General features: G+C 54.6%; 1 protein-coding gene across 3 annotated transcripts; it reads right to left on the minus strand.

Annotated features, from left to right (window-relative positions):
* Positions 1-71,310: 71,310 nt before the first annotated feature.
* LRFN5 (leucine rich repeat and fibronectin type III domain containing 5) lies at positions 71,311-118,832 on the minus strand. Of its 3 annotated transcripts, XM_077180909.1 has the most exons (4): positions 118,341-118,829; positions 81,448-82,855; positions 79,806-80,509; positions 71,311-71,710 (listed from the first exon to the last, which is right to left on the minus strand). In XM_077180909.1, the coding sequence occupies exons 2-4, from the start codon at positions 82,833-82,835 to the stop codon at positions 71,601-71,603; spliced, it is 2,202 nt and encodes a 733-aa protein (XP_077037024.1). In that variant the 5' UTR covers positions 82,836-82,855; positions 118,341-118,829; the 3' UTR covers positions 71,311-71,600. The 3 variants fall into 3 exon arrangements, with proteins under 3 accessions (XP_077037024.1, XP_077037021.1, XP_077037022.1); XM_077180906.1 differs by lacking the exon at positions 71,311-71,710 and having other exon boundaries at positions 79,006-80,509; positions 118,341-118,832; XM_077180907.1 differs by lacking the exons at positions 71,311-71,710; positions 118,341-118,829 and adding an exon at positions 117,983-118,198 and having other exon boundaries at positions 79,006-80,509.
* Positions 118,833-128,927: the final 10,095 nt, after the last annotated feature.

The following is a 128,927-nucleotide window of genomic DNA, read 5'->3' on the forward strand; positions in this document are numbered from 1 at the left end:
GAATCCCCCCAGCTGCCACGGGGAGGGACAAACAGAGCAAATAACGCTTTTAAAACAATGGATTAAACAAACAGAGCAATTAACCCTATTTTAACAATGGATTAAACAAACAGAGCAATTAACCCTTTTTAACAGCGATTAAACAAACAGAGCAATTAACCCTTTTTAACAATGGATTACACAAACAGAGCAATTAACCCTTTTTAACAGCAATTAACTAAACAGAGCAATTAACCATTTTTAACAATGGATTAAACAAACAGAGCAATTAACCCTATTTTAACAGCAGATTAAACAAACAGAGCAATTAACCCTTTTTAACAATGGATTACACAAACAGAGCAATTAACCCTTTTTAACAGCAATTAACTAAACAGAGCAATTAACCCTTTTTAACAATGGATTAAACAAACAGAGCAATTAACCCTTTTTAATAGCGGATTGACTCCCAGCACGGTGTCAGCGCCGATTTAACAGGAGCAATGACAAAGCCCAGAACTATCACACAATAATGCTAAAACGCACAAGAGAGAAGGTGACCAATTCAGAGATTCCAAAAGAACTCAGCACTAATAATTACAAAATTTATTCCTTCCACTAAAAATAAATACACTGCTGGAACATTTACTACAATGAACAACAGATGAAATTATTGTTCTATCTAATTAACCCTCAAGAAGGGTTTCTGAGGTTGTGATGGCATTTATTGAATTATCTCTGAGCTTCTTATGCAAATAAGAGGCAGACTGCATGCCTAATACTGAGCTGTGTGTGCACCCAGCAGTCCCAAGAGTCTCAGGAGGAGAGAAAAGGGCTCAGGAGCCTCCCTGAGACCCTGGAAGGTCCCTGTGCCTCTGGGGAGGTCCCTGAGGCCTGGGAAGGTCCCTATGCCTCTGGGGAGGCAGCTGCCACCATTCCCTTCTGCACCGTCACCACCAGTGCAGGGCACCCCTCTGTCAGAGGATAGAAGTGTTCTAGGGTCAAAGCTTTCAGAAATGGTGCATTTCTGAGTTCCCAGCTGTCTTGGTTTGGAAAGCCAGGAGTCTGCCAAGGAAGGCAGGAGCCTCCTCTGAAATGGAGAATGTGAACCCCCCCCCCACCCCTCCCAATTGCCATAAATTTGAAATTAAGGGGCTCTCAGGCAACAAAAATATGGAAGCAGGAAATAACACCTTTTATTAGGGAAGAAAATCAAAGGATGAAATGAACAATGCAGTGAACCAAACCAACAGTGCCAGAGTCAGAGCCCAGCCTGACACCCTGTGGGTCAGGGTGCTGGCAGCAGCCCCATTGGAATTGTGGCTCAGCCCTCCTGCAGTGCCAGGGGTGGCTCTGCTGGAGCAGGGATCCTGGAGAAGGGTGGAGTCTTCCTCTGCAGATCCAGGGCAAGGAGAGGCAGCTGCTGCTCCTCTGGGCAATCCAGTGCAGAAGCCGTGCTGGTGTTCCAGAATCTCCAGATTATATCCAGGTAGGAATGCTTGGCTCCTCCCTCTGGGCTCCCATCTCCCAATGGGATGCTGTAGTTCTTATCAGCCATGCAGGGACATTCCATGGCTGTTATCAGCAGGTGTCCCCTCCCCAGGGAGGAGTGGGTGTGGTCACTCAGAGAGAGAGATAAGGCAAACTGCCCACTTGACAAAGGCAATCTGCCCTACAGATGGTGATTGAAAACAACTTGCATTGCAATCTGGGACACCAGCCAAGCCTTTGTCCTGTTTGAGCAAACACCTCAGGGACAGGGCTCAGATCCAACAGAGCAAACTCAGGGATTCCTCCCCCAAGCTGTGCCCAGGTGGGTGAGAAACCCCTGCACCACCCCTGGCAGGAGCCAGAGACCCCAAGAACTGGCCTGGGGGGTTCTCTGGCAGCACTGGCTACACTGTGAGTTCTCAGGGCAGCCACAGGTGAGAGTTTGGAGAACAGCTGTTAGATATAAGGCATTTAGGAGATGATTTTGCATGTTTTATTTTATGCAAGTTAACGAGAGTGACAGCATTTGCTGTGTGTAACAGAGGTTGATGCAATGTGTGCATTGGCACAGGCTGGCACTGAATTGCAATTGTGCATTGGCAGAGGCTGGCACTGAATTGCAATTGTGCATTGGCACAGGCTGGCACTGAATTGCAGCGTGTGCATTGGCAGAGGCTGGCACTGAATTGCAGTGTGTGCATTGGCACAGGCTGGCACAGAATTGCAATGAGTGCACTGGCACAGGCTGGCACTGAATTGCAGTGTGTGCACTGGCACAGGCTGGCACAGAATTGCAGTGTGTGCACTGGCACAGGCTGGCACAGAATTGCAGCGTGTGCATTGGCAGAGGCTGGCACTGAATTGCAGCGTGTGCATTGGCACAGGCTGGCACTGAATTGCAGTGTGTGCACTGGCACAGGCTGGCACTGAATTGCAGTGTGTGCACTGGCACAGGCTGGCACTGAATTGCAGCGTGTGCATTGGCACAGGCTGGCACTGAATTGCAGTGTGTGCACTGGCACAGGCTGGCACTGAATTGCAGTGTGTGCATGGGCACAGGCTGGCACTGAATTGCAGTGTGTGCACTGGCACAGGCTGGCACTGAATTGCAATGTGTGCATTGGCAGAGGCTGGCACTGAATTGCAATTGTGCATTGGCAAAGGCTGGCACAGAATTGCAATGAGTGCCTTGGCACAGGCTGGCACAGAATTGCAGTGTGTGCATTGGCACAGGCTGGCACTGAATTGCAATTGTGCATTGGCACAGGCTGGCACTCAATGGCCTTTAAGGTCCTTTCCAAGGCAAACCAGTCTGTGCTATTAAAGTGTTCCTGCAAGCAGGACAGGACTGTGCCTCCTGCTAATAAAATACCCTGTTAACACAGAGCACAGCGACCCGTTCTCTCTGCCTGACCAAGTGAAATCCAGCAAACAGGAAAGTCTGGGCAGAGGACGTTCCCACTGTAACCATAGCAGTAAATTATCCCACCTGAGTTAGCATTTTGGATCGTAAATCTCTTTCTCTTTGAGCATTGGAAACATGAAAACAAATCATCTATTCAAAAAATTAGATATATTACATTAGCAGAGTGTAATTGCATCACACATTACAATCTACAAAGCTCTCTGACTGTAATCTGCAAATTAATGACAGTTAAACATTTCAAGCTCAAATCTTTGCGAGCATCTTCAATTCCCCAGCTGCTGGGGGGATATCGTTGAGAAGGATCTCGTACTAAATTATGTATTCAGAGCATGAAGATGCACTGAAAGAGACAGAAATGTCCCCAGAAGGCACTTCTAGAAAGGAGTCATAAATTTAGATAGGAATCAAGAAAGCCTGTTTGAGCTGTAAATCGCAATTGTTTTCTAAACAAAAGTATTTTCATATAAATATCAAAGTTTTTTATTTCCATGGCACAAGTGAAGGATTTTCTGAGATAAGCACCAAGTGAGTAACCCAGGGACAGTCAATACCCAAAGCAGATTTTACAGATATAGATGGAGCATTGATGGATCAACACTTGATAGCACCCAACTCCAAAAAACACTGGGAACTGCTCCAACACTTAATAGTACCCAACTCCAAAAAACACTGGGAACTGCTCTATCTGATAATACAAAGCCAGCTAAAGAGGGAACAGAGACCCCGGGGCTGTCCTGACCCTGGGCTAGAGCAGGGAGCTGGAGCTGGAGCAGCTCTGCAGGAGCAGCGCCTGGGAGGGCTCTGGGAGGCTGCAGGAGCCCCAGGGAGAGCCTCTGTGAGCAGCAGAGCTGGCAGGGCTTGGACAGAGCAGGTTCTGACCCAAACCTGCCAGCAGGGCTCACACAGGGCTGGGCAGAGCAGGTTCTGACCCAAACCTGCCCACAGCACTCACACAGGGCTGGGCAGAGCAGGTTCTGACCCAAACCTGCCCACAGCACTCACACAGGGCTGGACAGAGCAGGTTCTGACCCAAACCTGCCCACAGCACTCACACAGGGCTGGGCAGAGCAGGTTCTGACCCAAACCTGCCAGCAGGGCTCACACAGAGCAGGTTCTGACCCAAACCTGCCCACAGCACTCATACAGGGCTGGGCAGAGCAGGTTCTGACCCAAACCTGCCCACAGCACTCATACAGGGCTGGGCAGAGCAGGTTCTGACCCAAACCAGCCAACAGCTCTCACACAGTATCTGAACAGCCCTGGCAGAGCAGGTTCTGACCCAGCACCCCCCAGCTGCCCCTGGAAGAGCCCAGAGGTCCCTGCTGGGATGGGCAGCACAGAACCAGCATGGGGGGACAGAGGGGCAGGAGGGCACTCCTGGGGTCCCCAGCCCACTGTCCCCCTGAGAGCAGGACCAATACCAAAGCCACTTCCAGTGGCCACAGCTCCAGCACTTCCAGCTTTCCCTTTGGCTAGACAAAGGAAGAAAACTCTGATTTTCCACAGGCAGCTTTCATTGCTGCTTGGAAGATTTTTATTTTTTTTTAATTGCACAGGATGATTTCCTAAACTCCCCTCCTGAGATGGTTATCTGAGCATTTCTGCAGCTCCCTGCCTGCAGCACTGACGCTGCCCTGGTTGGAAACTGAGATGGCAATGGCTGAGCCACGCAGGGATGATGGCCAAGAGTGCAGGGAGCGAGTCCTGACCCAGCTCCCTCACACTCCTCTTCCCACTCACTGGTGCCATTGTGGGTGTTTGTTATCCCCCAGTCCTGTTTGTTAACCTCCAGTCCTGCCTGTGATCCCCCAATCCTGTGTGTGACCCCCCCAGTCCTGCCTGTGACCCCCAGTCCTGCCTGTGACCCCCAGTCCTGCCTGTCTGTGACCCACAGGAGGGTGGGAGCTCACAGGGGGAGCAGCACACACACACACACACACACACACACACACACACACACACACACACAGAGAGACAGACACACAGAGACACAGAGACAGACAGACACACAGAGACACAGCCACATAGACACACTCACACACTCACACACACACACACACACTCACAGACACACACTCACACCCCTTAAATCCAAACTGGCATTCTGAACCCCCCCATGGAACCCAGGAGATCCCTCTGGCTGCCCTGGACCCCTGCCAGGGGGCTCAGAGACCCTGGCACAGAGCCCAGGATGCCCCTGTGGTTTGGATTATGACCCCTGGAGCAAGTTACCAACCTTAGATGAAGATCTGCAGGCCATGACAGTTAAGTAGAACAATAGTGAAGTTATCACAAGGTGAAAAAATAGATTTTGGGGTTTTAGAATGGGGGTTCAGGGGGCAAGATGGAGGAATCTGGGTGTGTCCAGCCTTTCTCCTTCTTCTTCTTGGCCTCCATCTTCTGGGTGATGTTGGCACTTTTGGATTGGTTTAGAGTAGAAGCTCACTGTCTAACATGGGTGATAGGTGTTGGAAAATTATTGTAAACATTGTACACGTAGTTTTTAGTATAAAAAGATAACACAGCCCCAGGGGCAGGCAGAGTGCCTCTGTCTGTCCTGCTGAACAGACCTCAGCTGGACAGGAGAAAGAATTTTATAGATAAGGAACAATAAACAACCTTGAGACTGAAAACTGAAGAGCTCTGACTCCTTCTGTGACTGCTGGGCTGGGAACAGAGACTTTCTGACACATCTGGGGTCACTGTGAGCAGCAGAGATCCTGAGATCCCCCCTCCCTGCGCTCCTCACGCCCCTTTGTGCAGCTGGAACAGGAGCTGTGTGTCATGGACAGCAGCAAGAGCACTTTATTCCTACCAGGGTGCAGATAAGATCAAAAATGTTCACTCCTGGAGGAGAAAGAAAAGCTTTTGAAAGAGATAATGAGGCATTCATTTTTTTAATTTTATTTTACATATAATTATTTAACTGGGTGCATTTTTTTCAATCGCTTCACAATTTAAAACTTTCTGCAGAGTAATTATGCATAGCAAGGGTTGCACCTCTATCTATAAAAAACGTAGTCTGCAAGCAGCATCAAACAATATTTTCACAAAAATTCTATTATTGTTTGATATTTAGCGAAGTGTTTACCTTAAATCTAAATGAACTGTGCCCTTAAGCATATTTAAAATACCAAGTTTAAAATGTTAAATGCAGATGAGGCTCAGTAAGATTTGTTTTCTAATGTGTTTTCTAATGAGATTTCTGTGATTTTCATCTTTCTCTTTGTGAGGTTTTTCACAGAAACTTGATTTTCTTTAATTTTGCTATTGCAAGAGGAAGAAATATTTTTATGAGAGAGAAGTGCTGGATGTCTTCAGTGCCTCCAATGTTTCCCAGGAGCAGAGTGTGGGTGACAGCTGCTGGCAATGGCAGGGGTGGTGTGGGCAGGGTTGAATCACAAATTCAGAGAAATGTTTTGGTTGGAAAAGACCTTTTCAGGCCATCCCCCAGCACTGCCAGGGCCATCAGGAATCTGTGTCCCCAAGTGCCACTTGCACAGGGACCCAGCACTGCCCTGCAGCTGCGCCAGGGCTGACAGCTCTTCCACCAAGGAGATTTTCCCTGTGTCCAACCAAAACCTCCCGGTGCAGTCTGAGGCCATTACCTGTCACTGTCACATTTCCTGAAAATTCCCTTGGCCAGGATTTCTTCTCCTGGGAAGCTGAGAAGCCTCAGAGAAAAAGGAAAACAATAATTGTCTCATTTGCTTCTCCTGTGTTTTGCACCTTTGAACTGTGTTTGGAGATTGTTTATCCACCAGGTGATTGTTTCATTGGTTTCATGTGCATTGTTTGGACTCAATGACCAATCAGGGTCAGTCTGTGTTGGACTCTGGAGAGTCACAAGATTTTCATTATTATCTTTTAGCCTTCTGTCTGTATCCTTTCTCTATTCCTTAGTATAGCATTCTTTAATATAATATAGATCATAAAATAATAAATTAGCCTTCTAAGAACATGGAGTCAGATTCATTTTTCCTTCCAATGACAGGCACCCCAGAAAATACCACAGTTACCCCTTGAGCTGCTGCTTGTCCCTCCTGCCAAGGCTGAGAACCAAAACCAGACGAGCAAGGAGCTTCTTTGGAGAGTGCTGTGGTGTCAGAGGTGCTCCCCAGGGTCCCTCCTGTGCCCTGAGGGGCTGGGCCAGAGCAGGTGCAGGTCAGGAGGACAGGGTGACATTCTGCAGTGGATGGACTGAAATAGCTGGGAAATGTGAGGTTTCCAGCTCCACACCTCCCTGCCAGGGCCCTGAGCTGATGTTAAATGTGTGCTGGAGCCAGCTGCAGGCTTGGCAGGGAAGGGGCTGCCCCAAGCCTGGCACTGGGAGGTCACTGAAGTCATTCTCCTGGGGGCTGACCAGGATGAGCAGCTCTGATAGCTGACCAGGCTGACCAGGCTGACCAGGCTGACCAGCTCAGATAGCTGACCAGGCTGACCAGGCTGACCAGGCTGACCAGGCTGACCAGGCTGAGCAGCTCTGATAGCAGGTGTCCCTCCTGGGCCAGCACTCAGGGGCTGAGCTGGGCACATGGCACCAGTGCAGCACTGTCCCAGCCTGCCCAGGCTCTCCCAGCCCTCTCCTCCCTCCTCCTGCCCAGCTCTGCCCCCCCCCCTTCTCCTGCTGTGTCCTGTGGAGCTGCTCCAGCCCAGAAAACCCTCAGAGAGCTGCTCACTTCCTACTGTCCCTTTGTCCCACGGCTCAGCAGGAACACCAGGCCTGGAGCTGAGCCCATGGAATCACACTGGGAGTGACCATCCCTGCAGGCAGCTCCTGTCCTGCCCAGGACACAATGACCATCCCAGGTCCGTGTGTCCTGGACAGGTCCGTGTGTCCTGCCCAGGTCCGTGTGTCCTGCCCAGGTCAGTGTGTCCTGGACAGGTCAGTGTGTCCTTCCCAGGTCAGTGTGTCCTGCCTGGGTCAGTGTGTCCTACCCAGCACTCAGTGACCATCCCAGGTCAGTGTGTCCTGCCCAGCACACAGTGACCATCCCAGGTCAGTGTGTCCTGGACAGGTCAGTGTGTCCTGCCCGGGTCAGTGTGTCCTGCCCAGGTCAGTGTGTCCTGCCCAGCACACAGCGACTGTCCCAGGTCAGTGTGTCCTGCCCAGGTCAGTGTGTCCTGCCCAGCACACAGTGACCATCCCAGGTCCGTGTGTCCTGCACAGGTCAGTGTGTCCTTCCCAGGTCAGTGTGTCCTGCCTGGGTCAGTGTGTCCTACCCAGCACTCAGTGACCATCCCAGGTCAGTGTGTCCTGCCCAGCACACAGTGACCATCCCAGGTCAGTGTGTCCTGCCCAGCACACAGTGACCATCCCAGGTCCGTGTGTCCTGCCCAGGTCAGTGTGTCCTGCCCGGGTCAGTGTGTCCTGCCCAGGTCAGTGTGTCCTGCCCAGGTCAGTGTGTCCTGCCCGGGTCAGTGTGTCCTGCCCAGGTCCGTGTGTCCTGCCCAGGTCAGTGTGTCCTGCCAGCACACAGCCAGCTGCAGCTCCTCTCAGTGAGAAAATCCCCGCCGTGGCTTGGGAAGAGCAAAGCTCAGAGGAGGCTTGTGCTGGGTGTGCTCAACCACCACGGAGGGTTTCTTTCTGTTTCTTTCTGCAGAACCTTTTGCTCTCCCCTGACAGCCTGGAAACCTCTCCTGAGGAGCTCTGCTCTGGTTCCTTCAGTCACGCTTGGGGCATGGCTGAGAGCAAAAACAAACAAGTGAAAATTGCCACCTTTGGAGTTCCTGTGAAGTTCATTGAGAGTTCTGGCTTTGGCAGGGTGATGGTGCCACAATTCATTTAATCCATTTAGCCAGCTCAGTTATTAATTAATTGGTCTTGGTAAAGTCTAATGACAGGTTCATATTAACAGTAAAAGCACTCGATTCTCACAGTGGCATAAAATGAAAACATAAAGGAGAATCAGAAGAGACATTATCCATGGGAAATCAGACCTCCCAGCAGAAATGAGAGCAGAATCTGTGCAAACGCTCAGAGGAAGATGTGAGACAGTTAAATATTTAAACCACACAATATTCATTATAAAAGCAAGTTCAATGATATATTAAAAGTCACTGGACAGAACAGAAAACACATCCAGTGGCAGTGGGAAGGAGTTTCTGAGGAATTTGAGGCAGAATGTGGTTGCAGGAAAGCATCTCAGAGTGAATGCAGACGGATCTGTGCTGCTATTCCTCCTTGTCCTGCTTCCCCTGCCCTGCAGGCACAGCCCTGCCCTGCCTGGGGACCCTGCCCAGGGCCCAGGAGTGCAGGTGTGGGTGAGACCCCAGCATGACACAGCCCCCGCAGCTCTGGCAGCAAACACATCCCCAGAGCGTCCCTCTGGGAGATGGCAACAGCCTTTGGGTCACCAGGGGCTCCAAACTCAGCAGGTTCCATTCTCAAAAGAATGAAATTGTTGCCATGAAAAATAAAGGATGGGGGAGTGAACTGCATCAATGTAAAAACCAAAAATTCTGTCAAACGCCATACAAAGAGAAAGCTCCTTTCACTTGAGCTTTCAAATTGGAGTTTTTTGATGTCTCCTTCAAACCAAACCATCTGGCTTTTCCATAACATGTATTACCATGGGTAGTATTATTTTCAAGTTTAATGAGTTTAACTCCCTGAAACCTCCCTGCTCATTTTCCTGCTCAGCCCCTCGTGCTGGTTCTCAGCTCTGGAACAGGCTCCATCCAGCCAGGCACCAGCAGCTCCTCCAGCACCGTGGGCATGAGCAGTGAATACCCAGAGAGCAGCAGGGACAGCCGGGTCTGCAGGGTGGAATGAACAGGGCAGGAGACCTTTCTCCTTTTGAATGCCTTTATTAAAGGTGGGGAGAAACGACGAGTCCGCGCTCACACTGCTGCTGCTCCCAGGAATGGCACAGAGGAGGAGGAGGAGGAGGAGGAAGAGTGCAGCTGTGTCCACTGGTCTGCGGGTAGAGCTGGGGGTTCCGTCCTCACCTGGGGGTTCTGTCCTCACGAGAGCACCAGCAGATTCCCTGCTTTTTTGGTCAACATTCCAGGTCCTCTGTCTAGCTGACATCTTAGGTTAGGGTGAGGGGTAAGAAGGGTCTTAGCAGGTACCAGATTCTGTTCCTCATGTCTAGACATCACTTTGATCTGTCAAGTCCATGTTGGCTCATTGTTTTTAGGAGTTTTTGGCTAGGTTTGGTGAGGGGTTTCTTCATTTGCATGCCAGCCCCAATGTCATTTGCATGCCAGCCCCAATGTCATTTGCATGCCCACTCGATGTCCCCTCCCCTTCACTGTCCGGGTGCCATCCTCCAGGAAGCAGCAGGCAGGGTGCCACTGACAAAAAGGGCAATTCCCAACCATCAACAACAGGTAGTTAACGAAAAACTATTAATAACAGGTGATTACAACATGAAACTATCAACAACAAACAGTTAGAACTCCACCCTGGCAGCAACTGGCCCAACCTGTGAACTCTGCCACCTTTTAAAAAAATGGGCTACTTTTCTCCTCATAACAGTGTGGATCTCATCCCACAGGTGAGACCCTGAGGGTGCTGCCAGGCCAGGGACGAGCAGGAGACTCAAGGAGAGCTGCACAGGCTCCTCATGGAGAGCATCCCCATCCTCTGCTCCTGCACAAGGGGCTCCAGAACACACAGCAGCTGAGCCCAGGGAGGAGCAGGAGACCCAGGGAGAGCTGCAGCTGCTCCTGCTCCTCATGGAGAGCATCCCCATCCTCTGCTCCTGCACAAGGGGCTCCAGAACACACAGCAGCTGAGCCCACTGGGGTTTCTCCTCGCTCCCTGCCAGGATTTGCTCCCAGCAGTGGGGAGTGATTCCGTCAGGGTGCTGCCTGCCAAACAAAGCCCTTTGTGCCCCCAGAGAGGAGAAGGATCAAACCCTTCCTGAGCAGAGCTTTCAGCCTGGCCAAATGTGCAGCAGTTTGGTCTCCATGAGGCACGTTGGGGTTCTGTGTGGACTCTATATGGGAAAGTTGTTTGTGTACCTATGTATGCAGGTCCCTTATCTTTGTTCAATAATGATCACCACTGCCTTCCCCCTCTGTGTCAGGCACACCATCTCCCCCCTGGTGCTGGCTGGGCCCAGGCAATGCCCCCCTGCAGACCCAGTGTCCAGGTCACCCCTGTGGTGCTGTGGGTGCACTCAGGGGCAGGGAAATGGGGTGACAATGGTGTGTCCCCAGCAGGTGTGTCCCAGGGTCTGCCAGGACTCCAGAATGGGCTTTTCCTTTTAACTAAGAAAACCATTAAGGCTGTTTGCCTTGAGCTCTGGTTAATGGACTGCAGGGATTATTTATTTATTTTTAAATGAACACACTTTATTTCCCCAAAGTGCCGCTGTTGACTTTCTCTAAGTGCTGCCATCTGGCTCCCCTGACTCAAAGGGAGACAGAGGTAGTGTGGTAATAAATAAGAAACCAAACAAATAAACAAATAAAAAATCCCGGTTCCTTGCAATTGGAGCGTCACCCAAACACTTGTAGGGCTGTGTTAAATTCTATAATTGTCTTGCTGATGATTTTGAAAGGAGCAATGCTGTTGTGCTGACAGCCTGTAGCACTGATTGGAAATTACCACATCCATCTCCTCGACTCAGGGTCTCTCCCCTCCATTCTTTCTGCACTGCTGGAGACTCCCCTCTCCCTGGGAGTGCCATCACCAGCCCAGGAATGTTCATCCTGGCTTTTATTTCCCTTTGCAGAGCCTCAAGGCTCAGAACTGCAGCCTCACCTGGCTTTCCTTTGTCTTCCTGCCCCTGCCCCTTCCAAGAGAGCATTTCCCACCACAGGACCCCTCACCACAGGACCCCTCACCCTCCAGAACAAGGTGAGGCTGTTCCCAGGGGCAGCAGGAGATGCTCAGCAGCCTCAGCAGCTCCTGGCCCTTGGCAGAGCCCTGGGGAGCCCAGGGGACACTCAGGGCTGAGGATGGGTCTGTCCCCAGAGCCCAGGGTGGGGCTGTCCCCAGGGATGAGGATGGGGCTGTCCCCAGGGATGAGGATGGGTCTGCCCAGGATGTCCCCAGGCTGCCCCAAGGCCCAAGGTGGGTCTGTGCCCCCTGTTGAGGGTGGGTCTGTGCCCAGGCTGGCCCAGGGCCAGGTCCCCCCAGCCCACCTTTCCCACCCCCTCAGGCTCTCCCAGAGCACCATCCCAGCTGTGCCAGGGCAAGGCTCTGCTCTCCCCAGCTCAGCACAGAGGGCAGGGATGAGCCTGGTGGCTGGAGGGGCTGGAGATGGGTGCAGAGCACCTGCCCAACACAAACACACACAGTCACCTGTGCCAAGACTACACTGAGGAATTGCTTCACTTTAGAATGAAAGCTTCCATCCCAGGGCAGGAGTCAGAGGTCATGGAAAATGCAGGCTGAGGCAAGGATAATTGTTGTAAATTGCCAGGAAATGCACAGATCCTGGGGAAGGTGCAGCACAGGGAAGCTGGCAATCCATCACGCTCCTTCCAGCTGCAAAAGCTCTGCCCATTTTTACTGCCTGTGCCCTGACAGGTAATTTTGAGAGAGGTACCTGTGAAAGCAATTAGGAGCACCCGGGGCATGGGGACACAGCCAGGGACAGCAGTGCTGCTGACAGGCACTTTCTCTGGGAGCAGCCCCTGGGAACGGCCTCGGGCTCAAGGGCACAGGGACAAAAGCACCAGCATCCCCCTGTCTGGGAGCTGTGGGGGACAAAAACACCATGGTGTGCCTCTGGGAGCTGTGAGGGACAAAAACACCATGGCCTGCCTCTGGGAACTGAGGGGAGAAAAACACCATGGTGTGCCTCTGGGAGCTGTGAGGGACAAAAACACCATGGTGTGCCTCTGGGAACTGAGGGGAGAAAAACACCATGGTGTGCCTCTGGGAGCTGTGAGGGACAAAAACACCATGGTGTGCCTCTGGGAACTGAGGGGAGAAAAACACCATGGTCTGCCTCTGGGAGCTGAGGGACAAAAACACCATGGTGTGCCTCTGGGAGCTGAGGGACAAAAACACCATGATCTGCCTCTGGGAGCTGAGGGGAGAAAAACACCATGGTGTGCCTCTGGGAGCTGAGGGGACAAAAACACCATGGTGTGCCTCTGGGAGCTGAGGGGACAAGAGCACTGTGGTCTCCATGTCTGGAAGCTGAGGGGGACAACAGCTCCATAATCCCCCTCTCCAGGATTTGAGGGGGACAAAAGCACCATCATCTCCCTCTCCCAAAGCTGTGGGGGAGAAAAGCACCATGGTCCCTCTCTCTGGAAGCTGTGGGGGATAAAAGCACCATCATCTGCCTCTCTGGGAGCTGTGGGGTACAAAAGCACCATAATCCCCCTCTCTGGAAGCTGAGGGGACAAAAGCACCTTGGTGCCCATCTCTGGGAGCTGTGGAAGCTGATGCTCCATGCAGGGCTGGGGTGATGCACACACAGCCCAGGGCACAGCAGTGACAGAGCTGCTCCCAGCCTGGGCAGCTCCAAAGCCACAGGGGCTTCCAGCTCTGCTGCTCTGGGGCTGCAGCAAGGCTGCTGGCACACTGCCCTTGGTGCCAAGGGAACACTGCAGCTGCTGGAGCTGTGTTGGCACCTGCAGGCAGCCCTGGGCACAGGGACTAGCCCCAGCCAGGGCTGGGACGGGTGGCAGGGCAGCTGAGGGGTCTGTGTGTGCCCAAGGTGGCACCAAGGTGTCCCCACAGCTGCAGTGCCAGGGCTGGGACGGGTGGCAGGGGCAGCTGAGGGGTCTGTGTGTGCCCAAGGTGGCACCAAGGTGTCCCCACAGCCGCAGTGCCAGGCCTGGGACGGGTGGCAGGGGCAGCTGAGGGGTCTGTGTGTGCCTGGTGGCACCAAGGTGTCCCCACAGCCGCAGTGCCAGGGCTGGGACGGGTGGCAGGGCACCTGAGGGGTCTGTGTGTGCCTGGTGGCACCAAGGTGTCCCCACAGCCGCAGTGCCAGGCCTTTCCCTGCCGAGATGCAGCACAGCTGGCACTGCCCCTGTGCTGCTCTGTGTGTCCCACACTCCCTGCCAGCAGTGCCCTGCCCAGGGAGGTGGGTGCTGCTGCCAGCCCCTGCTCTGCTCCCCTGCCTTGTCCTCCCCAGCAGAGCCAGTGTTGATCAGCTCCAGAAATCCCCAATTGCAGAGGGGCTGGAGCGGGCTCCTGCCCTGCCCTGTGCAGCACCCCGCTCTCAGGGGTGTCAGCCTGAGCTGCTCTCTGCCCAAGGACATTTCCCATTTCCTTCTGCACACACCAAGCTCCCAGGGCCCCACACCCCCCAAAAGCCTTCCAAGTTAATTGGTTGCCCACTGAGAGGATTGGTGTCTTTAATCGGACACAAATCTTTCCCCAGGAAAAGCCATTTCCCGGTTGAGGACGTTTCACAACGAGACCTAAACAAGGAAATCACTTCATTGATGGTACAAGCTGCATATCCAGCAGGGAGTTGTGTCTCAGGAGATCCAGCAGTTCGTGTGTCAGAAGCAGTGCCCTAGCAGCCTGCTGTTGGCACAGAGGGGAGTGTGCCAGCCCTGCATGGCAGCACAGCCCGTGCCCAGCGCTCAGAGCTCAGCACAGCCCTGGGGGCTGCTGCTCCCATAAATCCAGCCCCTCCACTCTGCCACTGCAAATAAAATTATGGCAGCAAAGGTAAAATAAAAATTTCCCCATCACTTCACTTTCCTGTAGGGCAGGTAAGCAAAGCTTTACCGTTTGTCAGAAGCACCATAAAGTCCTCTTCAACCCACCCGGGAGTGCCACTTGCTAAATCATCAGCTGAGATTGCTCTGGAGCCTTCACTGCGCCACAGCACTCAGCTGCTGAGAGTCCTGTGGCCACAGCTCTGTGTTCAGGGGGCAGGGTCACCCACCCTGAGATTCCTGAGATTTACAGCCAGAGACAGGGGGCACACACAGCTCTGTGTTCAGGGGCCAGGATCACCCCATGGAGATTTACAGCTGGATACAGGGGGCACACACAGCTGTGCATTCAGGGGGCAGGATCACCCACCCTGAGATTCCTGAGATTTACACCCAGAGACAGGGGCACACACAGCTGTGTGTTCAGGGGCCAGGATCACCCCATGGAGATTTACTTCCAGAGACACAGGGCTGTGTGTTCAGGGGGCCAGGATCACCTGTTATGAGTAGAAAAGTTGTCCATTTTTTTAAAGGTCACAGAGTTCATAAGTTAAACCAATTGCTGCCAAGTTGGAGTTCCAACTATTTATTGTTAATCATTTCATGTTGTGATCCCCTGTTGTTAATAGTTTTCCTTTAATTACCTGTTGTTGATGGTTGGAAATCCCCTTGGTCACCCTGTATCCCCCTGCTGCTTCCTGGAGGGTGGCACCCACACTGTGAGGAGGAGGAGAGGACATCGGGGCTGGCAGGCAAATGAGGAAACCCTCACCAAATCTAGCAGGAAAAACCCTAAAACAAGGAGCCACCATGGAATTAAGAGATCTGAGTGATGTCTGGAGGTGAGGAACAGACTCCAGTGTGCACTGAGACCCTTTGTACCCCTCACCCTAACCTACAGGATGTCAGCTAGAAAGAGGACCTGGAATGTCAAACTGGAAACTGGGAATCTCCTGATGCTCTCGTGAGGATGGAGCCCCCGTTCTGCCCACAGACCAGTGGACACAGCTGCTCTCTTCCTCTTCCTCCTCCTCCTCTGTGCCATTCCTGGGAGCAGCGGCAGCGTGAGCGTGGCCCCGTCGGTTCTCCCCACCCGAGCTGATCGCCTTTGATAAAGGCATTAAAAAGGAGAAAGGTCTCCTGCCCTGTGCATTTCACCACCCACATGGAGATTGACAGCCAGAGACGGGGGCAGACGCTTCCATGTGCCCCTTGGGGTGTGAGTGCACGGCTTCTTCCTCCAGCCATTGCACAAACAGGGGCCAGAATCCTTCCTGTGCCCTGCTGGGATTGAAGGGGTGCCTGGGGAGCTCTGGCGTTTCCAGTGCCGTACCCTGGTGTTTCCTGTGGATGAGACGAAGCCCAGCACAGTGGGTTCAGCACTGCCTGCCCCAGCAGCCCCAGTCTGGGGTGCCCCTGCAAACCCTCGCCCCAGCTGCCCGAGCACTTTCCTGGAAGGAGATCCCAAGTGCTCCTGTGAGCACTCTCTGCTTCCCTCTTCTTTTCCTGCCGGTGGCTGTGAATGCCCCACAGCCGCTGCTTTTGCCCAGCTCCTTGGGGATGATGCCCCAGGCCCCAGCGGGCTCAGCCCCTGCATGCTCTGGCTCTGGGGACGAGGCAGGGCTGAGCTCACCCTCCCGGATCAGCTTTCCCTGCGTGTTCCTGCAGGACGGGTACGGTAAAATCAGGGGGACTCCCACCTCTGGGAGAAATGACACATCTGATTCCACGGATGCCATGTGCTTTTTGGTAACCGGGTGACAAAACCATTCTTTGTCCCTTCAAAAAAGAAAAAAGCCCAGAAGTTTCTCTCCTCAATTAGGTGAAAAAGACACTTCATAGGACCTTAAGGACTTCACCTCAAACCTCAGGATAGCTAATGGGACAAAAGCCAAAAAGTCCTGCCTGAACAATTTACTAAAAAAAAAAAAAAGAAAACAAAATAACTAATTGCTTTTGTAAAGTGTTTTACAAAGAGAAAAAACACCTTACACCTGGCTCGGGGGTTTTTTGGGGTTTTTTTTTGTTTGTTTGTTTGTTTGTTATTTTGCCTTTTATTAAACTTTTTTGGTTCTAACACTGCAACAGAAACCATTTTGTTAATTTTGTGCCTCTGAGGGTAACTGAGCTATCTTGGGTGTGTTATAGACCTCCAGCAGCTCCTATAACAATCGGAAGGCTAATTAATTACTTTATTATACTGTATTATTCTATACTAAATTACACTATAATACATTGAATCTGCACAAGCACTCAAGTGCACTCAGTTGAACCTTGTGACTGCTGACCTGTGACAGTCTGGACACACACCTGGCCCTGACAGGAACCAAAACCCCATCACTGTGGGTGAACAATGCCCACATTGCATTCTGCTGTGGCACAAACACAGCAGCAGAAAATGAGAGAAGAATTGTTTTTCCTTTCTCTGAGGCTCCTCGCTGCGATTCCCAGGAAATATCTCTGGGAAGTTGTGCCTGGCTTTTCTGTGTGGAGGGAAATGCAGCCACAGATGGGAGGATGAGGGGAGTAGAGCAGAGCATGTGGGCTGTGGGACACGATGGGATAATGGGATAATGGGATGGGATGGGATGGGATAATGGGATGGGATAATGGGATAATGGGATGGGATAATGGGGTGGGATGGGATGGGATGGGATGGGATGGGATGGGATGGGATGGGATGGGATGGGATGGGATGGGATGGGAGGAGGCTGGAGCTGAGCACAGAGCTGGCCACACAGCTGGGCACACAGCTGGGCACACAGCTGGGCACAGGGCTAAGGCAGGGCTGGGCACAGAGCTGAGGCAGGGCTGGGCACACAGCTGGGCACACAGCTGGGCACAGAGCTGGGCACAGAGCTGAGCCAGGGCTGGGCACACATCTGGGTACAGAGCTGGGCACAGAGCTGGGCACAGAGGTAAGGCAGGGCTGGGCACACAGCTGGGCACACAACTGGGCACAGGGCTAAGGCAGGGCTGGGCACACAGCTGGGCACAGGGCTGAGCCAGGGCTGCCTGACATGGAGCACATCCCTTGGCAGGCAGAGCAATGCTCTTGCCTCAGGTTGTCTCTTTAACCACTTTCAGCTCTCCATCTCCTCATGGTCCCAGGCAATATTTGGAGGCCATTCCAGCAAACCAAAGGGTGAAATCACCCTGCCCATCCTCCCTGCCCTTGGGTGTGCACAGACCAGAGCTGGCCAAGCTCCAGCTGCAGAGGTGCCGGTGCTGCTCACAGGAACCCATTTTCCACCATTTTCCACCCATTTCACCAAGCTCCAGCTGCAGAGGTGCCAGTGCTGCTCACAGGAGCCCCTTTTCCACCACTGTTGGTGAGGATCAGTGACCCCTCCACAGCTGTTCTGGAGGTTCCTGCACCCACCCCACGGTGCTGTGCACAAGGCACTGGGGCTCCTTCCTCTGCTCCATGAGCCAAGGGATCCCCTGGCCACAGCAAACTGTTGGACCAACATCAACCCTCCTTGGGCAGGGAAATAAAAATCTCGTCAGAATTCAGGCTTCCAGCACAAATTACAGCCATATTCTGACTTGCTGTACAGTGGCAGTGGCTTTTTGTCCTCACCTTTTATTGATTGTAGGGATTCATATTAAATGTAATAGTTGCAATAATTCACCAACAGCCTATTCATCTTGTATACAAAAATCTGCAAATAAAATGTAAACGTGCCATTTTGCTGTTATTATTTCCATGTGAAAGAATCTGTCATATTCTTTTCATAGATTACATAGATTATGCCACATTTTCTCTTCCTTTTAATAGCTGTGCCTGCCATAATCCATGCTGGATTGTTTGCTCACTTACACATTTTGCCATCACTTTTTAAATCAGTGTTTCTTAGAAATGCTTTTTCATGCTTTACAACCTCATCCAGGCAACCTTATCTTTAAACAAAGTGCAAGCCAGAGGTAAAACATACATGATCTTCACCTTTACAAGGAGATTAAGCCCTGTGGCTGTTTTTTAACCTTTGGTTTTACACTGTGCTCTTTTTCACCATGAGCACCTGCTCGAGCACTGCAGTAATGGGCCCATCTCTGGAGAGACAGGAGAAGGATTGCCCTGAGCTACACATGGCCTTGCAGCAGGAGATGAGATTTTAAACCCAAAGGACTGAAGGCATTTTTACTCCACATTACAGAGAGAGAGATCCAGAGCTCTGCCATGGCCTCTGACATTCAGAGATGTGCTGGGCACACGGCACAGTCACACACTGAAATGCACTTTATCAGCCAGCCTAGCGTTCTGTCAGCCCTCAGAGAGCCCCACTTAAATTGATTAAAAGCCTCTTGCCCATCAAAGCAAGAGGAGGAATAGGAGCAGGAGTCAGTGAGCAAAGAGCAATGTTGTCACAGCCATCTTTTATGGAAAATCCTTTCCTTGGGATTTTCCCTCCTGAGAAGCTGAGAGGCCTCAGGAACAAAATGTAACCAATGGTTATCTGCTGCTGTGGAATGCAACAGGTGCATCTGGGATTGGCCCATGTGGTTGTTTCTAATTAATGGCTAATCACAGCCCAGCTGGCTCAGACTCTCTGTCCGAGCCACAAGCCTTTGTTATCATTCTTCTTTCTTATTCTATTCTTAGCTGGCCTTCTGATGAAATCCTTTCTTCTATTCTTTTAGCATAGTTTTAATGTAATATATATCATAAATAATAAATCAGCCTCCTGAAACACAGAGTCAGATCCTCGTCTCTTCCCTCACCCTGGGACCCCTGTGAGCACGGTCACACAATGGGGCTCATTTCACACCAGTCCCTGGCTCTGCTGTCCCCACTGCACGAGCTCCACGAGGAGCTGCAGGGCCAGGCAGGAGCCAGGGCAGGGCTGGGGTGCTGGGGAGCAGGAGAGCTCATGGAGCTGGACAGATGGACACCTCCCCGAGCTGCCAGCACCCTGGGGATGCTCATGGCACCACCAGAGCCCCAGGACAGGGCTGGGAGGGAGCCCTGGGTGACCCAGCACAGGTAACCCAGGGGGGGACCCAGGAACCCCTGGGAGTGGCCCCAGTGGCCCTGCCACAGGACAGCACTGGCACAGGGAGGTGGCACAGGCTGGGCATGGTCCCTTGAGACCTCTCACACCTCCCTGGGGAAGCCCCCAGAGCCCAGGACAGGGCTCAGCCCTGCCTGTGAGGAATGCTCAACTCTTTATCCCTGCCTACCTGTTCGGTATGCATTTCAGATATTGTCCTAACAATTGTGCAAGCAAATTATAAATATAATGAACATTTCAGCAAAAAAATTAATAGAGGGAATACACTAATTTATTTTTAATTTGTCACTAAATCATATTACCCTGAACTGAATATGTCCAGAGGAAGCCTCAGTAAAAGCAAGAGTGCAGGGCTTTGACCCAGTGTTGACTCTAACTATTCCTCTGTTTTTACACTTTGTAGTAAATACAAACAGCCCACTAATGATTAATAAAATCACCTGCCATAGAGTAAGGTTTGGTTTTCAATATGAAGGTCTTAAATGTCAATTTATTCTCCTGTCTTCTGAGTACTTTTTCCACTGTTGAAACACAGAAGAAAAAGGCCCTTTAAACAGCAAATCATCATTCTTACCTCTGCAGCAAGGGGTGTGTGTACCTGGAGCAGTGAGGATTGCTTCATCCAGGTGGGAGGGCTCACCTGGGGCAGGACCCGGGGCAGGTGAGGCTGCTGCAGGCAGTGGGGACAGTGGCACTGAGCTCACAGCAGGCATTTCAGGGCTGGTGGAGGGGGGAGGCAGGGCCAGCCCAGGCAGGGCCCTGGAAATGGGCATGGGCTGAAAGGGGAACGGGGGAGACGGGAGATTGGGAATTGGGAATTCCTGGCTGGGCTGGAATTGCCAGAGCAGCTGGGGCTGCCCCTGGATCCCTGGCAGTGCCCAAGGCCAGGCTGGACATTGGGGCACCCTGGGACAGTGGGAGGTGCCCCTGCCATGGCAGGGGTGGAACAAGATGAGCTTTAAGGTTATTCCCAGCCCAAGCAGTCTGGGATTGTCTGGGCAGGGCCAGGGGAACAGGCAGGGGCACAGCAGGGCAGGGGCCACCAGCCAGGCAGGGGGGCACACCTGAGTAATAAATTACATTTGTGGGCAGTGTGAGGAAGAAGATGGCTAATAATTATAAATGGTATTAATAAATAGCATTTGTCAGCAGTGTGAGGAAGAAGATGGCTAATAATAATAAATTTTATTAATAAATTACATTTGTGAGCACTGTGAGGAAGAAGATGGCTAATAATAATAAATTTTATTAATAAATAGCATTTGTGAGCACTGTGAGGAAGAAGATGGCTGATTTGAGGAGAGTGAAGTGCTTCAGGGGGGTTCAGAGAAACAAATGCCTAATTCCTGCAACGGCACAGCTTTAATAGGATAATAATTAATTAATAGGCACTGTTACTGCTCCTTTGGATTTGCATGGCTCGGGGATGGCTGGTCAGTGGCTGCAGGCTCACAGGGCTCCTCAGACTGCTCTTGGGGGGGTGGAGAAGGGAGGAAGAGCTCCCCCTCTTCCTCGAAGGCAGCAGAAGGCTCCAGGGGCTGTGCAGGAGCTCTCGGTGCCGCTCAGCTCCATGCAATTAAAGCAGAAACTGGCACAGACCCCCCGGGCTTTCCCTGCACACCCTTCACTGCCTGTCCTGGCTGAACACTTGCCCTGCACACCTTCCACTGCCTCTCCTGGCTGAACACTTGTCCTGCACACCTTCCACTGCCTGTCCTGGCTGAACACATGCCCTGAACACCCTCCACTGCCTGTCCTGGCTGAACACATGCCCTGAACACCTTCCACTGCCTGTCCTGGCTGAACACTTGCCCTGCACACCTTCCACTGCCTCTCCTGGCTGAACACTTGTCCTGCACACCCTCCACTGCCTCTCCTGGCTGAACACTTGCCCTGCACACCCTCCACTGCCTGTCCTGGCTGAACACTTGCCCTGCACACCCTCCACTGCCTGTCCTGGCTGAACACTTGCCCTGCACACCTTCCACTGCCTCTCCTGGCTGAACGCTGCTTTCCTCCTGCTGGAGGGCACTGCTGCTCACAGGGACAGCCCAGTGAACTGAGCCCTTCGGGTCCCAGCTGGGAAGGAGCAGTGGAACCAACACCTGGGCAGGGGAGGGATGAGTGCTCAGGCTCTGGAACTGTGGGATTTCCCCTTCCCAGGAGCTTCTGCCTCATCCTGTCCTCCAGAGCAGGACAGAACTGACCTTTCCAAACCAAAATGGCCTGTCACAGCCAACTTTTATGGAAAATCCTTTCCTTAGGATTTTTCCTCCTGAGAAGCTGAGAGGCCTCAGGAACAAAATGTAACCAATGGTTATCTGCTGCTGTGGAATGCAACAGGTGCATCTGGGATTGGCCCATGTTGGATGTTTCTAATTAATGGCCAATCACAGCCCAGCTGGCTCGGACAGAGAGCCAAGCCACAAACCTTTCTTATCATTCCTTCCTATTCTATTCTTAGCCAGCCTTCTGATGAAATCCTTTCTTTTATCATTTTAGTATAGTTTTAATGTAATATATATCATAAAATAATAAATCAGCCTCCTTAAACATGGAGTCAGATCTTCATCTCTTCCCTCACCCTGGGAGCCCTGTGAACACCATCACAATGGCAATTGAGGTGTTTGTGCTCTTTGACCTTGGGAATGGTTCAGCACAAAGGCTGTTTACAGACACTTTTTTAATTTAAATCTCCTTTTAATAGGGTTTCTTGAACACGTGCTCAGGCGCTTCATTTGGGTTTCCCTTTCATCTTTTCTGCTCTTCACAATTTTCTCTAAATCCTCTGGGATTTAATTAGCAGCTGGGAAATTCCGGGAGCCTCCTGCCTCCCTGCAGCATGCAGCAGTGACCTGGTGCTGTGCAGCCCCCATCTCCCTTCTGAGTAACTCCTGAAGCTCTGCGGGGCACGCCAGGACTTCAGGTGAATATTTCAGCCTGATTTTCCCAAACTTGTCAGGCTCAGGTGGAAATCCTATCCACCAGAATCTGGCACCTACATCTGCTCAGTCAGATGGGCCTGTAGTGACAGATCTGGAGGCAATATTTACCTGTACAGATATAAACACTGAAATAAATACTGATTTTTACCTTTAGTTAAGAGTGCTTAGAGACATTGCTGTCAAAACATTTTATTTCTTGAAGATATTTTCTGCTAATTCTTAGCAAGATTCACGTAAAGGTAACACAACTGAAGTGGATTTGCTGTTTGGTAATTTGTAATTAAATCCTGAGCCTCCTCTGTTCCCTCAGTGGATTGCCAGGAGCGCGCCTTAGAGCATGACAGCATCTCAGGTGCGTGTCCAGGAGCAGAGCTGGATCCCTGAGCATGGCTGGGCTGCCCCCCTTCCCACAGCAACCTCTGAATCACCTGCACACCTGGGGCAACTGAGATGCTGCTCATGAGATGCACCCGAGGCTGCTGTGCCGAGCACAGCTGTGTGCAGCTGGCACCAGGGCTGGGGAGCACCAGCACAGCCCACAGCCACACTTGATTAGCCATGAGCACTGCAGCTGGAAAACACCTCCTCAGTCCCCCTGGAACAAGCCTAATTAGGTTCAGTTTTCTATTAGATCACAGAGATAGCTACCATGGAATTGGGAAAAGCAATTAACTCCTTCCCAGCTCAGATGTGTGCAGGGCCATGGACAAAGGAAGCATCAGACAAACGTCAGGGCTGTGCCTTAGGGGGTTGTCCTGGTTTGGAAAGCCAGGAGTCTGCCAAGGAAGGCAGGAGCCTCCCCTGAAATGGAGAATGTCAACCCTCCCCACCCCTCCCAATTGCTATAAATTTGAAATTAAGGGGCTCTCAGGCAAAAATATGGGACCAGGAATTAACAGTTCTTTAATAGGGAAGAAAATCAAAGGATGAAATGAACAATGCAGTGAACCAAACCAACAGTGCCAGAGTCAGAACCCAGCCTGACACCCTGTGGGTCAGGGTGCTGGCAGCAGCCCCATTGGAATTGTGGCTCAGCCCTCCTGCAGTGCCAGGGGTGGCTCTGCTGGAGCAGGGATCCTGGAGAAGGGTGGAGGCTTCCTCTGCAGATCCAGGGCAAGGAGAGGCAGCTGCTGCTCCTCTGGGCAATCCAGTGCAGAAGCCGTGCTGGTGTTCCAGAATCTCCAGATTCTATCCAGGTAGGAATGCTTGGCTCCTCCCCCTGGGCTCACATCTCCCAGTGGGATGCTGTAGTTCTTATCAGCCATGCAGGGACATTCCATGGCTGTTATCAGCAGGTGTCCCCTCCCAGGGAGGAGTGAATGTGGTCACTCAGAGAGAGAGATAAGGCAAACTGCCCACTTGACAAAGGTAATCTGCCCTACAGATGGTGATTGAACACATCTTGCATTGCAGCCTGGAACAGGGGTGAAGCAGCTCAGGTCAAACCCATCCGTGCCCAGCAGCACAAACCCAGCCTGTGCTGCCCAGACTGATTCTAAATATCTCATTGTCCCTCCCTTAAAGGTGGGGATCAGCCTTGCAAGGGCCCCTGGTGCTGCTCCAGTGTCAGGTGGTCTATCCCTGGGAAACTCATGTCAGATTTGGCAAAAATACAGTAGCATCTGCCCCAAAAATTATCACCAGGTTCTGCAATTGTTTTAGCTGGCATTTGTCTAAAACCAGGCAATACTGGATGTAGCATGGAAGAAGATGTAGAGATACACATGTGATAAAAGTTATAAATAATTTGTGCTAAAGGAAATTAAAACCACAGCATTTTGTGTACAAAGCCAGTGTCGGGCAGCAAGCAGTAATAGGTTAAGTGGTAAGGATGGTGATTCAAACACCAGGAGGACACTGTCTCCAGGGATGGATATTTCAAGGTATTTTTTGTCTGACAAGACCCCAGCAGAAGGCATTTGATAGGCATCATCAGAAGTTTATCCCAGGAAGCTTTCACCTGACAGGATTCCAGGAATTATCCACCGGTTCCGGGAAGCACAGCAGCAAGAAAGAAAAACTACAATAATGTGCTAAAATATGCTAAAGAAGGGCCCCTTCCAGAGCCCAAAGGACTGTGTAAAACATACCCCAGAAATGACATTTGGAGACCCACAGGGACTTTGGTGTGACAGAGGCCAAATCCTGAGTCTCTGCAACCCCAATCGCCTGTCTCAGAGTCGAAATTGCTTGTGGCTTTTTCCAAATTTATGCTTTGATAATTTAATAAATTTCTTTAATTATTAAATTGGAGTATTCATTTATAACACAAAAAAGGTAACATCAGAGGGTTCTGTCAGAGCTGGTCAGATCTCACTGTGTCTGGCTGGCACAGGTGGGAGGGAAGGAGCTGGATCAGCACTGCAGCCCTGAGCACAGAAATGGCCCAGACCATCACAGCCCTGTCAGCCCCACAGCAGGGCAGGGAACAGGCAGGAGCTGGGGAAGCCATCAGGAGACAGCTACGAGAGCAAGATACAGCCTGGGCTGCTTTGACAGAATAATTACCTTCTGCTTGGACAGGATTCCAATTTTAAGAGTCTCACAGGGCACTCAAGGGAGCTTCAGCAGTGCCCACCAGCTGGGCCAGCATCCCAGAGGGGTGTGGGAGCCTGGGGAAGCTCTGCAGGAGCAGAGCCATAAACCAGGGTCCAGGGCACATCCTGGAAGAGCTGCCTCTGGGACAGAGAAGGGAGATGGGACAGTCAGGGGATGCCTCCCAGGGAAGCCAAAATGGGGGAAAAGGGGAATTTTCATAGAAGCACAGAATGCCAGAGTGGTTTGGGTTGGAAGGGACCTTAAAGCTCATCTCCTTCCACCCCCTACCCTGGGCAGGGACCCCTTCCAGTGTCCCAGGTTTCTCCAAGCCCCGTCCAGGCTGGCCTGGGGCATTCCCAGGGCTGGGCAGGGCACAGCTGTGGGTGTGGGGGCCCGGGGCTGAGCCTGGCTGCTGCTGGAGCTGGGGCACTGCTGGCAAGGGCTGGACAGGCTCTGCTCCACAGGAGTCTCCAGGGATCTGAGACCAGAGACCTGACACGCTGATCATGGCCTGGGGCTTTGCAATCAGGCTCAGACTGATGCTGCTGGTTTTGCTGCTTTCTGCAGTTCTCTAACTCAGCCAGGAGTGCTGGAGGAGCTCCTGGGGCCTCTGCTGGGAGGAAAGAATCACCAGTCCCCTCTGGCTCTGCAATGTGTAAATCCCTTAATCTGTGCACGGAGCCCAGGCAGTGAATCTGGGCAGTTACAAGTCAAGCAGGAACCGAATTATTGTGCTTTAATTGAGAATGGGGAAAAGCATGGTTATTAGCAGAGTTAATCCTGACTTTGGGAAGGGCAATAGAGAGTGCCAAGATGAGACAACTGCTCTTCCCAAACCAGACCATTTGCAGGCACCTGCACCCAGGAGATGAGGGACACACCACACAGAGAACCACTGGCACCTTCCTGGACCACGTCCAGCTCCTGTCTGTGGGAAACAAGGAGGAGAGACCTGCGGATTAATTGTGTGAAAAATGCACATTATACGGCTCTACGCAGATATTTACCATATGTATTTTGATGTATTGATTAGTAGGGCTGTATTAACATTTTAATAATATGATAAATGTAGTCTTGTAGTTAAAAGGTAACTTTTGTAGTTAAAATAAGAACTATATTAGTGGGACTTTTTTAAGAAAGGAATGAGGCACTCGCACCAGATAGCAGCCCTGGGATACCTAAATCTTTCAGAGAAAAAGGATTTATTGCTCCATTATCAGAAGAAACGAACTCCTTCCTGCCTCGAAGGGGCTGTTAGGATTAAAAGGAAGAAGCTGGCACTGCCCAGACAGAATCCTGTGTTTGAATGGAATTTATGCATCATGGATGAGCTGTATGAATATGCAACAGGCTGTTGCTTTTAAGGGTTAATCCTCTGTTAATGTGGGGCCTTTTTTGGGGCTCGTGCTGCCCAGAAAAATGTACCCGGACATCCGTAACTCTTTGTTTTTATTGTCTCATATTGTCCTAATTCAATGTGTCCAAATTATTATTACTCTAATTGTATTACTATTTTTATAGCCATTTTATTACTATTAAAGTTTTAAAATTTTAAAAACAAGTGATTGGCGTTTTTCACAACTAGAATGGTTTCAGATGAAGCAAGGTGATCACACAGATGACAGAGGAAAGGGGGCAAAGGGAGCAGCACAGGCTGAGCAGCAGCTCACTGGGGCTGCTCATTGGGGCTGCTCACTGGGGCTGCTCACTCTGCCTGCTCCCAAAGGCTCCTGGGAGCACCTGTGTGCTGACAACAGCAGGAAAACTCCTGCCTGCCGTTGGTGGAGTCTCCAATAGCCCACTGTGCCTGGGCAGGTGGCTGGAGAGGGGCCAGGGACTGACTCATCCCTGCCTGGTGTGGGGGCACCACCAGAGCCATCCCCGAAGGCACACAGGGGCTCCTGAGCCTCAGTTCTAAGTGACAAGCCAAAAGCTGCTGCTTTGAAACAGAGCAGAGAGGAACAGGTAAGAAATGGGATTAGAGTTTCAAATGGTGTGAGTCTCTAGGAGAAAAGCACCTATGCTTTTAAATTATTATTGTTGTTGTTGTTGTTATTTAAACCCAACAATATGCTCTGTACTTCCACTGCCAGGGCACATGTGCTAACATCACAAGGGTTTCAGGCCCTTCCTGCCCACAAAGGGTTTGCCTGGACAAACTGATTGTACAGAGCCAGGAAGGATGCAGTGCAGCCCATGGACTGGTGATCCCAGCCTGGGAGGAGCCACCAGAGCTGACAGCCCAAGGAAATGCCCTTCAGCTCCCACACACAGCTGTATTTCCATAGCTGACTCCACCAGCAGCTGCAGAGCTCCTGGCTCTGCCCCTTCTCCTTTGTAGGGGCTGGCACCGAGTCAGCCAAGGCCACTGGGAGCCCAGCCCCACCCGAGGGTGCCCAATCCCTCTGCTCTGTGGGCAGCCAGGGGAGCATGGCACAGCCCTGGGCAGCCACAGCCCATCCCTGAGCCCATCCCTGAGTCCATCCCTGAGCCCTGGGGCTGCCCAGGGCAGGTGGATCCATCTGCTCCATGGGCAGCCAGGGGAGCATGGCACAGCCCATCCCTGAGCCCATCCCTGAGCCCTGGGGCTGCCCAGGGCAGGTGGATCCATCTGCTCCATGGGCAGCCAGGTCCCAGCAGTCTGAGATCATCCCTCTGGAAAAGCAGAGCCCCTTCCTTCCAGCAGAAGTACAGGGGCAGAAGTTGGGTGTGGAAGGTCTGCGGTGGTCTGGGAAGGGACGTTTTGGAAAGTGAGAATTCCTGGCTGCAGGAATTGTTTTCATGACATGTTTTTTTTTGTTCCATCCCCAAATAATGATTCCATGCTCCGGAGTTCCACAGGGCAGGGCCATGGTGAGGGTTCAGCCTGGCTCACAGCCTGGGTTTGGCCAGGAGTCTCCCAGCCAAGCCCTGCCCAGGGGATGCATCTTCCCAGGCTGCTGGGCAGGCTTTGTGCAGAGCACAGCTGAGAGCTCTGGGCTTGTTCTGCAGGAAGGGAAAGCCAATCCCTGCCCTTGGAGGAAAACAGGCAGTGCTGCACTTTGCCTCCCAGCAGAAACTCAGGGGAAATGTGAGTGCAGCAAGGGAAACCTCAAGAGCAGAAATCTCCTTTCCTTCCTTCCTCCCTCATCCCCACAGCAGGCAGTCTCCTCATCCTCACAGCGCTCCCTGGTGTGGGTGCAGGGTGCCAGGGCCCTCCATGGCACAGCTTTATGGTTTTCCACAGGACACTGATTTCCCAGTGTCCAGGCAATCCTGTGGAATTACAGTGAGAGGTCAGAGGTTTCCTGCTTGGATCTTTTCTTTACCTAATAGAAAACCCTTTCAGCAGGGAAGGAGCCGTCAGCCTGCTGTCCTGTGGCACAGGAGGAGGAACGCTGGGTTCTGCTCTGACCTCATTACCTGGAAGGGCTTTGTGCCAGTGCCACCCACACCAGGCTCTGGCAAGGAGCTCCTCAGGGAGCTGGGAGGCTCTGGGGCCAGGCTGTGCCCCCCTCCCTGCCCACTCCCTTCCCTCCCATTCCCAGGGCACGGTAAACCTCTCTGCAGAGCAGGATCTATTTCTGGTGTGCTAATCAAGACACCTGTTAATCACGCCTAAGTACCACAATTAAGATCTGACCTGATAAGCAGCAGGTATGGCAGGAGCCCAATTCTCAGGTTTGTTTATTTGGCTTGAGGTGTGGTTATCTGGTTCAGTTTTTGTTCATTTTCACAGAATCCCAGAACCACAGCACATGCTGAGGTGGGTGGGACCCACAAGGATCGTGCAGTCCACCCAAGGACAGTTTCTGTGTCACAGTCATCCCTGGGTGTCCCGGTGGAGCACAGCATCCCTGGCAGGACTGGGCAGCTCGCTGCTGCTGGCAGAAAGTTAATTAATCCTGTTTCACAGAGCTGGGCCACTGGAGCCTCAGCGAGGCGGCTGCAGGATTGCTAGAAGCAGAATTCCTTCTTATTACAGCCCTGGAGTAATGGAAATATAATTACCTCACTTCCAGCAAGGCTGGGTCCCCAGCACCTCCCTGGAAAGCTGTAACTCCACCTGTGCCCCCAGGAGCAGGGGCAGCCCTCAGACAGGCTCTGTGACCCTCTGTGGTGTGCTGCAGAGGGCTGGCAGGGCCTGCCTGTGACACAGGTGACACACAGGTGACAGCAGCCCTGCCAGCCTGCAGAGCTGGCACACACCTGGCAGGGCCTGCCTGTGACACAGGTGACACACAGGTGACAGCAGCCCTGCCAGCCTGCAGAGCTGGCACACACCTGGCAGGACCTGCCTGTGACACAGGTGACACACAGGTGACACACAGGTGACAGCAGCCCTGCCAGCCCTGCAGAACTGGCACACACCTGGCAGGACCTGCCTGTGACACAGGTGACACACAGGTGACAGCAGCCCTGCCAGCCCTGCAGAGCTGGCACTCACCTGGCAGGACCTGCCTGTGACACAGGTGACACACAGGTGACACACAGGGGACAGCAGCCCTGCCAGCCTGCAGAGCTGGCACTCACCTGGCAGGTGCCAGGGCTGCCCCCAGCCACACACCCCAGGAGCCCCACGGCCCCCCCTGCACAGCCAGCAGTGCCCACACAGCTCTGGGTGTGGGGATGTGAGGGTCCCCAGGACAAGGGGAGAGATGGGAATCTGACCCCATGTTCTCAGAAGGATGATTTATATTATATTATTATATTATATTATATACTAAAGAAAGAGTAGGATACAGACAGAAGGCTTAACAAGAATGAATAATAAAAACTCGTGACTGACTCCTCAGAGTCCGACACAGCTGGCTGTGATTGGTCATTCAGTTAAAACAATTCACATGAAACCAATCAAACAATCACCAGTTGGTAAACGATGTCCAAACCACATTCCAAAGCAGCCAAACACAGGAGAAGCAATCACATAATTATTATTTATATTTTTCTCTGAGGCTTCTCGAATTCCCAGGAGAAGAAATCCTAGCAAAGGGATTTTTCAGGAAATGTCACAGTGACACTCTGGCTGTTCTCACCTCCCAATAAACAGCTTTTCAGGGCATTCACAAGGCAAGGAAAGCAAGCCCCACTTCCATCCAGTGTTCCTTTGGGTTGTTCTGCAGCCCCCCTGAGCACCCTGACCCTGCTCAGCGTGGCAGGGCTGGGCACCAGCTGTGCCAGCCTCTGCTGCCACCACGGTGTCCCCTGCCCTGTCCCAGGCTCTGTGAGCTACCCAGCCATGGGGACAGCCATGGGCAGGTCCAGGAGCTGTGCCAGGCCTGGCTGCGTGCTGAGCTCTGCGTGCTCACTGCCCAGGGCCCACCCCTGCCCATGGGAGCCCTGGTGCCTGGCAATTGGGCAATTGGGCATTCGGGCAATTGGGGAATTGGGGCATTTGGGCATTGGGGCATTCAGACATTCAGGCATTTGGGAACTTGGGCATTCAGGCAATTGGGCATTCAGGCAATTGGGGAATTTGGGCATTCGGGCAATTGGGCATTCGGGCATTCGCTCTCCCAGAGGTGACCCCAGGGTCTGCAGTGGAGCAGAACCATCACAGCTCCCACCATGAGGAGAAACACAAGGGAAAGGAAATAGGTGACCCCAGGTGTGGCTTTACCTGGTCAGATAAGGTCCCCTGCACAATGGGCCATGGGTACCTCGTTTATTACCACCTGCAGGTACAGCTGAATTCTGTAAAAAAAATTCAATGATGTATGTGATAATCCAGGTGATGTGCGTGTAAATCCAAGTGACACACGTGATTTAAAATATTGAAGAGCCTCAGGGTAACAGGAAAACAAAACACAAAGCACCCCCCACCAGCATGAGCAGAAACAAACTGAAAAATCCAAGGTAAACAAAGAGAAAAGGAATATTATCTTTTCAACCTTGTAAAGCACAAAGCATTAGTAAATAGATGCTTAAGGGTATAAAACAGTAAAAAGGTACAAGAAGCACTGAGGCAATGTTTTTTTTACAACAGAATAATTAATATTATTATTCTTCTGTTGGCCTCAGCTGAACTTTCATAGATTCAGGCAAGCTCTCGCATGCTACAAACAGGACTGCAGCACCCTGTACTGCTGTTGCTCTCTGTAGGCAATAAATACATCAACTTCCTTGAATTCCATCCCCACATAATGAGCCACACTGTTATGACAGCAAAACATATGCCTCTGCATCTAAACACTTCCAATGCCACCTGTTTTGGGATCCTTCTTCATTAAACGGGTTAGAAAGGAAATCAAACAGAGCTTCCTCCACACACAGCACCTCAGGGGGTGTCAGCAGTTTGGGAGGTCACTATAAGCTGCATTTTATCATTCTGATGCTCCCTGAGCTAAAAGGAGCAGTGAGGACCAGGGGGGTCAGCAGCGAGGGGAAAGGTCAGCAAGCAGCTGAAGGTCACAGGTGACACAGACACAGAGGGGTTTGGGTGGGGAGGAATCCCAGGGTCCAACAGGAAGCTCAGAGTTGGAACAGTTCCTGTTCCAACCCCCTGCCATGGCAGGGACACCTCCCACTGCCCCAGGGTGTCCCAGCCCCAGTGTCCAGCCTGGCCTTGGGCACTGCCAGGGATCCAGGGGCAGCCCCAGCTGCTCTGGGCACCTGTGCCAGGGCCTGCCCACCCTGCCAGGGAACAATTCCATCCCAATCTCCCATCCATCCCTGCCCCCTGGCAGTGGGAAGTTGTTAAGATCTCAAGACAGTTTCCCAGCCGGGTTCCAGGTAAGCTGAGAGGGGAGAGTGGCTGCTTCCACCTCCTGTGCCCTGTCTGGCCCCAGGAGTGGCACCTCGGGGAGGGCTGGCAGGGCTCTGGGCACATCACTGCCCCTCCTGCACCCCTGGGCGGCTGAGGGATGAGCTGGGGATACCCCAGAGCTCTCCAACACCTACACAGGTGGGCACAGGTGGGCACAACGTGGCACTGTCCCTTTCCACTGGCAGGGCTGTGTGTCCCTGGCTGGGCAGGTGGTGACAGCCACAATATTGCCTTTGCCTTGCAGCAGCCTCCCCTGCCCACGGGAGCCCTGGTGCCCGGCAATTGGGCAATTGGGCATTCAAGCATTCAGGCAATTGGGCATTCGGGCAATTGGGGCATTCAGGCAATTGGGCATTTGGGCATTCGGGCATTTGGGCAATTGGGCATTCGGGCAATTGCGGCATTTGGCATTTGGGCACTTGGGCATTCGGGCACTTGGGCATTCGGGCATTCAGGCAATTGGGCATTTGGGCAATTGGGCATTCGCTCTCCCAGAGGTGACCCCAGGGTCTGCAGTGGAGCAGGAGCATCACAGCTCCCACCATGAGGAGAAACACAAGGGAAAGGAAATAGGTGACCCCAGGTGTGGCTTTACCTGGTCAGATAAGGCTTAGACCTTAGGAGACGAACTTGGAGCTTGTCCTTCTCTTCACAGTGCCCAAACACTGCCTTTATCACACACACTTCACTGAATCCCAGCCATCTTGAAGTCATGCCAGCTTCCAGATCATTTGCTGAAGAGCTGCTGCTGAGCCAGTCATCCTCCAGCCTTACCTTTCAGGTGATTCTATTCTATTCTATTCTATGCTATGCTATGCTATGCTATTCATTTCATTTCCAAAAAAAAAGGAGCTTTCCATTTGTCCCCACTTTTTCTTACCTTTTTTGTTCAGTTAATCTCCTTGAAAACAGGGCAGAAAGTTTCCTCCAGAGCCTCCGGAACCAAAGCAGACCACACAGCTGAGGCAGACACAGTTTATCCATATGGATTAGAAAAATCAGATTATGAGAATTCACTACAAGAGAGCTGGAGAGGGACTGTGTACAAGGGCCTGGAGTGATAAGACAAGGCAGAATGGCTTCCCATTTACAGAGGGAAGGGCTGGATGGGATGTGAGAGGAAATTCTCCCATGTGAGGGGGTGAGGCCCTGGCACAGGGTGCCCAGAGTGGCCAGGGTGCAGCTGTGCAAAGAACCTTTCCTTATGCAGGGGTTACAGAATTTTGTTCAATTCAGTGCACCAAGATTAAGATTTCAGTCAGCAGAAGGCGAGGCAAGTGAGGGATGGCCCAATTCATGCAGTGATTAGCAGTTCCAGGTGCCACAGGTGCTGCTGCCTGTGCTCACCATGCCCCATTTCCTCTGAGCCTTCCCTGCCGTGCAGCATCGATTTCTCCTGGTGCAGAGCCCTGAGCAGCTCCAATGATCCCTGCCAGAGCCGCCTCCCTGCTCCTGAATTGCACTGCAGCGCAGGGCTCACGCTGCTCTGCACAGTGTATCATGGCAGTGAGGAGTTTATTATCCATTCAGCTCATTTCAGCTGTCCCTGACAATCACTGTGAGCACTCCAGTGCTGATGGAGGGCAGCTCTGGCACTCGCCTGCACCAGCTGAGTGAGTCAGTGCAATGGTTATTTCAGTGCTGAGTCTGTGATATCACCCCAGGACCCTGCAGTCCTGCTGATTTCTGCTGTGAGGACATGAAGAGATCTCAGAGAAGCTGATGGAGACACTGGATCAGAACCACCCTTTGACAGCGTTCACAGTGGTCCGAGGACGAGGGAAGAGATGAGGATCTGACTCCATGTTTCACAAGGCTGATTTATTATTTTATGATATATATTACATTAAAACTATACTAAAAGAATAGAAGAAAGGATTTCATCAGAAGGCTAGCTAAGAATAGAATAGGAAAGAATGATAACAAAGGCTTGTGGCTTGGACTCTCTGTCCAAGCCAGCTGGGCTGTGATTGGCCATTAATTAGAAACAACCACATGAGCCAATCCCAGATGCACCTGTTGCATTCCACAGCAGCAGATAACCATTGGGTACATTTTGTTCCTGAGGCCTCTCAGCTTCTCAGGAGGGAAAATCCCAAGGAAAGGATTTTCCATAAAAGATGTCAGTGACACCACCCCCAGCCCCAGCCCTGGACACGCGGCACGGGCAGCTCCTGGGCAAGGCAGGGCTGTGAGCATCCTCCAGAGCCCTGCTGACATCCCCTCAGACCTGCTCTCATGGCTCTCCCCAGCTCACCTTCAGCAGCAGTCAGGGTAGTGCAAATGTCCTGCTGTGACATTTTCTTGCAGATTTTTGGTGCTTTGTTTTCAGAGCACAATCCTGGTTGGCACTCTCTGCCAAAGCGAGGTGGATATACTCTGCCACTGTTCTCTTTCTGCTGATATTTGAGGCAAACCCCAGATCAGAATCATCACCCAAACCCTCAAGCAGCTGCTCCATCACCCACATTTGCCACATTTGTTTTTAGAACGTGACAATGGGCAGATGCTCCACAGCCCAAGGACTCATAGACAGGGAGCACCCGAGGCAGGAGCTCAGTATTTGGGATGTCTGCAGCTTGTGAGGATGGAAAACAAGATAAACACCTGACCTCTGCATGTGATACTGAGTTACCAAGGATGCCATGATTTATGCCATCTGCTCTTGCTTCCTTTAGCTTGGTTGGTTGGTTGGTTTTCCCAAGCATTAACAGGATCATCTGAAGACTGAAAAGAAATCTGAAAATCCATTAAAAAGCCCTTCAAGGCAGTGTGAAATGCTTCAGCAGCTCTGCCTCAAGTTTCCAGCACGAGCTGGTGAACAGGGAGGCAAGGCACAGAGTTGTCACGCACTTGTATCTACACATTAAATTACTCACTTTAATTGGCAGCTAAAGCTTTGCAATATTTGTTAATTTTATAAGACTATTCTTTTGTTTTTCCTTCATGGAGGCAAACAGCATTGAAATATTAGAAAAGGAAATAAACAAAAAGATATGTTATGCTCCTTGTTGTAAGAATATTCACTGGAGACACACAAAGTTTTAATGTTAATGTCTCTGCATCACTACTCCCTGCATGCTAAAATAGGTTTGGAAATGCTTGAAAGGTTAAAGCTTTCACAAATGATGAAACCAGACCATTTTGGAGCTATAAATCCTGCTCATCTGGGAGAGTTGTTCTTGTGTAAAACCTCACATTTTCTTGAGAGACTGAGCTGAATATTTATGCTTAGAACATCAAACCCAAGGAAGGCACAGAGGTTCGCTTGTCTGCGGTGGGTATTTAAGAGTTTACTGTTGATAATTAAATCTAGAAATTAAAATTAGTCACTTCTCCAAACTGGAGAGCCCAGTTTGTCATCACTTACCTTTCCAGCACAGCACTGGTGCTGGCTCACTGGCTCTCCTGGAGCCACAGCTTTGCAATGCAGCTGTTCCCATTTGTGATTTCCTCGTGCCCTGGTGGCTCCCGAGGCCCCTCCCTGGTGCAGCAGCTGCCTCAGAGCCCCGGGCAGGGGCAGGGCTGACCCAGCCTGGGGCTCAGGCACACTGCAGGGTGCTGCCAGCGGGACAGGTCTGTGTCACAGACATCTTTTATGGAAAAGCCTTTCCTTGGGATTTTGCCTCCTGAGAAGCTGAGAGGCCTCAGGAACAAAATGCAACCAATGGTTATCTGCTGCTGTGGAATGCAACAGGTGCATCTGGGATTGGGCTCATGTGGTTGTTTCTAATTAATGGCCAATCACAGCCCAGCTGGCTCGGACAGAGAGTCCAAAACAGAGCCTTTGTTATCATTCTTTGCTATTCTATTCTTAGCTAGCCTTCTGATGAGAACCTTTTCTTCTATTCTTTTAGTATAGTTTTAATGTAATATATATCATAAAATAATAAATCAGCCTTCTGAAACACGGAGTCAGATCCTCGTCTCTTCCCTCATCCTGGGACCCCTGTGAGCACGGTCACAGGTTTGCTCCCAGGTGAGTCTCCTGCACTCCCACCGCCACTCACCTCACAGCAGGACACAAATCACCTGGGCCTGAGGAAAGCGAGGCCCAGCAAGGTGAGCATGGGGCCATGGGTGGGGCTCTGAGCCAACAAGAAAATGGGTGCAAGAACCCTGAGGGGTGAGTGAGGAGGTGCTTGGGATGGCCCCAGTGCCAGGCATGGTGAGGCACAGCTCTGGTCTTTGAGGAGCACAGCTTGGGGGACTGCCAGAGGTGGCCAGCAAGTGGGCATGGTGGCATTTGGCATAAAAACATCTGCTGGGGCAGCACACAGGCAGAGGGACATGCTCAGGAGGCTGCAGCAGTGCCAGCACTGCACACCCAGCAGGAGCTGCACAGGGGCTGCAGCAGTGCCAGCACTGCACAGGGGCTGCAGCAGTGACAGCACTGCACACCCAGCACTGCACAGGAGCTGCAGCAGGGCCAGCACTGCACAGGAGCTGCACAGGGACAGGGACATGCTCAGGGAGCTGCAGCAGGGCCAGCAGTGCACACCCAGCACTGCCCAGGCAGCTCTCCAGGTCCTGCACAGCTCCTGCAGCTCCTGTCGGGCTCCTCCTGGCACACCAGCCCAGCAAACCAGAAATCAAATGTGTCGGGAGGATCTGGTTCTCAGCCCGGGCTGGGACACCTGGCAAAGGGACAAAGGAGTCGCATGGAGCTGTGAGCCCCTCCTGGCTCGGGGTGTGTGCAGAGGGCAGGGAGCAGACCTGGCCAGGGGTCACACTGATCCCCCTGCACCTCGAGCTGTGCTCTGCAGCCCCCCAGAAACACCCACACTGGATTTACCACAGTGCAAAGCACCCGTGGCAGTATCCCCAGAAGTTCTGCAGACCTCTCTGCCACTCTCTGCCATGCAATCCCACCTGCCCTGTCATTCACAAGTCCTGGGGTTTGTTTTCCAGGCTATACCAACACTTCAATGCTCACAAAAGCAATTCTGTAGCAACCTACTCTTGTCAAAATACATTTTGTGGAGTTTTCATTTCTTCTTAAATAAATAGCTTCCCCTTGCAGTGAAACAAAATCCTGAGAGAAAAAATAAGAAAACAAATAAACAAAAAAAAAAAAAAAACCCATCTTCTCCCCAAACATCTCCACCAACCACCAACTATTTGTGGCTCTTTTGACTCTGATAAGCCAGAGCAGGATATATGGATTTATCGATTGGGTTGTTGCACTGGGATTTGTAAACATTTTCTTGGCTCAGAGCAGGTTTTCAGTGTGTCCCTGGGACTTACTTGTCACTTTCCAAAACCAAAGGAAAATGATTGAAGCCCTAGTTTGGAGTGTTTAACCTGCCTGGAATGTTGAGCCTGCCATGCTGCACCGTGTCCCTGTGCCAGCTGGGGTGCTCTGACTCACACGGCTTGGGAGGACACCACAGCACCTGCCCCTCTTTGGTTCTGCATGTCCTGCCTCTCACTCAGCCAAGCAGAACACGAGCAGAATGTACCCATGAAAAGGCACCTGCACCCCAAAATTGTCGCAGACATCTTTTATGAAAAATCCTTTCCTTGGGATTTTTCCTCCTGAGAAGCTGAGAGGCCTCAGGAACAAAATGTAACCAATGGTTATCTGCTGCTGTGGAATGCAACAGCTGCATCTGGGATTGGGCTCATGTGGTTGTTTCTAATTAATGGCCAATCACAGCCCAGCTGGCTTGGACAGAGAGCCTAGACACAAACCTTTGTTATCATTCTTTTCTATTCTTAGCCAGCCTTCTGATGAGAACCTTTTCTTCTATTCTTTTAGTATAGTTTTAATGTAATATATATCATAAAATAACAAATCAGCCTTGTGAAACATGGAGTCAGATCCTCATCTCTTCCCTCATCCTCACACCCCTGTGAACACGGCCACACAAAATCATCTCACCCTAACCCCACACACCTCCTGTCAAAACTGCATTCAAGCACCTGCAGATAAATTCTGCTGCTGGCTCACCCTGAGCAGCTTGTGTTCATTTGAAACAAACAATATTCTGGAACCTCATCTCACTCCCTCATGTAAACCTGGGTGGACAGCTTTAAAGGCAACAGAAACCCAGAGTTGTCACCCCAAGGTGCAGAATGAAGGCTCACACAACAGCTCTGAACAAGCTCAATTCCTTCTCCCTGCAGAAGATGAGTGCAGAGGCATTTTCCTTGGAGGGAGGTGAGGGTTTGGCTGTGTGTGGGAAACCCAAACACCTCATCTGCGATGGGATCCCTGCTCAGCCAGAGCTGTCAGACTGCTTCCACCTCCCCTCCAAGATGAGCATCCCAGCAGCACTAAAAATAGACACTAGTGCTTAGGTTTTATGCAAATGACAGCTGGAATAAGACATGGTTTAAACATAGAACTTTAGATCTCCCAAAGGAGAGGAAATGCAGTGAGAGGATCCTGTTTCCCCCAGTCAGGGCACCCCTGCTAAGCTGGGCCTTTCCCATGTGTTATTTAATTTTATGGCCACAGCAGAGCCCGTCTCCTTCCAGCACCCCCCATGCTGCATTCTTGCTCCTGTGTGCGTTTGTAGGAGTGGAACAGCTCATTGCTTCAGTTATTACCATTCCATACCGACCAGATTCTGAACTGAGACCTGCTTTGCCAGGACAATCTGTGTGTCACCAGCTGGGAGAAGCAGGCTGGGGCACCCCAGCAGTAACAGGTGCAGCTCCCAGCCCCACTGGGCCAGCTGGGCACCCCTGCCATGCCTGGTTCCCCAGGGATCACCCCAAATCTCACAGCATGGCACGAGCCCCGCCTGGGCAGCACCATGGGGCTGCTCTGGGGTCAGATGGAGGAGCCCCCCCTGCCCAGGGACCCCCCTGCTGCCCCTGCCCTGCCCAGGACCCCCCTGCTGCCCCTGCCCAGGGACCCCCCTGCTCTGCCCTGCTGCCCCTGCCCAGGGACCCCCCCTGCTGCCCCCTGCTCCTCCCCTTTCCCATTCCCAGCTGCCCCCTGCTCCCCCAGGCCCTGCAGCCACCACCCAGGCCCTGGTGAGCCTCCTGAGCACAGCTGGGCTCTGGGGACACCCTCACTGCCCCGGGGGAGCCTCTGCCCCCACAAACAGCTGGGAAAACTGAGAGGAACAGCAGATTTGTCTTTCCAAACCAGCTGTGGGTCTGCTGGGAGATAAAACCAGCACTGGAGATAAAAGAAACACTGGGAAGGATTCCACTGATTGATGAATGGAAAAAGATATTTGCCTTTACAAAGAAACTTTAGGTTTGCTGATAAATGAAATTAAACATTGAAAGATGAAAGAAACAATGGAGAAGAAAAGCCCCTAAATTCCATAAGAATTAAAAGTTAAAAGAGAGGGTTAAACATTAGAGGGAAATCTTTGGTATCAGGTGTTTTGGGAAGTCTGAGCCTCTCAAGTACCTCAGCCAATGGGGAAAGAGAGAAGGGAAATGTGGCTGGGAAATTGGGATAAAAAGGAGGCTGCGTCCTCCAAAAATTGAGAGACTCCAGGGGAACGGCCCATGGCTTCTGCCTTTATTGGAATAAAGTAAAAGAACTCCTCTGTCTCCTTTTTGGACATAAACCTCTGGTGTTTGTGGATTAATGTTCCTAACAACACCAACCAAAGGAAAGGAAAAACATCACAGAAGTAACAAATCCCACAAAGTCTGCACAGGAGCACAGGAGCAATCAGTCCAGCAGTGAGCCAGGGTCAGGGATGCTCAATTGCACCCATTAGCACAGGGCTGTCACCTCGGCCTCTTCCCTGCCCTGTGTCAGAAGAGCAGATATTTTTCTCCCTGCAAAAAGCTGTGCCCACCTTTGTGTCTCATTCCTCAGCTCCATCCCCTGAGCCACAGCCAGCCCAGCCTCTCCTCCAAGCTCACACAACCACTGCCAGCACCATCCCCTGTTTCCCTCTGTCCTCCTGCAGAGGATGCTGAGTGGATAAACACTAATCTGCTTTCAACCTTGCAGGCATGCAGGAGCACGGGGAGTCCTTCTCCCCAGATTTTGAGTCTTTCTTCTTCTCCAGCTGTAGGATTGATGGGGGTAGGACAGTCAGGATGGATGGAGAGCAGAGATCTCTGCAGCCAGGGCTGGGAACTTGGGGTTCATTGCAAAGGGCCAAGTGCAGGGCCCTGCTGGGAGCTGCCAGGCACAGCTCAGAGCAGGCCTGAGAGAAGAGAAGGGGAGAGAGGATGAGAGGGTAAGAGGGTAAGGGAGTAAAAGAGGTAAGAGAGTAAAAGGGTAAGAGAGCGAGGTTCCCGTTCCAATACAATAAATCTTCTTCTGTGCTGAATATTCTAATTCTCACTAACCAATCCAGTCCAAGATACAAATCCTATAGCATTTACATACAGCCTGTAAGAATCATTACATTCCCATACTCTGTTACATTTTAAACCCTAAAAACTCCTCTTTGGGCCCCTCTGCCAAGCTGTAGGGTCTGCTCTGACCCTTGGGCCTGTCTGCAAGCAGAGGGTGTTGTTCCATCAAAAGGGGATCACCTTCAGCTGGCCACACCATTGTTTTCCAGTTGTTCAGTAACTGAGGGATCTCAAAGCTTGCTTTCATTTCAGTCTCGTTTAAAGTTTCTATATTCTCAAAATCTTTTGCCAGGCAATCATATTTATAAGGCTCTCCTGTTTCATCTTCCCCAACATCTAGCCCCAGCAAGGTAAAGCTTCACTGAGCTGGACCCATGGGCAGAGCCAGGTCCCCAAAGCTCCTGATGAGGATGTGCTGCTGTGGTGCCAGGGGCAGAAGCTGCTGGGGAGCTGTTGGGATGGGGAGGAAAGCAGCAGCAGGGCTGCTATGAATCACTGCCAATTGCTAGGGTATCTAAAATTACACAAAACATCTACACATAGTCTGGAGAATCACAAGTACCAGGCAGTTTCCTCCCTGCTGCCAGCAAGTTACAGATGAGCTGGTTTGGTTTTATCCTTTCCAAGCAAAATATATTGTGGTTGCTCTGCCTGGGTTGTGACAGCAAAAGCCTCTGCAGGCTGTGACCACCAGCCTGGGCAGGGACAGAGGTTTCTGTCACAGGGTTCTTGCTCTGCATCCACTCCTTTTCTCTGGGCCACCCTCATGGTTCTCCCTGGTGTGATAAAAATGTCTTTGCTGAGCACCCAGGTGCCTTTTGGAACCTGTGTTTTGGGGTCTAATGCAGACAGACTATTCTCTGATCTGGTGAACCCAGGAACTGCCCTCACTGGGAAGGAGCACCCTGACCAGAAATGCAGATTTTTCATATTGGCATTCACAGCTGCTCCCTGGGCAGTGCCCAGCCCACTTGCCAAAGAATTTCAGGTTAGGGTCATAATAATTTGCCCCACCCTCAGAAACAATGAGAAAAAGAAGAAACTGTTTAATAAAATAGCACCTCTTTGCCAAGGAGAAGAAACACCACTATTTAACATGCAAAATCAATTACACCATGGAAATAGCAAAGCTTCTGACTGCAGTGTTGTTAAAAAGTGTTTTCACATACCATGTGAAGTAGCTGCAAAAGCAGATTGTGAGTTTTTAGAAACATGGTTCTTAGCAGATGAAATCTCAGCCAGTAGTAGGCAAGAGCCAAGAAGTAGGAGCATTATCACCATCAACCCTAATTTAGGAAAACATGCTTGAAAAAATTGCTCCAGCCAAATGTGCATAACATTTGGCTGCGACTGAAATCTCACCTAAACCAATATGTCACAGGCAAGGCAGGGTGGAACTGGAGATCTTTGGTCTGAAAACGACTGAGCTGGAGCTGCTCTCAGGCTGGCAGCCACCCTCCGTGGCTCCAGGAGGGAGGGAGATGGTGGGAGCTGAGCTGAGCTGGGCTGAGCTGAGCTGAGCTGGGCTGGGCTGAGCTGGGCTGGGCTGGGGGTCCATGGGCCATGCAGGGCCTGGCTCTTCTCCAGGGCTCTCGGGCAGGCTCAGGGCTCTGGCCCTGTGTTTGAGTTTGTGAGGGTCTCCAGGACAGGGTGAGAGATGAGATTCTGACTCCATGTTCTCAGAAGGCTGATATTATATTATATTATATTATATTATATTATATTATATTATATTATATTATATTATATTATATTATATTATATTATATTATATTATATTATATTATGCTATACTAAAGAAAGAGTAGGACACAGACAGAAGGCTTAACAAGAATGAATAATAAAAACTTGTAACTGACTCCTCAGAGTCCAACGCAGCTGATGGTGATTGGTCATTAAGTTAAAACAATTCACCTGGAACCAATCAAACAATCTCCAGCCCACATCCCAAAGCAGTCAAACACAGGAGAAGCAATCAGATCATTATTATTTACATTTTTCTCTGAGGCTTCCCAGTAGAATTAATCCTGGAAAGGGAATTTTCAGAAAACATGACAGTGACAGCCCTGCTGTGTCCCTCCAGCCAAGAAGGGTTCTGCTCCCAAAGCTCCTGCTCTGCTGGAGTCCCCCAGCCCAGCTCTGTGTCCTGCACCCTCAGAAGAGGCTGCCTTGGCTCAGGCTCTCCCATAGCTCCTTCTGGCTTCCAGCTCCAGCTTTGAGAGCTTCCAGCAGCTTTCATAGCTCCAGGACAAATTTAGATTTTTTTTTTCGTGCTTTGCCACATTGCAGAGCAATTAAACATTAAACATCAGCAGTATGGCAAAGGCAAATCTCCAGCTTCTGTCTTGGGGACAGACAGCATTTCCCCACCATTCCAAGATGTTTAGCCACCCATGGCTCCTTCCCAGGAAAACAGCTCTGTGCTGCAGGTCACAGCGAGCAGGTCTGTGGGCTCCTCTCTGGATAATGCCAGCAGCACACCCAGGCTGCTGGCAGTTCCCCCCACCTGAACACTGTCACTAGGAAGCAGTGGGCCTGATGGAAAGCAGGTGGAGCTTCCCATTCCTTGCACATTCCCCGAGTGCCCAGGGGCTGCTCTGCCCTGCCCAGAGCAGGGCAAGCACAGCCTGGGTGTTCTACAGCCAGCGGGCACCCACGGGCAGGGAGGGCATCCAGCAGGACAAGGCTGGCACCAGGGCAGGGATGGATGGGATAATGGAGGGAAATCCTTCCCTGGGAGGGTGGGCAGGCCCTGGCACAGGTGCCCAGAGCAGCTGGGGCTGCCTTGGATCCCTGGCAGTGCCCAAGGCCAGGCTGGACACTGGGGCAGCCTGGGACAGTGGGAGGTGTCCCTGCCATGGCAGAGGGGTGGAAGGAGAAGAGCTGTAAGGTCCCTTCCAACCCAACCATTCCCTCACTCTGTGCAGTACCTGGCTGTGGATGGCATTGCAGAACCCTCTCTGCTCCTGCCACTGCTGAAGGCTTCCCTTGTGCAATGTGCAGAGAAGCACGGCCTGAGCCCCAGCCCAGCCTCAGCCAAGCCAAACCCAGCCCAGCCCCAGGCCCAGCCTCAGCCAAGCCAAACCCAGCCCCAGCTCAATCCCAACCCCAGCTCAATCCCAGTCCCAGCTCAGTCCCAGTTCCAGCCCAGCCAAAACCAGCTCAGTCCCAGCCCAGCCCAGCCCTGCAGCAGCAGCTCCTGCACAGGCCCTGGCACAGCCCAGATGCTCACTGCAATGCTCCTGCTGGAGGGGATGAGCTGCAGCTCCTGCACAGGTCCTGGCACAGCCCAGGATGGTCACTGCAATGCTCCTGTTGGAGGGGATGAGCTGCAGCTCCTGCACAGGCCCTGGCACAGCCCAGGATGCTCACTGCAATGCTCCTGTGGGAGGGGATGAGCTGCAGCTCCTGCACAGGCCCTGGCACAGCCCAGATGCTCACTGCAATGCTCCTGCTGGAGGGGATGAGCTGCAGCTCCTGCAGAGGCCCCAGCACAGTCACTGCAATGCTCCTGTGGGAGGGGATGAGCTGCAGCTCCTGCACAGGCCCTGGCACAGCCCAGATGCTCACTGCAATGCTCCTGCTGGAGGGGATGAGCTGCAGCTGCAGTGAGCCCAGCCCTTGGGGCACAGGGGGCATTTCCCAGCCCATCCCAGCCCTGTGCACACCCCACAGCTGCTGCTCCTCCATCTGACTGCCCCAAGGAGAGACACAGGGGTTATCACAGCCGTGGGGTCAGGGCCAAAATTATCCAAGGCAATAAAATCATTTTGTGGCACAAAACTGTTAATGGCAATTCTTACCAACAATTATGCATGAGAATCACACACATATGGGGATCAGAGAATTTCAGAACTTCACCTCCACCAAAACCATGGGCTGCTTACGTCAGTCTTCCATGTTTGGTTCTGCCTGCCATTTTTGACTTAAAAATACATCATATCCATGTACCTCAAAAGAGCTCTCAAATCAGGGCAGGAAGCAGGTTCTAAAGTGTTAATACATAGGGAGCTCTTTGTGACATATAATTATCAATTTGTGCAGTGACTGCATAATTAATATGTGGTCTCATCTCATTCTCTTTTAAATGTATTCCCACACTGCCTAGAAGTTGTTGGCTAATGAATTAAACAGTTTGATGTTGATGAATCACAATTTTGCCTATCAATATTAAAATATTGCCAGAGGTATGTTTTCAGTTTGGGTCATGAAAGTTTAAATTGTAATACTGTCAGAAATGCAGCATCCTGTGTTCCCAAGCTTTGCTGCAAAATCAGAAGAGTCCAAGTTTTGTTTTCAGATTTGAGGGTTTTGTGCTATCTTTATTTGCTTTCTTCCATTGAAGAAATGACAGGAACATAAGGTATCTTGCAAAACTTCAGACTTATCAATAACAGCATCTCAAACAGACAAATCCAGTTACTCGGGAAACCTCAGCTCCAAACTAGTTTGTTCCTTGGACTATGATTAATGTGGTAAGTGAGACCAGATGGTGAGCACTTTGAGAAGCCTCTATGCTCCCAAGAAGTGTTAATTACCTCCAGAGCTGCAGCTAAAGGATAATGGGGAAGAGCAGAGCCCAGCCCTGCACCAAAGGGACGGGGAGCAAAGGGTGCCTTGGCAGGGGACTCAGGGGGCAGGGCTGGATGGGACATTGGGAATTGGGAATTGTTCCCTGGCAGGGTGGGCAGGCCCTGGCACAGGTGCCCAGAGCAGCTGGGGCTGCCCCTGCATCCCTGGCAGTGCCCAAGGCCAGGCTGGACACTGGGGACACTGGGACAGTGAACGGGGTGAAACAGGAGGGTGTGTAAGGTCACTTTCAAACCAAACCATGATTCTGCTAAAATACCCCCACTCCAACGTGGGGGAGCAGAGCCCTGCTCACCTTCCAGCCATGGGCACTGCAGGGACAGGACCCTGAGCACAGGGACAGGACCCTGAGCACAGGGACAGGACCCTCAGCACAGGGACAGGACCCTGAGCACAGGGACAGGACCCTCAGCACAGGGACAGGACCCTGAGCACAGGGACAGGACCCTCAGCACAGGGACAGGACCCTGAGCACAGGGACAGGACCCTCAGCACAGGGACAGGACCCTCAGCACAGGGACAGGAACCTCAGCAGCAGGGACAGGACCCTCAGCAGCAGGGACAGGACCCTCAGCACAGGGACAGGACCCTGAGCAGCAGGGACAGGACCCTCAACAGCAGGGACAGGACCCTCAGCAGCAGGGACAGGACCCTCAGCACAGGGACAGGACCCTGAGCACAGGGACAGGATCCTCAGCACAGGGACAGGACCCTCAGCAGCAGGGACAGGACCCTGAGCACAGGGACAGGACCCTGAGCAGCAGGGACAGGACCCTGAGCACAGGGACAGGACCCTGAGCACAGGGACAGGACCCTCAGCACAGGGACAGGACCCTGAGCACAGGGACAGGACCCTCAGCACAGGGACAGGACCCTCAGCACAGGGACAGGACCCTCAGCAGCCACCCCTCCTGTGCTGCCCTGTCACGTCCCAGCCCTGGCTGCCCCAGCACCAGCTCTCTCTTTGCTCTGGTGCCTATCAAAGACATTTCTTGCACACTCACAAGTCCCACGAGCTCACACAGAGCTTCTGAGGTGCTGTGGAGGGTGAAATGCCCCGGCAGAATCCACAGGAGGCACGGGGCTGTGGCCAGAGCCCTTGGGAAGGAGGGGAGCAGGCTCAGGCAGCAGCTGGGCAGGGGCAGGGCTGCACTGCACAGCTCTGGGATAACAATGCAGGTTGCAGCTGGCTGGGCTCAGAGCAAGGGCTGGGCTAAAGGCAGAACATCCATGGTGGGCAGGAAACTGGCTCCTGGAGATCCCAGCAGGCTGCAAGGGAGGATGGAGGAGTGGGAGCAGCTAATGGCACTGGGTGAGAAAAAGATGGTGTGGGTGGGCTGAGATTCCCTCCTGGTTCTGTGGCCACTGGGGGCACAGGCCTGGCTCAGGGTCGATATTCCACAAAATCTGGTCTCCCAAAAGGCTTGTGGATCAGTGCCTCATTCCATGGTGTTGGGATCTCTAGCTTGTCACAGTGACCCCCAGATGTGTCAGAAAGTCTCTTTTCCCAGCCCGGCGCTCGAAGAAGGAGTCAGGGCTCTTCATTTCTCAGTCTCAAGGTTGTTTATTGTTCCTTATCTATAAAAAATTCTCTCCTGCCCTGCCAAGGTCTGTCCAGCAGGTCAGACAGAGGCACTCTGCCTGCCCCTGGCGTGGTGTTATGTCTTTATACTAAAAATTACGTGTACAATATTTACAATTACTTCCCAGTACCCATCACCTATGTCAGACAGTGAGCTTCTACTCTAAACCAATCCAGAAGTGCCACCATCACAGCAGAAGATGGAGGCCAAGAAGAAGGAGAAAGGCTGGACACACCCAATTCCCTCCATCTTCTTGCCTCCTGAACCCCCATACCAAAAACCCTAAAATCTACATTTCCACCCTGTGATAACTTCACTAATATTCTACTTAAACTGTTGTGGCTTGCTGATCTTCATACAAGGTTGGTAATTTGCTCCACGGGTCATAATCAAACCCACAGGGGCATCTTGGGCTCTGTGCCAGGGTCTCTGAGCCCCCTGGCAGGGGTCTGGGCTGCTCAGGACAGCCAGAGGGATCTCTTGGATCCTGACACCATGGGATAAAGGAAAAAGAAAATGAACCCCAACCAAAACTTTAAAAAGACAAGATAAAGGACAAGAAAAAGGACATTTAGAGCATCATCCCTGCCCCTCAGAGCAGTGCTGGTGTTGTGTAGATGGAAACTTGCCAGATGTACCAAATGAGCAGCCCAAAAGCGAGCCCAAGGTAAAGCAGATTGCAGTTCACAGCAGTGAGATCTTGCTGTTTCACCATGGATTTCCTGTAGGGGAAAAGAAACACAGAACCCAACAGCCTCGTGAGTTACCACAAATAAACCACGGGCAATAAACGTGAGCTGTGAGGCCTCGTGAGTTACCACAAATAAACCACAATAAACATGAGCTGTGAGGACTCAGCTGCCCTGACAGCAGCTCTGGCTGCCCCGCAGTGCCAAGGGCACCTCCAGGCCCAGGTCAGACACCGAGTGCCCCTGCAGATCCATCAGCTCACAGCCCCCAGGCAGCCAGGGAGCTCCTTGCAATGATTTAAGATAGAAAGTGAAGAGTTACTCGGGTTATTTTACAAGCAAAGAGAATAAGTCTTAGAAGCGAGTGTGATGAGAGCTCTGCTGCTTCGGTAATTTCACAGCTGAAAAGGTCACATTGCAGAAAAGGCAGTTCTTTTAAAAACTCCTTCAGAGGTGAGTCTGGAGAGAGTGCCCAAGGAAAGTGGCTGTTAATGTACACTTAACCTCTGCACAGCTGAGGAGGTAATACCTGAGAGCTGCTGCACCACCAGCAGCCTTAAAAACATGAATTCAGCTCCACAAAATGTCACTTAAAACTGGAACAGTCCCATCAGCACCGCTGGGGCTGCAGGACTGCCCAAAAGCTGTGAAAGGAAAAGCTCTGCAGGAAGGAGGGATGTTTTGCAAGGGCAAGCAAGTGACAGGACAAGGGGAAATAGCTCTAAGCCAAAAGAGAGGAGATTTAGATAGGATATTGGGAAGAAATTCTTCCCTGGGAGGGTGAATCACAATTTTGCCTATCAATATTAAAATATTAAAATAAGAGATATGTGGTCAGTTTGGGTCATGAAAGTTTGAATTGTAATACTGTCAGGGGAGGCCCTGGCACAGGGTGGCCAGGGAAGCTGTGGCTGCCCCTGGATCCCTGGCAGTGCCCAAGGCCAGGTTGGACAGGATTTGAAGCAACCTGGGACAGTGGAAGGTGCCCCTGCCCAGGGCTGGGGTGGAGCAGAATGAGCTGTTAGGTCCCTTCCAACCCAAACCCTCCTGCGGGGTGTGGAGGTTCAGGGACATCACACCTTTACCAATATGATCCAGTGAAGCCCAATTTATTATCCCTAAAAAGACTACATTTTATGATAAATCTCTACTGTCCATGCATCTCTAGCTAATACATGATTGGTTAATCCTAGCTGTTCACATGTCTAAATTAGAATGCTGATTGGATCACCTGACTTTTCACATGTCTTGCTGTGGTCATCTGGCCCACCCATGGCTCACTTTTTTCTGACTTTCCCAAGCTCGCTGACAAACTTGCTGAGTCCTGATGCCTCTTGTTCTTGCATCTCTTTCAAGGGTATACCGACCCCATTTCTGAATATGTCCATTATTCACTGTTTGTGCACATGTCCATTGTCCATTAGTACAAGCAGGCTGGATTGTGCATGGGCTGAACATGGCCATTGTCCTGCAAGAACTCCTCAATCTACAAAAAACTCTCAACACCCTCCTGTGATTCTGTGATTTGAAAAAGGGTCATTGTTTCACAAACCTGGTTCTCTCTCTCCTCTGTGACCCTGGAGGGCAGAGAGAGCTCCCTGCTTGCACCTGCCCACACCCAGAGCAGCTGGGGCCCCTGAGCACAGCGTGGGTGGTGTTGTGCACCTGGCTGCGACTGCAGCACAGCCCAGCCCTGCACGAGGCCCTGCTGCCTTCCCTTCCCCAGGAAATGAGGAGTTCAGGACACACTGAGGATGGCAATGATCTCTGCAGCTTTGGCACGTCACGAAACACCAACAGCTCCAGTCAGAGCCCAAAGGCCATGTCCGCCCTGCATCAGAGGGCTCTGGAGCAGGGGCACTGCAGCCCCAGGCACTGCTGATGGGAGCGACTGCAGAGCCTCCCTGGGGGCAGGAGAGAACACCCGTGCCAGGCTGGGAGAGGCAGGAGAGAGCACCCGTGCCAGGGCTGAGTGCTGACTGAACAGTTTGTCCTGATGCACGTTTCAGCTATCATTCAAAGAAATCCTCAGTAGTAATTATTGTTTACTATAGTATTGTACATAGAAGATACACTCTAGTATTATAGCATATATGGTGTATATAGTTTGTGTTGTATTATACAATTAGTATTGTATAATACAGTTGTATTAAAAATCTATACTAATTGTATTTTACAATTAGTATTGTATAATACTAATACTCGCTATTGATCACTTAACCCAAGGAGAGAAGGGAACTGTGAAAAGCAAAGTACAGATTCCTCTACTGACCTTTCATAGGTCAGCATCATTCATTCAGAATCATTAATTCAGAATCATTAATTTTGGCAAAAGGCCTCTAAGGTCACCAATTCCAACCATCAACATAGCCCCACCACCACCAGGTTCACCACCAAGCCATGTCCTCAAATTTGGGTCCCAGCAGCTCTGAATCCCACAGAAATGACATCCCAGCCATCCATCCAGCCCCACCTGTGCTACCCTGCCTGGGTTTGTCAGCTTTGAGCTCTCACTGACTGGCTTTTCTAGACTTTATTTCTGCTGGATTAAAAGAGCTGTTAGGAGCTGTTTGTATTTCTGGCTGCCAGCTCTGCAAACCTCTCCAAGGCTCTGACAACTGAGCCAAGTCTTTTCCTGGGAATAAGGGAAGTATGAGCTCCAAATAATAGACTTCATATGCTAAACTTAATCTTCAGTGACACCTGTGCAAACAAAATGCCTTTGAAGGCATTGCTAAAGTATAATTGACCAGCCAGATGAGCAGAAACCCCTGGAGATGCAGGAGACAGCTCAGCTGGCTGCTCCCACAGCGGCAGGGCTGCAGGAGGAAAAAGATGCTCAGACAGGTTTTGTGTCACTCAGACATCAGGACACTCCTCACAGGAAATAAATGTCTCTAAAAATGTCATTTCTAGCGTGCAATTCCCTCCTCAAGTGTGATCCACAGCCAGCAAGAGGTGGGACCAGCAGCTGAACATGGGGGTTGCACAGGATGATGCACAGCATCCCCTCTCTGTAGAAGCAGGGGGACAGCATCCCATGGAAGGCCCTGCCAGGGAGATTCCCCACACTCCTCACACCCTGTCACAGACATCTTTCATGGAAAAGCCTTTCCTTAGCATTTTTCCTCCTGAGAAGCTGAGAGGCCTCAGGAACAAAATGTAACCAATGGTTATCTGCTGTTGTGGAATGCAACAGGTGCATCTGGGATTGGGCTCATGTAGTTGTTTCTAATTAATGGTCAATCACAGCCCAGCTGGCTCGGACAGAGAGCTCAAGCCACAAACCTTTGTTATCATTCTTTGCTATTCTATTCTTAGCTAGCCTTCTGATGAATTCAGAGAGCTCAAGCCACAAACCTTTGTTATCATTCTTTGCTATTCTATTCTTAGCTAGCCTTCTGATGAATTCCTTTCTTCTATTTTTTTAGTATAGTTTTAATGTAATATATATCATAAAATAATAAATCAGCCTTCTGAAACATGGAGTCACATCCTCGTCTCTTCCCCCATCCTGGGACCCCTGTGAACATGGTCACAGCACCCAGTTTGGCCCTGGCAGCTGGCAGAAACCCCAGCAGTGCCAGGGTGCCCTGGTGGGGCTCACAGCTCACAGGCAGCGTCACTGCAGCGCTCGAGGCTTCAGTCCCACACTGGTTCCCAGGATTACCCAGGAAACTGCAGCATGGCCAATTATTTTGTGGCTGTGTGAAACACTGCTTAATTGACCAATTGACCAGGAAAACAAGCAAGGAATTGCCTCCTCCCCACACCTCCAAGCACCAGCTTGTGCTCTCCTGAGCAGGGAGAGGAGCCTGTGAACTGGGAGTGAAGTGTCACCTGGACCCAGGAGAAATCTTAATTGGATATGAGAAAAGATTGTGTATATTGAGTGTAAAGGAGACTAAGCCACTTAGAGAGGGATCAGACAAATCCTCTGAAGTGGGTCAGTATCATCTGATCAGCACTTGGGCCTTGACACCCAGCAGAGATTTCCCCTTTGGCTGGGAAGGAGGGGATGCAGGGACACAGCAGGGACACAGGAGAGACAGCAGGGACAGCAGGGACACAGCAGGGACAGCAGGGACAGCAGGGACAGCAGGGACACAGCAGGGACACAGCAGGGACACAGCAGGGACAGCAGGGACACAGGAGAGACAGCAGGGACAGCAGGGACACAGCAGGGACAGCAGGGACACTGTAGGGACAGCAGGGACACAGCAGGGACAGCAGGGACAGCAGGGACACAGCAGGGACAGAGCAGGGACAGAGCAGGGACAGCAGGGACAGCAGGGACACAGCAGGGACAGAGCAGGGACAGAGCAGGGACAGCAGGGACAGCAGGGACACAGCAGGGACAGCAGGGACACAGCAGGGACACAGCAGGGACAGCAGGGACAGCAGGAACACAGCAGGGACAGCAGGGACACAGCAGGGACACAGCAGGGACAGCAGGAACACAGCAGGGATAGCAGGGACACAGCAGGGACACAGCAGGGACACAGCAGGGACACAGCAGGGACGCAGCAGGGACACAGCAGGGACACAGCAGGGACACAGCAGGGACACAGCAGGGACACAGGGCATCCCTTGGGCAGTGCAAGGCTCACTGCTGTCTCCTGCTGTGCCTCCCACAGCAGCTCCAGCCCAGCATCCCTGTGGGAACAGCTGTGAGCCACCCTCTGTGCCAGCCACTGCTCCTCACCATCATCCCCTCCAGGAGCTGCTGGCAGGGCCAGAGCAGGGAGAGGGGTCCCAGAGCAGGGAGAGGGGTCCCAGAGCAGGGAGAGGGGTCCCAGAGGAGCAGGAGGGTCCCAGAGCAAGGAGGGGGGTCCCAGAGCAGGGAGAGGGGTCCCAGTGGAGCAGGAGGGTCCCAGAGCAAGGAGGGGGGTCCCAGAGCAGGGAGAGGGGTCCCGGAGGAGCAGGAAGGTCCCAGAGCAGGGAGAGGGGTCCCGGAGGAGCAGGAAGGTCCCAGAGCAGGGAGAGGGGTCCCAGAGCAGGGAGAGGGGTCCCAGAGGAGCAGGAGGGTCCCAGAGCAGAGCTGAAACCAACAGGGCAGCCCTGTGACCTTGCTGTGGGACACAGCCACCCTCCCATGGCCCACGGACCCTCACACAGACCCCAAGGCCCTTTGTCCATGGCAAAGGCTGCCTGGGCAGCTCACAGGGCTCAGCAGAGATTCCCCACCCAGCCTGTGCTCTGCCCTGTGCCAAAGTGAATCAGCTGATTTCCCAGAAATGCTCCAGTTTGTGTGTCTGTGCAGGACAGCTGCTCCCCTGTGCCCCTGTGGGGACAGATCCGTCTGGAGGCTTCCCAAGGGACAGAGGAAAGGCTTTTTCCTCACACTGACAGCAGTGGCACAGGAGGTACCAAAGCAATGCCAGGCATCCAAGCCAAGTGGAGCCCAGTTAGTTACTGCTCCTTAAAACAAACTGCAAAGGTTCTTTTTAATTGAGATAGAACTTTGATTTCTGCAAAGCAGTGTCCTCACATCACAGCAAAGGCCACTCCCAGAGGTGAGCAGGGCTGCTCTGCCAGGGCTCACCCCTGCACTGAGCACAGAGGAAAGCTGGTGAGAAGTGTCAGATCTGCAGTCAGAGATGTTTCAAACAAAACAAAATAGGATTTTGGCCACCCTGAGATGTCAGTTTGCCCAGGCTGGGCCAGTGCTCTGCTCTGTCAGTGAGCCAAGATGGGCAAAGGGACCTGAGGCTCAATAAAGTCCTTTTTGGCTCAGAGGTGAGACCTGCAAGGCACAAGCAGCACCAGAAACATCCCCACGAAGGCTTAGGCAGGGTCTTGGCACAGCCAGGGAGCTGCACTTTGTGCCCCTTTTATTTTATTCCATTGCCCATCCTGATGGTTCCACAGTCACTCCATGTGGCAGCCTCACAGCATGCCCAGGGCAGGGCAGGGGGAGCACAGCTTCCCAAGGCCAGCCCATAAATCCATTTATCCTCCCTGTGCTCGGCACCAGAGCTCTGCTGTTCCCTGGGCCTCTCCTGTGCTCTCAAGGACATATGGATCACTGATCCATGGCAGCTTGGTGCAGCCTGATCACAGCTTTGCATCAACAGGACTGGAAAGTTTCACAGGATTTGCAAAACATTGGTTCAGTTGTTTGGCTGTGTCTGCTTCTTACATGTTCTCTGCTTTGCATTTGTTTACCAATCAAAAAACCTTCCACAAAACCAGGGTGAAACACCCTCAAATGACAAATTACTTCTCTAAGCCCTAAGTCTTTACTTAAGTCAATGTAAATCAGATAGTGAATATGATTATTCATACCCTTAAAATGTGCTGTATTTTAAATCCTTTCTTCACTGAAATGCCAACAAGAAGGGGAAAAAAAAAAAAAGTGCCATCTCAAAGAGCTGTGCCCCCGGTACAGCTGTCACACCAGCCTCTGAAGCAAATTTCAGTTTTTGTTTGTTTATTCCACGAGTATAAACTTACATTAATGTTTACAAAATGCTTTCAGTGGAGGGTGTGTGGATTAGAAACCAAAGCTGCTGTGGGCTGGGGAGAATTGTCCTTCCAGGGAATGCTGGGGCCTCGCAGCTGGGGAGCCCCTGCAGCTCTCTGGGTACCTGTCCCAGGTGTCCCCAAACCAGGACAGTCCCCAGGGGCCAGGGGAGGTGGTTGTCTGTCACTATAGGACACGAAAAAACACAAGTGCACACCGCTGTTCTCAAGGTGAAGGAAAAGGGAAGTTTATTTTCTGACTCCAACTTTTATAGATTTCCAAGAGTGACAGTGGAATGGAGGGTGACAGAGCCACCTCTCCAATTACACTGGACAAACCAACTCTCTCCTCCTCCATAAAGGAATGCAAAACAATGAGTTATTTACAGAAAGTGTGTGAGAAAGTTCACTACAAGAATGTCAACATCAGAAGGCTTAGAAAATCTTCAAAAACCAGGGTGACAGTTGTCACCAAGGGGAGTCAGGGGACAAGCCCCACTGCAGCAGTGACAGCAGTGACACTCTCACCCCAGCAGCAGGAGCAGGGCAGAATGCCACAGAGCAGCTCTGGATGTGCAGTGAGGATGTCTGGCAGGGTGCTGCCATGAACAGTCACCTTCCCTGCCTGAAAATCCTCATCATTCCCAATAACAGCAGAGTTTTTCTCAGTAATGAACTCAAGGACAATGAGCTGGACTCACCCAGTGAAACCCAAGATACCTCAGAGGAGGTGTTATGGCTTGCCATGAAAGCACATCCAGGAATTTGTCACACTCTGAGGGTGTCAGTGCAGTGCAGTGTGAGGGGCTGGGTTTGCTGCTGCTACCATGAGCATTTTAACAAGCCCCACTGTTCCAGATTGCAAGTTAAGTTGTATTCTATTTGCATTCTGTATGGCAGCTGTCTTCTGTTCATTGGGCAGTTTGCCTTATCTCTTCCACACCCACTCCTCCCTGGGAGGGGACACCTGCTGATAACAGCCATGGAATGTCCCTGCATGGCTGATAAGAACTACAGCATCCCATTGGCAGATGTGAGCCCAGAGGGAGGAGCCAAGCATTCCTACCTGGATAGAATCTGGAGATTCTGGAACACCAGCACGGCTTCTGCACTGGATTGCCCAGAGGAGCAGCAGCTGCCTCTCCTTGCCCTGGATCTGCAGAGGAAGACTCCACCCTTCTCCAGGATCCCTGCTCCAGCAGAGCCACCCCTGGCACTGCAGGAGGGCTGAGCCACAATTCCAATGGGGCTGCTGCCAGCACCCTGACCCACAGGGTGTCAGGCTGGGCTCTGACTCTGGCACTGTTGGTTTGGTCACTGCATTGTTCATTTCATCCTTTGATTTTCTTCCCTAATAAAAGGTGTTATTCCTTCTTCCATATTTTTTGTTGCCTGAGAGCCCCTAAATTTCAAATTTATAGCAATTGGGAGAGGTGGGGAGGGTTCACATTCTCCATTTCAGGGGAGGCTCCTGCCTTCCTTAGCAGACTCCTGGCTTTCCAAGCTGAGACACCCACTGAAGTCAGAGCAGCAGTTACCATTGGTCCAGTTACAGCAGCACTAACATTTACACTGCACACTAGGTAACCATTGTTTAAAAGTGATTAAAAACACAGCTAAAATCCCCCCAGGTGAATTCCCTGGTGTTTCTGGGAGCAGGAGCTCCTGGAGCTGGGGACTGGGTGTGCTGACCCCTCCTGCACTGCTTCTCCACACCACACTGGGATGGACTGGGGGTCACAGAGGGGTCCCAGCACTCAGCAGAGCTCCTCATTAGCATCAGTGAGTCTTTCGTTAAAGGAGTTAACTACAGCCAAAGCAAACTGTGGCAGCAGGGGTTGTTCTGCCCCAGGGCAGGGCACTGCCCCCAGCTCAGAGCTGACACTGGGCTGAGACCTCCTGATGGGCACAGAGCCCACAGTGCTCTCCTAGCAACAGCAAAATTAAAACTGATGAGATATTGGGTACTTCATCTGGTGAGGAAAAACGCCCAAACCAGCTGAGCCATTATAAAATACTGGGGAAGATGCTCAGGGAATGGGAGGCACCCAGGCAGCAATGGCCAGAGGTACCAGAGCCGTGCCCACCATCCCATGCTGGCTCTGCTGGGGTCAGGAGTGACCTCACTGGCCCTGCTCCATGGGACACTGCAGGGGTGAGGGCAGGCCCCTCCAGCTCCCCAGATCTGCTCCTTGGCAGTGGGAGCAGAGAGGGACAGAGCACAGCTGTCTGTAGGAGCAATGGGGGTAGGAAGGTCAGGACAGATGGAGATGAGAGATCTCTGCAGCCAGGGCTGGGAACTTGTGTTTATTGCACAGGGCCTGGGTGCAGGGCCCTGCTGGAGCTGCCAGCCACAGCTCAGAGCAGGCCTGAGAGGGGTAAAGAGAGAGAAGGCAAGAGTGTGGTAAAGAGGAGGAGAGAGCAAAGGATGATAAGAGGGCGACGTTCCCGTTCCAATACAATAAATCTTCTGTGCTGAATATTCTGATTCTCACTCACCAATCCAGTCCAAGATACAAATCCTATAGCATTTACATACAGCCTGTAAGAATCATTACATTCCCATACTCTGTTACATTTTAAACCCTAAAAACTCCTCTTTGGGCCCTTCTGCCAAGCTGCAGGGTCTGCTCTGACCCTTGGGCCTGTCTGCAAGCAGAGGGTGTTGTTCCATCAAAAGGGGATCACCTTCAGCTGGCCACACCATTGTTTTCCAGTTGTTCAGTAACTGAGGGATCTCAGAGCTTGCTTTCATTTCAATCTCACTTATAGTTTCCATATTCTCAGCATCTTTTGCCAGGCAATCATATTCATAAGGCTCTCCTGTTTCATCTGCCCCAGCAGCTGTCCCCTTGTCACTGCACACTCCTGTACACACCCCCTGGCACAGGGGCGAGGCTGGGACAGCACAGGGAGCCGGGATGTCCCTGGCTGTCAGCAGTGCCTGCTCCCTGGGATTTACCCACCCCTGGTGGTGGAGAGCAGTCCCACAGCCAACCCTCACCAGGTGAGCAGCAGGAGGATGTCCCTGGCTGGCAGCTCCCTGGGATTTACCCAGCTTTGATGGAGGAGAGCAGTTACACAACCAAACCTTGTGGGGTGAGCAGCAGGAGCTCCCACAGCCCCCGCTGAGCCCTCGGTGCTGCAGGGCTGGATCTCACCCCCGAGCTCATGGTTGGAATCTGCAGGAGTTCCCTTTGCTTTAGAACCTTCAAAACGCAGCACACTCACATTTCTGGCCCAGCTGTCTCCCAGCAGCTTTTCAAAGGACACTCTCTGTGCAAAACAAGTTGTCACATCCCAGCACAGCCCCCAGAGCTGCCCAGAGGATCCTGCTCCAGCCCCAGCTCCAGCTGCCAGCCTGGCTCTGGGCTACCCACAAACACAGGGCAAATTCAAATTTTGTCTTTTAAGAAATTCATACTGTCTTGTACCATTGATATCAAAGCAACTGGATGCAAATTTGATACTCAGTACATATTTTCTTATAGAAAACAACTCCAAAGGGATGACTAAATTACTTCTCATTCCAGCTTGGATTTATGATTTTCTCAAATATCACGTGGATGAATTTGCCTGCCTTTTTTTCACCCTTCCAAGGTCAGGAAACTTCCTTAGCCTAAGTTTATGGGCAAGCAGCCAAGAATGCAGCATTTACAGTGTTTTACAGCAAAATATCCATAACAAACAGCAGGACTGCCCAGAGTGTCTGAGCAGAACTGAAAGCAGAATACTGAAGGGATTCATCACAATCAGTTTGCAGCTCAGAACATTTGATCCAAGCCCTCGAGAGGCTGCAGAGCAGTGGCTGACCCAGGCCCTGCCCCAGCTCAGCCCGGCACCCAAGGACGCACCAGGGGCTCCCTCTGCACTCACCTGCCCTGACACTGGCACCAGGGGGAAACCTGGGATTCATTTCCTGGACTCGGATGCAGCAGGAGGGGCTGAAGCTGTGCAGAATAACAGCTCCAGCAGCCATGGCCTGGCTGTGTCCCTGTGCTGCAACATTGAAATAAACTGGGGATTTCCTCAGGGGCCTTGAACAGCGGCTGGTGAGCAGCCCCAGCAGCCATGGCCTGGCTGTGTCCCTGTGTCCCAGGGTGACGTTGTGATGCTGTACCCCCATTCCTGTGCTCTGTCCATGCTGGATATCATGTTCTGTGCCTCCCAGACTGGCTCTGCAGAGCCAATGTTTTGGTTTGGTTTTGCTCTCAGCCGCTCCCCACGGCTGGCGGGACACACAGACAGGGCAGGGCCTGCTGCTGCTTTTGCTTTTTGCTTGGCTTTTCCCTTTGCTCTTGCTTCTGCTTTGCTCCTGCTCTGCTCTTGCTCTTGCTCCTGCCCATTAGTTAGTTTAGCTGAGCAGCCCAAATTTTCCCTGGACTGTTTCTCCTTTCCCTTTTTTGGGCCTACTCGAGCCTGCTCCGGGCTGGGGCCTGGCAAACACCGAGAGTTTGCCCCTTGTGGCTGCAGCAGCTGCCCCAGCACAGGAGGGACTGAGAACAGAGCGAGCACCCCAGAGAGACTTTCTGAATTTGTCATCATTTCAGAGCGGTGACAGAGTGGTGTCACCTGGTATTGTTCATTCTGTGTGCTGGGGGTGCTGTGCCTGGTAAATAAACAGGATTTTGTCCACTTCTCTCCAAGGAATCCTTCCTGAACCGGTTGGGCACAGGGGCCGTGTGAGTTTGCTTTCTGGAGGGGCCCCCTTTTGGAGGTTTTCTCCCAAATTTGCCCTAAACCAGGACACCCTGTGCTGGAACATTGAAATAAACTGGTGATTTCCTCAGGAGCCACGAACAGCAACTGGCGAGCAGCCCCAGCAGCCAGGCTGGGTTCCCTGCCCAGGTCCTGCTGCTCAGGGTGTCCAGGCAGCAGCCAGGGACCCACAGAGCCCTGAGTGACCCTGGCGGGGCAGGTGACAAATGCAGCACCCTCAGGGTTCCCTCTCTCCCATCCATCACCGTTTTTCCAGGTCTGAGTCCCCTCTCCCCAGGAAAGGAGCAGGGGAGCACCTCACACCCCTTAATGGAACTACAAAGGAAAACCTCACATGAACAACCTTTTCAGAGGTGATTTGTTTCCTTAACACATTTGGATGGGGAAAATGTATTTGAAATTACTTTGGTACTGGCAAGGACAACAGTGGGAAATGTATGAGAATTCAAGAAGTTCCAGTCAGAAAAGGGACAGGAGAAAAAAGAAGTTATTTAAAAAAATACAAGACCAAAACCAAAATAAACAAAAGCCTTTATAATAACAAAAACCTAAAGCAAAGTAAAATCAAAACATCCCCCCAAAAAAACCAAAACAAAATCAAACCAACCAAAACACACCAGCACTCTAAGGGCACTGCTAAAATACACATTCTTTCACATGCAAATCCTCCTTTTGCACCACTTCATTGATTCTGAATAGGGGTAAAGACATTTGGCACTAAGATTAAGTTTAAAGCAAAGGTAGAGATACCAGACAGCAAAAGTAAACAAACTTTTTTGGGGGAGGGTGGAGGGAAACCAACAACAAATAGACGAGACGAAGAGGAGCCGTTGAAGACAATTTCTTTGCCCACGTCAAACAGTTACACTCTTGTAGCCCTACAGAAGAAAATCTGGGACAGCAGGGGGGAACACCAGCTCCCCCCGTCACTCCCCGTGTTAACCCCAGGTGTTTTCATTGCTCCGGACACAGACTCACCGCCGGGGAGAGGGGAAGGTGTTCCATGAGGGGCGATGGAGCTGCTGGAGAGCAGGACCCGGACAGGGGCTGCTCCTGCCCCGGGCACAGCTGGGCACAGCTGGGCAGTGCCCAGAGGGGGTGGATGCTGTGCCCACCCCTGCCCCGGGCCAAGGGCAGCACCGAGGCCCCGGGGATGCTCCAGGGCAGCGATCCAGCGGGGCTGGGGCTGCTCCTGACCCGAACACCCCCGGGACACCCTCGAGACACGGAGATACAAATTAATCAGCCTGCTAATCAACCACCCCGCGCTGCTCGGGCCGGAGCTGTTCGGGCACCGGGGGACCGAGACCCCCAGACCCTCCCAGCCTCCCCCCATCCCGCGCTCCTCGGGGCTTTGCTGCGCTCCAGAGCATCCAGCTGTGCACAGCTGGCAAATGAAGCGCTATCACACCCCCAGTGGGATAAGGATAATGAAGATTTAATGTGAAACCGTGTTAAATGTGTTGTGGATTCCCTTCCCCTCCCCTTTATTTTCTTCCTTCAAAGCGTCAGTACATGCTTGGGAACTAGAAAGGTTTGCCTGGATCTGATTAGGGCTGGGTTTTATTATTTCACAATGCAAAGATGAAATCCAACAGAAAAAAAAAATAAAAGAAAGAAAGAAAAAAAAAAAACAAACCAAAACAAAACAAAAGCAACAACAAAAAAAAAAAAAAAACCTAAATCATTTTTTTACTGCATCCCTAGTTTCTCCAAACTAGAAAAAAATACCAACATAGAAACATCTGCTCAGCTCTGTTCTACTCATTTCTTACATTACCTTGTGGGTTTTGGTTTTGTTTAAGGAATTGTGGGTGTTTGTGTTTTCCAAGGGCCTCTCCACCCCAGCCAGCTGAGGGAGGGAGGGCAGAAGAAGGCAGGGTCCTGGGGGTGCCCTGCCAGCACCAGGTCCGGGCAGAGCTGGAGATGCACCAAGCCTCAGATTCTTTTTAAGGCAGTTTTAAGGGAGTTTGTAAACAGAGAGGCCTGGGCAGCTGCCCTGTAAATCTGCTGAGGGACAGCAAACCCTCCCCTGGGCGGGGCACCCACCCAGCACCAGCTGCTGTGGGTGCGTCCACCACGGCCAGAGCTGCTCTGAATGGCAAATTTCAGGAATTACGGGGATTAAATTCTAGGGATTACAAATCAAATCAACTATCAAATTACAGGGATTTTATCCTAAGTCACTGACCCTTGCTCCGTGCCACAAATGCACTTTATGTGAAGCAGAAGGAAAGTGCCTGAAGAGCTGCAAGTGCCTTTGGAGCAGATTCCCACAGGACCCTGCCAAGGACAGTGGGCTGGCTCTGCAGCTGTCATTGCCACCAGAACCAAGTGCAAAGAGAGACTGGGGCACAGCAGCCCCTCCCCAGTGCCCGCCAGGGCCAGGGGGCTGACCCCGTGTGAGCCAGGGAACGCCGGGAATCCCACACCCAGCCTGCAGCAAACGTGTACCCACCCAGCCTGTACCCATCCTGCACCCATCCTGCAGCCACCCAGCCTGCAGCAAACCTGCACCCACCCACCCTGCAGCACCCTGCATCCATCCTGCACCCACCCTGTACCCACCCTGTACCCACCCTGTACCCACCCTGCACTCATCCTGCACCCACCCACCCTGCAGCCACCCTGCAGCCAATCTGTACCCATCCTGCACCCACCCACCCTGCAGCACCCTGCAGCCATCCTGCAGCCACCCTGTACCCATCCTGCATCCATCCTGCATCCACCCAGCCTGCAGCACCCTGCAGCCACCCACCCTGCAGCAAACCTGCACCCACCCACCCTGCAGCACCCTGCATCCACCCTGCACCCACCCTGTACCCATCCTGCAGCCATCCTGCACCCACCCACCCTGCAGCACCCTGCAGCCATCCTGCAGCCACCCTGTACCCATCCTGCATCCATCCTGCACCCACCCAGCCTGCAGCAAACCTGCAGCCACCCACCCTGTACCCATCCTGCACCCACCCAGCCTGCAGCAAACCTGCAGCCACCCACCCTGCATCCATCCTGCACCCACCCTGTACCCACCCTGCACTCATCCTGCACTCATCCTGCACCCACCCACCCTGCAGCACCCTGCAGCCATCCTGCAGCCACCCATCCTGCACCCACCCTGTACCCACCCTGCAGCCACCCTGCAGCCACCCACCCTGCAGCCACCCTGCATCCATCCTGTACCCACCCTGCACCCATCCTGCACCCACCCTGTACCCATCCTGCACCCACCCTGCCCAGCACTTCCAGGGCAGCAACCCCGACCCAGCACACCCTGACCACAGGAGCACAGCGTCCTCTCTCCACTGGCCTCATGTTCTAGATCTTATTTGAGCATCTACATTCAGATCTCTGATCAGTAAAGGCTGTAGAGAAACATACAATCTACCATGAACTACAGCAATGGGAATAAGGGATAAGTAAGTTTTTTACAGTGGAGGTGGAGATGCCCTGGCACAGGTGCCCAGAGCAGCTGTGGGCTCCCCATCCCTGGCAGTGCCCCAGGCCAGGCTGGACAGGGCTGGGAGCAGCCTGGGACAGTGGAAGGTGTCCCTGCCATGGCAGGGCTGGGATGGGATGAGCTATAAGGTCCCTTCCAGCCCAAACCCTTCAGTGATTCCATGAATACAACCTTTGCCATCAGCTGCAATCGATGGTGAGCCAGGGGGTCCCCTCTGAACCCCAGCACCCTCCTCCCTGCACTATTCAGGACAGCCCTTGGGGAGCAGTGCCAAGGCTGCCAGGAGTTTGGACCCAGGGCAGGCACTTCCACCACCACAGCCCAGGCACATCGTGTGCCTCTGCAATGCCAGTGCACCATTAATAACCTTCCTCTGGGTCCACATGAGAAACAGAGCCCCAGCTCTCACATATTGCAGGATTTTTTTGAGCTCAGTTTATTGCAACCTGTCAAGATGCTCTTTGCAATTTGTGCCCTGCTGCATCACTCCACAGCACAACCAGCAGCCTCCCAGCCAAGCTCCACCAGTCATTTGTTCAGCTAATGTGAGGGAGTAATGGGGACAGAAAGGACACCTGTGCACCACATTTATCTACTACATCAGCAGAAATCACAGACAGATCTCAGGCCTGTTGGAGAAGCAGTACTGAGGCTGCACAGAGCTCCAGACACAAGTTTTTCCAGCACAGTAAGCATGCAGCGTGGTTTCAAATGGCAGCGTTCCCCCTATGCCTCTGCAGCACCATTTTCCACCAGACACCTCTTCCTGTAGTGTCAGATACAGCCACTGTGCAAGGAGCTCAAACCCCCCAGCACTGCTGGCCGAGCCTGTGGAGCATCCCACGGGGACTGCCACCACCCATGGGGACTGCCACCACCCCACAGGGGACTGCCACCACCCATGGGGACTGCCAACACCCCACAGGGACTGCCACCACCCATGGGGACTGCCACCACCTGTGGGGACTGCCACCACCCCACGGGGACTGCCACCACCCATGGGGACTGCCACCACCCACGGGGACTGCCACCACCCACAGGGACTGCCACCACCCCATGGGGACTGCCACCATCCCACAGGGACTGCCACCACCCACGGGCACTGCCACCACCCATGGGGACTGCCACCATCCCACAGGAACTGCCACCACCACATGGGGACTGCCACCACCCATGGGGACTGCCACCACCCACAGGGACTGCCACCACCACAAGAGCCACCCACTGCCCAGCTGGGCCCCTTCCTCTGTCCTGTGACATTGGTGACCCCCTGAGCCCCGACCTTCAGGGCAGGGTTTGGGTAACCCAGGGTAAAACCCGGCCCAGGTTTGCATGGGTTACACTAAGAGCCTCCTAGAACAGCTACAACTGACTCCTTTCTCTTCACAGAATGGCTTTTATTGTAACTACAAAATAAATGCTCTCTAAGGGTTTGCCTTCCACTTTCTCACCTCCTCTAAGGGGTTTCAACTCTACATAAACACCAAGCAAACATACTTGGCTTTAAATTTTCTCTGGTTCCAGTGAAGTGCACAACAAGCAGCACACTTGCAGGGACGGTGCTCCCTTGGAGGCTGATCTCACCCACACACCCATCCCCACCTCTGCACAGGGCAGAGCCACCCTCCAGCCCAGCTGCCATCCCTCCCTGGCACAGCAGAACTGCTGCAGGGCCCCCAGCCCGAAGGAAAGGCTGTCCCAGCCAGGCTCCAGCACAGCAACTTTCTCTTCTCACAGCTTTCATCCCAGCAGAGCAGGGAAAGCACTGCCTGTCACCGCTGTGGGCTCACCCTGCTGCCACTCGGGGAGCAGCTGCACCCCAAAACCCAGGAGCAGCCCCTCATCCCTGCCTGCCAGCCCCAGTGCCTGCCAGCCCCAGCTGGGGCAGCTCCACACCCTGCCTGCTGGGCTGGGATGGGATAATGGGATGGGATGGGATGGGATGGGATGGGATGGGATGGGATGGGATGGGATGGGATGGGATGGGATGGGATGGGATGGGATGGGATGGGATGGGATGGGATGGGATGGGCAGCTGGTTCCCAGCACCCTCAACTCCCCTGCTCCTCAGCTGGCACCCAGCTCCATCTCCCTGGACATGGCACAGGCAGCATGGAGCACCTGGAGAGAAAGGAGAGGCTGTTTGGCATCTGGCAGGTAACTCCAGTGCCACCTGAGCACCTGAGCTCCCAAAGGCAGTGCCATGCCCTGCTCTGCAGGGTTGGGTGAGCCCCCATTGCCTTGCTCCATGCTCAATCCCAGGAACATGGCCTGCCCTGCTCCATGCTCAATCCCAGGAACATGGCCTGCCCTGCTCCATGCTCAATCCCAGGGACATGAATTGCCCTGCTCCATGCTCAATCCCAGGGACATGGCCTGCCCTGCTCCATGCTCAATCCCAGGGACATGAATTGCCCTGCTCCATGCTCAATCCCAGGAACATGGCCTGCCTTGCTCCATGCTCAATCCCAGGAACATGGCCTGCCCTGCTCCATGCTCAATCCCAGGAACATGAATTGCCCTGCTCCATGCTCAATCCCAGGGACATGGCCTGCCCTGCTCCATGCTCAATCCCAGGAACATGGCCTGCCCTGCTCCATGCTCAATCCCAGGGACATGAATTGCCCTGTTCCACGCTCAATCCCAGGAACATGAATTGCCCTGCTCCATGCTCAATCCCAGGAACATGGCCTGCCCTGCTCCATGCTCAATCCCAGGGACATGAATTGCCCTGCTCCATGCTCAATCCCAGGGACATGGCCTGCCCTGCTCCATGCTCAATCCCAGGAACATGAATTGCCCTGCTCCATGCTCAATCCCAGGAACATGGCCTGCCCTGCTCCATGCTCAATCCCAGGAACATGAATTGCCCTGCTCCATGCTCAATCCCAGGGACATGGCCTGCCCTGCTCCATGCTCAATCCCAGGAACATGGCCTGCCCTGCTCCATGCTCAATCCCAGGGACATGAATTGCCCTGTTCCACGCTCAATCCCAGGAACATGAATTGCCCTGCTCCATGCTCAATCCCAGGAACATGGCCTGCCCTGCTCCATGCTCAATCCCAGGGACATGAATTGCCCTGCTCCATGCTCAATCCCAGGGACATGGCCTGCCCTGCTCCATGCTCAATCCCAGGAACATGAATTGCCCTGCTCCATGCTCAATCCCAGGAACATGGCCTGCCCTGCTCCATGCTCAATCCCAGGAACATGGCCTGCCCTGCTCCATGCTCAATCCCAGGGACATGGCCTGCCTTGCTCCATGCTCAGTCCCAGGAACATGAATTGCCCTGCTCCATGCTCAATCCCAGGAACATGGCCTGCCCTGCTCCATGCTCAATCCTAGGAACATGAATTGCCCTGCTCCATGCTCAATCCCAGGAACATGGCCTGCCCTGCTCCATGCTCAATCCCAGGAACATGGCCTGCCCTGCTCCATGCTCAATCCCAGGGACATGGCCTGCCCTGCTCCATGCTCAATCCCAGGGACATGGCCTGCCTGGGGGAGCCCAGGGATCCCTGCCCTGGTTCCTCCTCAGAGCAGGGCCATTCCAGGTCACTCAGGGCTTTGCCCCCTTGGCTCCCACAAGCCTCCATGGAGCCCCTCACTGCCCTCCCTGCCCAGGGGAGGCTGCTCCCAGCACCCAGCCTGAGCCCCTTGGGCAGCAGCTGCACAGGGAGCAGGACCAGAGTCCTTCTTCTCCCCTGCCCCTTCAGCAGCCCTGGCACAAAATGCTGAGGCACAGAAAACTGTTCATCTCCCTAATGTTCAGGGAAGGTTCCAGCCCAACAGTGAATTAACCACACTGTCCCTCTGAGACAGTGACAGGACATCAGCCCAGATACAGATTAGATTCCATCCATTTCAAATTTCAGCAGGGTTGTAGGACTTTAAGAGTCAGAACATTTTTCAGGGATGAACACTCCTAAATAATGAAGATGAGTATGAGGCCACTCAGAATGAATGAGTGTTTCTGAGCAGTGCAGTGCAGTCACTGCCCCTCAGCAGCATGAGCTCAGGTGTGGTGGTGCATACTGCAGCCTGAAATCACTCTGCAGGGCTGGGCTGTTTCCAGTGTAACTGGGAAAAGGGATTGTGTCACAGACATCTTCTATGGAAAATCCTTTCCTTAGGGTTTTTCCTCCTGAGAAGCTGAGAGGCCTCAGGAACAAAATGTAACCAATGGTTATCTGCTGCTGTGGAATGCAACAGGTGCATCTGGGATTGGGCTCATGTGGTTGTTTCTAATTAATGGCCAATCACAGCCCAGCTGGCTCAGACACAGAGCCCCAGCCACAAGCCTTTGTTATCATTCCTTCTTTTTCTATTCTTAGCTGGCTTTCTGATGAAATCCTTTCTTCTATTCTTTTAGTATAGTTTTAATGTAATATATATAATAAGATAATAAACCAAGCCTCCTGAAACATGGAGTCAGATCCTCGTCTCTTCCCTCATCCTCAGACCCCTGTGAACACTGTCACAGGATTGCTGTGCCACGAGGCACACACAGCCTGTGGTGCCATCCTCCTTATCCCACCCAGCTTTTCCAGCCTGGTAGCCAGGGCAAGTCTCTTTCAGAAAACTGACAGAGCCATCCCATGGCGTGTGCCAACGCCCAACCAGCCCTGCTCCAGTCCTGTGTACACAGAGAATTTATGGGAAAAACTACAGGAACCCGTGATCCCTTAAAGGGTGACCCACCATCCAACACTTTCCCCAGCTGGCCTCACGATTCCTCACGTGTCTGTGCCAGGGGATGCCTGGGGTCCCCCCTTGCCTCTGTGCCCATCCTGGGCAGCCCCAGGAATGGCACAGGGCAGAGCCCCCAGCCCAGCCTGGCTCACACAGTGACTCTGCTCCCAGCAGGGCTCTCCAGGGGCTCTCCAGCCCCAGGAATGGCACAGGGCAGAGCCCCCAGCCCAGCCTGGCTCACACAGTGACTCTGCTCCCAGCAGGGCTCTCCAGGGGCTCTCCAGCCCCAGGGATGGCACAGGGCAGAGCCCCCAGCCCAGCCCAGCCCAGCCTGGCTCACACAGTGACTCTGCTCCCAGCAGGGCTCTCCAGGGGCTCTCCAGCTCCCTTGTGCCTCCAGGAAGGGCAGTGCCCCTTCTCCCAGAGTGTGCTGTTGCCCACTGAGCAGGATGTGCCCAGCTGAGCATCTGTGCCACCTCTGAGTGCCCCTTTAGTGCCCTGCAATGAGCTTGGCCTTGGCTGCCACCTCTGCCTGTCAGATTTCTATGGAAATGCCTCTGGCAGTCCTGGCAGCAGCAAACACAGCTCCCACATGGCCACAGGCCCTGCCCAGCTGGCAGCACACCGGAGGAGCAGCTCTGTGCTGCCCCAGGACCCAGACACCCTGAACCACTGGGATGTGCTGCCTGGAAGTGCTTCCATGGCTTCATAACCTTTCCATGAGATTAAAAGCAAACAAAAAATCCCCAACCAACCAAAAAAAAAAAAAAAAAAAGAAAAGAAAAAGACCAAGGAAGTTGTCAGCAGTGTGTCTGCTAATTTTGAGTTGTGTGCATCAGATAAGGAGAAGGAGATTTACACCTCCACTGCAAATCCAACCTCATCTTCAGCTCCTGCTTCCCCGAGTGATGCTCCTCAATCTGCTCTGGGGTGTCGTTTGTCTCTGAACAGAAAATTTTTCTTCAATTACTTTTCCCCTACTTAAAAAAGAAGAAAACAGAACCAACAAAACCAGAACTAAACCATGATAAATCTGTGTATTTCTGTGAAAACAAGGTTTAATCTGAAAACTCCCATTAGCTGTCTGTGGTGCCTTGCAGGAGTGCAGGAGCCAAGCATACCTGCAGTGAGGATGCTGCTGGGCTGGAATGTCCAGGCTCTTCCCACTGAGGGAGCCCTGGAACAGCACAAGACATAACTCATCCCACCAGCATCCTCTGGTCACCCACAGACCCTGTGAGCAGGGTGCCAGGCTGTCTGTGCTCCTGGGATGGGATGGGATGGGATGGGATAATGGGATGGGATGGGATGGGATGGGATGGGATGGGATGGGATGGGATGGGATGGGATGGGATGGGCTGTCCTGCCTCCCACCAGCCTCCCCTGGACCCTGGCCACCATCCCCAGTGCCCACTGACACCTTTCCTGGCCCTGGGTCACCTGTGAGGAGAAGCAATTCCCATAATCGTTGGGGAAGATGAAAAAGGAAAGCCTTATAAATATGATTGCCGGGCAAAAGATGTTGAGAATATGGAAACTATAAGTGAGATTGAAATGAAAGCAAGCTCTGAGATCCCTCAGTTACTGAACAACTGGAAAACAATGGTGTGGCCAGCTGAAGGTGATCCCCTTTTGATGGAACAACACCCTCTGCCTGCAGACAGGCCCAAGGGTCAGAGCAGACCCTACAGCTTGGCAGAAGGGCCCAAAGAGGAGTTTGTAGGGTTTAAAATGTAACACAGTATGGGAATGTAATGATTCTTATAGGCTGTATGTAAATGCTGTAGGATTTGGATCTTGGACTGGATTGGTTAGTGAGAATCAGAATATTCAGCACAGAAGAAGATTTATTGTATTGGAACGGGAACCTCACCCTCTTATCCTCTCTTTTACTCTCTCCTCCTCTTTACCACGCTCTTGCCTTCTCTCTCTCTGCCCCTCTCTCCTCTCAGCCCTGCTCCAGCTGTGCCTGGCAGCTCCAGCAGGGCCCTGCACCCAGGCCCTTTTCAATAAATCCCAAGTTCCACAACCTGGCTGCAGAGATCTCTGTCTCCATCCCAACCATCCTGCCCCCATCTCTCCTGCACACAATAATCCCCTCTGTCCCTGTGGAGAGCAGCAGAGCTGGGTCAGTGGCCCTGAGCAGGGTCAGGGCCATGGAGCCACTCGTGAGGAAGCCCCTGGAGCATCCCAGCCTGGCCAGGAGCCCACCCATGTCCCTGCTGGCCCAGGACCCTGTGCAGACCCTCTGGAGACAGGGAGGGGCTGTTTCTGAGCCAGGATTCCCTTCAGATTTAGCTGCTGAGATGGTTTGCATGATTCTTCAGTGAGTTTCCAAGTCCTGGATCTCCTATTAGGTCACTTTTGCTTGTTGCTGTTCCTCTAAACCCTTCATGGATGAAATGCCATCCTGGGCAGAGCAGCCCCCACTTCTTGCCCAACAAGAGGATCCCTCAGGGCACCATACAAGCAAGCACACTCCACTGCACACATTCCAAGGGTTTTTCCCAAACCTGACTCACAACTGCAATGCGTTTTGCCCCATGAAAGCTGAATTTCCAGTTAACATCAAAGGGACAAGGGGAACTTACCCTGACAGTTAATTAAAAGGATGCAGAGAGGAATCAGCAAGGGGAAAGCAGCTGTGCTCCGAGCACAGAGCTGCTGAACGAGGGGATGACATGATGGCCATGTGGGATGAGATTCCAGGCATGGATGGGCCTGTGCAGCTGGAACCTGGGGCACGTTGGTGTCAGAGGGCTCAGGCAGCTGCACAGCTGAGCAGGGTGCCAGAGGAAAGCAGCAGCTCTGCTGTCCTGTGCCTCACACACCTGGGCCAGGTGGGCTCTGCCCGGCTGCTTTGCAGACCCAGGGCCGCCTGCTTGCGCCAAGGAAGGTCCTGAACCACACTGGGGGAGTCACTGCAGGCTGCAGAGAGAGAGGGGATGGCTCTTGGACTCAGCATCCACTGAACATTTCATTGAAGGGCACTTCATCTGGGGCTCAGCCTCTGACAGAATTTAAACCCCATTTGCACTGCACACAAGGAGAGGGAGGAGCAGTGCCTGCTGTCACCGTAACCCACAGCAAACCCAGGCTGTGTGCAGTGCCAGCACATCACTGCTCAGGCTTCCTGAGGAAAACAGAGATGACCCAGTCCTGACCAAAGCCTTGGCTCTTCCCCTTGCAGTGCCCCTCAGCATGGCATTGAGCACTGGAGGAACCACGGAGCATCTGCCCAGGGTCTGTGGGGCCACTCTGGCCCTGGATTTCCCACACAGGCACAAGCCTTGGGTCCCCTTGCCAATGTCCTGGGGTGAATCCTGTCTCTGCAGCATCAGAGGAGGAACCAGAGGAGGGGTGAGGCTGATGGGTGAGGCTCCTGGCTCAGCTCAGCCTCTCCTCCATGGATTGCTGTGTCCTGGGCAGGTGTTGATGTCTCTGCTGCTACAGACAAGCCCCAGGCAGGTCACTGAGCCAGCTGAGTCCAGCAGGACAGGGGCCAGCAGTGGGACCAGCCTCCACAGGCCCATCTCCACCAGGAGAGCCCATCTGGGCAGCCAGTCCTGGTGACAGGACACACACACCAGAGCTGGGATCTGCTCTCCTGAAGTCATGCTAAGGCTGGCTGATTCACTGTTCTGAGAAAGCTCTAATTAGATCTGTGAGCCAGATGGAATGCTGACAAGGGAGAAAAGAAAAAAAATCCCAAAAACCCCTTTGGTCTTGTTAGAGAAGCAAGGAGAGGCTGTGTGGATGGAGGGACTGGGGCAGCATGGGAGTCCCAGGCCAGTCCCCAGCTGTCCCCCCAGCCCAGGCTGTCCTGTTAGGGCTGACACTGCTCCAGAGCCCCTGGCACCCTGTGCCCAGTGCTCTGCTGCCCCATGGCACTGCTGGCACCCTGTGCTCTGCTGCCCCATGGCACTGCTGGCACCCTGTGCTCTGTGCTGCCCCATGGCACTGCTGGCACCCTGTGCTCTGTGCTCTGCTGCCCCATGGCACTGCTGGCACCCTGTGCTCTGTGCTCTCTGCTGCCCCATGGCACTGCTGGCACCCTGTGCTCTGTGCTCTGCTGCCCCATGGCACTGCTGGCACCCTGTGCTCTGCTGCCCCATGGCACTCCTGGCACCCTGTGCTCAGTGCTCTGCTGCCCCATGGCACTGCTGGCACCCTGTGCTCTGTGCTCTCTGCTGCCCCATGGCACTGCTGGCACCCTGTGCTCTGTGCTCTGCTGCCCCATGGCACTCCTGGCACCCTGTGCTCTGTGCTCTGCTGCCCCATGGCACTCCTGGCACCCTGTGCTCTGCAGCCCCATGGCACTGCTGGCACCCTGTGCTCTGTGCTGTACCTGCCCCATGGCACTCCTGGCACCCTGTGCTCTGCTGCCCCATGGCACTGCTGGCACCCTGTGCTCAGTGCTTTGCAGCCCCATGGCACTGCTGGCACCCTGTGCTCTGCTGCCCCATGGCACTGCTGGCACCCTGTGCTCTGTGCTCTGCTGCCCCATGGCACTGCTGGCACCCTGTGCTCTGTGCTCTCTGCTGCCCCATGGCACTGCTGGCACCCTGTGCTCAGTGCTCTGCTGCCCCATGTGCCCAGCTCACAGCTCAGAGGCACAGGAATGGCCCACCCTAGCCCCTGGCTCCTGCAGTGCCAGCCCAACCTCACACAGCTCAGCTGAGCACCTGGAGCCCGGGCACCGTGGGGTCCCTGTGGGCACAGACCCTGGGCACCATGGGGTCCCTGTGGGCACAGACCCCGGGCACCATGGGGTCCCTGTGGGCACAGACCCCGGGCACCATGGGGTCCCTGTGGGCACAGACCCCAGCACCCTGGGGTTCATGGAGGGCACAGACCCCGGGCACCATGGGGTCCCTGTGGGCACAGACCATGGGCACAGACCCCGGGCACCATGGTGTTCCTGCATGGGCACAGACCCCAGCACCACGAGGTTCCTCCATGGGCACAGATCCCAGGCACCATGGGGTTCATGTGTGGGCACAGATCCTGGGCACAGACCCCAGCACCATGGGGTCTCTCTGGATCACCCAACCTGCCGGGCACAACCCCCTGGATCAAGCACCATGCCCATGCCATTGTAGTAAAACATTTATTTGTTCAGGTGATTGAAGCTACCATGTTTACAGCTCGTGACCTCACCACTGGTGACATGGAACATGACTGGGACCGCAGCTGCTGCCACCAGATTCTTCATCATCATTTTTAGTTATAAAAAACCTGGACACCAGAAAAAACAGGAATTTCAGACTTCAAGTGGCAGATGGAGCTGGGAAACCTGTGAGGGGGAAGACAGTTTCTCGAGGCAGCCGACCTGGAGGGCCTGGGCTGCAGCTTCAAGTAAAGGTTCCGGAGGGTGAGCCAGAGGTCAGTCCTGGGACAGGTGGAACCGGAGCGATTTCTGCCGAGGAGCAGCGTCTGGGGCAGCGTGTTCAGGGAGGGCACAGGGGCTGGTGTCCTGCAGAGAGGCCCCGGCTTCTGCACAGAGAGACAGAACACACACAGTGAGGGCACGGGGAGCAGCAGCTGCCCTTCCATGGCTGAGGTGGCACTGATGGGGGACCACAGCAGGAGATGCCCTGGGGCCAGCCTGGGCACTGCACCCACCAGGAGCTGCCCTGGGGTCAGCCTGGGCACAGCACCCACCAGGAGCTGCCCTGGGGCCAGCCTGGGCACAGCACCCACCAGGAGCTGCCCTGGGGCCAGCCTGGGCACTGCACCCACCAGGAGCTGCCCTGGGGCCAGCCTGGGCACAGCACCCACCAGGAGCTGCCCTGGGGCCAGCCTGGGCACTGCACCCACCAGGAGCTGCCCTGGGGCCAGCCTGGGCACTGCACCCACCAGGAGCTGCCCTGGGGTCAGCCTGGGCACAGCACCCACCAGGAGCTGCCCTGGGGCCAGCCTGGGCACAGCACCCACCAGGAGCTGCCCTGGGGCCAGCCTGGGCACTGCACCCACCAGGAGCTGCCCTGGGACCAGCCTGGGCACAGCACCCACCAGGAGCTGCCCTGGGGCCAGCCTGGGCACTGCACCCACCAGGAGCTGCCCTGGGGCCAGCCTGGGCACTGCACCCACCAGGAGCTGCCCTGGGGCCAGCCTGGGCACAGCACCCACCAGGAGCTGCCCTGGGGCCAGCCTGGGCACAGCACCCACCAGGAGCTGCCACAGAGCCAGCATGGGCACTGCACCCACCAGGAGCTGCCCTGGGGCCACCATGGGCACAGCACCCACCAGGAGCTGCCACAGAGCCAGCATGGGCACTGCACCCACCAGGAGCTTCCACAGAGCCAGCCTGGGCACTGCACCCACCAGGAGCTTCCACAGAGCCAGCCTGGGCACTGCACCCACCAGGAGCTGCCCTGGGGTCAGCATGGACACTGCACCCACCAGGAGCTGCCACGGGGCCATGCTGGGCACTGCACCCACCAGGAGCTGCCCTGGGGCCACCATGGGCACAGCACCCACCAGGAGCTGCCACAGAGCCAGCCTGGGCACTGCACCCACCAGGAGCTGCCCTGGGGCCACCATGGGCACAGCACCCACCAGGAGCTGCCACAGAGCCAGCCTGGGCACTGCACCCACCAGGAGCTGCCCTGGGGCAAGGCTGGGCACTGCACTGAGGGTCCCAGGAGCTGCCACAGAGCCAGCCTGGGCAGGAAGCAGCAGCAGACCCTGCCCTCAGCCCTGGCACTCACTGACTTGGTGCCATGTGTCCTGCAGAGGCTGGGGCAGCAGAGGATGGCAGCTGACAGGGGACTGGGTGAGACAGGGATAACAGGGGACTAGGATTAGCCAGGGGTGACAGGGGACTGGGTTAACAGGGATAACAGGGGACTAGGATGACAGGGGACTGGGCTGAGACAGGGGTGACAGGGGACTGGGCTGAGACAGGGGACTGGGATAACAAGAAACAGGGCTAACAGTACCCAATGTCCCCACCAACCCCTCTGCCACAAGTCTTGTCACCATCGGGGAGTGCAGCACAGCACTGCTGCTGCTGCTGCTTCAGGGGAAATCCAACAAGACAACCCCCAGAACCAGCAAAGCTCATTGTTCCAGAACCAGGGAGTTCTCCATTCTCTAGATTTGCTGCTGCCCTTGCACAGGCCAAGCCTTTGCCCACGGCAGGGACCCCAGCTCTGCACACTGCCAGGGGTCACAGAGCTGGGGACAGCAGAGCAGAGCAGCAGGGGGGCACAGACACAGCACCCACCTTCCTGAGGAGTGTGTGCACCAGGAAAGGTCACTGCAAGCAGGCTGTGCCACGTGTCACTGTCCTGCCCAGGGCACGGGGACAGCCCATGGGGCAGCTGCTCCACCTCCTCACCTGGTGCCACTGCTCCTGGCACCCAGCACAGCCCCACTTACCTGGGGCAGTGCAGGTGTGCCACTGCCACGTGCCAACACCAACCAGGCACCACCTCAGCTCCTCTTTGGGTACTGTGGGTTACAGCCCCTGCAGGGGGGCACAGGATGGGTAATGTAGAATGTAATCTTAGCCCCCAAGGAGTTCCAGCTGGACCCTATTACTAAAGATTAGGAGCAGGTCAGATGATAACAGGCAACACCTGTAGCCAATAAGAACAAGTGGTATAAAAGAGTGGATTGGTGGGAACTGCAGTCAGATGGCTGCTGCAAGGACCAGGAACAGGCAGTGCTCAGAGGAGCTGCCTATGACAAACATCGAGGAGGTACAAGACTCTGAGGATATGTACCCTTGCACAATAATGATAATGGAACTCTTAATATACAAGATAACATATAATGATAATAGAACTGTTGTGATTTATAAGACAGCAAGCCCCCACAGCACAGACTGGCCACATTCCAGGTGGGGTCCCTGTGTGCCCATGACAGGGCTCTGGCAAACCCTGGCTGGTTTTCCTCTCTCCCACTCCCAGCAGTGGGAATTTCCCCTGCAGAGGAGGTGGCACAGCTTGCACACAGCTCTGCAGGTGCCTCCAGAGCAGCAGCCTGGCAGTGCAGCAGCAGAACCAGCCCACACCAAGCCAGGCACAGCAGCCCAGGCTCACCCCTCAGATTCCTGACCCAGCCACTGCTAAAGTGCAGCTCTGGAGCCACCTGAGGTGACACAGCAATCCAGCACGGCGGGGTCGGGCAGCCCAGGCTGTGCCCCAGGCCCAGCACAGAGGGACACGTTTGAAAAGGGGAAAAGCAGAACCACGTTATTTGTGAGCAGGACCCTAAGGACTGGCCAGTTTGGTGCTGTTAAACCAGAACTCTGACCAACGTTAGCATCACTGCCAGGAGAAGGCACCGTGCAAGTGGGTGGCTGCTGCTGGTGCAGCTTTTGGGCAGTGATGGGGCACCCTGAGGGGCAGCAGCACCGTGGAGCAGGGAGGGGAACGCTGTGAGTGAGCACAGGGCTGGCAGACAGCTGTGCCCACGTGTGAGGGGCACTCTCAGGCTCCAGTGCCCCAAAGCTCCAGCGTGGCTGAGGCCCTGCTCCCGTGCCTGCTGGGCAGAGAGGTGACCCTGGTGCCAGCCTTTGTCCCTGGTTTGAAGCTGTTCCCAAGGCAGCAGCGTGCCCCTCTCTGTGCTGGTGCCCGCTGTGGCTTCGGGCACACTCTGCCATGGCACAAGGGCACACACAGCTGCCCAGGCCTGCCCAGCCACCACAGCTCTGTGCCACTCTGCTGGTCTGGGATGTTCCCAGAGCAATGCCCAGCAGGGCTGTGATGGTCCCCAGGACACAGGAGCACCCTGTGCTGGTGGCACCAAGGCTCCAGCAGCCCTGCTGCCAGCTGGGGTGGGAGCAGCTCATGCCAGGAGCTCTGGGGCTCTTGGGGCAGCGCCCCCCAGCCATGCCAGGCCCTTCCCAGCCAGGTAGGGGCTGCCAGGAGCTGTGTCCCCTCCCCATGCACACGAAACAGGGGGTGCCAGGAGCTATGTGCCCTCTCCCCATGTACAGGGCACACAGCAGGGCTGTGCAGCTCCCTGCCCATGCACAGGGCACAGGGCAGGGCTGTGCAGCTCCCTGCCCATGCACAGGGCACACAGCAGGGCTGTGCAGCTCCCTGCCCATGCACAGGGCACACAGCAGGGCTGTGCAGCTCCTTCCCCATGCACAGGGCACACAGCAGGGCTGTGCAGCTCCTTCCCCATGCACAGGGCACACAGCAGGGCTGTGCAGCTCCCTGCCCATGCACAGGGCACACAGCAGGGCTGTGCAGCTCCCTGCCCATGCACAGGGCACACAGCAGGGCTGTGCAGCTCCCTGCCCATGCACAGGGCACACAGCAGGGCTGTGCAGCTCCTTCCCCATGCACAGGGCACACAGCAGGGCTGTGCAGCTCCCTGCCCATGCACAGGGCACACAGCAGGGCTGTGCAGCTCCCTGCCCATGCACAGGGCACACAGCAGGGCTGTGCAGCTCCCTCCCCATGCACAGGGCACACAGCAGGGCTGTGCAGCTCCCTCTCCATGCACAGGGCACACAGCAGGGCTGTGCAGCTCCCTCTCCATGCACAGGGCACACAGCAGGGCTGTGCAGCTCCTTCCCCATGCACAGGGCACACAGCAGGGCTGTGCAGCTCCCTCTCCATGCACAGGGCACACAGCAGGGCTGTGCAGCTCCCTGCCCATGCACAGGGCACAGGGCAGGGCTGTGCAGCTCCCTCTCCATGCACAGGGCACAGGGCTGGGCTGTGCAGCTCCCTGCCCATGCACAGGGCACAGGGCAGGGCTGTGCAGCTCCCTGCCCATGCACAGGGCACACAGCAGGGCTGTGCAGCTCCCTGCCCATGCACAGGGCACACAGCAGGGCTGTGCAGCTCCCTGCCCATGCACAGGGCACACAGCAGGGCTGTGCAGCTCCCTGCCCACTGAGCCAGTGGGCACAGGGCAGGGCTGGCATGGGGACACGCTGCACAAACAGGGCCACACTGGCAGCAGAGCAGCAGCACCATGAACACAGGGTAAGGACACAGCTGGACACAGCAGGAGGGCAGTCCAGGCACAGAGACATGGCACAACACCCAGCACAGCCCAGCCCAGCTCTGCCCAGCTCTGCCCAGCCCAGCAGAGCCCATCTCCCCCAGCAGAGCCCATCTCCACAGAGGGCCTGGCCACTGCAGGCAGAGCTCAGAACTTCCTGCAGCAGTCCCTCCTGTGAACAGACACTCTCATGGCTACAATCCAGATAATCTATACCTGAGCAGCAGCACACAGAGCCCAGCTGGGCAGGGAGGCACCCTGGGCTCAGCCCCTGCAGTGCCCTCCATGGCTGGGGTGGTGCTGGGGCCACATCCCCATCACACCCATTCCATCACCTGTGCTGAGGAGTCATTGCAGCCTGGGGGAGATAACCTGGTGCTGTTCTGATCCAGGGGCATCTCAGCACTTTTCTGTCTCACAGTTGGCAACCCGTGGTTTTTGCAGAACAGAAAGGACAGAGAATTCCCTCCTCCATGAGGATTCCCAGACTTTGAATGAACCCTGAATAAAACCAATGTCCCACTGCACAGTTGTTATCCCAGTGGGAACAGGTGATTCCATGCCCAGGGCCCTCCCAAGGGATGAATGATCCTGTCAGCCAGGGAGAGAAGCTGGCACGAGAGGAACCCCTGGCTGCCCAGATCCCCTTTCCTGCACTGTCAGCAGAAATGAACCAAACAGGGCCATATGGTCCCTGCACACTGCTTGACACAGAGGCACCGTGGACAGAACATCAGCTGCAGTGCTTAGAAAATTATTCCTTTGAGTGAAAAGTTACAAATATAAAAATAAACTTCCTTAAACCACAGGACACCATTAGTATTTTAGCACTTTCACAAAACATCACACAGATTTAGGTCCAGTTTTAGACAACATATAAAAGCATTTTCATTGGATGTTTTTAAAATGCATGATTAGACCCAGGCACTCCACAGCAAACCTCTGACACCCTCCCTGTACCCCAGGGCGGGAGGAAGGTGCCTCTGCCAGCACAGCCCCTCACTGGGGCTCAGACCTTCATGTTTGACCCACACTGGGCAAAGCCCTCAGCATCAGAGTGCCAGACCCTGGACAGGCCACCCCTGTCCCCCACAGCACGTGTTTGACAGCTCCCTTCTGTTCTGCAGTGCTCATGGGCTGCCAGAGCAATCCAAGGAGGGATTTATTGTATTTTTTTAACCTTTTTCCAGCAGGAAGAAGGCTTTCTCATTTTGAGGCTTTCTTTCCTATTTGGTCTCTGCATTTCCTGAGGGAAGCAAAAAGGGTTCCTAAAAAAGAAGCAGCCTCTTCCTTTTAGGTCCTTGACACCAGCCTCACTGAGTTTGTTCTTCTCTGACAGGCAATAAAATCACTCAGAGCAGCCCACACTGGCCAAGAGCATCAGCCCCTCACTGCAGAGTCCTGGGGACACAGATGGGGTGCCAGGGGCTGTGCCCCACTCTGAGATGTGCCCCCACAACTGCCCTGGGGCCAGCTGCTGCCCTGGCTGGAGCCAGGCTGGCCTCAGGCACCTGCCTGAGTTACTGTGCCCCCAAGAACAAGCATACAGGGTATAAAATTTAACTATTCTCTCACTTTTATGGCCACAAAGCCCATCATGAACCTGTTATTTGGCATCTGAGAATGCACAATGCTCAAATATTCAGAGTTAAGCTGTCTCTAATTTGAATATGATGACCATATGAGTTTAATTAATATTAACTGCAGGCTTCCCTTTACAGTGAGCAGAGCAGCTGCCATCCACACAACAAAATCTGCACCTGCTGTCCCCTGCTGCTGTGGGGTTCTGTCCCTGCAGAGTGGCACAAAATCACTCCATCCCACAGGCACAGCAATTAGGAGCAGCTCAAAGGTGAGACCATCATCATCCAGCCCCTCAATGCACTCAGGGACTGAAAAGAACTGGACCAAACCATAAAGTTCTGAGGAAATATGGCCCAGGAGTCTAGGACAGCAGGAGATGACCATCAACACCTGACCAGCTGAGGTGATAAGGACCGTGACCCTGCTGGCTGCAGCCCTGTCTGCCCACCTGTCTGCCCACCTGCCTGCCTGCCCACCTTTCCACCTGTCTGCCCACCTGTCTGCCCACCTGTCTGCCCACCTTTCCACCTGTCTGTCCACCTGTCTGACCACCTGTCTGACCACCTTTCCACCTGTCTGCCCACCTGTCTGCCCACCTTTCCACCTGCCTGCCCACCTTTCCACCTGCCTGCCCACCTGTCTGCCCACCTTTCCACCTGTCTGTCCACCTGCCCACCTGCCTGCCCACCTGCCTGCCCACCTGGTCACCTGCCCACCCACCTGTCTGCCCACCTGTCTACCCACCATGCCCACTTGTCTGCCCGCCTGCCTGCCCACCTGCTGGCTCTGCTCACAGCCCTGCTCAGCTGTGCCCAGCACCCCAAGGCACCCCAGCCCCGCTCCCTGCCCAGGGCTGCAGGACACGGCGCTGCCTGCACCACGTCTGGGTGCCCTGGGACATGGGGCAGTCACCTCTCAGGGAGAGCCAATGTGGGATCCCAGCTCAGGCACCTCTCAGGGAGAGCCAATGTGGGATCCCAGCTCAGGCACCTCTCAGGGAGAGCTGCTGTGGGATCCCAGCTCAGGCTGTGGGATCCCAGCTCAGGCTCCTCTCAGGGAGAGCCGCTGCGGGCTCCCAGAGCTCCATCAGTGCCAGCCCCAGCCAGCCAGAGCCAGCACAGGGGAAGGGCCCCGTGCCCTGGTGCCTCCTGGTGCCTCCTGGTGCCCCACGGCGGGAGCTCTGCAGCAGCACCAAGGCCCGGCCCCGGCAGGGCAGTCACCGCGAGGCTGGCTGGCGTACCGAGTGAATATTTTATTTTACACAACATAACAACACAGCGTTGTTGCTCCTGTACAGCATCTGCCTAAAAACAAAGGCAACACCATTGTCACGGAAAAGAAATATACAGTCTGACCGGTTTAAAAAATATCATTTTACTGATTGATCCAGAAGTGGTTATTTGTTAGCTTGGAGGAAATTGCATTTCCTTTATAAAAGGCTTTTTCTGTGAAAACTCTCTCTTTTGTTTTCTGCTACCGCAGAACCAGGAAGCCAGTCCTAGAGCAGGGAAGGCACTGGTGCTGTTTCGTGCTTTTTTTCGCCCCTTAATCTTTTTTTCCTTTTTTTTTTTTTTTTTTTTTTTTAATCTCTGAATGTTGCCTTCGGTTTTGATATTAAATAAAACCAAACGAAAACTAAATAAACCCCCGTGTGCACTGGGTGGCTTATACAGAACCCCGCATGAACAAGCCATTAATCAGCGAGACAGCAGTGGACATCCAAATCCAATTCCCTGGGAAAGGGAGTTTCACACAACGTTTGGTGGTTTTAGTTAAAATAAAAATTAAAAAAAAAAAAAAAGAAAAAAGAAAAAAAAAGCAGGTCACACAGTGCTTTCCAATATCCACTCAGAACTGGAGAAAGGTGCTGCTGTTCCGCTCTGGGCGCAGTCTGCCTGGAGCAGCATCCCGTTCATGGACATGCTGCGCTTGGAGCGCAGGCCGGCGGGGCCGCGGGGCTCCAGCAGCTCTCCGCCCAGCGAGCGCCGCCGCTTGGCGCGGCTGGCCTCGGCCGGCAGCGTCAGGAACTTACTTGGCTTGGATTGTGCTCTTTTGTACGTGGGGGCCGCGTCGGGGCCGCGCCCGGCCAGCGTCAGGGCCGTGGAGTTGTTCCTGTTGGAGTTCTGGGGCTCGGCGCCGCCGCCCGCCTCGCCCTGCGCCTCGCTGCCGGCCTTGGGCCCCGACTTGCGCTTCTGCTTCTGCGGCGGGGCAGTGCTGGGAGTCCAGGCGGGAGGCAACGCCGAGGTAGTGGTGGCCGAGTCCTGGCCGGAGCCGGCGTCCGGCGACTGCGCGGCGCCGTCGGCCGCAGCCTTGCAGCACTGGACGCCCTCCTCGTGCCCGAGAGCCTGCTTGGACATGGACTGAGACAGCGCCCCGCCGCAGCCCTGGATCTGAGCCCCGTTGGTCTGCGAGTACACGTTGCTGACCTTGGTGGCCTTCTGCTGCCCATTGTTGTTACACACCTTGTAGCGGATCATGAGGATGATGATGAACACGAGCACGGACGCCACAATGATCCCGCCGATGATGATAATCATGGTCCCGCCCAGGAACTGGGACTGCATGAAGTGGCAGCGCACATAATCCTGCTCGGTGGTGAACTGCGTGCAGCCCACCACCCTGGTGGCCGTCAGCGAGGTGATCCCGTCGTCGTAGATGGCCAGGACGCACAGGTCGTACATCGTCCCCGCGGCCAGGTTGTTGACCAGAAAGGTTTTGCTCGTGGGAGGTATCATTCTGGGGGAGAAGGAAACCAGTGTGAACGAACCTGGCAGACACAGCGGCACCTTCCCACCCTGTGGGGCAGCCCAGGCCGTGCTGGGCACCACCACAGCTTCTCCACTGTCCCTGTGGGGCTCATCTCCATCCCCCTGCAGCTCCTGCCCGGCCTTCCATGTAGCAGCAGTCACTGCCAAGGCCCCTGGCACGGCTCAGCATGGCAGAGCCCCCCATTAGAACCACCACATCAAAAACGTGGAACCACAGGATCACAGAATGGCCTGGGTTGGAAGTGACATTTAAAGACCATCCAGGTCACCCTCCTGCCATTGGCAGGGACACCTTCCACCAGACAAGGTTGCTCTAAGCTCTGTCCAGCCTGGCCTTGGACACTTCCATGGATGAGGCACCCACAACTTCTCTGAGGAACCTGTGCCAGGGTCTCACTGTCCTCACAGGGAAGAATTTTTTTCAGTTACCTGATCTACATCTACCCTCTTTGCAGAAGAAATGACCAAGCAAAGCCAGTGCTGAAGGGTGCAACAGCTACACCTGGCAGCACAGAGCCCCCCTGCACTTCCCCTGCATGGGCATCACCAGAAAGTGCTGTGAGGAACATGCTCACAGACACTGTCCTCCCTGTGCTTCCGCAAAGCTGAGCACATTAGGCACCATTTAATCCATCTACCTTCATAACCTTTCTCAGATCAGTTCAGAGGATTAGAGGTCCACTTGGATTACCTAAAAATAACACTGTTCTAAGTAATTTTCCCGCTTGTGAGTAGAAACGGCACGAGTCCTTCCTGAGGCTCCCACCACGAGCTGCCGGGGCTGGGCTCTGCTCAGCTGGCACGGCATGGCACAGGAACTGCAGCAGAGGGGTGCCCAGGCCAGGGCCACACGGCAGCACCACGCACCCAGCACGGTCCCACGGGGGCAGGCTGGGGCTGCCTTACCTGTAAACAAGGGAGTCATCGTAAGTACCATTGTACTGGATTTGAAACATACGTATCCCAGGTATATTCCTCTGAAAATTGAATTTCAGCAGAGCCGTGGAGGACGTCGCTTCCGCGACGACCACCTTCTTATCCTGGCTGACTTTAGTATCCCCGTTACTACTGCTGGCGTTGGAGCCCGACTTGGTGGATGTGGAGATATCCGAGGAGCCCGGGTCAGGCTCGTGGATGTGGTTTGTGCTGTTCAGCAGGTGGGGCAGTTTGATGATGTGCAGGTCCACGGTCTGCGTGGCCTCCCCCGCGGGGTTGGAAGCGATGCAGGTGAAGGAGCCCGTGTCCTTCACCGTGGTGATGAGGATGTCGAGCGTCCCGTTGTCGTACACCGTGGACCTGGTGGCGTTGGAGATCAGCTTGCCCTCGGGCGAGATCCAGTGGATGGCTGGCTCGGGGTCGCCGCGGGCCTTGCAGCGCAGGGCCGCCCGCTGCCCCTCCAGCACCCGCAGCTCATGGGTGTGCCGCGTGATGAGCGGGGGCTCGCACAGGAACTCCTCCTCGGGGATGGACCAGAAGTACCGGCCCGACAGCAGCGTGGGAGAGGCACAGGTCTCCAGGTCATCCTCCCTGGAAAGGCGCCTCAGCCACAAGAGCTCACAGTTGCAATGCAAGGGGTTCCCACCAAAGCTCAGCGCAAACGTCGAGGGGCTGATAATTCCTGAGGTTGCCAGCACCTGAGCGCGCTGGAAGAGCGGGTCAGGCGGCAGCTTCTGCAGTTTGTTGGACGTGACATCCAGCCTGGTCATCTTGTGGAGGTGGGAGAAGGTCCCCTTAGGAATATGGTCAATCATGTTGTGGTCAAGACTGAGAGTGTGCAAACTGACCATTTTCTCCACGGCATCCCAAGGGATGGTTTCCAGATTGTTGTAAGACAAATCCAATTCCTCGAGAGCTAAAACATCATCAAAAGCTGTGGAAGAAATTAAAGTCAGCTGATTGTTGTTCAGTATCAAGTGGTGGAGATTGGAGAGCCCACTGAACATGTCATTAGTGATCTTAGTCAATCGGTTGCTGTTCAAATGCAGAGCCCGCAAATTGCGCAGGTCGGCAAACGCGTGAGGTGTGATAAAACTGATTGTATTCCGAGACAGCGTCAGGTCCACCAGGCTGGTCATGTTGGCAAAGTCTTTCCTTTTAATGTTTGTAACAAAGTTGTCTGCCAGCCGCAGCTCCACGGTCCTCCTGTCAATGTTGGGAGGAACAAACAAGAGCCCTTTCTTGGCACACAGGGTGGCGAGGTTGGGAGACAAGATCTGACAGACGCAGCGCTTGGGGCAGATCTGAGCTCGCACCGCTACGCCAATGAACAGCAGAAACAAAAGCAGTTTTTCCATTGTAGAACTGATTCAAGAGCCTGCAAGGGAGAGCAGACAACGGTTAGTCTCTGTGAGATAAGGCAGGCATAATAAAAGAGCCAAGACAGACAGTCTGAGGTTAAACCATGGAACTGAAGTTCAGGTGGCAGCAAGCCACCCTCCCTGTGTTACCTGGTCCTTCTCCATCCCCCTATCCCAACACAAGAGTGCCTGCCAGGAGTGCAGCTGAGAGTCAGGGACGTTTGCAGCTCCATGAATATACATCAACACTCATACAAATGACAAAGCCATTGGGAAGCCACCCCTCGGGCCCCTCCTGCTAGAACCTGTCCTGCTGCCCAGTGCAGCTCCACATCCCAGCAGAGCCCCTGCCCTCTCAGGCTGGCCATAATGACAAATGTCCAGGTACAGAAAATGAGGAGTGGCTCATGTGTGCTTCACTTGCTAAGCTGAAACTCTCAGAGGCCTTGAAATCACAGCAGCTCAATGGGTTTACAGCCATCTCCACTGAACATTTAAGCTCTTAATGCTACTTTCAGAATAAACTCAGAAGGAGCTGATTTTATGTCATTCAAACCCCAAAAATGCAAATAAAACAAAAGGAAACAAAAAAAAAACCCAAAAAACAAAACAAAACAAAACAAAAAAACCAAGAAAAGCCCCCACAACAGAGATCTAAATAAAAATGGATCTTGGGCTAATTTTAGCTGATCACAGCTTTCCGGCTCCCCCTGGAAAGCCCAGCGGTTCAATCAGCTTTATTGCTCACACTGCCAGGCCTGCTCCTCGTGGCAAGTGGGAGCAGGGCTGCCAGCAGCAGTGCCCACGCAGCTCAGCGAGGTCACCCACCAGGGACTGTGCCAAAGGCTCCCAGCACGGGTGGGAGGCTCAGGGTGCTCCTCCCAGCATGGGTGGGAGGCTCAGGGTGCTCCTCCCTGGAGCAGGTGGGAGCAGGGGCCCTGGAGAAGCACCCACCACGTGTCTGAGGGAGTTGAGCCATTGTGAGCAGGGCTCAGAGGGGCTCCACGCTGAGACTGAAGCACTCAGCTCCCTTTGGGACTGGCACAGTTATACGTGCTCAGATCAGATTACTCAGACCCATTACCACCCCAGAGATGCATTAATGAAGCTCAGCTGAAACACAGTTTCACAGCTAGCCAGAACCGGAGCCCTTGAATCGTCATTGATATTTAAAGACATTTAACGTCAGAACAACAACTATTGCTCCCGTTATCCAGCCCATTCTTAAACCAAACCAAATCTGTGGTGCGTGCAAGCATAGGCAACAAAATGATTAGTGAAAATACCAGCCCTAAACCTGCTCTTCAGCACAATCAATGTACTTTTTCCTGATACTTCTGGGGACTGCAAGTATTCAGGACTACTGCAGCTTTTGAGTTCCCATTGGAAAAACAAAAGCCTGCTGCTGTGGTCCAAAGCAGAGTGTGCTGCTGTGGGCAGTGCTGGGAGCTGCTCCCAAACCAGCACCATTCTTGCTGCCATGACTTGCAGCAGAAAGCAAAGTGCCATGGCAGCATTCAGGTATGCTCCGTGCACTCACTTTCATGACAGCACTGCAAATCAGGGTGGCCCTGCAGGTGACAAGGACCTGGAGGAGAATGGCAATGCCAAGCACTGAAGGACACTGCCTGCTGCAGCCCCCAGACCCCACTGGTGTCACCCACCAGCCACCTCCCAAACCAGCAGCTGCACTTCATGGCCAGGGACTGTCACCTGTCCTGTCCAGGTGGACTTTGCTCCTTTAATGTACACCTGGTAAGGACTAGATGGGAATGGGAGCAGGCTCAGCAGCTCAGGGCACCTGCAGCACAGCCACAGGGTCCCTGCACAGCCTTGGCTGGGGACACCATGCTCATTAAATTTGCTGACCTAAGGCTGCCAGTTGAGATTCATGGCTATGATTAAACTCGTGTGCCTGGATCCAGCCAAGTCCACTGCTACAGCTACCCAAGACTAACACAGGCTTGAACCCAAATCAGCGAGTTCATGAGTTTGGAAATACCATTACAAGGTGAAATGACTTAAACAACATCTGGGATGACAAGGTTACCACAAAGTTACCTAGCAGAGGTGGGTTTTTTGGATGCTAAGAGAGTTTTGGATATTGTCTCTGCCAATATCCTCAGGTCAAATGCCCAGCATATGGCAAGGGCTGGATGCAATGCCATCAGTGAACATCAGGCTCAAAGGGCTGCAGTAAATGGGGCACGAGCAGCCCCCTGGCAAGGCCAGCTGCCAGCACTGTGCCCCATGACCTGGGCTGAGGGACAGTCCTCTCCTGTGACCCTCCCAGAGACCTGGGCAGGGAGGTGAGTGCACCCCACATACACCTGCCAGTGACACTGAACCAGGAGGAGGGACTGAGCCCCCAGAGCCTGGGCTGCTGATGGAGAGGTGCTGGGGATCAGAGTGCTGAGCACCCACCAGCCCTGACTGCAACGAGGACCAGTGAGGATTTGGCATCTGGATGCCTCAGCTGATGGAAACAGCAAAGCCACACCTGGATCTGCATGAGGCAGCTGGTGCCCCAGGCTGAGCAGGGATGGGGACAGCCCATCCTCCCCGTGGGCATCATCCCTTGCTGCAGGGAAACATTTCACCTCCTTGCTGAAAAACACAGAGCATTTCCTCCCAGAGTGCTCAGTGCCCCACCACTGAGACATTCTAGACACCAACTGCAGGAGCTGGTGGCTTAGGAGGACAGCCATCAAAAACCACACCTGCTGAAAGTCAGCCTGGACAGGTGTGCCCTCCTCTCCCAGCACACCTCATCCCCCACACAGATAATTTTATAGAGATAGCAGCGCTGACATGGCTGAGAGCTCATTGCAGAAAACACCTTTTTGACTAATTAAAGCAATATGTGATTCTCATTATTTGCTTGAAAGATAACAGAACAGAAAGGAAACTGCCTTCATACATAAAACAAATGCCAGCTTCCTGGGAAGGTGGGCACTGCTCATTTACTCCTGCAACAGGACAAGGGTAGTGAAGCTCTTCATGTGACATCTGTGATTCACAAAAAAAGCCTCTCACATATACTGCTCTTTACATCCATTCTGTTGCTACATTTGATCATTTTGAGTTACTCATCTGTCTATGAAACTTAAGTTAGAGTTGCTGTGGGCTGCATGGCCACACAGAGTGGGAACTGTGTCTCCAAAGAGCCAGGAACCTGTGAGCCCCAGCACACTGTGGGAGCTGGGAGCCCCCCACTGGTCCCCCATCAGGAACCTGTGAGCCCCAGCACACTGTGGGAGCTGGGAGCCCCCCACTGGTCCCCCATCAGGAACCTGTGAGCCCCAGCACACTGTGGGAGCTGGGAGCCCCCCACTGGTCCCCCATCAGGAACCTGTGAGCCCCAGCACACTGTGGGAGCTGGGAGCCCCCCACTGTTCCCCCACCAGGAACCTGTGAGCCCCAGCACACTGTGGGAGCTGGGAGCCCCCCACTGTTCCCCCACCAGGAACCTGTGAGCCCCAGCACACTGTGGGAGCTGGGAGCCCCCCACTGTTCCCCCACCAGGAACCTGTGAGCCCCAGCACACTGCAGGGGCTGGGAGCCCCCCACTGTTCCCCCATCAGCTGGAGGGGACAGACTAGAGTCCCCAGACTCTGTTCCTGTCTCTGAGCAGAGGAAGACTTCTCCTCCCCCATTTCTCAGGTATGGAGCAGGCCTGACAGTGTTGGGCAGGGCCAGGGCTCCTGGAGGCAGGGACCCCTCCAGCACTGCCACCCCTGCCCACCTTCCCCTGGCCACTCTCAGGTAGGACATCCCCACACACTGGGTGACACTCCCATGGTCCTTCCCCTGCCAGGTGTGTCCCACAGGTCTCCTCGCCTTCACACCACCCACAGCCCAGCCCTGGAACACACACCTCCATTCCATTCCAGACTATCCATGGAACACACACCTCCATTCCAGCCCAGCCCATCCCATCCCAGCTCTGGAACACAGAGCTCCATTCCATTCCAGTCCATCCATGGAACACAGACCCCATTCCATTCCATTCCATTCCATTCCATTCCATCCCATCCTTGGAACACAGACCCCATCCCATTCCAGCCCATCTATGGAACACAGACCCCATTCCATTCCAGCCCATCCATGGAACACAGACCCCATTCCATTCCATTCCATTCCAGCCCATCTATGGAACACAGACCCCATTCCATTCCATTCCATTCCATTCCATTCCATTCCATTCCATTCCAGCCCATCCATGGAACACAGACCCCATTCCATTCCAGCCCATCTATGGAACACAGACCCCATTCCATTCCATTCCATTCCAGCCCATCCATGGAACACAGACCCCATTCCATTCCATTCCATTCCAGCCCATCCATGGAACACAGACCCCATTCCATTCCATTCCATTCCATTCCATTCCATTCCATTCCATTCCAGCCCATCTATGGAACACAGACCCCATTCCATTCCATTCCATTCCATTCCAGCCCATCCATGAAACACAGACCCCATCCCATTCCAGCCCATCCATGGAACACAGACCCCATTCCATCCAGCCCATCCATGGAACACAGACCCCATCCCATTCCATTCCAGCCCATCCATGGAACACAGACCCCATCCCATTCCATCCAGCCCAGCTCCCTCTCCACGGATGCCAGGCTCATGCCAGCCCCAGCCCTGGCAGCTGCAGAACAGCCATCCCTGCACAGAGGAGGAGCCCTGAGCTGGCCTGGAACCAAGCCCACACACGGGCAGGGTGTAGGGTCACTCTCCAGCTCCAGCATCACACAAGGCTCTGTGAGACCCACTAGAGGATCTCCATCGCTTCCAGAGGAGCCACCCGCTCCTGGGGTACGCCCCAACAGCCCCTGGTGCATCCTGGGCACACACAGACCCTCCGGCCAGCACCTCCTGAGGGCAGAGTGCCACCACAACCCTGTGACAGGTGCTGGGAATGGGCAGAGTAAGCCCAGCCCGGTGGGCACAGCTGTTCTGAGCCCCCAGCAGCACTGCCAGGGCCAGCAGCAGGCACAGCCTGGCACCCAGTCAGCTGCAGGCTGTGGGGACAGCTGCCCACCTGTTCTAGCAGCACACAGAGGTCAGGGGAAGTGCTAATGAATTGGAAATTCCTGCCTGGAATGGATCCAAGGAATCCAGGACTGAAATGCCACATCATGTGATGGCTCCTTGTGCCCAAGGTGCTGCATGCTGGGGGCTTTGCCTCCTCCTCTTTGGGACATGAAGTGCAGCATCTGCCAGTGCTCCAAAGGGTCATTTACACATCGTGGATCACACAACACATGGGAGCAGAAGAATCCATAAGACAGCCATTAATTAGCAAACAACATCCAATTCCTGCTTGCATGGCCAGCATGCCAGGGATGCCCAGCGTGCACTCCGGGAGCTGCTGAGCAGCTGCCAGCTCAGGGCCTGCCTCAGACATCATCTGTCACTGCTGAGGCCACTGCAGAGCTCCTGGCTGCCCTCCCCACCCCTCCAGAAGGATGGGTGGGAAGGAATCCACCCAGGATTCTCAGAGTCTTTGCAAATTCAGTTTCGTGATGGAGGAAAAAATAGTCTGGAAGGTGATGATGTTCATCTGCTGGGGATGGAGGAAGGGAAATCACAGCACCATCCACCACAGGCACCCCCAGCCATGCCAGAATGTGGAATGTAAAAGGAGATTCTGGGATCTGTGGCATTGCAGCTGCTGGGACCAGTGAAATGGAGAACAAGGAGCTTCAGTTTCACCAAGGTCAGTGGTTTGTAAACAGGTCGGAGGTTTTGCTGAATTGGAAACAAAGTTCCTGAGGAAAAAAAAAACATTTGAATCACAGAAACTCACCCAGAGGTTTCCTTTGGGGGCTGTGCTAGCCACCCAGTGCTGAGCTGGCCAGGAGCACCAGCCAGGAGCCCCAGCCAGCACCACAAGGCCACCACGTTTGACGCTTGCTATAGGCCTGGAGAGGTGAATCCCCACGGGGAGCCATGAGACTGGGGAATCCTGTACCCTGGTCCCAGTTAAAGGGCTTCCAACAGCCACAAACCCCCCAGACCCCGGGGATCTCAGAGGCAGGAGCAAGAGGCCCAAAGTGAAGGCCAGGGGCAGCGCTGCCAGCTCATACAGGGGCAATGCCTCTCCTGACATAATGTATGCTGCTTCCTCAAAAGCTCCATCTCTGGATTTGTGCTGGGTTTCCCCTGTCTTCTACACAACAGCTTCAGCACTTGCCCTTGCAATACACAGCTTAAAAACATGGCCATAAAGTTCAGAAATCAAGGAGAAAAATAGAATATCCTTTTTTTAAAGCACTTTATTTTAGAATTGTTCCACATTGTCTGCAGCAGACAGCACTAACAATGCCAAGTGCTCAGAGAGGTAAAAGCCCCACAGGGTTCCTGCAGCAGTGCACATGTCACAGCCAGAGTGTTTCCAGCAGGGACATGAGCACATTCTGGGCAATGTCCCTTCACTGCTGCTGACACAGCACCCCGTGTCCTGCCTCTTCACAGGGATGCTGGAGCCTTCCCAGGAGGGATGGGCAGGGGCAGGATGGCTGCACTCAGGGCAGAGAGTGCCAGCACCAGCCTGGGCCTGGCCCTGCCTCCAGCATTGCTGGCTGCTGGCACAGGGACCCTGGCACAGTGACCCTGGCACAGTGACCTTGGCACAGGGACCCTGGGACAGTGACCCTGGCACAGGGACCCCTAGGACAGTGACCCTGGGACAGTGACCCGTAGGACAGGGACCCTGGCACAGTGACCCTGGGACGGTGACCCTGGCACAGTGACCCTGGGACGGTGACCCTGGCACAGTGACCCTGGCACGGTGACCCTGGGACGGTGACCCTGGCACAGGGACCCTGGGCTCAGCACAGCCAGGGCTGCAGACATGGCATTCCCAGGGATTTCAGTCTTCTCCCTCCTCATTCTGCTCCCTGCCATGCCCCACAGGTGTCCCAGGGAGCTGCTCTGAGCACACAGCACTGCCAGCACTGCTGCCTGTCAGCACTGACAGTGGCAGACAAGGTGGGGAGCACCTCCAGCACCCTGCCAGTGTCCTCCAGCACCCTCAGCGCTGCCCCTGCACCCTCAGCACTGCTCCAGCACCCTCAGCACTGCCCCTGCACCTTCCAGCACTGCTCCTGCACCCTCAGCACTGCCCCTGCACCCTCAGCACTGCCCCTGCACCCTCAGCACTGCTCCTGCACCCTCAGTGCTGTTCCTGCACCTTCCAGCACTGCTCCTGCATCCTCAGCACTGCTCCTGCACCCTCAGCACTGCCCCTGCACCCTCAGCACTGTTCCTGCACCTTCCAGCACTGCTCCTGCACCCTCAGCACTGCCCCTGCACCTTCCAGCACTGCTCCTGCACCCTCAGCACTGTCCCTGCACCCTCAGCACTGCCCCTGCACCTTCCAGCACTGCTCCTGCACCCTCAGCACTGCCCCTGCACCCTCCAGAACTGCTTCAGCACCCTCAGCACTGCCCCTGCACCCTCAGCACTGCCCCTGCACCCTCAGCACTGCTCCTGCACCCTCAGCACTGCCCCTGCACCCTCAGCGCTGCTCCAGCACCCTCAGCACTGCCCCTGCACCTTCCAGCACTGCCCCTGCACCCTCAGCACTGCCCCTGCACCCTCAGCACTGCTCCTGCACCCTCAGTGCTGCTCCTGCACCTTCCAGCACTGCTCCTGCACCCTCAGTGCTGTTCCTGCACCTTCCAGCACTGCTCCTGCATCCTCAGCACTGCTCCTGCATCCTCAGCACTGCCCCTGCACTCTCAGCACTGCCCCTGCACCTTCCAGCACTGCTCCTGCACCCTCAGTGCTGCTCCTGCACCCTCAGCACTGCTCCTGCACCCTCAGCACTGCCCCTGCACCTTCAGCACTGCTCCTGCATCCTCAGCACTGCCCCTGCACTCTCAGCACTGCCCCTGCACCTTCCAGCACTGCTCCTGCACTCTCAGCACTGCTCCTGCACCCTCAGCACTGCTCCTGCACCCTCAGCACTGCTCCTGCACCTTCCAGCACTGCTCCTGCACCCTCAGCACTGCCCCTGCACCTTCAGCACTGCTCCTGCACCTTCCAGCACTGCTCCTGCACCCTCAGTGCTGTTCCTGCACCTTCCAGCACTGCTCCTGCATCCTCAGCACTGCTCCTGCATCCTCAGCACTGCCCCTGCACTCTCAGCACTGCCCCTGCACCCTCAGCACTGCCCCTGCACCCTCAGCACTGCCCCTGCACCCTGAGCATGGCTCCTGCACCCTCAGCACTGCTCCTGCATCCTCAGCACTGCTCCTGCACCCTCAGCACTGCCCCTGCACCCTCAGCACTGCCCCTGCACCTTCCAGCACTGCTCCTGCACTCTCAGCACTGCTCCTGCACCCTCAGCACTGCCCCTGCACCCTCAGCACTGCCCCTGCACCCTGAGCATGGCTCCTGCACCCTCAGCACTGCTCCTGCATCCTCAGCACTGCTCCTGCACCCTCAGCACTGCTCCTGCACCCTCAGCACTGCTCCTGCACCCTCAGCACTGCCCCTGCACCTTCAGCACTGCTCCTGCACCCTCAGCACTGCTCCTGCCCACCTGCTGCTGGCACAGCCTCACATCCACACCTGAGGGCTCCTGGCATGCCATGCCCCAGGGCAAAGAGGCAAAGGGTGAGGGACCAGAGCACAGGGGCTCCCTCACTGCAGGGCTGCAGTGCAGGCAGCTCACCAAGGCTCTGGTACCTCAGACAGAGCCCAGAGTGATCCAGGGGATGAGTCAAGCAGCAGAGCAGAGCACGACTGCAGCTCGGTGAGGTATTAATAGCTGTGCGTGAGGAAACACCCAGGATGGGGGCACCTGCTGCTGCTGCTGCTCCAGGGATGGGGACAGGGCCCTGAACCCAGCACTGAACCAGGCCCTGAGCCCAGCACTGAACCAGGCCCTGAACCCAGCACTGAACCCAGCACTGAACCAGGCCCTGAGCCCAGCACTGAACCAGGCCCTGAACCCAGCACTGAACCCAGCACTGAACCAGGCCCTGAACCCAGCACTGAACCCAGCACTGAACCAGGCCCCTGAACCAGGCCCTGAGCCCAGCACTGAGCCCAGCACTGAACCAGGCCCTGAGCCCAGCACTGAACCAGGCCCTGAACCCAGCACTGAACCCAGCACTGAACCAGGCCCTGAGCCCAGCACTGAACCCAGCACTGAACCAGGCCCTGAACCCAGCACTGAACCAGGCCATGAACCCAGCGCTGAGCCCAGCACTGAGCCCAGCACTGAACCAGGCCCCTGAACCAGGCCCTGAGCCCAGCACTGAGCCCAGCACTGAACCAGGCCCTGAGCCCAGCACTGAACCCAGCACTGAACCAGGCCCTGAATCCAGCACTGAACCAGGCCCTAAGCCCAGCACTGAACCCAGCACTGAACCAGGCCCTGAGCCCAGCACTGAACCAGGCCCCTGAACCCAGCACTGAATCAGGAATTCCATCCTCTTCCTTTCCTCCAGCCCCCAGGAATCATCCCTGCAGTGGTATGCAGCACAGGGAAAGCAGCACAGCCCCACTGCCTGCACCCAAGAGCTCCCAGCCCGGCTGCAGCCCCTTCCCAAGACCCAGCCAGGGCTGCCAGTGCCATCCAAGAGCTTCCAACACCATCCTCTGAACCCAGCACCCTGCACCCACAGCCCCCATGCAGTGCAGGCATCAGGGCCAGAGCTCTGCACAGGGGGATGTCCCTGAAGAGCATCTCAGGTGTTGTGGTACACACACATTGTGGTTTAAGGCCAGAACACCAGGACACGCAAGGTCCCTCCACCCAAACCATTCCATGATTCTGTACAAAGCTTTCCAGCTCCTGAGGAGTTCCTGTACCAAATATTACACAGATATGCCAAGCACTGACACCAACATCAGCATCAGCCATGCAGCTTCCAAACAGGAGCAGGCCTACGTGAATAATTGTTTAAACAAGGTAGCTTTTAACTTACCAAAACATTTGTATTGAATTGGAGTATTGTGGCATTTTAAAAACTGCTTTTGCAACATCAAAACACAACACAAGGGAAGGGATGTGAAGGGATTTTCTCTGCCTCTATCCCTCTGTTCCACAGCCATGCATTCCCAGGTGCTGTGGGAAGGTGAGGTAGCCATGGTGGCCCTGCACAACCCAACCCACACCCTCCAGCCACAGCTCTCACTCAGACGGACACGTGGAGAGCACTGGGGTGGGGGAAGAGGCTCCTCAGGGTCAGCACCTGCCCAGTGCAGTCCCTGGCACTCTGCAGGCTGCCCTGGCAGAGCTCCCAGGGCACATGGGTGGCAGGGCACCAGCCCTGTCCTCCCACAAGCAGAGGGTGCACCAAGCTCAGGGCGCACACCCAGACTGCTGCTAACTGCTGCAGGACACCAGCAGCACCAGCTGTGCCAGCTGTGCCAGTCATGCCAGGCCCTCACCCACTCCTGTCCTGGCACAGGCTGCTCTCACCTGCTCACTGTCTCTGCTCACTCTCACCTGCACACTGTCCCGGCTCACTCTCACCTGCACACTGTCTGTCCCTGCTCACTGTCCCTGCTCACTGTCTCTGCTCACTCTCACCTGCACACTGTCTGTCCCTGCTCACTGTCCCTGCTCACTGTCTCTGCTCACTCTCACCTGCACACTGTCTGTCCCTGCTCACTGTCCCTGCTCACTGTCCCTGCTCACTCTCTCCTGGCTGTGACCTTCCATGCTCACGGAGCAGTGACAGCACTCGAGGGTCACCGTGAGGCTCAGTGGTGCTGAGCCTCACCCACTGCCACCTCTCCACTCTGTTCCTGTCCCTGGGATGCCATCCCTTCCCTCCAGTGCTGACCACACCAGAGGGGCCGAGGGGAGCCAGGGGGGCACAGGAGAGGGACTCCAGAAATGGTGAGCACACAGGCCCCAGGACACACAGGTGGGTACACAACTCCCTGGGACTCTGCATCCTGACACCTCCCCACAGCAGCACAGCATACCCTGCACTGGCTGTTTCTAACTTATTGCTGTGATAAATATATAAAAATGGAAAAATGAGGTAATTGATGCCTCATCCCCAGAAGTGTTCAAGGCGAGATTGGGCAGGATTAGGAGCAAGCTAGTCGAGTGGAAAGTGTCCTTGCTCGTGCCAGAGGCATGGAACAAGATGGACTTTAAGGGCCCCTTCCCAACCAAACCATTCTGGGATTCTGTGAGTCTGTGAATAAAATTGTTCTTAAGGTTTCCTCTGCCTACAAATGCCACCCTTTTAAAGCAGCAACACTCTCATTCCCCAGTGGGCACTGGGAGAGGGATGAGGGTGAAGGGGGAGCCAGGCACTGGCCAGGGCACTGTGGGCAAACCCAGCATGCCCACCAAACACACACAGTTTAAGTGGGAGCAATCAGAAGCGGAGGAGCCAGCACTGTGAAGGGTGACACTGCAGCACGACACAGCAGAGAAAATGGGGATTAACCATAAGCAGATTTCCGAGCCTCAACAGTCCACAGGTTTTATCAAGCGCTGTAAAAATAACTTATTTCTTCAATGGCCTTGCTTCTGCATGGCCCACCAAATTAAATAAAAAGTAAACTAACAATGATTTACTCCAGATGGACATTGATTATCTGCGTAATGATATCCTGCAATCGTCACAGCATTAACTGAGCCAATTCTGTTCTTAGTCACTGTACCCTTACATAAACATATAGTAAATTAAACACTATCTAAAACCAGGCGTTTATTAGGGTTGTCTCTACACTTGCCTGAACATCACTTGAGGATGTGAGTCATAAAACAAGCTGGATTTTGAGTTCTAAAGTTTAATTTAATGTCAAGGAGTGCTGGGTACAAACTGTAGATCGCTCTCATGGAAGAACACCTATTTAGTATTTAGGTCTGGCTTGTTAACTGGTAAATCAAACAGATGTGGCCAAATTAGCTACTGAGATGATCTAAGATGTGCCATGTCTACAGCAGCCCTGACACTTCAAAGGCAAACCCCGGGAATCTCAAGGAGATAAAACATTTCCATCACAATAACGGGTGACACGCGCCGGCAGGATACATGTAATAAAGGAAGGACAACAAGAGATGAAATGGAAATTTGTTTTGCAGAAGCCAAGAATAGAACATGATTTATATGCACTTATTTTAATTTATTTCGGGCTGAATGCAATTTATCTAAAGTCATCAAAAATTAATAGGCCATACAGAAAGTAGTAGTAATAAATCCAAACTCGGGGCACACAGCAAGCACATCTCTTTTCAATCGCTATTAGCACTTCACTATCTAATTAATCCACCGAGTTATCTCGTCTGGAAAGCCAGGCAATCCAGCCTGGCAGGACAGGCACTGGCTGTGTGGCCCCTGGTATGCTGTGGAACACTTAAAAGACTAAGGCTAAAGCTGAGACCAGCCCAGAGAGGGAGCCCAGCAGAAACCAGGCACCCCAAAGCTGCTGCTGCTGCTGCTGCAGCCCCCAGTGTCCCACAGCATGGTGCCAGAGCACCCTGTGCCCCAGCAGGGAGCTCCCCAAGGATGACCAGAGCTCCCCAAGGAGTGACCAGAGCACTGTGTCACAGCAGAGAGCTCCCCAAGGAGTGACCAGAGCTCCCCAAGGAGTGACCAGAGCACTGTGTCACAGCAGAGAGCTCCTCAAGGAGTGACCAGAGCACTGTGTCACAGCAGAGAGCTCCTCAAGGAGTGACCAGAGCACTGTGTCACATCAGGGAGCTCCCCAAGGGTGACCAGAGCTCCCCAAGGGTGACCAGAGCACTGTGTCCCAGCAGGGAGCTCCCCAAGGGTGACGTGAGGTGACACTGCCCCACAGGTGAGCCCCTCCAGAAGCTCTCACCCAACCCAGAGTACATTCCAAGCCCTTCCACCACCACCCACAGGCTGTGTCCAGCAGCCAGAGCAGCAGGAGCAGTGGCAGCCCCTGTCCCCAGCCTGTCCCCACGGGCTGGTGGTACAGCGAGGCAGGAGGAGCAGCACGTGCCCTACCCCGGGGCCCTGCTCTGTGGCACTCTGGGGACACTGGGGGTGAGGCAGGAGCAGTGGCTGCCTCCTCTCAGCTGGAGGCTGTGGCAGAAGCAGGGGTCAGTCCCCACCAAAGAGGAGCAGAGCCCCTTCTGTCTGCCTGCACGTTCTGCATGTCCGTGCTGAAGGGGCTCAGAGCCCAGCACAGGCAGGGGACAGGCTCTGGGCAGCCCCTGCAGCTCAGGGCAGAGCCTGAGCCCAGCACAGGCAGGGGACAGGCTCTGGGCAGCCCCTTCAGCTCAGGGCAGAGCCTGAGCCCAGCACAGGCAGGGGACAGGCTCTGGGCAGCCCCTGCAGCTGCCACTGCAGCTCAGGGCAGAGCCTGAGCACAGAGCCAGCCTGCACCACTGCTCAGCACCTGTACAGAGCTCACTGACCACAGAGCTGCAGCAGGAACCCAACAGACCTCAGTCCCCATTTAGATCCAAAGGAAATCAATGGCCATACCAAAAGGAATATTTTCCTTTACCAAGAATGACAGTTTAAGTGAAATACTGGGAGTCATATTTTTTAAAACTTCAGATACATCTGTCAGGGTTGGGCAATTTCGCCTAAAAGGGAAACTTTCAATGTGCCATAAGGGAGAAACTATTTTTGCAATCTTCCCTTTGGCTCAAAATCTGCTGCTGGGATTTTTCAGGAGGCAGCACTCCACACGCTCGAAAAAACTGACGGCTCTAAAATACATATTTATGGTTTCCTGATATAGGGAATAAGAACAGAAGAAAGTAATGATAAGCTGCAGGAAATGTTACAGAGCCTGGCAGCAGGACAGACAGCAAACCGGGATCAGCAGCAGAGTCAGGGGAGGACAGGAGTAAAGGAAGGTGAAGTGAAGCCCAGGCACTGCCCCAGGGATCCTGGCCAAGGACAGGACAGCCTCAGGCACAGCTGGAGATGGAATGAGGCCTCCATGCACAAGGAAACGTGTAGGGAAAGCTGTGCTGGGTGGGATGGAGACAGGAGAACCTCAGAATCCTGTGAAATGCACAGCCCTGGAATGGGCGTTGGTGAGTCAGGATCAGGAACATCCACCTGGCTCTGGTGTCCCCACGCTCAGGGACAGGACTGGTCATTTGCTGGGTCAGTGTGGAGGAATAGAATATAAGAAAATAAGGAGAGTGCAGAAGGTAGTGTCACACCTGAGGAGTTGCAGCTGTACTAATCACCAAAGATTAGGAACAGACCTGCCCTTAATAGGTCACAGCTGTGTCCAGTAAGAAGACAAGTGCTACAAAAGAGTGGGTTAGGTGGGTGAAGAGATTTTGGAGTTTGTTGGCATGCTGTGAAGAAGAAGGAGTCAGTACTGTGAGGAGCTGCCTGTGAGAAATCACTGAGAAGCCTTTCTCACTATGGAACCTTTGCAATAGGATGCACACAGGTCAGCACCCATCACACGGTCACATCCCAGAGCTGTCCAGCTGGCACCCCCAGGCTGGGGACACCAGGGCCTGTGGGACTGCCATGGAACCAGGCTCCAGGAGCAGCATCTGCCACACAGCCCCTGATGGCATCAGCCACCAATCGTGCCAGGACAGGCTGGGAGAGAGGCTGAGCACGGCGGTGCTGTCCCAGCAACATCCAGCAGCACAGGAAGGACAGGAGATGTCCCTGCTTTATTGTCCAGGTCTGCAGGAAGAGCCAGTGGTGGAAACAGTGAGCGAGGGGAGTGGCAGAGGGATCCAGCCCAGGAGCAGCAGATGGCACAATTCCCCCTAGACCAAATCATATTTAATTTTTCTATCAATTTTCATTAGCCTTTTCCCATGCCTCTGGTTCATCTTCAGCATTTCAGGATTTGTTAAAAATAAACCATTACTGTCTCAGGGAGCTCCTCGGCCAATTATTTTAATACTCCTGGGTACCAGTTATCCAGCTCTGCCACTTTTAAACTGCCTTACTTAAACTGTCACTTTTTAACCTTTTTCTTAGCTCCTGCAGCAGTAGAAAACAGCTGCCATGAGTTTGCATTTCGCTACTCCTTTGCAAATGGCAAACAGAAATAATCACAGAAAACTTTTGTATCACCCCAAAGTATTTTCTGCTTTGCCTTGTGAGGTGCAGCCCTGTAACAGGCTTGTGTTTGTATCTCGGGTGTAACTCTCCTCCTGCTCCTGGTACCTGACCCAAGGATGCTGAACACATTAATTACAAAACTCCCACCAATCTCAGAAGACAGATATTTAGGCACAAAAAAGACCCTCAGTGTGCAAATGCATTTTTGGGCAGTGGAGCAAAGAATGAAAGCCCGTGGGCATAGGAAGAATTTCTTCATGGAAAAGGTTGTCAGTCACTGACAGGGGGCCCAGGGAGTGCCCATCCCTGGAGGTGTCCCAGGAATTCCTGGAGGTGGCACTCAGAGCTCTGGGCTGCGGACAGGACTCGAGGCTCTTGGGAAGCTCCTGCAGCTCCAGTGGTTGTGGAATTCAGTGGTCTGGCAGGATGTGGGCTGTGAGAGGGTGGTCAAAGGGCAGCTGCAGCAGAAACTCAGCCTCCCTGCAGATCCCTGCAGCCCCCCAGCCCAGTGCTGCTGGCTCCCAGCAGGTGCTCCCCACCCACAGCTTTGAACAAGGTGCCACCAGGACACGAACGAGCAAGTGCCTCATTATTTCATCTGTTAATTAGCCACTTCTCCTCCCCCTGTCACCTCACATTACTAAGGCCTGCAGCCAGGGCCACTGGGGCACTGCTGGCTCTGGTGTTTGCAGTTGTTGGGATGGAAGCTCTGGCTAGAGAGCACAGCTCAGAGCTGAGCTACTCCCATCAATGAACCACAGCTCCCAGACTGGTGGAGGACATCCAGACCATGGATTATTGGGGGACAGCATCACTGCCACCAGCAGAAGCTGAACCAGGACTGTTGGTGACCTCACCCACATCAGAATGACAGTTGTGAAAAGCCTGTGAACAGCTGACCAGAGATGGTGTGACCTGCTCAGGCCAGGGCTGACACAGTGGCACTGTGTCCTCTCCTCTGCTCCCAGCACCTTGTAGAACAGAAAAAGTGACACAAGCAAATACAACAGTTTTCCCTTCAGCTGCACAAGATCAAAACCACTTTACACAGATTTCTGGGAAAAGAAAAGACAGCCACTTTCAAAACTTCTAGCCCTGAGAAATTATTCTGAAAGGTAATTTTCCTCCTCTACATCTCAGCGCATGAAGCAGACACCATCAGATCTGCCACATGCGATCCCATCAGTTTGCAGGATTTATCTCCTTCGTCTGTGCCAGAAAATTTAATGGGTCTCTTGGTCCTAATGTTCTTCACTCAGCAAAGAGTCTGAGCATTTCAGATAAGAGACATACTTAAGGCTTTGGCAAAGAAATTTAGATTTTAATTGCTGCTTCAAAATTTGATCAATCGTGCTGCCATGGCAAGAATTCCACAGAACTCAAGCATCGGATGCCAACAGATGGCCACCCACAGCCCAAATAATCCAGCTGCACAGCTGGGGCTGGTCCTGCAGCAATGCCTCACAGGGGCTGCACACCTGCAGCCAGTGTTCACACCACGATCCAGCTGTGGCCAGCTGTGCAGGAGCTGCTCAGGGCCACGCCAGGCTCTGCCCATCGTGTTACATGCCTGCAACCCTGCTGAGGAGCCTTCATCTGGCATTCCAGCCATGGCCTGGAGAAGGCAGAGATCTTGGGAGATCCTGATCACCTTTTCCCACATGGACCCTTCCAAACCCCCTCCCCATGGCTCACAGGAGCAGAGCTGTGCTCTGAACCAGCCAAGAGGCAGCTCTGAGTCCCACCCAGCAGGTGCAGGCAGCACTGGCTGGGACTGGCCAGCAGCCTGCAGTGTGCCCATGTGGGACCCCAGAACCCTCCACCCTTCAGCAAAGGGAGCTCAGCACTGCAGCTCCCCCTGGGCACTGCCAGCTCCAGCACCGCCTCCTCCAGCCCTTCTGGTCAGGAATGGAGCTTGGGATGGAGCTTGGGATGGAGCCTGCAGGGTCAGCACCTTCCCTCTGCCCTTGGGCTGCCCTGCCCAGCACCAGCATGGCAAGGCAGCAGCAGGAGCCCTGCTCTGAGCATCAGCACAGCATCAGCACACAGGATCAGCATATAGGATCAGCACACAGCTCCAGAGACAGCACACAGGATCAGCACAGAGCTCCAGCCCACAGGACACAGCTCCAGCACTCAGAATTGTCACACAGCACACAGCACTCAGCTCTGGCACACAGCACACACAGCTCCAGCACACACAGCACACACAGCACACACAGCTCTGGCACACACAGCACACACAGCTCCAGCACACAGCACACACAGCTCTGGCACACACAGCTCTGGCACACACAGCACACAGCTCTGGCACACACAGCTCCAGCACACAGCACACACAGCTCTGGCACACACAGCTCTGGCACACACAGCTCCAGCACACAGCACACACAGCTCCAGCACACAGCACACACAGCTCCAGCACACAGCACACAAAGCTCTGGCACACACAGCTCTGGCACACACAGCACACACAGCACACAGCATCTCCTCACCCCCAGCGCTCTGCTCCCACCACGAGGAGATGGAGCCCATGGGGTGCCCCACTTGGGCATGCACAGCCCCACTCCAGCTCATGGTGCCCCCAGCACAGCTGCTCCCTGCATGGCCTCCTGTGTGAGCCCTCCCCAAACAGCACCATTTGCAAAGGAAAACCAAGCCCAGGTGGATCCAAGTGGCACCACAGCCAGACCCCCCCTCAGCCCCACAGCTGCTCCTACAGAGGCTCCTGCTGGGCTGCCAGGCCAGGGACTGTCATCTGCAGTTTGGGCATGTTTCACACTTATTTATTTCCCTTTTAATACATTTTGCCATAATTGTCTCTTATCTTAATTAATATCAGGAGAATTACACAGTTTCCCTCTCACAAGAGGAGGCAGAGCAGCATTGTGCAGGGAAATGCTTGTAGAAACAAAACAAGGAACCTCAAACTCTTACCTCGAGAAAATCAGCATGACTTTACTGCAGCTAATTGAGTTAACTTCAAATTATACCCAGAAATCAAAGCAGAGAGAGAGAGACACTTTGCCCTCCACACAATGTCCTCTTTAAAAATACATCACTGCTCCTCATCTGTGATAATTCACTTGTGGGGAGTTTTGAGTGAGTTTAGAGACAGGACCTCTGAGCTGGTTTTGATGATGTGGTTTATTTTTGGTTTATTTTCTTATCTTCTACACAGGCAGGAAGGGTGAGTTCAGCTCACATCTTCACTGCATGGCCCAGAAGGTCACAAGACCCTCAGTTACAAGACTTTTTAATGAGTTATTGACCAAAAAACACTGCCAACAAGGATATTTATGTTTTTGACCCAGTTCTTAAATATTTTTTTGTCTTATGGACCCTTGCTACAGTGTAAGCTTTCTTAGCCAATCATGTTATGGCACACAAACCCACAGTGCTGCACTCTAAACTCCTTGTTCACCTCTGGAACTACTTTTATTTTTTATCTTAAATTCTAGAACTCTAAACTTTCCTTTGCTTAGCTCAGTGTGTCTGCTTTAAACTATAAATCCACATTCTCACTTCTGGCACCTCCATTTGGGAGCCTTTCCCAAGGGTTCAGATCAAATCCTGGGGTTAATTCTCAGCTTTGGCTCACAGGCCCAAAGTTCTGGGAGTTCCCTGCATTTCAGATTCCCACACCCCTCTCCCAGCTCCATAGCACAGGAACTTGTCTGTGTGACCTGTCCCTGTCCCAGCCCAGCCCCTGGCCCCAGCTGGGCTGGCAGGGAGGGACAGAACAGGGGAACAGGGGACAGAGGGCACAGAGAGAACCCAAACACCATCCCAAACACCAGAGGCACTCCTGCTGCTCAACACTCTTTGGGTTTGCACAGGGAGATGAGAGAAAGTGAGAGACAAACACAGAGACGATGGAGAGAACACCACTGAGAGTTTTTAACTTCTGTTTCACTCTGAACCGATCAAGAATCCCTCCATCTTCCTCCTCAGGATTATTTCTGGAGAGCCCAAATCCCCAGGCTGAGGGGCTCAGCAGTGTGTGCAGTGCCAAAGGGAACCAGGCAGGCTCGGGGTGCCTGGCTCAGCCCCTCACACCCCAGGGACCCACGGAGCCCCAGCCGGGCAGGCCACGCCAAAACCTGCCCCAAGGACAGGGAGAAGGCAGCAGAGGGGAAATCCATGAGAAGGGCACTTTGCATGCCAAACCATGGCATGTTCCAGCAGAGAAGCTTGCCTCCACAATGCCCCGGTGATTTGCTGCCCCTCGGTCACAGCTCAGGAAGCACCCAGAGCCTTGAGCTGAAACATGGATCCAGTGGCCCCAGGTGACAGCAGAGGGGACAGGGGCAGGTCCTGGCACAGTGTGAGGGGACATCCTAGCAGATCCCAGTGCCACACAAGTACCACAGCCATCTGCCAACATTTCAATATTTGTGCTGTTGCTGATTGGTTTTTTGAAGTTTTTCACCATTTTTTAATTCAAGTTTTCTTATATTAAAGAAAGCAGCAGAAAAGCAAAGGCATCATGCCCTTCCTGCTGTACTGGAGATTCCTGAGATACACAAATTCTTTTGCATGCACTTAATTTCTGTTGCAGAGATCCGATGCCAATTGAATCTCTTTTAATAAGAAAATCTTTCACTGGAAAAAAAATCTTACTTTAAGGAATCCATAACTTCTTTTTCATTCTCAGCTTTGCTATCTAAGCTCTCCCTTGCCTATCTCTTTTGCTGTCTGGCCCTCTTGTTCACTGTTGTAATTAAGAATGAGGTGGGGGAGCTGGAGAAAACTCAATTACTTCAGTGTCCCAGCAAGGGGACAGAGCAGAGCAGAATGATGCCCTGGGCAGCACTTCCAATCCTGCTCACAGCACTGGCTCATTTCCAAGCCCTTTCATCAGTCAGCAGCTCCAGCACTGCTGGTTCTGTGGGCACAGTGACCTTACACAGCTCCGTGAACAGGACTGTGGATCTTCTGGGAGAGCACAGAATCCCAGAATGGTGTGAGTTGGGAGGGACCTTGGAGACCCTCCTGTTCCACCCCCTGACATCGGCAGAGACACCTTCCCCTTGATCAGGCTGCTGGCGGCAAATTTGCCCAAGTAAAACATCCTGGCATGAGGCTGCCACTCTCAGAGTGACAGTGACCAGAGGAAGCATCACCATCGGGTCCACATTACCAAAACCCCAGCAAGACCCCCCAGGAGCTGCTGGGAGGAACACAGACCCCAGGAGGCTGTGTCAGAGCCAGCACAGGGGAGCTGCCAGGAGCAGTGCCCAGGAGACACAGAGCCTCAACAGAGAGGTCCTGAGGCAGGGGATCCTGCTCTGGGCTGGGGGAGAGGAAGGAAGCAACACCTCCAACTCCAGGGCACTGGTGTCACAGACATCTCCTATGGAAAATCCTTTCCTTAGGATTTTCCCTCCTGAGAAGCTGAGGCCTCAGGAACAAAATGTAACCAATGGTTATCTGCTGCTGTGGAATGCAACAGGTGCATCTGGGATTGGCTCATGTGGTTGTTTCTAATTAATGACCAATCACAGCCCAGCTGGCTCAGACAGAGAGCCTAGACACAAGCCTTGGTTATCATTCCTTCCTATTCTATTCTTAGCTAGCCTTCTGATGAAATCCTTTCTTCTATTCTTTTAGTATAGTTTTAATGTAATATATATTATAAAATAATAAATCAGGCTCCTGAAACATGGAGTCAAATCTTCGTCTCTTCCCTCATCCAAGACCCCCTGTGAACACAGTCACAGCCTGGGGCAGTACCAGTCACAAGAACAGCTCCTCTGCTGGCTCTGGCACTGAGGGAGGATGTGGGGACACTGGGTTCCTGTGCAGCAGCTCTGTACACAGCCTGTTCACTGCACAGGACAGCTCACACCACTGGGAAGGGACAGGACAAGCCCCACTACCTCACCCATGGTAATTCGGGAAAGTGCCATCAGTTAAACTCACACAGAGGGAACCAAACCAATGCCCAGATCCCCCAGAGCAGGGTCTCCTAGAGAAGGATCTCCTGCAGCAGGATCTCATCACTCCCAGGCAGCCTGTTCTCCACACCACCTGAGTGAGACTCAGCTGTCCTCTTGTAAGCACTCCCCAGTGTCAGAGCCACTTACTTCTGCATCTCCTTACCACACCTGGGCACTCCAGCATGCACCACCAGGGCACAGCTGGAGTTACACTGAGACAGAGTTTTTGCACAGCCAAGTGATCCTGTTTGGAAGGCCGGTGTCCCCATGACCAAGGCTGACAGACAGCAGCCCAGCCCACAGCCAGAGCAGAGGCTCCAGCCACCAGCTCTGTGCCCTGTGACAACCCTGGGGACACACTGACAGAGTGTGACAAACCCTCTGTGTGACACGGGCACTGACACCAGCAAGGAGGTCCTGATGCCTCTCCCTGGTTTTTAAAATTTGAGAGCCACATCCAGTTAAGGGATAAGGGGTTTTCACCTCAGTTTTTTAATGAGGACCCTTACTGGTGCACCACTGCACCAAGGTGGAACGCACCACAATGCACGCACACCATGGGTCACATGTGCCATTTACAGACCTTACAAATGAGCATATCTAACAAGGATGCCCAGTGGGAGGCCTGGATGAATGGCCTGACATTCCCCCATCTGTGGAATTCCCCCTGGATGAGCCAGATCTCCAATTCACAGCACATGTTCTAGAGGGGACCTTGGTTTCCCAAGATAGCATAGGGTTTACCAGGAGGCCTTTAGGATGTTTGCTCTCCTGGCCTAACAGATTACCAGGACTATGCTAAGTTATCAGACTTAAGGAATTACAAGCATGCATGCTAAGAATACTGAGGGTACATAAAAGTCATAGAAAAGGTATAGAAAAGAAAAGGCAAAAAATCATCTTGGCATCAGTCTGACAAACTGGAGTTTGCTGCAGGACTCATTCCATGCCCAGCATGGGCAGGACAGGGACACAGGAGCACATTGTCCCCAGCACTGTGCCCACCCAACACTACAGCCCTCCTTCTCCTGCCCACAGCCCCAGCACCACTGCATGGGTGCCTCCTCCTCCTCCTCCTCCTCCCCGTTTGCTGGGAGCCTGCCCCATCCATCAGCACAGGCCCAGCTCCTGCTGAACCTGCCCCTCAGCCCTGCCCAGCCCCAGGAGCACAGGTCACCCCAAACCGTGCAGAGGAAGCCAACACCTGCACGGGTCTGCACCAGCTCCAAGTCAGCAGAGACGTGGGCAGGTGGTGTTTCCATCACTGTGTTCATGTGCTGGGACTGGACATCCCCTGGTGCCTCCTTCCCCTTCACTGAGCAGTAATCTGTCCCCTCCCATCTCTCCAACCCATGGACTCCATCCTGCTCTGTGATGCTGACCTCAGGAGCAGGGAGCATGGCAGGGACTGCTGCTCCTGCCTGCCCAGAGGTGCCAAACCTGCACTTAAACCCAGCAGGAGACAGGGTCTGTGCATCGACACAAACTGATGCTCTGAAGGACCAAAACTGCCTCCCACAGCCACACAACCCAGCTGTGCCAGAGCACAAACCCCTGGGGCTGGAATGCCATCCCTGGGAGCAGAGCAGGGCACAGGGAGCAGCCTGGCACTGTCCTGGCACCAGGACAGGAACAGGAAACACGTCAGGAGAGAGGATCACTGTCAGCCTGAGCATGGCAGGAGAGCTGCCAGGCTGGCACTGGGCACACAGAGCTGCCAGCCTGGCACTGGGCACACAGAGCTGCCAGTCTGGGAATGAGCACACAGAGCTGCCAGCCTGGCACTGGGCACACAGAGCTGCCAGCCTGGCACTGAGCACACAGAGCTGCCAGCCTGGCACTGGGCACACAGAGCTGCCAGCCTGGCACAGGGAGCTGCCAGCCTGGCACTGGGCACAGAGAGCTGCCAGGCTGGCACTGGGCACGCAGAGCTGCCAGCCTGGCACTGGGCACAGGGAGCTGCCAGCCTGGCACTGGGCATGGAGAGCTGACAAGCCTGGCACTGGGCACACAGAGCTGCCAGCCTGGCACTGGGCACGGAGAGCTGCCAGCCTGGCACTGGGCACAGGGAGCTGCCAGCCTGGCACTGGGCACACAGAGCTGCCAGTCTGGGAATGAGCACACAGAGCTGCCAGCCTGGCACTGGGCACACAGAGCTGCCAGCCTGGCACAGGGAGCTGCCAGCCTGGCACTGGGCACAGGGAGCTGCCAGCCTGGCACTGGGCACACAGAGCTGCCAGTCTGGCACTGGGCACAGGGAGCCTGGGCCTGGGAATGAGCACGGAGATCCTGAGCTGCCACTGCTGTCCACCAAGAACAGCAATCCACATCCTGTCATTTCAGAAGGATTGGAAGGAGCTGCTGGAGCTGCAGTGACAGAAGCAGCACCTGAGAGGTCTCACAGTGTCACAGGCAGGCAGGGGCAGCCCCAGGAGCAGCACCGTGCTGCAGGCAGCCTGTGCCACCTCAGTGCCACTGCCCACGAGGGCAAGAACCCTCTGCTCAGGGCTGGGGCCTCCACTGCAGCTCCCCCTCTGCAGCACCCTCAGCCTCTCTGCCCTGCTGCCAAGGTCACCCTCCTGGCCCCTCTACCTGGCATTTCTGTCAGGGAAGGAGTTCTCTGCCAGGCTCTGCCCTCTGCCCAGCTCAGAGCTCACTGGCTGCCAGACCCCAGCAGCCCAGGGTTTCCACCTGACAAACAGGAATTGCCAGACAGGCAAAACCCTGTGAAGTGCAGCTGAGCACATAAATGCTACAAAATAAGAGCAATTTATTCCACAGTTTACAAGTCAGTCTGCGGTCCTCAGAGATAATTCTGCTGTCAGGTGCTTGTGTTCCTCCAGCAGTGCCAGGCTACATCAGCTGCTATTGTGCCTTTATTAGCTCACACATGTGCAGACCTCCTTTTCCACATTATATTTGCATTCAACACTTAAAGTTTTGCTTGATATGTGCTGCAAACTAAGTGCAATTCTGTCCTAATTTTGCATAGAAAACCAGAGCAGGCTTCTGACCAGCTTTTATTATTCAGGACACTGAAACATACTGATCTTTCTGGAAAGGTCTGGTAGTCTGGAAACACCTCTTGCCCCCAGGTGTTCCCAGCCACACACTGGTGCCGTGCTGTCCGAGTTCCACTGTCTCTTACCAAGGAACAAACCACCCCTTACTGAGATACGAACTTTAATTTATTCTCCAAACCTGCAGAATCAGTCCTGTTCTACTCCAGAGTCACTCCTGCACTGCTGTACAGGGTATGTTACACTTCTGTTCCTGCCCATCTTTCCTGGCAGACAGGTGCCCGGCCAGTGCCAAGGCAGCACGAGTCACCCACCAGCCCTGACCTCGTCTTTCCAGGGGGAAAAACACCTGGAGCCCTCTGCCTGCCCTGGGCTGTCCCAGGGCCCAGAGCAGAGGGATCTCCCTGGGGACAGGACCTCACAGGGCCCAGAGCAGAGGGATCTCACCAAAGGAGCAGAGGGATCTCCCTGGGGACAGGACCCTCAGCACTGAGCACCTCACCAAAGGAGCAGAGGGATCTCCCTGGGGACAGGACCCTCAGCACTGAGGGCCTCACCAGAGGAGCAGACACTTCACCCCTGCAGCCCAAGGCACTCATGCAGCCCAGGCTGCTGCAGGAACAGGGAGCAGCACATGGCAGAGCCTGAGCTGGGGCCAGGCAGGGCACTGCAGCTACCCACAGCCACCCAGAGGGAGGCACGGGGACACAGGCTGTGCCTTGGACACCGTTTGGTGACACAGGGCTTTCTGAGCCATGACAAACAGTAAACATTCAGCCCAGCCTGAAACTACCTTATCATAATAAACCATTTCATTTTTATGGAAGAACTTCTTCCCTATGAGGGTGGGCAGACCCTGGCACAGGTTCCCAGAGCAGCTGTGGCTGCCCCTGGATCCCTGGCAGTGCCCCAGGCCAGGCTGGAGTGGCCTTGGAGCAGCCTGGGATGGTGGAAGGGGATGGAATGGCAGGGGGTGGAATGAGCCATAAGGTCCCTTCCAACCCAAACAATTCTAGGATTCTGTGACTCTGTAAAGAAAACACATCAGCAAAAGCCATCAAAAACTCCCATGGCTCCTGTTGGGCACAGGGGCAGCTGCTCCCCTCAGCTCCTGCTGCTCCCATCTGGGGGGGCAGAGCTTGAGGCCAACCTGCCTGGCATCCACATCTGACATCAGCAGGTCAGCCTGTCAGTAATTGAATTACACCTGCATTACTTAATAAACAAAGAATACTCTCCACATTACAAGGATGTAATCCTTTAATTGGTTTATGAGCACAGAGTCCCATGGGAAGTGTCACAAATCCATCAGGATGCCCTGAGCACTGCGTTTCTGAGCTGGAGAGATAACGAGTGTCATATGCCAGCAGTCGGCTCTGGGCTGAGCTGGGAAGGGAGCTGAGCCAGCACTCTGCTCTCCCCACACCCAGCACTGCTCCTGAGGCTGTGCAGCTGCCACCAGCACCACCAGCAGCAGCACCAGCAGCTGGCAGTCAGACCCTGTCCTTCCAGCCCCAGCCCTGCTGCCCACCCCAGTGTGCAGGGTGCAGGGTGACCCCTGCCAGTGCCCCTTCCAGGCACAGCATCGTGGGCAGGGAGCACTGCAGCCCCCCCAGTGCCTCCAGCCCCTGTCCACACTCAACTCACCGGGCCTTGCCCACACAGTCCCACCTGAGTGCCCTGACACACACATGGAGGGCATGGGGCTCCTCCTCGTCCATCCTCCCACCCTAGAAATCCCCTTCTGCTGCCTCACACAACTTACTGCTGCAGATGTAAACCAAAACCATATCTGTGTCAGTCAGCACACTTCAAAAGCCTTGGCAGAGGGTAACTACACTCTGCAGGAGATGGGTATCTGCTCCATGAGGCCTCATGGACACACACCCCAGCTCAGGACCAAGCCTCTGCTGTACAAAATCCACTCCAGCACCAGAACCACCATCCCTGCTGCTCCAGCTGGCACTGCTGGCCATGCTGAGGGCAAGGATGGAACAGGGCACAGGCACATGCCGGCCACAGGGGAGGGCACAGAGACACAGGGCAAGGATGGAACAGGGCACAGACACATGCTGGCCACAGGGGAGGGCACAGAGACACAGGGCAAGGATGGAACAGGGCACGGACACATGCTGGCCACAGGGGAGGGCACAGAGACACAGGGCAAGGAGGGAACAGGGCACGGACACATGCTGGCCACAGGGGAGGGCACAGAGACACAGGGCAAGGAGGGAACAGGGCACAGACACATGCTGGCCACAGGGGAGGGCACAGAGACACAGCACTGCTGGCCATGCTGAGGGCAAGGATGGAACAGGGCACAGGCACATGCTGGCCACAGGGGAGGGCAGAGACACAGCACTGCTGGCCACACCAGCAGCATGGAGGGCACCGAGCATGGGGCATGGAGTGCAGCTGGGACCCACATGCTCTACGCTGTCCCTACAGGGACACCCAGATTGCCAGACGTGTGTGCTGCTCCCCAGATGCTTGGGTTAGGTTTTCTGTGCCTGGCATCACCGTGTGGTGCCCCTGGAGTAGCACTGATTCCTCTGACCCGTGTGGGGTAGCTGTAATACTGCTGTCCTTCAGTCTCCTCCTTTAGCCTTCACGTCTCCTCACATCCCCAGTACAAACCAGGGACGCATTACTGACCATTGGGGAACCATTTGGATATCTTATTAACACCTAAACCCAAATTCCAGATGGCAAGGAGCAAGTCCAGCCTCTCCCCAGCATTCCAAGTCTCGCATCCTTCTGGCCACACAATTCCACTCCTCGTTACTGTTCTTTATTTACTGTTATAACTTTCCAGATGGAATTTAAGTGCAGTCACACTCTCTGTACATTGATTGGCTTCTTTAATGCTCCTTAGAAGAAATGAAGCTCACTCAGTGAGCCCTTTGTGCCTGTTGGTGACACCACGGGAGGCCCTGGCAGAGCTGGTGGAGCGTGGCAGGGCTGAACAGAGCTGCTGGGGCACCCAGTGCCACAATCACAGGGCACTCACCTGGGCAGCTCAGCTGGCACCCACCTGGACACACAGCACAATGCTCATTTAAACACCACTGTCCTCATCTGTTCCCTTAGAAATTACAGAGTCCTCATCTGGCAGTAACAGCAGCTGCCACCACCCACCCTGACCTACCGTGCCTTTTTCCACAGCATCTATCATGTTTCCCCTCTAGGGCAGGCAAGGACAGGGGATTGCTTCAATCCACAGAAGCTGCATGTTTGCAGAATGCTTCTTAAACAACACATGCTAGGTGTGTCCAGCTCAGGGCAATAATGAACACAACAGGAATGCCAGCCCTCGGGAGGCAACCTCTCATTTCAGCCACATCAGGACTCAGACCCTGATGGAGGGATCCTCACTGCTCACCAAAGGGGGAATGCAGAGAGAGGGGTGCATGTGGGACACCTGGAGGATCCACCTGCAGATGAGCAGGGGGCTCTGTGCAAGGAACATGGAGTACTAGAAGGGGGGCTGCACCCCCCAGTCACTAAATGCAATCCTTGCCATGTGCTTGGGGACAAGGACACGTCTGTGTTCAGTGGCCCAACATGCCAGGGCAGCAAGGGACAGCTAGCCCACAAAGGAGTCCCCATGCAGGTGCTCCGCTGGCTGAGCCTGTGAGGCCACATGTCACCAGGGTGGCCGATTGTCTCCATACTCATCCCCATCCCTGGTCCTCAGCACAGCATATGGGGCCTGAACATTACCAGACCCACACTATGAGGACAGGGGGTCACCTGGAGGCACTTGCAGCACATCTCCAACCCAGCACAGCCATGCCAAGGACCCCTGCACAGAGCCTGCTGGGATGCCCTGCAGCTGGGCAGCACTGGAGCCTAGACTGGGGCTTGTGCTGTTATCCTGGTTCTTTACACCATAGCAGCACTGGAGCCTAGACAGGGGCCTATGCTGATATCCTGGTTCTTTACACCACAGCAGCACTGGAGCCTAGACTGGGGCCCATGCTCTTATCCTGGTTCTTTACACCATAGCAGCACTGGAGCCTAGACTGGGGCTGGTGCTGTTATCCTGGTTCTTTACACCATAGCTGAAAGATGCTCAGCTTGCCCAGGCTCAGGTGTGGCATTCAGGGCCATGGTGCTCTCCTGCCCAGGGTACTGTCGGTGTGCAGAGCCCTCCCTGCCTGTGCCTGTGACACAGCAGACTGTCCCCAAAGGCAGCCAAAGCTGAGGCTCACACACAGGAAAGCAGCAGTCACTTCTTCAGAACTGCAGTTTGGAGCCTGGTGCCCAAGAGCAGCATCACTGCAGCTGGGCACCGGCAGAGATGAGACATGAGGCTGACGTGTCAGGAGGAGCCACGAGCACAGCAAACCTGCCCACAGCACAGTGACACCCAGCCTGCCCAGCCTGCCCATGGCACAGTGACACCCAAGGTGCCGACGGCACAGTGACACCCAGCCTGCCCACGGCACAGTGACACCAAAGGTGCCCACAGCACAGTGACACTGACCCTGCCCACGGCACAGTGACACCCAGCCTGCCCACGGCACAGTGACACCCAGCCTGCCCATGGCACAGTGACACCAAAGGTGCCCAAGGCAGAGTGACACCCAGCCTGCCCACAGCACAGTGACACCCAGCCTGCCCACAGCACAGTGACACCAAAGGTGCCCACGGCACAGTGACACCAAAGGTGCCCAAGGCACAGTGACACCAATGGTGCCCACAGCACAGTGACACCCAGCCTGCCCAGCCTGCCCACAGCACAGTGACACCAAAGCTGCCCACAGCACAGTGACACCCAGCCTGCCCACGGCACAGTGACACCAATGGTGCCCACGGCACAGTGACACCCAGCCTGCCCGCGGTACAGTGACACCAAAGCTGCCCAAAGCACAGTGACACCAAAGGTGCCCAAGGCACAGTGACACCAAAGCTGCCCACAGCACAGTGACACCCAAGGTGCCCACAGCACAGTGACACCCAGCCTGCCCACGGCACAGTGACACCAAAGCTGCCCACAGCACAGTGACACCCAGCCTGCCCAGCCTGCCCACGGCACAGTGACACCCAGCCTGCCCACAGCACAGTGACACCAAAGCTGCCCACAGCACAGTGACACCCAGCCTGCCCACAGCACAGTGACACCAAAGCTGCCCACAGCACAGTGACACCCAGCCTGCCCAGCCTGCCCACGGCACAGTGACACCCAGCCTGCCCAGCCTGCCCATGGCACAGTGACACCCAGCCTGCCCACAGCACAGTGACACCAAAGCTGCCCACAGCACAGTGATACCCAGCCTGCCCACGGCACAGTGACACCCAGCCTGCCCACGGCACAGTGACACCCAGCCTGCCCACAGCACAGTGACACCCAGCCTGCCCACGGCACAGTGACACCCAGCCTGCCCACGGCACAGTGACACCAAAGCTGCCCACGGCACAGTGACACCCAGCCTGCCCAGCCTGCCCACAGCACAGTGACACCCAGCCTGCCCACGGCACAGTGACACCCAGCCTGCCCAGCCTGCCCACGGCAGCGCACGGCTCTGGCAGCAGCAGCAGCAGCAGCAGCAGCGGCTCACGCAGCGCAGCCGGCAGCAGAGCTCCTGTGTGTGAAACACCACGTACTGGCAGCAGCAGCAGCACTGACTCACGGCTGACAGGGCGACAAATCCCGCTCGCCTTACTCAGACCCGCTCCCACGGGCCCTATCAGGAGCCTTACATCAGGGCTTGCACAGCGCGTTGGAGCAAACACCAACGACACAGCTCCCAGAGCCCCTGCAGTGCCAGTGACTCCTGCCTGTGCCAGTGGCACCTGCCTGTGCCAGGGATTCCTGCCAGTGCCCATGGCACCTGCCTGTGCCAGGGATTCCTGCTTGTGCCAGTGATTCCTGCCTGTGCCCATGGCATCTGCCTGTGCCAGTGATTCCTGCCTGTGCCAGTGATTCCTGCCTGTGCTCAGGGCACCTGCCTGTGCCAGTGATATCGGCCTGTGCCAGGGATTCCTGCCTGTGCCAGTGATTCCTGCCTGTGCCAGTGATATCTGCCTGTGCCCATGGCACCTGCCTGCTGGGCCAGTGATTCCTGCCTGTGCCAGTGATTCCTGCCTGTGCCAGGGATTCCTGCCTGTGCTCAGGGCACCTGCCTGTGCCAGGGATTCCTGCCTGTGCCAGTGATATCTGCCTGTGCCCACGGCACCTGCCTGCTGGGCCGGTGATTCCTGCCTGTGCCAGCAATTCCTGCCTGTGCTCTTGATTCCTGCCTGTGCCAGTGATTCCTGCCTGTGCCAGTGATACCTGCCTGTGCCCACAGCACCTGCCTGCCTGTGCTGGGCATTTCCCATCCCAGGCAAACTCTGAAGCCTGGCTAAAGCACAGAGAACTAGCACCTCACCCATGTGCAGCAGAACGTCTCTGCGTGACTCCCCAGTGGCACTAAGGCAATCCCATCCCAGTCCCAGGATCAGCAGCACTAGGGGACTAAGAACACATCCTGGGGATTCCTCTCAGTGTGGCTTTCTCCACCGTGCCTTTTCCTCTTTGTTTGTGCTTTCCTTGTACACCTGCTGTCCCACAGCTGCTGAGTCCTGCTGCAGGACTCACAGAGCTGTCACAGCTCACTGTGGTGGGCTCCTGCTTCTCCATCCCCCATGGCCAACTACAGAGACCAGGAAGCATAAATAATTGGAAATAAATACGCAGGGAATAGCAGCTCTCTGGCAATGAAACAATGCTGAGGCAACAAAAACTGAAGAGTTTTATCTGTCTGCAATCCAAAAGAATTCCAACACAATCTTGACAGAGAAGCCTAAATAAAAACTTCAAGGGAAAAAAGATATTCCACTTTAAAGCAAAGCTACCTAATCATATGTTTTCATGGAAATGTTTTGCCAGGAGACAGTTCCTGGGGAGAAGCTTCATCTACAAGAGCAAACTCAAAACCACAGCATTGGACACAAGCTCTGCAGCATTGGGAACTGGCTCAAATACTCTGAGGCCATGTGCTACACAATTAGAGGCACCCACCAAGGCTCCCATCATGGCCTCAGCTTGACAAACCACCTTCTGCATCATCTAGCCTGCTCGAAACAAATAGGACTTGTACAGCCATTTATCCCATGGAAACACAGAAGCTGCTGCCCAGCTCAGGGCATGGTGTGCCCAGCCTGTGCCTCAGTGGCCAGGTGGGATGGGGCACGCGGGCAGGGAGCCCTCAGACACCTCAGGCAGCATTCATGGTGTGCCCAGCCTGTGCCTCAGTGGCCAGTGAGACAGGCAGGATGGGGCACACGGGCAGGGAGCTCTCAGACACCCTCACCCACAGGGCAGGACATGGCTCCTGGCACCACAGCATGTCACCACACCACAGACCTCTGGCTCGTGCAGCCCAGAGCCCAGCCAAGGGACCTGGGGTGCCTGGGGGACCAGCACTTGTCTTTGGTTCCAGGGGCTCAGGGCCAGGGCCCTCTGCAAAAGGCCTGTCCCCTCTCCTCATCTCACCTGCTCCTCTGTGAATACCAACCCCTTTCCCTTCTTCTGCAGCCTCTTAGCTCTCAGAGAACCGACAGCAAGAGCTGCCACAGAAAACAAAACGATGGCCATCACTGTTCCATGTCAGGCTGCAGGCATCAGCCAGCCACGCCTGTCAGCAGCACCCAGGCAGCAAGCCCATGGGCTACTGGGGACACAGCCGGGGTCTGCACCCTCCCCGGGAGCCCCACTGAGACCCACAGCAGCTCCAGAGATCTGCACCCAGGACACAGAGCCAGGCCTGCAGCAGGGACCACCCTCCAACCCTCCACAGCCTGGATCTGGGCACTGCAGAGGAATTCCGTAACCTACCTTACTTCAAGATTTGTCATTTTGTTTTCAGAATGGCATCACAAACTCCAGAGTACCAGAAGGTATATCTGACTAATTTGTAGCAAATGTTTCTATATTGCTGCAAAGTGCATGATTATTTGATACAAACTTTCTAGAAAGAATGGTTCACTCTTCAGCAACAAAACCTTATATTTTGGGTAACGTTTGGATTTGGTTTCCCAGGCTTGAGTCTCCAAGCACTGCTCCTGTTTGACCACATTTCTCCCTGCTACCCAGCCACACAGACAACAAGCTTTTGTTTCCAAAGCATTTTAGGTAACTACCTCAAGAATAGTTTTTATTTAAAACAAAAACACACACATAAGCCTCTCCTAGCACAAACTTCATCAGATAGTGTCAGCAAGCATGGTTTAATAGCATGATATTGAAAAGTAATTTTACTACTAGCTAGAAAAGTCTGAAGACTGCAGAGGATATATTTAGATGCGTATAAATAGACAACACTCAGTGATGTCTGGTCCAAAGAGTACAAATCTTCCCTAATGCATGGAATATGCCTGGCCCAAAACGCTTGAGCAGCACTTACACAGCCTTTTCAGTCTGGCTCGGGTTCTGAGCCCGCTAATAGCGAGGCCATTAGAGCGGCGCTCGGCCCAGCTGCTTGTGCAGGGAATATGCAAAGATTGCTCCATAAAACCCAGCCTCACCACATCTGAAAGCACAGGCAGGATCGATCAGCAGTGCAAAGCCATTAGCTCTCCAGCCTCTGAGCTACCCCCACGTGCCCCAGAGGAGGGACAGGCCCTCCAGGCACCTGGGGATGCTCCACCTACCCAGTGTGCCACGGCCATCCTTCCCGATGCACCCACCTTCCCATCCCCTCCAATCTTTCTCAGAAAATCGAGGAAACTCTGTTTTTTCCTTGCCATGCTGCTCAGCCACATCTCTTCTTGGGTTCCCCACATTCCCAGCCAGCCCAGATCCTGGGCTGGGAGGCACCTCTCAGCCTCCTCCCCCTGGCCCCACTCACACCTTCAGTGGCCAACAGGAGCCTCTCTAGACAACAGACCTGCATGAAAAATTCAAACCAAGCCCCTTGGGCACCATCCTGAGCAGAGCTGCAGTGAGTGCAGCTTCTCTTGGCTGTAAGGATGACACGAGCACTCAGCCCACCGGCTCTCACTGGGATGGGACAATCTGGAGGCCACTTCTGCAGCCGCATGTCTTCGGTGGAATGGGTCAATCTCAAGTCCCCTCTTGCACCTGGAAGTGTCTGCTGAACAGGAGAACTAGTTCAGCTTTAACTTGCACTGGGTACCTGACATATCCAGGATTTGCTTCCACTGACTGCCCTGCCATGACAAAACCAAGAACTGCTCTTTCTGAAAGCAGAAAGATGAGGTAATATGCCAGGAGATGTATCTTAGAGAGGCTTGTAACTGGAGGCCAAACTGGCAAGCTCTGGTGTGCATTATGATCCAGCCTTACGCATTTAAACACATTTATTATGCATTTAAACAAATGCATAATCCCTTGAGTACAGTATATATTTAGCAGCGTGGATTGGGAAGGTGTTGGGCACTGAGAACACTCAGTTTCTGCTACGGCTGCTTGTGCAAAACCAAACCTGACTCCCAGATCAGCAGTGGAATTGCCAGGCCTGGCACACCTCTCCCTGCCAGGACTGACTCTGGAATACCACAGAGCCCACGGGCCAGCTCCAAGGGGTGGCTGTACACAGGACCAGGGTGCCCACCTGGAGCCTTTGGCAGCACACACAGCCCCGAGCACCCAGCTCCAGGCAGCTGGGATGCAATCCTGCACACCAGGACAGACCAGAGCCAGCACACACAGTCCATCTGGGCAGCACTGCCCCGTGCTCCTGGACACAGCCACGGCCAGGATCGCTGCTGCCAGGGCCAGCCCAGACCTTCCATCTGCAGAGGCACAGCTGGAACCAAAGAGGCTTCAATTCCAGCATGGATCCACCTCGCCTCGCCAGCGGGCTGGCTGGCTGTGCCGGCCTGAGCAGCCCTGCACACGCAGGCTCGCCCGAGGATGCTCAGAAGGAACGAGCTGACGCCACGTGTCACTCAGGAACATGCGAAATGGAAGCGTGGGTGGGGAGGATCACCAGCACGACAGCGCGATGGCCAAGGGCAGGGACACCCAGCCTGGCCAGTTCCACGGCACCCAGCCAAAGGCCACACGGGGCTGGGCTTGGCTGGGGGCGCCTGCTGTCCCATCCCTGGTCTGCAGGACTGCTGAGGCCGAGTTCATGACCACAGCTGGAAACAACACATGCCTCCGTTCCACACACACAAACATAATGAGTGCCCCGGAGATGCAACAGACTTGAAGGGAGGAAGGGAAGAGCTGCTGTCCCAGGATGCAGAGGAGCCGCAGAGCCGGTGTTCCCCGGTCCATGCTGGGAAGGAGCAGCCCGGGAGGAGGCCAGTGCACCTGGCTCAGACATGCCGGTTCCCGCACGGCAGCCGGGCTCCCGGAGCCGCGAGGGCTGATGCTCCGACACCAACATGGCTGCGAGGCTCCGCCGGCTTCTCCGCCGCTGCTCTGCCATCTCCCCAACGGGAACCTTCCGGCGGGGAAGGGCCATTCTGTCCTACATTCCTTCTCCCGCACACGGCGGCGTTCGCCACGGAGGGGGCGGAGGGGACGGAGGAGAGTGGGGCGCAGCCGCATCCCGGGACGCAGGGGACCGCGGCGGCCCTGGGGACAGAGCCGCGGGGAGAGCGGGGCGCGTGTGGCGGCCAGGGGCGGTGGGACGGGGCGGGAGGACTGGGGCGGGGGAGCCGCGGGGTTCCGGCGCCCTCCGGCACAGCCCCGCACCCCTCGAGAGCGCCCCGGGATGGCTCCGCGAACAGCGGCGCCTCCGCCCGCTCGGGCAGCGCCGCAGCGCCAGCGGTGCCGGTAACCGGGCGGCGGCGGCAGCGGCAGCGCGGCGCGGAGGGGGCGGCGGCCGCGGCACGGGCGGCCCCGCAGCATCGCAGCCTGGCAGCATCTCCGGCCCCGCAGCATCCCCAGCCCAGCCCAGCCCAGCACGGGCGGCCGGCGGCGCCGTCCCGCGGGCAGCGGCGGCAGCGCGGCCAGGCCCGGCCCGGCCCGGCCCGTCCGCGGGGCACCCGCCCCGCCGCTCCGCGCTCCCCGCGGCCGCCGCCCTCCCGGGAAGGGCGTCGTCCCGGCGCCCCCGCCGCGCCCTGGGGTCGTCCTGACCGGGACGTTCGGCACCGGCCGGGCCGCCCCTCACCCTCCCCTCCGCCTCCCGCCCCGTCCCCTGGGCCGGTACCGCGGTGCAATGCAGATGTGCCGGGCGCGACTCCCCTCGCGTTACCTGGTGCCTCCGGGGACGGGCGGCGGCCGGAGCGCGTCCCCTGCGGGTGCGGCCGCGGCCGGGCCCCGGCGGGCTGCGGGCGCTGGCGGCAGGCGGGCTGCCCGCCGCTCCGCCCCGAGCCGGCGCTCACCCCCCGCATCCTACCGCGGCTCCGCGGCGGAGCTGCCCGCGGCCGGGACGGGCACGGCGGCCCGGGGACGGCCCCACGCGGCGGCTGGGGCGGGCGGCGGCACATGCACACACGCGCGGCGGGGGCGGGAGACGCGGGACAACCCGCCCGCATCAGCCCGCCCGCATCGCCCCGCACCGGGGCAGCCCGCCCCGCTCTGCTCCCGCCGGCGCTGACCTTGTCGCGTACCTGCGCCAGGTTAATCCTCGCCAAGCGCTGCCGCTCCGCACCCCGCTGCGGGATCCTGCGCGCCGGGCGCTGCGCTGGACGGACGGACGGATGGACAGACGGACGCGGCCGAGGCGCGGGCAGCCCCGCCGCCGGGCCGGCGCCTCCCGGGTGCGGGTGCCGCTAGCGCGGGGCGGCCGGCGGCAGGGCCATGCGGCTCCGCGCCGCTCCGCGCCGGGCGCGCTCAGGCGGAGCAGCCGCGGCGGCGGGCGCTGCGGCGGGGCAGAGCGGGGAGCGCGGCGCCCGCGGCTCGGCCCTCCGCGGCGGCGGCAGCTGCGCCCATCCTCCGCGCCGCCGGCCTCCGCCCGGCCCCGGCCCCGGCCCCGGCCGCGGGCAGCCGCGCCGCTCGCTGCCGCATGGAGCAGCCGCCGCCTCCCCCGCGCCGCGCCGCGCCGCGCCGGGGCGGGCTGGAGCAGCCGGGCCCTCCCCGCCCCGCCGCACGCACGGCTGAGCCGCAGCCGCCCGCCCGCCCGCCCGACCGCCGCCGCCGCCGCCGCCGCCGCGCAGACGTGCGGCCGGGCCGCCCCCCGCCGCGCCGGGCTCGGGGCTGCGCGCCGCCGGGCGGGACCAGGCGCGGGCACCGGCGCGGAGACGGACACGCCTCCGCCTGCCCCACCACGCCGGGGCCGGGCTGCGGCGACGGGCGCCGAGAGCGGCCGCGGCCCCCGGGGCACCCCGCAGCCCTCCGGGGGCCACAGCCCTGCCCCAGCCGCCGCCCGGGACCCCGGGGCCGGAGCGGGCGGGGGCGGCGCGGCTGCGGGCGGGGCGCGGAGTTTGAGCCGGCGATCGGTGCGGTGGATGCACCGGCGGAACCGTCCCGCGGGGTGGGAGCGCGGCGGCAGCTCCGCTCCGCTCCACCCTCGGGGCACGCAGTGCCCGCATCCTGCCCGTGCCCCGCCGGTCCCCGGACACGGACTGCAACACCGCACTTCTAGGAGGGATGATCCTGGCAGGAGAAGGAAACGCTGGGTCATCTGTGGGGGCAGTAAATCGGAGCGCTTTTGGGGATTGCGGTATCGTTACCTGCCTCCTGGATCTCTAACAGGGAGGAGTGCATTTCGTGCTATGGAACACTGACACCCTTTCCTAGGGCTCTTTTGTGGGAAAACGCCGGGGATGTTGCAGGACCCGAAGAAGAGGAGCGCAGCCTGCAGAGCCTGGAAGAGGAGCTAATTAACAAACCTCGTCAGCGGCCAGTGACCCCGCACCTGGAGGGATGCGCAGGCACTGCCCTGCCACCACTGGGCAACGGCCCCGTCTCCCCCGACACCCTTCCCCTGGCACGGGAGGCATTGTCGGCTCCTCCGGGGCTGCCCCGGGACTCTCTGCAGCCGCCACCGCCGCCCAGGGTGCGGGAGAAAAGCCACGGAGCGCTCGGCACGCTTTGGAGGCAGCGGGAGCAATGCTGCCGGGACACATCTTCTGCCTGGGGATGCCCGTGGTGGGAGCCCCGGTCCAGGAACGGGAAGGAGCCGTGGCAGTCCTCATGCCTCTGCTGATACCGTGCCAAAGTTTTTTTCTGCCTTGGGATGCAGCGTCTGGCATCGGTAAGGGTGAGAAGAGGGAGCACATCGGTATTCCTGGCCTCAGGGCTGTCCGTGTGACCTGAGAACTTGGAAGTGGTCTCCACAGCAGCCCGTGACCCTGGTCTCACAAGGAGCACAGCTGCCAGAGCTGCATCATCCTCTGTCCTCCTGGCAGCCTCCGAAGCTGTCCAGGGCTGGGCTGCCAGGCTGAGCCTCTGTTAGTGTTTATCTCCAAGTACCAGCTGCTGTTCCACAGAGCTCGTTCGAGCTGTTACAGGGGAGAGAGGCTGGCAGGAGGAAATGAGTCTAAATCTCCTCTCCCTCAATGAACTCATGTCAGCTGGCTTTGCTGGGGCGGTCTCTGCCCCACACTCAGTCCTAGCACCGGTCTCCTTTGGAGCTGGAGGCACTGTCGTGCTCAGCCCTGATTTGGCGTTCACAGTGTGCTCCCCTGTGGAGAGAGGAGAGACACAAGAAGATGCTCCCTGGTAAAACATCCGTGGTCTTGGCTGGCATCCACCAGCTTCTTGGGCTTCAGGTTCGAGCATTTGCTGCTCTGTCAGTTCTCTGCTGCCCCAGAAGCAGGGGGGCTGGCATGCCAGTGATGCCAGCAGGGTGGCTGGTGTTGGCAGAGGAGGCAAACACAGGGGTGCAGCTTCCCTGGCCATAGGAACATGGAGAAGCTCGGTGAAAACTCAGTGGAAGCATGGGCCGAGAGCCTGGTGTGTACTGGGGGTGCACTGGTTTGCACCATCCAGCACAAACACACTGTGAGGGCTGGTTCAGGACCACTCTGAACTGGTACCAGCCCAGGAGCTCCACATCCTTGCAGCTAAGGCAATGTCCTGTGCTCTCTGGCCTGAAATCCCTCCTGGACATGAGACTGAGATGAGCACCTAGTTAATGTACCCAGTGGGAGAACTGCACCTCCTGGGGCATCCAGGAGTGTGGGAGCTGTGGGTGTGTGGGGAGGTTCACTCACTCCTGGCTGGGATGGAGAGCCCGCTTGCCTGATCCTGGACCCAGACCTAAGTGACAGCGTGTGGCTGCTGTGCCGTGCAGGTCTCACCCTGAAACTGTTCCCCTCCCTCTTGTTCTCCCCTCTGCTGGGGCCGCCCCTGGGCTCTCTCCTGGGGTGTTCTTGGCTGCCTCAGTGACTCTGTGGGGGTGTCTGTGCCTGAACGCTCCCTCCAATGCCCAGGGACAAGGGTCAGGCTGTTCTGGGACAAACCTCAGTGTCCTGGGGAGGGCCAGCTCTGTGTCCTGGTATTCCCAGTGCCTGGCAGTGTACCTCATGGACAGCACTGTCCTGCATGGCCCTGGCACTGGGGATGCTCAGGATTACTCAGGTGAGCTCCCTCCCAGCTCTGGCCAGGATTCACCCTGCCTTGGGCACCCTCACCCTGCTGGGGCTCAGTCACCTCCCCTATTACCCTTCTGAACAAGCTGGGGATTTTGTCTTGCTCTCTCCAACTAGTGTTTAAATGCTTTTTTACTGGCAGAGCTGGTAACTCCTTAACCTGAAATCTTTTTCCCTCACAGGTATCATTTTAAAATTATTTCATCATTTCCTTTTTTTTTTTTTTTTTGCTGAAATAATGAGACCTGGAGGAAAGTGCTTTGTTTAAATAACACAGAGAGTTCTTTTATGCACTTTCTAACCCTCAGTCACCTCTGGATGGAGGGATCTGGGGCCTCAGGCACAGTGCCAATGTGCTGCAGCTGCTGGCGACAAGGTGTCTGCAGCTCCCCGGTGCCACAGGGGGCTGCCCTCCCTCATCCCCTCAGAGCTGCTCCCCAGCCCCAGGCCACAGCCCCAAGCAGTGCTCTGAGCTGTGCCCAGAGCCAGCAGCGTCCCTGGGAGCTGCTGCCGGACCTGGGGCACCAGGGGGGCAGCGTGAGGGGCAGGGTGCCTGTGGCGGCGGTGGTGGCAGCTGTGCCAGGAGCTGTGCCAGGAGCTGTGCCAGGAGCTGCTCGAGGATAACGTCACTGTTATCCCTGAGCACTGAGCCCGGCTCCATCACCGTGCACTGAGCACAGCTCTGAGCACAGCTCTGAGCACAGCTCTGAGCACAGCTCCATCACTCTGCACTGAGCCCGGCTCCGAGCCCAGCTCTGAGCACGGCTCCATCACTCCACACTGAGCCCAGCTCTGAGCCCGGCTCTGAGCCCAGCTCTGAGCACAGCTCTGAGCACAGCTCCATCACTCTGCACTGAGCCCGGCTCCGAGCCCAGCTCTGAGCACGGCTCCATCACTCCCCACTGATCTCGGCTCTGAGCTCGGCTCTCCATCACTGTGCACTGAGCCCAGCTTTGAGCCCGGCTTGTACTGATCTCAGCTCTGAGCACGGCTCCATCACTCCACACTGATCCCGGCTCTGATCTCGTCTCTCCATCACTCCACACTGATCCCGGCTCTGATCTCGTCTCTCCATCACTCCACACTGATCCCGGCTCTGATCTCGTCTCTCCATCACTCCACACTGATCTCGGCTCTGAGCTTGGCCCTCCATCACTCCGCACTGATCTCGGCTCTGAGCTCGCCTCTCCATCACTCCGCACTGATCTCGGCTCTGAGCCCGGCTTGTACTGATCTCGTCTCTCCATCACTCCACACTGATCCCGGCTCTGATCTCGTCTCTCCATCACTCCGCACTGATCTCGGCTCTGATCTCGTCTCTCCATCACTCCACACTGATCTCGGCCCTGATCTCGTCTCTCCATCACTCCGCACTGATCTCGGCCCTGATCTCGTCTCTCCATCACTCCGCACTGATCTCCGCACTGATCTCGGCTCTGATCTCGTCTCTCCATCACTCCACACTGATCTTGGCTCTGATCTCATCTCTCCATCACTCCACACTGATCCCGGCTCTGATCTCGTCTCTCCATCACTCCACACTGATCTCGGCTCTGATCTCGTCTCTCCATCACTCCACACTGATCTCCGCACTGATCTCGGCTCTGAGCTCGTCTCTCCATCACTCCGCACTGATCTCGGCTCTGAGCTCGTCTCTCCATCACTCCGCACTGATCTCGGCTCTGAGCTCGGCTCTCCCCGGCCCTTGCCCAGGCTCGGAGCGCTGGTACCGCGTGCCGCGTGTACACCCTAAAGGAGAGCAGCAGCACTGCAGGGCAGCGGCGCCGCGCTCCGCCGCTCCCGACAGCCCGGCGAGAAGCAAGGCAAGCGGCAGTACATGGTACTGCTTGAGAGACACCGTGGTACCTCATCAAAAGTGTCTGCAGCCGGCAGTGCTTGTTCATCCTTACAAGGAGGAAATTCGCTGCCCTAATCGCTGAAATGTCAAATGTCACGTTGTGTGAAGTGCATTTCTCTTCCCTGGAGCACCTTGGAGACGAGCACGCCTCAGGTACCAGTGCACTGCCAGCCTCTCCTTCCAGAAGAGCGGGGGAAGAGTGCAGAGTGAACCCAGCCGTCCTTTCCTGGGGATGCTTTTCCATTTTGAGTTCTTTAGTCTGTAAGATGGGGGAGCTGTTGCATTGTACAAAGAACGGCAGGGAACGATCCTGCTCCTCCGGGAGCCCTCTGTCCCCTTGCTGCCAGCCCAGAGGCAGGGCAGGCTCAGGGCAGGCAGTGCTGAACCTGGCCAGGGCACACAGACCCTCAGCACTGCCTCTGGTTTTATTGGAGGTGAGCTGGTGTGGCATTCTCCCTGTTGTGCCTTGCCTTGGTGCGTGGTGGTGCCCTGGCCTTGGTGTGCCAGCCCCACACTGCCAGTGAATCAGACCCACACCCAAAACCACCACGGGCTGGTGACAGGCTTAGCCTCAAACAGACTCGCTTCGTCTGGTGGAACCAAACCGAGATAATAATAGCTGGAGTGCACCCTTTTTTGCATTTTTAATCAAAAAACAGATTTAAAGTAATGAGTAAAGTAATTGTAGTGTCTGTTTACTTAGCCTTTTAACAGATTTGTTTTTTGAGAAATAAAATAATGTGCTGATTTTTTTTTTAAATTTCTTGCATGATTATTTGAAGGCTTCTAGCTGTTGGTACCTGGCTTATTTAAGAAGTGCTTTAACTGTGGTGGATGAGCACAGATGAGCACCAAGTGTCCAGGGATGGCATCCCTGCCTCAATTCTGCATTGCACGGGCACAGCTTTGTCTGGGAAGGTCCAGAGGCACAACTGGGAAAAGTCTGCTGGGCTGGCAAGGAGCCTTGTCCACCTCAGCCCACACCCCTGGGCAGGCTCTGCCCACCCTGGAGCCAGCACACCAGCTCAGGGCTCTCTTCAGCCAGCTTTGTGCCCCACACCATGGGTTTTCTCACCCCCATGGTGGCCTGGCAGGGACACGGGCTCGCCCAGAGCATGGCTTGTTCAATTGGGAAACAGGGGTGGAGGAAATATTATGGGAAGAAACAGATATATTGCTGGGCTGTGAATAAAAGTAGAGACTAAGCTCAGTCATGTATTAGAAAAATAGCCTGTCCCCAAAAAAACCTGTTACCTGCAAAAGGCCATTTCCTTCTGACAGGTGTGGCTGTCACCTGCAGGCACTGGGACGTGGGGTTCCCAAGGCAGGCAGGGTCAGAGCAGTGGGGCACTGCCAGGGGCCCACTGTGGCTGACAGGCAGTGCTGATGAGCAGGATGGAGCTGGGGCAGAGCTTACATGAGGAGAGGGCTGCTGGCACCGTGGGCAGCCCCTCATTCCACCTCTATAAACAGACACACTCGTGGCTTTGAGTGCTTGTGGCTTTGAGGGGGCCAGCACAGCTGGACATGGAAGGCAAAGCCAGCCTGTAGAGCAGGGAGGGACCCAGGGCTGTGAGCAGGGCTGTGCTCTGATGAGCTGGTTTGGGGGAAAACAGCTCCACATTGGTTTCTGAAGGTGACATTCAGCCTGCTGGATGGAAGAACAATGATTGCCCATCCCTGAGGGCAGCTTCCAATAGCTGGGCAGCTGGAAAGCACTGGGAGGGTGGGGGACTCGATGCTCTCAGGGGGGTTTTTCCAATCTAAATGATGCTGTGGTTCCACGATTTCAGCAGCCAGAAATGCTGGTGTCATGCAGATGGGATGGGCATCACCTGACAAGCAGCACAGGTACCCAGCCCTGTGCCAGCAGGGCGCAGTGCCCCTGCCCTGGCCTGCCAAATCCCAAAGATGTGCTGCATTGCCTGTCTCCTCCTCCTTGATTCTGGAATTTCAATAGCATGCTCCCTTAACACCTGCACTCTCTTCACGCTGGAGTTTTGGGTCTCGATCTCTTAAGTTCTTCCTTATTGACATTTATTTCTTACACAATTTATTCCTTTTCTGTTCAGATGACTTCTCAGTAGAAAACAGCAAAGTCTCCATCAGCAGCCTGCCCCAATTCCCCCAGCACTGTCAGAGCCATGTGCAGAGCTCCTTTCCAGAATAGACAGGAATTTGTTGTTCTACCAGCTGCTGATTTAAGTATTTTTCTTAAGCCAAATTTTGCATGGAAAAGTGTCTCCAGTAATTCAAAATATTACTCTTCTGGATATTCCATCTCCTCTCTTCTATCCAAGCAGCATTAGCTGAGGGCTAATATTCAACTCATCATGGTGGGAGAATGAAGAACTACCCTACACCTTATTTGTACAGAGAAGAAAGAATAAACTTTTATTTACAGCCTTTGCAGTCTTCAATTTATAATGTTTACAGTCTCTATAGTTGCAGTTTAGAGTACGCAGGAGCTCACCACTGCCATAACCACAGTGAAAAGCTTGCACCAAAAATGAGTTCATCTTCACTTCAAAAATGGCTCTGGAATGCAGGCTGGAGTGTTGCTCCAGCAGAGACAAGGAATACAATATTCCACTGGAACGGGAGGAGAAAGTGAATTTAGTGATTATTATGCATAAGCATCCCAAACAAGCAGAACTGGGGAAATAATAAGATAACTAATATTTTTGAGAAGCTGCTAATTGGAAAAAAAAAAATAGAGACACAGAAGCAAAAGAATTCTAGTAATAACTCTTCAAAAAAGAGAGAACTGGCGTCTGGCATGGATCCCCACTGCTTCCGAGCTTGTTCAATTAAAATCAACACTGAATGGGTTTTCTTTCACTACCAATGCTCAAGCTGCATCCTTCAAAAGGATGGCAAATGATTGATATGCATATGAAAGAACTACAGAGTATGAAATTACAGAATGATACAGGGTTTGGATATTTGCACTTTGAGATATTAAATCTTCTGAAGGAAAATATTTGAGCAAATTCTGAATAAAGAACCCTACAGAGGAGGAAGAAAGAGCAGCAAGATAATCTAATAAGGCACAGACAGAGCAATTTCCAAGTGCTGAATCCTCAGCTGAACCACAACACGGTGTTTCCAGCCCAGGACCTGCTCTTCTCTCTGGCCTGGCCATTCACTACCAGGGAATTGTACATGTTCAGAACACAAACCAAGTTCAAGGTCCTGAGTCAGGCTTGGATTTAACCCCTTCTAGAGGCACAAAGATGCTAAAAACCACTTCACTGCTCCTGGTGCCCACCCTCCTTTCCTTTTTGTAGGCTCGGTGTTGCTGGTACACATCTCTGAGCAGGTGGAAACCCTGAGTGTCCCAACAGGCTCGGTGGCACAGAGAGCCCCTGCTCCCCTGAGCCCCTGCTCTGCCCTGCCTGGCACAGCCACCCCTCCTCACAGCTGGCAGAGGAGCCAAAGGAGGGCTGCCACCTGTCACAGACATCTTCTATGGAAAATCCTAAGGATCCTAAATCCCATCTTTTATGGAAAATCCTTTCCTTAGGATTTTCCTCCTGAGAAGCTGAGAGGCCTCAGGAACAAAATGTAACCAATGGTTATCTGCTGCTGTGGAATGCAACAGGTGCATCTTGGATTGGGCTCATGTGGTTGTTTCTAATTAATGGCCAATCACAGCCCAGCTGGCTCAGACAGAGGGTCTGAGACACAAGCCTTTGTTATCATTCTTCCTTCTTTTTCTATTCTTAGCCAGCCTTCTGATGAAATCCTTTCTTCTATTGTTTTAGTATAGTTTTAATGTAATATATATCATAAAATAATAAATCAGCCTTCTGAAACATGGAGTCAGATCCTCGTCTCTTCCCTCATCCTGGGATCCCTGTGAGCACGGTCACAGCCACCCTCCTTTGGGTCTCTCACAGGACAAAGTGCTCTGTAAATTAGGCTTTTTTAATGAACTCATTAGGAGATACAACAACCAAGCACAACAGCAAGGGCTCAATCCCTCTGCCCAAGGGATTCCCATGCATTCACCCCCCTCAAGCTGTATGAGATTCCATAATGCATGAGCCATGACTGAATCCCACAGCTCTGGGCAGAGGAGACCCCAGCCCAGGGGTGAGTGCTCATCCCTCCCCTCCATCACCATGGTGTGGGCATCCCCTGCAGCACAAAAGGAGGCAGGGGAAGCTCAGCGTGGCGCTGCTGTGGGACCCACTGCAAGGCTGCTGGGGTGAGCTGGCTTTTCTAGCCCCAGCTTGGTGTGCTCTGCTCCCAGAGCCAGCAGGCCCAGCTGAGCCTCCCTGCAGGGATATGTGGGGATGCTGCTGCAGGGATGGGGAGCAGTGGCTGCCCTGCAGACCCTTAGCCCTCCTGGCCACCTCCTGCCACTGTCCCCTCTCGCTCTGACCCAGTGATGCTCTCCCAGCACACGCCAGGCTGCTGGCTATGGCTGTGTTAGCCAAACATTTGATCAGGAGTCACAGGAACACTCACAAGGTTCCAGGCATCCCTTTGATTCTGGTTTCTGAGAGCTGCAAGAGGAGGACTTGGGCTGTCTGCTGTGTCCCAGTCTGCCAGCCTGCTTTATTTTAATACTATTGTGTGCAGATTAAACACCATGGAAAGTCACCTGTTTGGCATGAAGCATCTTGTTAGGAATATGCTGCATGGAAACCCCTCAGACAGCTGCCTGATGGTCCCCAATCACACAAGACTTCCTCACTGCGTTTAAAAATCTCGGGATGCCACGACTCCACGGTAATTAGCACTAATTGAAGGCACAGTACTTGACTAACAACTTCCTTTACAGGAGTCAGGGAGATCAGAACGCCTGGGTCAGGAGCTGGCACTGCTAATTACCCTCCCACTGCTAATTACCCTCCCACTGCTAATTACCCTCTCACTGCTGTGGCCACAAGGAGCTCTCTGCAGCTCCTGTGCCACTGTCACCCCTCAGGGACAGGATCCTCAGCTCCTGTGCCATTGTTTGTGCCATTATCCCCTCTCAGGGACAGGGTCCTGGCTCTTGTGCCATTGTCCCCTCTCAGGGACAGGGTCCTGGCTCCTGTGCCACTGTCACCCCTCAGGGACAGGATCCTCAGCTCCTGTGCCATTGTTTGTGCCATTAGCCCCTCTCAGGGACAGGGTCCTGGCTCCTGTGCCACTGTCACCCCTCAGGGACAGGGTCCTCAGCTCCTGTGCCATTGTCCCCTCTCAGGGACAGGATCCTGGCTCCTGTGCCATTGTCCCCTCTCAGGGACAGGGTCCTGGCTCCTGTGCCATTGTCCCCTCTCAGGGACAGGATCCTCAGCTCCTGTGCCATTGTCCCCTCTCAGGGACAGGATCCTGGCTCCTGTGCCATTGTCCCCTCTCAGGACAGGATCCTGGCTCCTGTGCCATTGTCCCCTCTCAGGGACAGGATCCTGGCTCCTGGGGCTCCAGCCCTTCAGGAGAAGTGGGAGCTGCATCCTGCCAGTCTGGCCTGACACAGGGCACACACTGGGAGCCCCTGGGTCTGGGGTTTGCTGCTGTTTGAAATTCTTCTGGAAATGAACCCTGGCTGGGCTGAAGAAAAACAACTTCAGTAGGCAAAACTCGACTGGCCCCTTGGGTAAGCTGCTCCAGTCTCTTGCTGTCCTCGACAAAAATGCTTGTTTCACTTCTGATCTTCAGTTTCCCACTGCAGCTTCCACACACAGGTGTTCCTTTCCTTTTTTTTTTTTAAAGTCCAGCCCCTAAAGAGGAATGTTTTCCTGCTTTTCCTGTGTTTCTCAGGTCCTGGGTAACTCCATCTGCCAGTGCTCTGTGAGGATGGGGAAGCC

Source organism: Agelaius phoeniceus, chromosome 6 (genome assembly GCF_051311805.1).
Source record: "Agelaius phoeniceus isolate bAgePho1 chromosome 6, bAgePho1.hap1, whole genome shotgun sequence".
NCBI lineage: Eukaryota > Metazoa > Chordata > Aves > Passeriformes > Icteridae > Agelaius > Agelaius phoeniceus.

What these genes read in the sequence shown, in the direction of transcription:
- LRFN5 (XM_077180906.1), bottom strand. Translation starts at nt 82,835, where the DNA reads ATGGAAAAACTGCTTTTGTTTCTGCTGTTCATTGGCGTAGCGGTGCGA. An exon ending in GATGACTCCCTTGTTTACAG is followed by an intron (nt 80,510 to 81,447) that starts GTAAGGCAGCCC and finishes CTTCTCCCCCAG; the next exon opens with AATGATACCTCCCACGAGCA.